Here is a 114117-nt window from a genome sequence, read left to right as displayed (position 1 = left end):
CCCCAGTGAGCCCTGAGCTGCCCTGCCCCCCCGGGGGGCTCCCCGGACCCCACCGCTGCTTCAGTGCCCTCCTTTTGGGATGGGTTCCCACTGGCAAAGAAACAGCTTTTGGATCCCCGCCCTGGGTGGTTGCGGTGAATTTCACGGCTTTTCCCGTGAAATGATCCCCAGGGCTGTGTCCTGCCCCCCAATGTTGTGTCCTGCCCCCCAAGTCTGTGTCCCGCCTCCCAAGGCCGTGTCCTGCCCCCCAGGACAGCTCTGCCGGCTGGAGCTGTGGAGCTGCTGCGGTGGGGATACAAAATCCGGGCTCTTGAGCTTTTTTCCTCCCGTTACCTTCGGTGTGGGAGCCGCCCCTGCTGCCCTTTGTGGACTCGATCTTTCCTGAGCTAGTTCTCCTCGAGGGAAACTTTTCGACAGTTTTTCTTTTTTCCCGAAACAAGAAAAAATATTCCTTTCCCATGACAACAGGTGTCGTTTGCAATTTCTGTCACTCAGCCAACGGGAGAGGTGTCAGCCCTATGGGCCAGTAACGTGGGGGATTTTTTAGCTCAGAGTGTTATAAAAGGGCTGAAAGAATTGTAAAATAAAACCTCCTGACTGGAGTCAAGCATCTTTATTTTGTGTCCAATCTCCACAGCCGTTCATTGGGATCCTGGATCCCTGGAGGGTTCTGAGGGAACACGGAGCTGAGAAGGAAAGTGCAGACACCAGGGCGGGTGGGGCCGTGCCAGACTTGCATTTCTACCTCACGTCTGTGTGGATTTATGTATTTCAGTTTTTCTGAAGGTTCTAGTTGGATCCTCACATTTCTGGGCACTCCTGGGCCTGTATGGATTTGGCCCGGGGGAATGCATACTCCCAACATGTCCTCCCTCTCTAGGAGCCCTGAAGGGTCTCTTAATTGCTTTATTAATCGTTTGTCGAATGCATTGAAGCAAAGGAGGCATCATTATCGGCACAATTATTACGATGTAATAATATGTATAGACCCATTCTGAAAATCCCTTTCACCCACGATGTTAAATTCCATCTGGCTAATAGACGATCTATCCAAATCCCATCATCAATCCTACTTTTTGACACGCCCTCCTTAAGGTGTGGTGTACCCTTATGAATAGATCCTGAGTGATCAGACAAATTCATACACCACATTCCTCCAAAAGCTGCGTGCCCTGTGCCAGTGAGAGAAATCATTAAATGCAGATTGAATCAAAGAATTGTGATTACACCAATTGATCTGATTTTTGTGCAGCCCTCCTTGGAGGCAGCCGGAACTCCCTCAGCTGACACTTTGGTGAGCTGCGGTTTTGCCCGATGTTTTCAACTTTGTAGCCGGGAATGAAAAAACTCCTTAGCGCCCAGGGGTTCCTGTGTCCTCTTGAGCCTGGCACAAATAAAGAGGTTGTGCTCGGAAGGGGAAGATCAGCGCAATCCTTGTGTCCGGACCCGATCGATTTGAGAGCGGGGACGTTTTCAGCTTGGGCGCACACGTTCAGAGAGATTTGCTTCCTTTGCAAATGCGCAGCGGCATCGTGTGGTTGTTTCAGGCCAGCTGCACGCACCCGCTCGGTTTTGCTCTCCCGCTGGACGCAGCTCCGACATTTCCATCTGGAAACCACAGAGGAGACCAGGGCTGCTGGTTCCACGTTCACTTTGAGGGATATCAACAACACCCTGAGCACTGGGGCTAAGACCTTCCCTTCCCTTCCCTTCCCTTCCCTTCCCTTCCCTTCCCTTCCCTTCCCTTCCCTTCCCTTCCCTTCCCTTCCCTTCCCTTCCCTTCCCTTCCCTTCCCTTCCCTTCCCTTCCCTTCCCTTCCCTTCCCTTCCCTTCCCTTCCCTTCCCTCTACGTTCCACATCTTCATTCTACATCCCACCTCCTTCCTTCCTTCCTTCCTTCCTTCCTTCCTTCCTTCCTTCCTTCCTTCCTTCCTTCCTTCCTTCCTTCCTTCCTTCCTTCCTTCCTTCCTTCCTTCCTTCCTTCCTTCCTTCCTTCCTTCCTTCCTCCCTTTCTCTCTCTCTCTCTCTCTCCCTTTATCTCCCTTTCTCTCTCTCTCCCTTTCTCTCTCTCTCTCTCTCTCTCTCTCTCTCTCTCTCTCCATCCTTTCTTTCGGTCCTGCAGAGCTCCTGAACCCAAATGAGCTGCATCAAGGGTAAATACCGATCACAGAAGGCGCCCGCTCTGCCAGCTGCTGCTGTCCCCAAATGTGAAAAGCACCGCCTCCCCCAGAGTCCTGCACTTCCCCGCTCAGCTGCGTGTGCCATCCCCGTCTTTCACTCTCGCCGAGCCCAGCCTCAAAACTTACTGTGTCAATTGCTCCCGTCCCAAAGGTCCGAGGACCAGAAGGAAGCGCCGGGTTTCCCTTTCCCCTTGCGGCTCGGGAAGCGCAGCACACACAGGTCTGTGCGCTCACTTCTGGCTACGCTCAGCCCCTTTTCAGTCCACTGGAGCGCAGTTACAGAGCAGAGAACGTTCCTCAGTCAGTCCCACGGAAAAGGAGAAAGAGGCCGTGCCGGAATTCCCTTTCCTTTTGCAGCCCATAAACTGCCCAGCCGGCAACGAGACGATTCGTGCTCCCTCCCAGCCAGAGGCACGATCACATCTGTTCAGCCTTCAGGAGCCAGGATCCACAAAGGAGCCCCCGCACCCAGGGCTGCCAGAGGAATGGGGCCGGAAAATCGCCTGGGTTTACCTGGGCATGGTCAGCGCCCGTCACAACAACCACACGATGCCGCTGCGCATTTGCAGAGGGAGCAAACACACCTCGCTCGTCTCGGAACCACCCAAGCGGAAAACGTCCCCGCTCCCAAATCGATCGGGTCCGGACACAAAGATTGCGCTGATCTTCCCCTTGCGAGCACAACCTCTCACTTGTGCCACGCTCAGGAGGACACAGGAACCCCTGGGCGCTAATGAGCTTTTTTCATTCCCGCCCAATCCGGCTACAAAGTTGAAAACATCCGGCAAAACCACAGCTCAGCAATGTCCCGGGGGACATGAAAAGAAGGGCGCTCACCCGTCAGCTTGAGAGCGAGTAAAGAAATTTATTTTGGGAATCTCAACTTATATAGTGTTTGGGGTTTGGGCAAGGACTGGGGGACGAGAGAAACATCCCTCTGATCCCAGAGGTCCAACTGAATTATTTAAAAAATAGGAATAGCGCCCTAATGCCGATATCCAACTATGACGGACAAAAGACTCTCCAGCAGTTTAGAGTTAGAAAGTGAATGTTTAATTACGACACCGGGCAGTGTGCGGGATAGCTCCCGAACACACGCGCGCTCACAGAAGATCACAGGGTCTTTTTATGTACAGAAGGACTGAATACCCAAAACACAAATGTATATTCATGACTTTAGTACGTCCCATTCCCCGCTTCATATGGTAATTCGCCAAAAGCTATTAAGCGTGCGTGGTTTGTTCTTTGAAATGGGTCGGTGGTCTTTTTTTTGGGGCAGGGTCTCAAAATGATGAAGTAAGTGAGTCTTCTTCGCTTTGACTTTTTAACCTCTTAGCGTTGCGTGACAACTGAATCCTGTTTTCCCAGGAGTATTTGATTTCTGAATTCATTGTCCTTCTTGAAGCCTATTGATTAGTCAGAATACACAAACATAAGTTGACAGGCCCCATGATTTATCAGTTCCTTGAATCCGGCTTCTGCTTATCAAAAGGGAAGTCTATCTGTCTTACTTCAGCAATATCCAGTTAAAGTCTTTAATTCTTCAAAATTAATGTTTCAATCCCCTTGGTCCCTGCTCCCTCGTGGCCATGGCAAGAGCGGGCTGGGGTGGCCCTGGCAGGGGGCTCTCCTCGGGTCCCTGCTGATCAGGGCTATGACCCCATGTTCCTCTGTCTTGCAGCCCTTGAAGACACGGCAGATGACAGCAGCCCTGCCATCAGAAACCTGGCCATACAGCCTTGGTCCTCCGGGCAGTCCAGAGAGCTCCATACTCCATCTTGCGGAAGCTGCGAGATCAGCTCCGCAGAGCACGGAAGACACGGCCTCGACTGTCGGGCCTGGGCTGGCTGCGCTGCTGGAGCCCTGCGGAGAGCTGATCTGGGACACTCTGTCTGCTGGGGCCAACTGAGCCAGCGGGGATTTTCTTCTTCTAAAGGATTCTTCTTTTCTTCTTTTTTTTCTTCAGTATGTAAATATAGGATATGTGTTACAATACACAGACCCCTAGGATTTTTCTTTTGCTGCCCTGGGTGCACAGGGGAAGAGGGGGAAAAGGGTGCTTAGTGCTCAGCAAGCTGCCCAGGCGTGCAGTCTTGCAGGGAAAATGGCCAGAAGCCCCTCGGCCCTCGGTGGTCCTGCGGAAGCCTTTGCACTGCCGAGAGAGCGCGTGGGCGGGGGCCAGAGCTGTGGGGATCCCTGCGAGGCCGGAGCCTGGAGATGGCCACAAGCCCTGTGCCAGCCAGGAACCGCCGTCTGTGTCCTCCTGCCCGTGTGCTGCTGGCTGGATTGCTGAGGGCTCCGCGGTGCCTCTTGATCGGGCTCCTCTGGAGCTGCTGTGGGGCTGCGCCTCTGCTGCCGGGCAGGCTGGCCGGGCTGGGGGAGACTCTGAGGGGCTGGGCTGGTGGGAAGCCCTGAGGAATTGGGTGTCAGAGGCCACAAGCAGCCCCTGGGGAGCTGCCATGTTCCTGCCACCCGGCTGCTCTGGCGCTCCCCCAAAGTACCTGCAGAGTGCAGGGAAAGGTGTAACCTTGCGCTCAGGGCCCTTCTCGAGCTCACTGAGGATCCCTCCCTCAATGGTGACAAGGGGGCAGTGGCTGGAGCTGAGCTGGGGAATGCAGTCGCTTGGGCTTGTCTGGGCTTCGAGAGCTCAGGCAGCTGCTCCCAGCTCTCCTGCCTCCTGGTTCGGCTGCCCGAGTACCTCGGGACAGGCCTTTGGCCTCTGGGCCCTGTTGGCACCAGGGCGGCGTTTCACGACTTGTGTTCCTCACAGACCAAAAAAGTGTGGCCCCTGACTGAACATTTTGTGGAGCTCCTGGGGGACACAGATGAACAGTCAGTCAGGATGACGGCCATGATACTCAGCTTTGCAGTTTTGGACAAGGACATGCTGAGACCCAGCCCTGTCGCCCTGCAGCTGGTTGCGGTGCTCCTGCCACTCTTTGACCATGCAAGGCTCTGTGCCCCCAGCCACGGCCACTGTGTGCCCACCAAACACTTGGTGCCCTACGGGTTTGCAGGCTCACGCCCAGCTGAGCCCCGAGCAGCCGATGCTGAGGTCTTTTTTTCTTCCTTTCATAGAGGATAACGGCCAGGTGCAGCTGCTGTCCACACTGCTCTTCTGAAAATTGGTGACTGTTTGCAGGGCCCCTGGGAGGGAATATTGGGGTTCCTGGCAGCAGGATCCTTGTGTAGCTTCAGGCTGGGGTGGGCAGCACTTCCATCTGCAGCTTCCATGTGCTGCTCCAGCAGCTGCTGCTGCTGGGGACCCTGAGGGAAGAGGCCACGGGAGGGATGGAAATGCTGCATGGACAGCAGCAGCCAGGGCCAGGAATGAGCTTTGCCTTCCTGGCTGCTGAAATGAGGCTCCTTTAGTGCAAGAGGAGGCAAAGGCAAAATCAATTTCAACAATTCAAGGAAAACTGTAGAAAATTGGAAGCCTCTCAAAATGTCACACATTCATCTGGGAGCTCTTCAGCGTTGGTTCTTGTAAAAAGCCTTTCCCGTTTTCCCTTGGCTCTGAGATTCTGGGAGCCACCGCTGGGCTTCAGAGTTCAACTGATTTTTATTTTCCAGGTTTTTAAACAGAGCTCTGAATTGGGCATCTCTTGCCATTTTTTCTGCTCAGAACCTTGAGAAAGGTTCTCTGCTCCTGTGAGCCACATCTTGAAGGGTGGTTGGCAACCATGGAATGCTCTGGGAAAGCACTTGATTGACTTCAGGGCCAGGCTGGAGAGCTCAGCCTGAGGAAAGAACTGCTCCAGATGCCTCTGTCCATGTCCAGCTCCTCACAGCTGAGTCCCTGAACACACTGGGTGGTTTATAGGGATTGATTTTCCCCTCCTGTTCACTTGGAGGTGATTTTGCCATCCTTTAGAGGAACATCTGACCAGCCCCTGCCCCCATCCCATTTTATTCTCTCCACTTTGAAGCTGGACCGCTGGGTTTGACATGTAAATTGGTAGTGTCTCCCCGTTCTTCCCTCCAGCCCTCAATTGTGACTTGTATTAAACACTGCAAATGGCCTCATTTGTCTGGTGGGGAAGATGTGAGGTGGAGAAAGTTAACGGGATTTGTTTTCATGAACCTTGTGCTAGTAAAGAAAAATGAGGTTTGTCATTTTGGTGTGATGCTGAGTGTTGGGATTTGGGAGTTTATTTCTTGCTATTGTTATTATTATTTATTAGTGTTACTTTTCATTGGTCAGATTTTTAAATCTTAGACATGATTAACTAAGGCTGGATGTAAGTCATTAGGAAAATTCCTTTGCATTTTCCACTGGGATTAAACGGTTCAGTCGACTCCAAGTTGCCAGTGGATTCTAAAGATGGGAAATCCTGTTAGTGGTGGGTTTGGTGTGTTTTGGAGCTGGGGAAGGCTCTCATCCCCTCCCGGAGGTGCCCCAAGCCCGCTCTGCTGCCACGTCTGCACTCGCGGCCCCTCACGGCTGCCCTGCCCTGGGGACATGGTGGGACTCCGCTTCTGCCAGGGCTGAGGCTCCTCACGGCCCCTCAAAAACCCTCCTGGCTACACAGAACCTCTCCTGGCCCCTCACAGCCCTTCATTGCCCCTCATGGCCCCTCATGGCCCCAGGCGTGGAGCTCCTCCCGAAGGAGAAGGGGCCAGGCCCTGCTGGTTCTCCTTTTATTTCGGTCCCTTCCCAGCCATGAGTCAAGAAAGGCTGAAATGGAGCCTTTGCCCAGCGGTTCCCTCTGGGTTAATTGCGGCCAAAGCTCCGTGCTGGCGCTGGCCCGAGCACCACCATCCCCGCAGCCCCGCCGGCCTTTGCTGTCCCCCCGTGTCCATTCCCTGTCCCCGAGGCCCGCCCGGCTCTGGCAGCAGCAGGAGCCGCAGCGCAGCGGGCGCCGGCCCGGCCCGGCCGGGGCTCCCGGGCAGGAGCAGCAGCAGCGCCGGCCCCTTCCCACCTGCTCCTGCGTCGCCTTCCAAGGCCTTTGTCCGGCTCCACTGCGGCCTGGAGCAACGCTCACCCGCCAACAGCCCAGACTGCTCAGGGCCCGCCTGTGCTGCCCCGACCCAGCCTCCAGAGAAAGGAAGGGTCGGCTTCCAGCGCTGTTTTCAGCACTGTTTCACTCAGCCTGAGGTGACGGCAGGAGGCTGCTCTTGCCTTTGCCTTGGCAATTGGAGATCGCGGCTGCTGCTGCACCCCTCTGGCTGCCGACTGGATTTTATCAGGACAACTGCAATTGCCTTTTTCCATCATTGCTACCCACTGTGCTTTTGTGACAGTGAACTCAGTATTTCTGTTGCAGGCACCGTGCAAAGAAGAGATTGAAATGCTCCCAAGTCCCTGGGCACTAAGTCGAGGGGAATTAAAGCCACACAGGCCACATTTGCAGCGCTCCAACACAGCCCTGCTGCTGGTGCTGCTGAAATAGAATCAACTTAGAAAGGCCATCACAAAAATTGCCGCTGGGGTGTCAAACAAAATGAAAAAATGCACCAGGAGAAAGAAAAACCAGAACTTCTTGACTCACTCCATTGCTTCCTCCGAGCAGCAGAAAAGGGAGATGCCCAGAGATATTTCCAGCTGCTGCTGATCCCAGCTGGAGCTCTCTGCAGAGTCCCAGCAGGAACCTGAGCCCAGCCCGGGGAGCTCACACAGTGTCAGGGAGATTCTGTCTCTGGATTCAGTCAGGGTTGCATTCCCCAACAAGTCGTGGTGCCACCTCCTGTTTTCTTGGATTAAAACAGTAACAAGGAAAACCTTACCAATGGCACAACTCCCCAGGCCACAAGGAAAAAAGAAAGGACAAATTGTAAAGTTTTCCAAACATTTGTCCTGCTTTGCTGCAAAAGTCGTGCTGCACTCAGTATAGAAATCCAGGAGAAGCTGCAGTTGGTGGCACATCTTGTGACAGAAGCTCGACCTCGTTCTCCACGAAAGGTTCTTGAAAAGAGCAGCTGGGACCGTGGTGAAGGTTGCTGGAAAACTGAAACAGCTTTCCAGAAGTGAAATGAAAACGCAAGAAATAAACCAAGACGTTTTCCTCCATTTATTTCTATGCTTCCCTTTTCCGTGTTGCACTACTTCTCCGTGCCATTAATTCCAAATGGACCTCTCAGATCGATGACTTAGTGAGTTTTAGACACTCGAAAATACCATGGGCCGTACACAGAGTTTGCCTTCCCCTGTTTTTGTTGCAAAGTAATGCTGGAGACATAAGCGTAGTGCTTGGGTCGGGCACGAATCCTACAACCAGGGAATGCGTCCTGACAGTGTCTGACCCTCAGCAGGGACAATGCACAGCAGCGACCGAGGGAATTCCTCTGCCACGGCGCAGGAGTCAGGCCTCTGGATCTGGGCTCAGCACGGCCAAGTTGCCGTGTTTGGAGCGGCTCGGGGGCTGGCCCCGGGGAGCGCGGGGCTGGAGCGTGGAACGGACACGCGGACAAACGGCCCCAGGGCTCCAGTTGCAGCGGCGGCAGCGGCAGCAGCAGCGGCAGCAGCGAGTCTATGGCATCTACGACCCCTCCCCGTCCCTCTCTTGTTCCTCCTCTCCCTCTCCTGCTGTCCTGCAGTCTGTCTTGTTGTCCCGCAGCCTCTCCCGGTGTCCCTTTCCCGACCTCCCCGGCCCCTCTCGGCATCCCCGTCCCTGCCTCTCCCTCTCCCCCTGCAGGGCTGGGCCATGCCCCGGGCCCGCCCCCAGCCCCGGGCGTCCCACCGCGGTCTCGGCTCCACCCGGCTCTGGCGGTGCTGGCTGTGGCGGTGCTGGGTGGGCATTGGTGCCTGGGGCCAGGGCGGCATCGCTGCCCTTTGGCTGCGCCTGTCCCGAGCCCGGCCCCGGCCCCGGCCCCGGCCCCGCCCCGGCCCCGGCCCCGGCTCCTTCCGGGCCCCGCGGAGGACACACATGGCGCGGCCGCTCCCGCCGCCTCCGCTGCGGCTTCCCCGGCCCGAGCTCCGCCGCTCGGCAGCGCAGCCGCCGGCCTCGAGCCGCCGGGGCCCGGGGCGGGTGGGGATGGCCAGCCCGGGGCGCTCGGGGGGCGGTCGGGGGCCGTGTCTGGCCCCGGGCCGAGCGCTGAGGGCCGCGTGTCGCCCGCAGGGGAGGCGCAGGAGGCCCTGGAGGACCAGTACCGGCTGGGTTCACTGCTGGGGCGCGGAGGCTTCGGCAGCGTCTGCTCGGGGACACGGTTCTCGGACGGCGCTCCGGTGAGTGGCGGGGCTGGCGGCGGGCAGAGGAGGAGGAGGAGAAGATCGGGGCGCGGCGGGGTAGGCAGCGAGCTGAGCCCGCTGCTGGCCTTTGCTCGCAGGTGGCCATCAAATGCGTGCCCCGGGCCCGCATCCAGCACTGGGGCGAGCTGGTGAGTGAGTGGGGCCAGCGGGAGAAGCTGGGGCCCGGCATTGTGCAGGTTGCATTGTGATTTTTGTGTAGCATGAGGTGATGTTGAAAACAGCAGTTGGAATACAGTTTGCAAAGGCAAAACTGTGATCTTAGAACTGTCAAACAATATAGAATTCCTTAAATATGTTTATCCCGTATAAAGTTAAGGTGTGGTATTCAGTGAAGTTAGTGGAAATTGGAGGGATTTACTACTGTACAATCTTGTGCCTATTGCATTTAGAAGAATAATGAGATTTTAGTAAATCAAAACGTAGTTTTCTTTCAGTTTGGACTTGGATACGTAAATTACTCATGTTGGAAAAAAATGGATTAGAGATTGTAAATGTTTAGAAGCTGAAGCGTATTCCCTGCTTTGGCTATAAGTAAGGAATATCACACACAGAATGAATTATTCTGAACCCCCGTCGGAGGCCTTCAGAGTAAACCTTACAGGTCTCATGGTATCAAAACTGGGAGGAATTATCCTGTATCTTTTCTCTTAACTGTTGTTCTTTAGAACTTTTATTATTATGGATTACTCAAATAATCCACAGGAATAATAGAATAGGCATGACAATAGGATGATATGGCAGTGTATCTTTTTTTGATAATTATTTAATTATGCTCCATGACTTGAGAAAGGAAAATATTTAAATTATCAATCATATTCTTGAACTAAATCTTAATATCAATACAGAAGGTTACATGATTTCAAATGTATAACCTTTGACTGTGTGTTTAAAATGCACTAATTATAAGTATATGAAAATATTCCAATGACAATAACCATGGTAATTGTAATTTATGAATTCAGTCTTTTGGAGTGGATAAATTAAGCAAGCCGAGAAAAACTAATGAGGAAGCATTCAGAGAATGCAGAAATTGTGCCTAATGTGAAGTCAACAATTATAGGCCCTATCCTTTCTCTACTTAATAATGTTAAATAAGGCAAAAAGTTAAACCCAAGCATGATAATATAGCACAAAATTGATCTAATTAAATATTCTGAAGATAAATTAGAAGGTGGGTTCAGTGGCACTCAAACTGGCACCAAGCAGACTAATAACAAGGCCAAAACCTCTGGGGAGAGTAGTGAAAGGCCCCAAGGTTTTTTGTGGAGAGTTGCAATGAAAAGTGTGTTTACAAACTTCAGTCTCATGTTGGCAGCTGCTCTAATTCTCTAGACTCCATCCATTTCCCCAGTGCAGTGTTTTGGTGGACGCATGGTTATCTTCCAAATAATCTTGGACTTCCTCCTAATTGTTCTGACTTTTTTTTCTGTGTGAGAGAGACAATTCTGGGCCAGGCATTGTTTGCCTTGCTCTGGTTTTCATGGCTCTGCTCGAGTACCTTTATGTGGTGTCCACTATACCCAGAAGATCAGGGAAATGTCTTCTTTTTGGCAGTATTTCCTGGAGTGAATGTCTGTCATATATTGGTCAGGCAGACCTGGAATTTATAAGACAGGGTAGCCCACTTGGTTTGCCTAGTAGCTTGGAAGATAATAAAGGTGATGAACAAATCTCCAGTAACTCTAAATGGAGTTACCTGGATATACGAACTCTAAATGGAGTTACCTGGATATACTGAGATGAGAACAAGTCCGAGGGGTTCAAGAAGAGACTGTAAGAAAAGCTCTTGAATGTTGACTTCTTAGGTGTTGATGTGAAATGAGGAGACAGGGGAAGGAGGCAGCTCTTAGGAACAGAATTATTCCTTTTATCCTCTATATGCCTGTTTAAGTACTGCCTTCCCTTAGGGGGTTAACTCAAGCAAACACCTGTTGGATGCCATTGTGTTTTCATGGATGATTTAGGGATGGCTTCCCATTTCTAGTGATCCTGTTCAGAAGTGATTTAAAATGTACAGTAGTGTAGACAGAAAGTCAAGCTAGAGCTGCTGTGACAGTGCTTCCATCATCTGTCAGCATCCTGAGTGTTGTGAGCTAAACCTGAAATTTGATTTGAACTGCCTGATATCTGCCAAGGGGCAGGATATCATTGCTAGAGAGAAATCCTCTCATCTTCCGCGACTCCATCCCCAGTCGGATGGAAGAACAGGTTGGTATCCAGAGGTGAATGGCACTGGACCTTTACGAGGCACAGAAATCATCCATGTCCCCATGCTTTTAAGGAAAAGGATTCTGAGCAGAGGGCCCTTTGACTCTGCAGCAGAAACTGTTTGGAAAAACTTGCTTTAATAATAAGATTCTGACGGAAGACTTTTGCAGAGGATGGTTTGCTTATGGAAATGGTCAAGCGGTCGTTCTGGTATTTGGACACCAGGTTACAAAAAGAGGAAAACTACTGTATTGGTATACATGAAGTGAATTAAAAAGTAGATTAAAGGAAAAGTTCAGAAGCCAAAGCTGGAGAGAGGTTCAGAGTAACCCCAAATTGCCATCCAAGATCTTGGGGAGGAGGGTTGTAACCTTTCTGAGGTATTACTGTGCATGTACTCCCTAACTAATACATTGGGTGTGTTAGACCAAACCAGACAATTAATTTTTAACACAGAAGGACTTTGAGGACAACTCTGACACCCAGAGGAAAGAAAAGGCTTTATGGAAAGTTTCCATCTTCGAATCACTGCTAAAGTAGAAGTGCTGTTTTGTTAGTGGAAAATGTCACTGAAATTTAAAATAATTGTGTATTCCTGAGAGGTGTCACTACAGTAAATCCCCTTTGTGGAATAGTTAAGTCACAATTGAAATTTGGTGCTGTGCAGTAGTCCATTGTTCTGGTACTTAAACTCTTTGGGGAACAGTCCTCATGATGGGTAATGATTTGCTGGTGGCCAAGAAATATATTTTCTGTATGATCCAGGTGGAGAAGTAAAGGAAGAAATGCTGTGAAATAGACACATTTTTTGTACACCTGAAAAGAGACTTGGATGTGATATGCAAGCAGATATCAGCTTTAAATTAGATGTAGTCAATGTTAATGGTATTAACATACAGATCTTTATCAGCAGAGGTGTATTCAGGCTTCTTCTATTTTCCTGTCCATTTGCTTCAGTGTAGCAGTGTGAGATCAAAGCCCAAGGCTTTGCAGACTGGCTCCTCATTTGTGCCCCGGGTGTGTGATCGTTGTTTGAGACAGGGAACAGGTAGACCTGAGAAACAGTGAGAATGCCAGCACAGGGGCTCCTGCTGCATGTGCTGATACATCCCTTGTGTGGGATGGAGACTGCCCACTTGGTTTGAGGATTTGCTTCCAGGCACCTAATTTCTCTGAGATGGTGTCATTTTCTCTGTAAATGTGCCTCTGTGGCTATAGCTGCAAACAGTTTAGTCTGTACAGTATCCATCGGTTTGATTGTTTCCTGCTCCCTCTGACTTTGTGGTGCACAAGTCGACCTAAATGTCTCAATAATGAATTATTGCTGGGTAATTAATCAGCTTCCCCTGCTTTAGACAGTTGCCTCCTAGAACTTACCATAATTCACCTCCATCAGCCAACACATACCGACATTAATTGCCTCATAATATTGTCAGGAAGATGTCAGGTAGTACTGACAGGGTGTGAGTGCATCTCTTTGATCTAAGCAAAATTTGTTAGTGTTTTGCCTCTAATCTCATTCTACACATTTATCTTGCCAGTGCCATGAGCTGGACTGAGGACACATCATCAGGGTGCAGTCAGGAGCAATCTGTCCAAATGAACAGTGATTTCAGATTTGCAATGGGAAGTGAGTAATTCCCCAGCAGGTAAGTCACAAAACCAGTTACTGACAGCTGGGACAGTGGAAATTCTCCTTGCAGTGGCCTTGTTTTAAACACCAAGATGAAAATATAATGCATGCTTAGAAGGTGCAAACAATGTCTACTCTCATTTCACTCAGTGAAATTTGCTCAGCTTCATCTTGGAGCACTGGAGATATTTTAGTATTTCAAAGTATATCAAACTATTTGCCCAGTATTTGGAAAAGCTACTCAGATTTAGTGGAAATGTTTCTATTTCAGACCCAAACCCCTTTGATATTTGTTAATTTTATTAGTGTATTGAAGTTCATTGACACTGGAAAAAGTGATCCTGTTTCTTCAGTTGATAACACCACAGTAATTGCCTTTTTATTAATCTTTATTTGGATGCCTCCCTGTCCCTATGGAACAATGGGTTTGAAGATGCAGTGAGGTAGAACACTGGAAGGAAAAGGCCAGGCTAAATATTCCTTGAAATAAATAGGCCTCTTTCCCTTGACTTCAAAGGAAAAAAAAAAAAAAAAAAAAAAAGCCTAATTAAATACAATTGAGGGGAAGAGGAAAAAAATGAGAACCTTTGATTTGAACACACTTTGGAGCAGAGCATGGAGAGATAGGAGAATGATCTCTGTGAGATGAGTAAGTTGCCTCTCCTGCTGCATTTGTTTTGGGGTGGGTGACTCATTTCTTGAGGATTCTATTTTTAAAAGTTGGATTTGACTTGGTTGATGTTCCTTTCAGCATCTAGATTTTCTATTTTGGCTTGTATTTTTCATACAAGAACCATGTTGTTAGAGCAGATAGCTGGTCCTGCAGTATAGGCAGATCTCATAAGGGTAGGAGGATAAGGAAATACACCAGAAAGGACAATATTGAAGATTTTATCAAGTTTGACCTCCTGGCAGTTGAAGCAAGTTGTCCCTCAAGGTCTTGTGGGAGCTGTTTCAAGTGAAGAGAGCACATGAGTCACAAACACAGTGAAGTTCTCTGACTAATTCTAAATAGGGTAAAGAATTAGCCCCTTCACCATCACGCCTGGATTTTTACCTGGGGAGAATCTCTATGGAAAAAGATTGTGGCTGTTCTAAAGGAATAATGTCCAAGGCAGCCGAAAATCTGCATTGGCTGATGTGTTGTGTGTCCTCCCTCCTCCCAGTGTTTTCAGTCAGTGTGTCAGAGCCTTTCCTGGCATGTGAGACATTCCTTGAAGTGTTGAAATGGTTCCTTGGGACTCCCTCACTCTTGGCAAAAAAAGTAGGAGGAGGAAGGACAAATCTCACTCCCTCCACTTCCAAGGAGTGTATATTGTGTGTTGTATACTCCCTTGGGGTGTTTGCCACGTTTCCTGAGGGTGAACTTGTAGGATTTGTTGCAAACTTATTCACAAGAAATGTTGTGTGCACCTATTAGAGTTTTACAGTGAGTTAGGGATTTGGCAAAGGTGAATTGTTGAAGTTGAAAATAATTTTTGGGTGTAACAGATCAACCTCTGCATACTACAGATAAAAATATTTGCAAGAACCTTTCCCTTTTTTATTTATCATTATGCACACTGCTTCACTGGAAAAGGCCTCACAGGATGTGTTTGGAGAGGAGCCTGCTTTTCCATTAAACAACAAGGAATATTTTACTTTTGAAAGAAAGAGACAAAAACATGCCATTTTTTTTAATGGCACATTCTTAGTTATCAGATTAACAACATTTTTGGAGGGGTATTCAAGCAAGTATTAAGCGTAAAACATACAAATAAATGTACTCTTACTTTCAGCAATCCTCTAAGAACTAGACTTCTCTTAAAGCAGGATCCCTTTCCTTCTGGGTGGATCACCTTTAGGTATTCCTCCAAACAAGCTGCAGCTGTCCCATATGACACTGGCAGGGGCAGCTCTGGGCCGTGGTGCTTCCCCAGGAGTTTTTGGCGGCTGACTCTTGCTTAGATAATTTAGTAATTGTGCTGCCACCTTCGGGATCCCCAAAAGGTCTGTCTTTCACATGCCTGCATGTTGCAAGACTCTATTTCATTTCCATATGTTCCTCTTTTCTGTCCATGATTGGTCTTCGTATAGATAAAGGAGGGGTTTTAGCACCTGTTGATGAATTAATTAAATGGTGGATGTACTGATGTAATCTATACAAAATGATTCTGTTAGATACTTTGGAGACTTCTGTTTTGCTTGTGTGATCTTTACTATTTGAGGGAAACTTTCAAACTCCTGATGGGCCTTGAGTGATTTTTATTTCTTGGACAGACCGTGCTTCTTTTGTCTTTCTACTTGTTGTCCCCTTAATTTTAGCCCCTAGAGGGCTAAACTTTCCAGTTTCATTAAATAAATCATAAATATTTCAGTTTATAAATAATATAGATGTTCATTGTATATTTTTATATAATTTAATTTTGTCCCCTACAGGGCTAAAATTTGGAGGGTGAGTGCTACTCTTCAGGAAAACCTGGTGATGGAACAAATGAGGTGCAGCTGGCATCAATCAAGGTTTCTGTTAGACAGAGTGGAAACACTGAAGTTGGACCAAGTGCCTTCATCAGAGCAGCAAGTTCCAGAGCTCCTTCACTGTGGCACCTTCAGGCTTGGTGGTAGGAGAACCTGACACAGTGAGTGTAAAGCAACGACACCTGGGCTTGCAGAGTCTGTGGCTGAGTAAAATCTGGTCTAAGTTCTATTGTTTTACAGAAGAAAAATGTTGTAGCTGATCTGTCAAACACAGTAGACTCAAAGTGAGGGCCTGGCAGTGACTCTGTAAGAAGAAATGGTTTATAAAAGAGGGTAAAAAAGTGGGAGCTGGCTGCTGAAGATTGATAGCAGAGATTTTTTTTGTCTTGGTTGTCGCACTAGTGATTCCACGTGGTATATTTTGATGCTTTTCAGTTTAGATTGCTATACAAGTATGAAGTTTGTCTTGCCCTCTCTTTGTTGGGCAGCTTTATGGCCATGATACTCAGTAAATGATGAGCTTTCTTTAGGTTGATTTATACTGTTGGCTGAGGATTATTTGTGGGTTTTTTTCTGCTTGAGGTCTCAACCATTAACAAACAAACATGTGCTGGACTTCTGCTTTGTGCATAAACCTCCAAAGTGGAAAAAGGCCTTTGATATTTCCTGTATTTCTGTTATAAAGTAGTTATAAGTGGTACAGTTTTGGGGGTGAGTGACTCACTTCTTGAAGATTTTATTTTTAGAAGTTGGATTTGTCTTGGTTTATATTCCTTTCAGCATCTAGATTTTCTATTTGGGCTTGTATTTTCCACGTTGACTTTAATGATCATAGTGTCAAAAAGTCAATATGCTGTTGTAGAAGTAAGAAGTTTGCCTGAGTACTTGATTCCAGGGAGGAGAAATAGAAGAAAATAAGTAAATACTGTTGCAGTTTGTCTATTTAAAAGCTCTATTTAATATATTTTTTACCGTGTTGATTGCTGAGTTTAATCAGAGTCCGAATAGATTTCAAACCTTCTCTCCAGTTTTAGGAAGCTTGGAGATGGCAATTTCAAGATTACCTCATCTTGTTGGCGTGGTTTCTTTCTAGGAAGGCTAAATGGTACATCAGAATCTACTTTGTTTTTCCAGAAGCATCAGTACTTCATGGTATTGTGGAAAAGTTCAAGTCATTACCGTGCCAACCCATCACAGCTAATTTTTTGGCAAAATGAATCCATAACAACACATGGTTTCAATCGATTTCTTATGCAGATTCTGCAGTAGATGTGCAGATCTGTTGATTAGCTCAGCCTGTTGGAAGTGTGGGGTCTGCCCCATTTGTTGTCCTTGGGGACAGTCATGGCTGGGTTATTTCTGTGGGCCTGTCAGCTCACAAGGAAATGCCCTTCAGCTCTTACCCTGACTTAGATCAGCATGAGGAACATCATGACATAATAGTTATTTTTTTAAAAAATGTTTTTAATGTATTTGTCAACTTGTACTGCTGCTGCATAAATTCATTAGGAGTCTTTATGGAGTGCTGAGCATGGTTGTGGTAAATGAGTTTTGCAGGTGTGTATTGGTGGAATTGCAGTTTGCCCTGCAGTGTGTTTTAGTCTCCTTTGTGAGTGTTTCCCCACCCCTCACCTGGCTGTAAGATGTATAAGTGCCTAAGTGAGCAGTTATTTACCTGTGGCAAGTCTGTTGTACCTAAACTCAGGAAATTGTACACCTCCTGGCCCTATTTACCTTGATCTTATTCCATAAAATCTTCATGCTGATAATCCGCGCAGCTCAGAGGCACTGAAAGATGATCTGCAAAAAGAGAGAATACTTGCTCTGAACTCTATGGAGGCCCTCAGGAGTCATTCTGATTGATGTCTAGGGATTTCACAAGGATTTGACATGCTTGATCTTGAGCTTGTAATTAATTGTCAGAGCTGCTGTCAGCTTTAGAAATGGGTTTCTACTAACTGGCCCAAAATAGCAATGTTGGGCTTTGAAACTGTTGCCGTTTATGTGTGAAATCAATTGCACCAAGAGCATGTTGTTTTCATGAGTAACAAAAAGGATCCTGTTCTGTAATGTCATCCTATCTGTTAGAAAATGTTAGCACCTCTCATTTCACAAGGCTTTTTTTTTTGTACGCGGCAAGGATGCATTAAATTTAGTCACATGCAAAAATAAATCTGCTACTGGATACTCCTTGTAAAGGCACTAGATATATGCGATTTCTCTGTATTTTAACACTTACTTGAATACAATAGATGAAGCTGGTCAGATGATGAAAGGGCTCTTTGGCTATTGGAAGTCCTCTTGCCACCTCATCTCTCCTACTGTCAGTGTATGCCTGATAGTTAATAATAGCTTGAAACTGGTATAGTTTCAAGCTATTTTTTGCCCATTTCCCTCTTGGTTGCAATAAAAAGAACAGGTTCTATTAGGGGAGCCTTTCTTCCTGCAAGTAAATCGATGTTTAGTGAAGAGAAAATGCATGGCAGTGGTGGAAACTTAGCAGAGCTTCCTGCTCCTGCTGCACTGCTCATCATCCCATTTATCCGTGGGGAAGGAGGGCAGTGTCTCTCTTTAGGATATCATGACCTGACTCGGGGAGATTTACCTGGTGGTCCCACCCCAGAATGGTCCATAGGAAGCCTGGCAGGCTGCCAATTTCTTGCTTAGACCAAGGAATCTAAGGGGCTAAAACCAGGAGAATATGTTCTGCCTGTGTTACATGATAGACATGAGCAATGTGTTATCACAGAGATGTGACAGGGACCTTGTTAGGCCCAGCAGATGTTTTAGTCCTGGCTCTCATACTCTGAATGTGAGAGCTGGAAACATGCTGGTAGTGTAGTGCACATCCTCAGAGGATGGAAGGTAATTTGACAGCTCACTTTAACCCTCTTCAATAATGTTGACTCTTCTGGCATCTGTTTGTTGAGAATGTGGCTTCTCATGTGGAAAACCGAGACTTCTTGCAGTAAAAATAAGGATTTATTTTCCTGATTTGGTTTTCTTTTTCTTTTTCTGGCTTAGGTTAGAAGAGAGAAATATTTGAATGTAGCATTGATGTGTTTAATTTCTCAGCTTTATTTGGAGACTTTGAAAAGGTGAAAATATGTAAGCATTATTGAGGGAAGAAAGTGTTATTGTTTGATGCATTAAACTGTTTTGTTTCTGAGAATCTGTGTTTTTAGAGATACCAGGCAGTACTTTTTCCTTTAGCAGTACCAGAGTCCTGCTGTCTGTCTCAAGAGAAGCCAAAAAAGGTCAGGTAAGAACTGTTTAGATAAGATAAGTGGCATTTCTGTCAGTTCTCAATAGCCGGTGAATCAGATGAGGAGCCGCACAAAACTGAAAACAAACAAGTAATGTTGCTCTGTCCCTGTCCCCCAAGTCCAAAAAATCCTCTCAATGCCCTCAAGCTGCTGTCTTAGTGAAGGGAATCTTTTCTCTTGAGTGCAAGTTTAGAAAATGTTTTGTTGTGCTGGTTATGTTAATTAAAGCGATGTTTGTTTTACAAGACAGCGATTCAGAGGGCTGTCCTGCTCTGCATCATTACCTGTCACAGCAAAGAGAATATATTAAGATGGGAAACTGAGATTGGTGTAAAATTCTGTCTTATCTGCAAGGTATATCAGCAGTGTATTTCATAGAGCTTGATTGTATGCAAGATTTCAGGGGGCTCCTGGTGTCAGGTGAGAATCCTTCTTTATGGAAAGCACTTGGTCTTTTCCTGTTGATATTGGTGAGCCAAAAATACTATTTTTTGCTGCTTCTTGTAGCAAACTGAGTGCGAAATGTGAGCTGTAACAGCACTGCCTAAGCCTCTCTGGCAGCCTCATGCAGTAGCCTGCTTTTAATATTGGTTGGTAAGATGACAGCACTTTGCTGCCAGTCTGTGAGGTATCCATGTAACGTGGGTTATCTTTGCTCAGGTGCCTGGAGACTTGTTCTTACAAGAGATACAAACAATGCATTTGAGAATTGGGCACATCTGGGACATTTTATCTTGCTCTTGGAGAAAAAGGTCAAATGCTCCACAGCCTGTTTCTCTTAAATAGCAGAAAATCCCAGCATGGATTGAAGATTTGATCCCCATTAAAATACATCAGATCTAACATAGCTGTGTGGTTTTAGCTGTGTACATAAATACATAACTGCAGATGAATATTGAAGTACTCCTAGTGTAAATAGAAATACGCAGATGCACATGCTAGGCATACTCATGCATGCCTACAGCTGCAGAGAAAATGTACAGCAGGCAAAGGACTTTCGGATACAATGAAATGAATGGCTTTATTAAGATCTTAGTTCCTCATTAAAAATACTGAGAAGTAGAACTTGTATGAAAGACTAAAGTTGGGATTTCAAATTAATGTGTATGATAGTCAATATGAACTCAATTCTGAAACGTAAGAGTGTCTATGGAGATCTGTTGAACTGTGTTCATATATATCACTGTTTCTTCTTGTCCCAAGTTTTTTTTTTTTTTTATTTGGGTTTGCCATTGCAGTTTTAGGAAGGTTAATATTTAGTGCAATTTAGAAGTCCTAAAGAAAGCAATTGTTTTAATACAAGATATTTCTCCCATTGTTTTAAGAGGAAAAAATGATCTTGTGTCAATGGTATGGACTCTTATCCTCCTGCTTCAGTATTCAATTATTTTGATTCTTCTAAATTTTCTGCATCATGTGCACATGAAATTGGCCTCTTAAGTGATCGATATTTTTTGAAGGTTTGCTCAATTTTGCTTTCAGATTTTTCATTCACCTTCTGGTGGCTTGGCTGGGTCTGCATACACAAGTGCATGAACTGAACTATCATTAGCAAGTTCAGTTTTTCCTCTTCTACTCTTTGTGGCCTCTAAGTTTTTCTTGTCTGCTGTCTTTGCAAACCAGTTTTTCTGCAGGGTCACTTTAAATCACTCAGTGTAACAAACCTGAGTGTGACAAATGTATGCATGAGGGAATGTGTCTTGCTTGTTGTGGCCATCAAAATAGGTTTCACATGGTAGAAATTTGATAGTATATCTACAGTTCTCCAATCTTGCTTTTGCCAGTGTCCTTGAGTTCAGTTTTTCAACAGTCATAATGAGTTACTGACTAGCTGGCATTGGAAAAATTTGACTTTATCCTCAGGGGCCACTGTAGGCTTTGTTCTGATAAATACTTGTCCAAACATCCCCATTATTTTTTCTTCAAGACAGAAAATGTGACACAGGGTGCTGTGCCTGTTATCTCCCACCTAGACTTGTTTGGTTGGGTTTTTTGGGGTTTTTTTGTTTTTTTCTTTTCATTTGAGAGAAACTTCAACCTTTTTATTCATTGACCTGGTGAATACTTTATCAACGTATTAAGGTCCTTTTAATAGTATGGATTTTTTTTAAAGTTTAAAATAAAAATCAGGGAAATATGCTAATGGTATGATTTATATGGTTGGTTCTACTCTAGAAGAAAGCTTAATTGTTGAAATATTTCTGAGTTCCTGTGTTCTGATTTCTTGAGTAGTCTGTGCTAAGTCTTGATCAGAAACTTGCAGAAGAGCTGCAGGATTGAAGGAGAGCAGAAGTGACACAAAGTAAAGTTCTCCTGGGAAATCTTATGGAGGTTAAGCAAGTGCAGCAGGATTTGAGCAATGCTGCTTAGTCCATTTGTTCATGTGTGGATGCCAGGGTGGAGGAGACTGGAACTGGGAGCCAAGATTGCTTAGAGGTGTGTCTGTGAGAGAAGCCAACTGCAATCTGCTGGTTTCTGGTGACTTTAGAGGTACCTGTCCAGTGTTAGTCCTGTCTCGTACTGGAGCAAACTATTGATCACCTGGCCAAAAATGTTGCTGCTTTAAAGAACTTCCCCAAACTTTAGGGAATAGTGGGACTGTCATTAAGAAAGAGATATAATTCCAAGCACTTTCTCTTGGTTTTAAATGCTGACTTCATGGGGTTTTTCCCCTAAGAATAGGAGAGCTTCATGTAAGTCTTGAAACTGCTGCTGGTTGATAGGCTTTTATTTATTTAATCAGGGCAGTGCATGTTACAGAACTGATAGCAAAGGGATCAGGACTGGAAATATTTTTTACTAGACATCAACATGCTGCTGTGCTGTTGGGAGAAAGTGGAGATTGCTTTGCCAGCACCATCTGGGAACCTCTGCTTGGCTGTATGGTAGGCAGACCTTTTGTGAATCAGAGAATTGCCTTTGGAATAAAGCCTCTTGGTGGCAGGTTTTTTTTAATCTGCTGCACTGACAGAATTGCTCCATCTTGTCCTCTTACTGCAAGCGTGTGTGCCGTATCTGCCTGAAGGGATCTGTATCCAGGAGAGAAGGAAATGGTGATGCCTCTGAAAGGTGCTTGCCTTCTTTTGCGAGACAAAATAAACTTTTGGTGGCTTTGTGGGGCTGCAGCCGGCACTCTTGGGTTATATATTCTTCTTATATAAATGTAGTACACACTTTAAATTTATTGTTAGAGGAAAGAATAGAAATGTTGGCTCTAACTTGCAGAGGCAAACAGCATATGCTGTGTGCATAATTGTCATTCTGCCCAAAAGATGTGTTGAAAATCTGCACGTTTTTGTGTGGCGGGCAAAAAAAAAACTCCAACCAAACATTTGTTAATCTTTGTGCTTTATGGGAACAGGTTACTCAGTTGTCTTTAATAGTTGTGATGGAATGACCAAGCAGATTGTGGGTAAAGACACTTTTGGGTTGAGGTGGTTACACAATTAAATGAATAAAAGGTGATATTTCTGCATTTCCAGTATGTCCAAAGCTTTTTTAGTAGAATTTTAATTAAATCCATAAGACAGTCTCGGCTGAATTAACAAAGCCAAAATTATGCATCACCACTACTTCTGTCCATTTAAGTATTATAATAAATGTAAAAAGAAAGTAATCACTATCATTCAGAATGCTATGATTAGATATTGGACAATAACCTGGCTGGCGTAAGCATTTATAGTTCTAAAAGAGTGGAAATAAATTTAAATCCTATTACAGGTTTAATTACCAAGGAAATGTAGGGTAAAGTAAAACTTTGAAAGTTGTTATAAGTTGAGTTTTGTTGCGTCTTTTTAGTTCTTGAATATCTTTCAAAGAAAGTCAAATCTCAGAGCTCTGAGACCACCTGTAGCTACAAAGCCTTGAATCCTGTTTGCTGACTCCCAAATTCAAATCTCAAATTTGTCTGGACTGCCTGAAGCCACGAATGACACAGTGAGGGCACTCAGGCTCAAATACTGTCTGCTTTTCTCTAGCTCTAGGGGCAGATTAGGCAGCACTTCAAGTCATGTTTCTGGTTTCAGTCCTTCCACTCTTCTAAAATTCACTCTCCATGCAAGTTGGCCACTTTGTTAATGACTATATTGGAGTTCAGGCTGTCTTGTGGCAGTAATGAATGGTAGTATCTTCAGAGCATGAGCAATAAGTTTTTTTCCTAATCTTTTAAGTGTTTCGGAAAACATGTTGATTGAAATAAGCTCGTTGCCATCTGTGAGACAAGAGAGAGAATGGTATGCTTGCAAAAGAAAACAGTGCTCAAATTTTGTACTGTTCAGTAGGTGTTCTCGGCAATTCCCTTCTTTCAAGTGGCCAAGGATCAGAAGAGAGGTCCTGACCTTGTGCAGTTTTGCAATTCATAGATGTCCAGCATGATTTAGGATTTTGGAATTAAATGGCTTGAGTTTGCTAAGTTGTAATTGAGCTGTTGGATTTCATTCACTAAACATAGTCTGGTCAAACAAGTGACCCGTATTTTGGTTGGTTATTTGATGTTCTGAAAAATAACCTGCCTTGTGAAATGCAAAATTGAGGTCAAGCTTTTTATATGCCTCATTCAAAGGAGCTTTTCGCTCAAAATCACTTGAATTGAGCCATGTCTTGGTACTGTGGGGAGTTTGTCTAGAACTAAGGATTATGGTTTATTGTCTTTGAAATCTATTTTTCTGTTAAATTCTCAATGAATACTCTCACCTGAAAGTATATATAGTGGTGGTATTTACTGTTAAATTCCTACGGCTTGCTCAAAAGGTCTGTCTGAACTTCTCTATCTGGTATTGGCAAAGTTTGCCTTTTTGTCTGAAAAGATCCTTCATGGCATTTGGTTAGCTATTGTCTCTGCCCCATCCCAATATAAGGGTGCAAGAACATGTCTGCCACACCACCTCTTAGGAGGTCGGAGAGAGCTTTTAGGGATGTGTTTCTCCTCCCTTGTAGTACTATAGTGAGAACAGTCTTTCATGTTTTGCGTCATTACAAGGAGATCCTCTTTTGGGTAGGTTGTACAACGTGTAAAACCTTTCACTTGCGGGTATAATAACTATGGTAAGGAAAGAACAGTGAAAGGCAGCCCTGTTCAGTTCATGTACCGATCAGCACTGACAGTTGTGCTTCATGCAGATTCTCACTGGGCTGATGGGCTTTGGTACCAAAGCACTGGGTCTCTCATCCTTAAACTATTGACGGTGTGACTGAACTGCTCCCTGCTCTGGCTGTGCAGTTTGCTTTCTTGACAAATATCCCCTGCTCAGGAAAATGGGTACTTCTGAGGGAGCTGCTGCTGACAAAATAACTTCAGTTGCTTATCCTTTTGAAGTAAGGTTTCTTGAGAACCTCAAGAAAACAGTCTGTTTAACTTTTATCTCTTTGCAGACAGTAGTGTTTAGTGGAGAGAAGTATTTCAGCCAGATGCCCAAGTGGTAGTAGTAGTTTAGGCTGTAAATTCATAAAAGTCACACAAAACCATGTGCTCTGTGTTGGTAACATCAATACCCTTGCTGGTTTCTAAAAAGTATTTGTATTTCTGCATAAAGAAAGAGCTTCTATGAAAGTTGACTCAGCTGCTTTAGAAATCTTGTTTTGCTTCCTTTGGATTCACTGTGTGTTTTAGAAGCTCTTAGGAAGGGACATGGTACAATCTGGTCACGCTCGTAAATAATTTGTAAATATACTTCAGGCGTAGAAGCTGGAGAATCACTTCCCTCTTTGGAGAGTGCATCTGATTTTGTATCAGGAGGTGGAAATAATCTGATGAGTGTGTTACTTGTATGAAAAGGAAGTGTGCTGCCCTGTAATGGAAAGATTGCTGTTCAAACATCTGAAGACCAGCCTTTCAAATTTTTGGAAAGTAAGATAAAGCAATTTTACAGAGATTTATGCACCTTGAGAAAAAGTAGATGTTGAAGAAACACCATTAATATTAGATTACCTAGTAATCAGCAGTCATGAGGTAGAAAACCAATTTGTGATGCATTTTGTGGTCACAATTTTTGCAAATGAGCCTTCAGTAGCAGAGCTAGATATAAACCATTTCTGTCAGTGTCTTGGAATTGAGATTTGTGAAGTTTTATCTGTGGTGGGTTTTGTTACTGTTTTCTTACTTCCTCTGGCAACTTTTGTAAATTTCTGATACTCTAAAAGAAAGCACAGTTATCCCTGTGTTTTCAAATGGACCAAGAGGCTTTTCGTTCATCTTTGAAAGGCTTACAGTAAAATGAGTATAATCGAATCTTTCAGGGTTTTTTTTGTATGCACAATTCAGCAAAAAGTCTTGGTAATTAATTGCTATTTCTGATCCACAGGCTGTTTTTCTCCAGTCAGACAGTGGATCAATACCTGCTTTAGATGTTTACAAATCAGTGAATCAATGACACTCAACTGTGCATTTATTCTCACTGGAGCAGTGCCCATTCCTACAGAAATGCCCAGGAGAAATACCCAGCATAGAGCAAGCAAGACCAAAGGTCACTGGTCAGAAAGGGGGGAACACTTGAGAAACTGCTTAAAGCTCTCCTGTCCCTTAAAGTGTGGGAGTGCCTTCCTGTCCTTTCCCAAATTCCTTGGTGTTTCAGGCATTATTGAAATCACTGATTTGGGTTTCGTGGTGAGTGATGGATTTAAACCTCCTGCAAACTAAACCTAAACGTCAGTCTCGGATAATGCAGAGAACAAAGCAAGTGAATTGTGGGGACAGCCTCAAATTGCTGATGTCCGCCAACAGAACTAGTCAGAGGGAAAATGTTAATTACTTAAAAAATTTATTAATTCTAAAAGCATAAAGGAGAACCTGTTTTCAGAAAGGATTAAGCCAGTCTTAGAGATAGGACAATTACTAGGATGCTCAACAAAACCAACATTTGAAAGAATTGTCTAATGCAGCAATTGCACTTAGGGTGGAATGCAGTTTTCTCTCGTTCTGACAGTATACTGGATGTAGGAGGAACAGTGAAATTAAATATGGAAAAATTTAAGTTAGTCACCTTAGCGAAGACAGTTTTCTGCACCCAAACAGAGGAATTTGCAATTCTGCATGGAATCCATGAGGGACTTTCCTCCCAGTACTTCCCCTTCTTAAAACAGCTGCAGGTATCAGGTAATATGGGCGTTTTAAACACTGGCTGGGTAAACCATCACACTCTACACAGAGCAGCTCCTGTGCATCAGCTGCCTCATGGGAAGGGTCCCTGAGCAGCCACTGCCCTTTGTTCCTCACGGTTTGTGCTGTGGAGCTGCTGATGTGCAGATACACTTATCTGGTTTTCTGTGAAATTCTTACAGATGTGGATCCTAGTGAGTTTGGATTACAAAAATAGTTCATTCCTTAAGCCATGTTGCAACTGATTTTAAACCTAACTGCTACCCTACATTGACATGTTTGTAAGGCAGCTGTATAGAGTACACTGAACAAGCAGAAAGGACATCCAAGTACAGAATTGCCATTGTTATGCCCAATGTCATCAATGTTCACATGCATAAACATAGTGTACAGCAGGTAATTTTCCATCTTGCTTTCCTGTGGTATGTAAAAATATTACAGTTTCTGGCTGGGACTGAAACATTTGAAAGCATCCACGTGGTTAGTGGAAATGAACGGCAGCTTTAATGATTAAGCTACTTGGATACTTGCTGGCTGGCACACTTACTAACATTTTATAACCAGTTTTAGTCCACTCCTCTTTATGGGAGTTGGGAGGGAGAGTAAAATTCAGGTGTATATTTTTTAAGGACAAATAACTGATCAATAGGGAAGTTCAGTCAGGAACTTGAGAGAAGTGCTCACCTACAGTTAAATTAGTTCAATGTGATGCGTAAAGCTTCATATGCAGTGAACGTCTTCTACCAACACCAAACCAGGAGTGTTTCAGCTGGAGTATGAAACAGCTCAGTTACAATTATGTGCTGGTAAATTAGTGTCTCATCTTCAAAAACAGAGCTTTTGTTATTTATTTATTGGTAATACTTGGATGCTGTGTCATCCTGAAGTTGTGGCACAGTTTGGAAATCAATCATTAGTGGACCTAGAGGTAGAACAGACTGCATGAGTTGTAGGACATGGCTGTGATTTCACTGAAGGGGGAGCAGTTTTTAGTGTAGCCTAATGACACCTGCAGTTCTTGGGTTTGGTGAAAATACACAGGTATAAATAAGCCCTTTCCTTAAGTAACTGCAAATTGCATAAATCTATATCTCCGAGTCTGCTGTATTATCCTACCACAAGTGATTTAAGGCTTGAAATAACAAGTATTTGTGAAATGGATTTAGAAAAGTTGCCTTATCACTGAATTTATATATTTTTTTCTCAAAGCCTTTGGCCTTTGGCATTGATATTTTCTCACAGGGGAAGGTGTTTCCAGTAGGCAGTGCTGGTGTGGCTGTGCATGCGGGTGTGTACACACAGCCTGGTGTGGACCCTTGTTTGTTCTGCAGGTGTCCTGTTAGCTTGGCTGTTTCCTTCTCCTTCAGCTGTAGGACAGGATTTTCTCATTGGCTTGTTCCCTCCTTAAACTGTCTTTCTCCCTCCTCTGAGGTGTTGCTGTGCTGCAGTCTCCTTGTGACGTTTAACAGGCTGTAATTAGCCCAGACACAGAAGTCGGGGTTGTCTGGGGCAGCATGATTCCAGTGATGAAAAGGCATAATAATAATCCCCCCTCAGTTCACTTGCACTTGGTGCTGTTTGATCCTGCGACTCAAATCAAAAGTGGACAACATAGCTGTATTTTCTGCTCACTTTTCCTGATAGTGACTTATCTGATTTCCCCCATGTCTGTAATTAATTTTCGCACAGAAGTACGCTTAGGTTTATGGCTTAGATAATAAGTGATGGTGTCTTGTGCTACTGTCTACATGTTTTAATCCTTTTTCACGTCTAGATGGACTAAACAAATGCATAGTTGTTGCATCTGCCCTGCTGTAATGATTACTGTGGTGAAGACATTTTTTATTTTAATTTTTATAAGCTGCTGTTTTATTTTGCAAGAAGTTATTGAATTACTCCTCCAGAAGGCTATTAAAGTGAGAGGTTTATGGCTTTTGTTGTCCTTCTGTTATGTGAACAGTTAATGGACAAGTAGGTACAAAGTACTGAAAATTTGGGTTCTACTGTAAAAACGGCATCAAACCCAGTCTTTCCTGGATACAATTATTGAGGTGTATAGTCCTATGTAAAAAAATCCCAAGCATTAAAACCTGAAGCAAAATCCCCCAAGTCACGAGTAGATATCGAAGATAGAAGGCAATTAATATTTGGGAGAGCCAGTGAATGCAGCACGATGAGCGTGACAAAATGTCCTGGGAGTTGGGTGCGTGTAAGAGCCAAATCTGTGCCATTGGTTTATACTCTGAGTTTTCTGGATGAACTTGGAAAGAAAGGCAGTATTGTTGTTGGGAAATGTAAATTATTGTATTTCATTTCTCTTCAAGGGAAAACTTGTCTCTTCAGGAATTTCCCGTCCAGTATTTACAGCTGATTCTATCACTTCTGAGTAAAGTTACTTTTCCAATTGTCTTCTTAGTAAATCTTTTTTAAAAAGTTGACTTTTTGCTAGAGTAGTTCAAAATGTAATGCTGTTTTGTGTGGTCAAAGATAGTTATGCTTGTTCTAGAAATTGTTTCATTTCCAAGGAAAACTTGTTGTAGGAGAATTTGTGAGTGAAATGATTATTTCAAGCTACTTGTCACAAGAGGAACTAGCTAGAGATTAACCTGTTGGAGCAGGACTTTTTTTTCTCTCAACTTCCATTTAGACTTCAATTTTATTATCCCTTTTTTTGTCATGAGTTTGTTTTCTTGTGGCATCTGACTTCTCTCAAGACACTTAACCTGCTGTGTTAGAAGGAAAGAGAAATCTCTCCTGTTTCCATAAATCTTGTATGGCTGATGAAGAAAAAACAGTGGATATGCTATATTAGGGGGATGTATTTTTGTTATGCTGTTTTGTTGTTGGACTCATGTCTGTCTTGCAGTGTAGTTGTGAAAGAAAGATATATTTATCCCTAAAATAAATAACTTTTAATATGCTGAAGTAAAAGTGAATTCTCACGCTAGGTCGTATCTATTTATCGGGGATAATTTGGTTGGTAGAAACCCTGAAGACTGATTATGTGGCTCCTCTAACTGCCGGTGGGTTTCTGTACCTTGTCCTATAAAGAAGGTAAAGCTGAGGATGCCCTGGTATATTTGAAATGCTACTGAAACTTAACAGGCTTCAGTCACAGATTTTAGGAGTTGAAGGGAGGTACTTCTTTCCTAAAATGCCCTGTTCCATTTTACAAGTGGTATAAAGCATGAATGAGGCCAGGTCTGATAAAAAACCACAGTACTTAAAACTCTAGCAAGACCAAGTTCCTTTGCAAGTTAAGTTCTTGGATGTGGTACCAAGACCTGCATTTACATGCTTAGAAAAAATCCTTTTTTTAAATTTATTTTTCTGTGTTTAGAAACTACCCTTGTTTTGCCACCCTAGTCAACATAGAATGGTGTTTTGTGGGCTAGGTGATTTTGCTATTAAAATCTCATGTTATTGTTTTAAATGTGTTGTATTGAACAAAATGAAGCACCTGGCTTTCAGCAGTCATTTAAATAACAAATAGTTTATATATAAAGAACATTTCTTAAAATGCCTCCCTGAAAGTAGATGTTCCTAAATATTCAGGGAGACCTTACATCCTTTGTGATTAAGTAGTGCTCAAATTATTTCAAAAACTAAATTTTTGAAATGCTGCTGTAATTAATGATTAATAGGGAGCTTAAATCCAGCTAAGTACCTGCCTGAGAAGTGCCAGTGCTGCTTGGTTTTCTGTGTTTGCCTCTCCTAGCAATGCTTTTTGTGTTCACGTCGAAACTGGAGGTAAACAGTTTACAGATAAAATGGAGCGTCCTCCATAAAACTGCGGCACTGGGGAGATGTCAGGATACATCCAGGTTGGAAACAACCCCTGACTGTTAACAGGAACAAACAAAGCGTGTGACCCATGCCGTGCAGCTGGCGAGGGGGCTCAGAGACTGTGCAGTGATTCTCCCAGCCCCGGTAGCTCTGGCAGCAGGGCTGCAGCACATTTTTGGTGTGGATTTCCTGCAGGGCCATGTTTATGTTGGAGGCGGTGCACAAGCTGCTGTGTGGACATCAAATTATTCTACTGGTTGGAGGATCAATGAGGTTAAATTAGCTCAGTCGTTTACTGCATGTTTTGTTGAGGTTCAAGCTGTCCAGGCTGTTGCAGTTAATAGGAGCAGCCCAGAATGCTGCCGGTTAAATGTGAGTTACTCACCAGGGATCCAGAGTTCATTATTGGAAGGAATAGGACAACTTTACTCCTGAAAAAGTTCAGCTTGTTGGGAATACTCTTCCCTGTGTTGTTTGAGAGGCAGAACTGGAGAGAGTATCATTGATCAGCAGCACAGCAGGATACCTTGATGATAGGTTTAGGGTGGATGTACTGCTCTCTTAATACCTGTTGTACAGATAGAAGTATTGGTGATAAAATAAACTCCTTTGGGCCTTTGATTTGCATAAAAAATAATGTCCCGTTCACTAATGAAAAAATTATTTGGAGCTAGAGGGAAGTGAAGAGCTTGGAATGAGTATCTCTGCTTAAAAACCAAACCAAGGTAAAGGCAGACAACTGAAGTGTCTGTCAGAAGAGTTGGGCCCTGTTTGGGAACACCTGGAAGAGACGTTCTTTTTGTCTTAATTTTCTTCCCTTTCTTTTCAGAAATACTACTTTTAGAGCTGTCCTGATAATACTTCCTAAGCCTAAGTGCATTGTATAACACATGGCATAAGTGATGAGAACATAGGCCATGGATCTGGTTAAATATTAAGGAGAGATTCTTGAATATACCACATTGGGCAATTCTTTCCATTTCTGGATCCTTGGCTTCTGTTGAATGGCAGTGCTACAACTGAGTGCAATTATGTGGGATATGTCAAATAGAAACTTTGACTCTGTATCACTAAATTAGGAAGCTAGAATAATACTGTGTTTTAGACTCTGTAAGCTTTCCTAAGCATTAGTTCGGTTTGGCACTGGGTGCTTGCTATGGTTTTTTAACAACAATTTGCCTTCTTTTTTTTGAAGTTCAAAGACTCTCCACGGTTTGTTTGTGGTTTTTTTGTTTGTTTTAAATTTTTTATTGTAGCTTATTTGCTTTCCCATTTCTGTGCCTATTAAAAAATACTGAGAAGCTGCTGGAGAGCTTAGTGATCCATCAGGACAGTTGGTGTGGTCGGTGACAACAAAGCCATCACCTTTGCAGGTCAGACAGTTTGGAGAAGTGAGTTCAGGAAGCAACCTTGAACACAAATTGTCCTCCTTATGGAAATGGTGTTAGTGAGGCTGATGGGGCTGACAGGCAAAGTCTGCTGAAGGCTTTTTTTTCGGGTGTCGTCCCTTTGTCACTTCTTAATTGATGCTCACGTGGGAGATGCTGTTAGTTATGTCTAACTCTTCAAATGGGTTGGGAAGGTCTTCCTTTACTAAGTCTTTGTGATCTCTTCTCTTGCCTGTTTTACCTCATCAGTCCAGAGTGCTTCTGGACCAGAAAGCAGATATCCCATAGAATGGATGTACAAAAGGAGCTGACCAGAGGTTTTCATCTGGAGTGGGGAAATGTGATTTCATAAAAATGGGAGCTTGTTTTGTATACTTCATTTCAGTGAAACTTTAAAGAGTTTCACTGCCACTCTCCCAGTTCCAGACTGTCAAATGTAGGAGGAGGGAAAGGGGAAGAGATCAAATCTTACATGTCATGCTTCTAGTTAATGCTCTGGCTTATTAAACCGGACTCTTGCATATTTCCTGGGGGTACATGAGAAGCAACCTAAAAACTCTGCACTCCTTTGGGAATAGTGGCCTTTCTGTGACTCGTGTAACAACTTCTGATCCTCCTGAATTTCATTCCATGTGAATGAGGGCAAGATAAAATCTCGGGCAAAAACTTATGGAATGTTGGAACAGCTCTGTTAAAAGCTCAGTAATAAAAAGTAATAAAACCTTGGGAGCTTTAGTTACAGGTTTTCAAAATTGCTTAACACTGTTATATTTTAATTTATATTGACTTGGAAGGAAATGTTTTCTGAATAAAATTTAGCATATTCTTAATATTTGCAAAAGTCTGTTGGCCTTCGTAGCCACGAGGGCACAATGCTGGATCATGTTCAGCTGCTGTAAAAAGCACCCCCAGGTCCCTTTTTGACTGGGCACTGTCCAGCAATTCTGCCCTCTTCCTGTAGCACTCCAGGAGGTTGTTGGGAAAAAAAAAAAAAAAAAAGAATAAAAAAGGAAAAAAAAAAAAGAAGAGAAAAAAAAGAAAAACAAACAAACAAAAAAACACTGGCCCATGCAGCAACTCACTTGGATGTGTCTGCAGTCCTGGAAGCTTGAGTACCCTTTTTTCTCCTATGAATACACCTTGAGCTTGTTTGGGGGTGGTCTCACTTCCACGTGTCTGCAGTCCTGAAGGTTTGACTACCCTTTTATCTCCTACAAATGGACCTTGAGCTTCTTTTTGGCAGTCTAACTTCCATTTGTCTGCAGTCCTGGAAGCTTGACCACCCTTTTTTCTCTAAAAATTGCACCTGCAGCTTCTTAGAGGGGTGGCACTTTCATGTGTCTGCTGTCAACAAGCTTATGGTCAGTTTACTAATGAAAAAATGGTAGTCAAGCTTCCAGGACTGCAGACAGAGAAAAGTGACACCCCCCCCAAAAAAAGCTCAAGGTCCATTTGTATGAGAAAAAAGGGTAGTCAAGCTTCCAGGACTGCAGACACATGGAAGTGAGACCCCCAAAAAGACACTCAAGGTCCATTTGTATGAGAAAAAAGGGTAGTCAAGCTTCCAGGACTGCAGACACATGGAGGTGAGACCACCCCCAAACAAGCTCAAGGTCCAATTTTTGGAGGAAAAAGGGTAGTCAAGCTTCTAGGACTGCAGACACATGGAAGGGAGACCCCCCCCTAAACAAGTTTAAGGCTTATTGTAGGGAAACATCAAGTAGTCAGGTTTTAGGACTGCAGACACATGGAGGTGAGACCACCCCAAACAAGCTCAAGGTCCAATTTTTGGAGAAAAAAAAGGATAGTCAAACCTCCTGAACTGCAGACGCATCAAAGTGAGAACACCCTGGAAGTTTTGCTCCCCGTTTTTCTCCTACAAATGGACCTTGAGTTTCTTTTAGGGGATCTCACTTCAATGTGTCTGCAGTCCTGGAAACTTGACTACCCATTTTTCTCCTACAAATGGACCTTCAGCCTGTTTGGGGGTGGTCTCACCTCCATGTGTCTGCAGTCCTGGAAGGTTGACTACCCTTTTTTATCCGACAAAAGGACTTTGTGTTTGTTTTTGGGGGTCTCACCTCCATGTGTCTACAGTCCTGGAAGCTTGACTACCCTTTTTTTTTTTATTATAAATGGACCTTGAGCTTGTTAGGGTTTTATGGGGAATAAAATCTCGAAACAGAAGGTTCTGATAAAGTGTCTAGTTAAGTAATCACTGTGTTCCGTGTTGTAAATGTTTGTATCAATCGTTAATGCCGCGTCACACCTGTACCCTTGTTAATGCTCGTAGCTGCTCATGCCCCATTCCGTAGGGGCGTAAGTTACTGTTCCACGCTTACTAGGTTAAAGACTTATTTAAAGACTTATTCATTTGTATCCGTTATTGTTTCCAGTTTGCATGTGAATAAGTTCATTTGTATACCTTTACCGCTCTCCCTCACCCCCCATTTCGTGCCGGCGTCCATTTTGAAACTGTCTCCTTCCCGTGGGGCCGTGCTCCCGCTGCTCCCCTCACAGCCCTGATGGCGACACGCAAACCAGAGAACTCCCTGGGACTGCAGTGCCCACAGGAAGTGGAGTGGACACCTAAAAACCCCCAGGGCCAGTGAGCCATTAGCCAGACAGGACTCCAAACTACCCCAGTGAGCAGGGAGAACATGGGGCTGCTTGCTGGGGCTCCGTGTCTTGTCGCTATAAGTCAAATAGCACCCTCTCTGCGTGACTGCCCTCGGCTTGTCAACGAGCTAGTGTTTTCCTGCGGCTCTCGTGGGGACGCAAGCCCCGGCTCTGTCGGGCACCTGGCAAAGCTGTTTCACCTCCTCGTCCTCATCGCTCTAGGGAGCAGTGGCGGTGTGTGTGACCCCTTGGGTTCCCCGCCCAAAGCTGTCCTAATACAGGCATTTAAAGGGAGATTTGTCTCCCGGCCCAGTCATAACAGGTGTGGTCTCACTTAGATGTGTCTGCAGTCCTGGAAGCTTGGCTAATCTTTTTTTCTGCCTCATTTGGACCTTGAGGTTGTTTCATGGTGGTCTCACTTTCATGTGTCTGCAGTTCGAGAATGTTGACTACCCTTTTTTCTCCTAGAATTAAACTTTGAGCTTGTTGGGGGGTGGTCCCACTTTGATATATCTGCTGTCTAGGCAGCTTGACTGCCCTTTTTTCTCCTACATTTGGACCCTGAGCTTGTTTGTTGGCATCTCACTTTCATGTGTCTCTGTTCCTGGAAGCTTGACCACCTGATGTTCTCCTGCAGATAAAACTGGAATTGGTTTGGGGTGGTCTCACTAATGTATGTCTGCAGTCATGGTGGTTTGAGTACCCTTTTTTTTCCAAAAACCGGATCTTGAGCTTGTTTAGGGGCTCTCCCTTTCATATGTCTGCAATCCTGGAAGACAGACTACCCGTTTTTCTCTTAGAAATTGATTTTGAGCTTGTTTGGGGGTGGTCTCACTTCCATGTGTCCTGCAGTCCTGGAAGCTGGACTACTCATGTTCTCTTCCAAATCCATCTGGGCCTCGTTGGCTGCTGTATTTGGGCAGTGCAGGTACCATGTACTGTTGACACATGGGTGGTTTCGTCTGCTCAGGGGGGTTGTTCTCTGCGAGCAAACAGCTTTAGGATGGATGCCCTCAGACTTGATGTTGTATGGGGCACTCATCTAGCCTTCCAAATCAGTTAAATCGACCGTGGAGGTCAGTGAGGTGATGGATTTTTCAGCCAGACCACCCTCACGTTCCACTTGAAATAGTGAGCCTTGTTTCTGTAATACAGAAAAGCAAGGTTATGTCATTTGTGGCTGTCATTGTTTTAGCATGTAAACATCATTACATTTGAGGCTTGTATTGTACAAAGTTTTACTCTTCGCTCCTGGCAAAGGCCTTCTACGTTTTATGTACAAAGTTCTTGCCATGTTTACATTTCATGCCCTGTGTATAGTGTGACTCGTATGTCGGGATGCAGAATAAGGTTTGAAATTGCCTACAATTCTGATGTTGTACATGCACAGTGTGTTTCTGCTGATTGTCAGTGATGTGCTGTGGAAAATTTTGCCCTCTTGACTGTGCTTGTAGCCAAGAACTTGACTCTCTACTAAACAAAGAAGGTTAAGGCCTTCATGTTTTAGACTGTAAGGACAGGAATGAGGTGGAAAAAACCATCAAAACTATCACCAGTATATTTAGAAATAATGAACTCTGATTTCATTTTGCTCTTGGAATAAGTCTGCTACACCTAATGGCAAGTGGGTTTTCTGGAGGTTCTGAAATGTGACAGGAAGCTTCTCTGAGTTATATCTTGGGCATAAAGGGTCCTCATGCATGCTAGACTGGGGAGAGAGAAAGCAGCAAGAGGCTGACAATGTGGTAGGAAAAAGGAGTGGGCAGAACTGACACAAACCAAATAGGAGTTTAGCAGGGTAGTGCCACTAAATCGGAACAGGGAGTGAAAGATTGACAGTAATTGGGAAACCAAAAAAGTGATGGTTTCCTTCAGTGAGCTGCCAGGTACTTGTGGCAGTAGAGGATGGAGCTGCATAGGAATTGTAGGGAAGTTGTAGGTGTGGGACTTATGATGCAGGATTTGTAGAATTTGTAGATGTAGAATGGTGTTTGCTTTCAAAGGAAAAGGCTGAATAAATTTAGGAAAAGGAGGGCAGACAAGCCCTACTTGTACTTTAAACTCATCCAATATTTCTCTGATGTCAAACATATGTCAAAATTAAAAAAATAATTTTATCCAGAAATGGAAATTAAAAGTTTTCAGACTGCAGTACAGTGGAAGATCTACAAATAGTCCCTCTGTGTAACAGGGCGGGAATATTGAGTTTTGGTAAAAGTTCCTTTTTTGACTAGAAGATCACTAATGTGACTGACTTGTCAAGTAGATGTTGCTCCAGTTACAGGGAACCGTTTTTTATCCTTTGCGTTTTAACTTTGCATTGGGCAAAAAGTGATTTGTGGCAAAGTCACTGTAGTAAAAATTAGCCTATTCTCATTTTTTGTGTACCAGAGAACACTTTTTTTTTTTTTAACACTGTTGTGCTATTTTCATACCTTGATACAGTACACAAGAACAGACAGCTTTTAGTGCACGTAGTATTCTTTGTATTAGAGCTTAATTTGAAATGTTTGCCACTTTGGAAAGGAGAGAGTGAAGGAACCTGGCTGCAGATTTCAGGGTGACTCATGAGCTTTATGTTAAAAATAGAGAATTGCACAAAATCTAGTAAATCAGCAGGAAAAAAATGGCATTTTGTAACACTGAACAAAATCCTGTATCTTGTGCAGCTGGCAGTTCTTAGCTGTGTTGGCTTAAATACAGCTCTCTTTAATGTGCTTTGAGTTTTGTTAGTTGACTTTTGACTTCCCTGTGTCTGCTTTTCCTTTTCCATTCCGTGCTGAGCTGGGTTGACAAAGTTCTGTTTACCTGCAGCTGTTTGTGTGTGTAATATTTAGACACTCATCTGAAAAAAAAACCCTCAGGTAGTGGTGGATGGCTATGAAGGGGTTCTCCTCCATGGGACAAACTTGTGTCTTAACATGGAAATGACAAATTGAAGTAAAATAGTTTCCACATAAAGTAGAAGCTTGAAGCTTCCTAGAGAGAGTTTAATTTGCTGCTTCTGTGGGGTGAGAATTTTCTCTTTTCTCTACTTTTGCATTGATATCATCTGAAACTCAGGTGTGATCCTTCAGATAGGCAGTAACAGGATCCTTTAATGCCCTCTGGATTAGACACTTGTGATGTGATATTGATCACTGCAGCTTTGAATCATCATTACAGACGTGAGCTAATACCTTAAGCTGAGTTTGATGCTGGATGATAACTCCTGTTTTCAGGCTAGAGCAATCTCTTTTGCTTACACCAGGAAATTAGAAAAGGCAGAGTGACAATGAACAATGTGACTTTGTCTTGCTTTTTTGGGAAAATATTGCTGTGTCCTGCTGTGTTTTGAAACAAAAAAACCCCAAAAAATACAAAAACCAAAACAAAACCCAATGCTTGTTTTATTTTTCTGAAGTTGTTGTTATGCTTTGGGGAACTCGGGGATGAAGCAAGATGTTATCATAGAAGTGAAAAACTGTTCATACTAGAAGTAGTATTAGAACCGAAACAATTTGTATCGGAATTCCTCTTACTTTACAGTCCTTGCAGTGTTCTCTTAATCTTGTTTTCTTTCCTTGTTAATCTGCAGAGGTTTGTACGTAGAGAGTTTTCCATAACGTAGGTTCTCTATAACACTGCTTTTGGGGAATGAGAGAGGAGGAACTTTGTCTTGAAAAGTATTTCAAATCTTCCAGCTGATGGCTCTGTCTGCAAAAACACAGTTTTTCCCACCACTGCTAAGCTGCAGCTAAAAACGGTTGAAAGCCTGTTTTTTTGGGAGTAGAGGACACTGCAGCAACACTGCAGAACAGCTGAGAAAACTTGTGGAAATGTTTAAGTTTTGCAAATTTGCCTTGTGACAACTTGCAGTTCCAGCATTTTCCTTAAAGAGAACGATTTGAGGTTGTGTGGACTGCTCTTATGTTTCCAGGATTGTTCTAACAGTCTTCAAACCATTGCTTTTACTTGTTACTTCAAGAGACAGGAAATTTGGACACGTAGTTTTGTCCAAACTCTGGATGAAGCCTTTGAAGGAGTATCTTTTAAAACATATTTCCCAGGCCTATGGAGACATGGTGTCCTACAGTCCTTAAGTGTCCTGTAGGAAATAGTACTTTTTGTTACAGACTTCGGCTTGTAACAAGATTTAACATCAATGCTTTCAATAGATTCAAAATAATTTTCTGTCTCTGGTGGTGCATTCTTTTTCAGAGGTTCTTGTCTCACTGTTCTGCCTAACAGTGTTCCGAAGAAATGAATTTTTAACAGGAATTGAGAAGTTGTGGTTTTGAATCTTATTTCAAGGAGGCATCTCCAGGGATCAAGTTGAAGTGCATTACATTGGTTTGTTTCCATATCTGGGTTAGTAATTGGACAAATACGAAGACAGTTGGAAACACAGAAATAGGGGGTTTTTTTCTTTTTGTATTGCTTCAAATTTAATTATTTTAAGAAACCAGATTTTGCTATAAGTTTAGTTTTTCCTGACTCCTGTCTATCCTTTCTAATAAGTGTTTTTCCCTTTTTTAGGGCAACTTTTTCTTAATGTTTAATTGTAGTGTGTCCCTTACTTGGCAATATTTTGCTCAGGGTGATTTGCAGACTAAAGTAGCTTGCTGATGAAAGTTAATTTTTTATCAGGTCTGTACAGCCATGTGCTTGTGTGTGGGGGTGAGAAGAGGGCAGAGAAAGGGAAGAAGGCAAGGATTAAGTGAGTCGATATATGTGCAAGAGGTTGCCTGAACTGCAGAGATTTAACAAACCAAATAAGGGCTCTGTCTAAAATGAGGAATTAAATGTATTTGTGACAAATATCAACATCTATCTCTAATTTGTTTTTACTCAAGAGCTAGGCCCTTAGAGACTTGTGAAATCTATTGGCAAACATCATGACTACATTTTGAGAGACAAAAAATGTGTAAAAGGAAGAAAAAAAAAATGGAGAAGGGAGATGGGCAAGAGAATTATTCTGGTCTGAAGAGGATGGATGACTTTCTAGAGCCTATCTTGAAAAAATATTGACAGATTCAACAGCAAATAACACATGGATGAGAGGTTTTTGTCCAAAGTAATTGGTACCAGATGTAGCCCGTCCTTTAACTTGATAAAATAATAGTTTAGGTGTAGGAAGTTCATTATCTACACTTAAGAAACATGTCTGTGTAGTACTCTATGGGAAATTACAAAATAAGGTGTTAAAACGGTGGTTGGTAAACTGGACAGGGAATGACTGAAGGGGAGAGCAAGAAGCTGTACTTGGAAGGGAAGAATTGGTCTGTTAATACAGATCCTCAGGGTTTGTCTTGAGACTGTTCTTCAGGATGAACTAAATGCCATGGCACAGGATTAAGAGACTTTGGTAGGCTGGAGGAGCAGATAATTCCTGGAAGAACTGGATGGTCTCAACAGGCTGGAATGTAAAGCAGGGCACAGTTGAGTAACGTGGAGTGAAGTTCATGTGCTAGTGAGAATTGTTGTGAAGGAGAAGGTTCAAAACAAAAAAACCCACCCACCCAACAACCAGCTGTGAAGGTACTGGGTCACAACAGGCTGGCCATAAGCAGGGAATATGTTGATGCTGTGAAAAAGGTTTGGTTTCAGTGGAGAAGAAAACCAAGCTGTTTTATGATGGAGAACTGACAACACTGTCAGGCCACAAGTCACACGTGGGATTGGCGCAGGTTGTGTACAGCGTGTTTATGGGATTTTTTTGCTGCTTCCCCTCACCAAATATACTGGAGTTGTTAATTTTTGCACAAAGCCTAGACTCAACGCCCCCCCCCCCCCCCCCGTAATACTGTAACATCTACACCTGAAATGTATATTCAAATGTAGGCTAAAGAACATAAGTTCCAAATGGGCTTCTTATCCTTAATGTTCTTCTGCTGCAGTTCAAGTAAATGTAATGCAACCCAGTAAATGCAACCCTATTAGTTGCTCATTGAATGCAGTACCACTTCTAAAAATTCAGTTTGCTGTGCAGGATTTTTTCCCTAGGTACATTAGATAATGTCAAGTTTAAATCTGTCCGTGAGTCTACCGAGATCGCCATGCAGATGGAGCTGTGGAAAGCCAAATGAAAGATTTTCATATAAGCACACTGAGCTTAAACAAATCTGTTTAATTTGTTTTCCTCCCAGCCACTGTTTTCAACAACTTGAATTCCTCAGATATTCAAAGTTATTTTGGAAGTGTTTAACACAGAAAGTGAAAATGCAGCCTGAACAAAAGGATTGTTATTTTAAGTGAGGAATATTTTGAAAGTGGTGGGAACAAACAAAGGTACAAGTTCATTATGGCATGAATTTAGTCTCAGACTAAATGGTTTTCTTCTGTGTCCATGCTAGGACAAAGAGATTGCTTCCCCCAGTTTGTCCTCCCCTTCCTGCATGAGGAAACTTCAGTTACCAAATACAGGATCTTGTGCATCTTCATGCGTCTTGGTACATAATGGCAGTTTAAACACTTTGCTTTGTGTAATTTTGTCAGCGGATGGGATAGGGAGAAAAATCTGATTCGGATGATTCCTGGATATTTTTATCAGGTCAGGGCTGTAATATTGGCCACTGGTGAGTGGTAATTTGTGTTAGGGGAGATTTCTTGTGTTTCATAGCTCCCCTGGATTAGTGTACAGAGGATATTGAGAAAATGCTTGGGCTGAGGTTGGCCAGAGTCTCATGGTCAGTCACTAGGTATTTCTAAGGGTTTTCTGAGCTTCTGTATCTATCTGTGCATCATCCTGTTGCCCCAGTGCAAGTAATTAATTGATCCAGTCAGGATAATAAACTGCCAAGAACAGCAATCCTTTGGTAGATAGATATACAAAATTCATTTTATCTGTCCAAGCACTGATGAAATGCAGGACCTGGGCTGATGCTTTGCTAGTGTAAACCAATTCTTGTGTTCGGTAAAGATACTTTCTTAAGGCATTAAAAAAAAAAAAGCTCAAATTTGTCTCTTCAACGGGCTTTAGTACAATTAACGTGGTAGTAAATGCATCAACAAATACTGGTTTTAGTTATTTTTTGAAATAGCTCTTAAAAAACATCCCAAATCTTGATAATTCATTGGACCCCTCTATAACTGTTTGGCATTTCAGTGTGTGCAGGCAGTAGAGCATGTGAGCAGCTGTAACCACGTTCGTGTGGTCAGTTTTGCAAATACATGAAAAAACTTGCTCATGGGAGAGTCACAGCCCACTTGTGTTTACAACCTGAGACTGGTACAGTGAGTAAAAACAAGCTGGGATACTTGTACGAACAACAAAAACCCAGGAAACCTTGAGAAATATTTGGAATCAAAATTATTGTGTGTTTATGGCCAATGCAGTGCTAACAGAGCCAGGACATGTGGCATGTTAATGTTTGGGTTTGGTTTTTTAATGTCCACTTAAAACGTGGCTCAGATTTTTCAATACAGATCTCTTAGGTGCTGGAGGTAGTTAAGTGTGTCATACTAAACACTCTTGGAGTTGAAAATGTTGCTTTGTGTGAGTATTTATATATTCTGAAACTCAGCTGTGCATGCTTTTTGTTCGCCGTTGAAATGCTGTAACCACAGCTGAATTGAAATTGGTCGGTTCAAAGGAGCTGATACAATTTTATCTGTTTGCTCATCTAACTTACAGCAAGAAATAGGCACAGACTCTGGACTGAGGGACGTTCACTAGTATGTTTGAAAATTTGTGTTTGATAATTGAAGTTAAATATCATGAGAAAACCTCATAAACAGGGGTGAAATTCAACATGTAAAGTGCTTGTTTTCTTTTGTGGCCTTGTGTGAACTGTCTTGCAGATCAAACTTCTAAATCCTTCTATGTGAGTTAGTTAGCATTAGCAATAAGTGGCAAAGTCCATACTGTTGTTAAGAATTTGGATGCTGTGTAGGGCAAATCCACCTTTTCACCCTATTGTTTGGCCTCTCTTCTTACCATTTCTGTAATCATCAATGATTGAGTAAATCCCCAAGAACATTTTGTGGTAGTGATGCAACCACACTTGCCATTTTGTGAGTGTGTAATAAATATGTATTAAATGGTACCAAATGAGCTTAGCAGAGATAATAGGTTGTGTGCTTTTCTCTAGAGGCAAGAACACCAGGTGTGGCCTGGTGTTGGGATTGTGGATCACAGGAATCAGTCGATGACCTCAGTTTTAAAACACCAGTCTGGCCGCATTTGGTCTGCTCTGCTCTCATCTGGAATCTCTGCTGTATGTGCAACTACAAACTCTTGGTTTATAAATTTACCTAAAATATTATAAATGTCATACTGAGGTAAGACTGCTCCTGCGAGGAAAGGTTTATTAAAGAAACAAATCTTACGTGAGAAGACTGCAGAGAAGAGATGCATTTTGCCATAGCTGTATGACTGAACCTATGGGGGTGGATAGAAATTCTGAATCTTTTCTTCCAGCCCCTGTGTTGGAGGAAGGGTTAGGTTGGAATGCTGCAGTTTTCTAAAGTAGTGTCTTGGAAGTGAGAGGAATGAGTCCCAGACTGAGCCTTCCTTTAGGAGAGGAGCTGCAGGTCCTGAGGTGGATATCTGCAAGGAGTTTTAGCAGTGTTACTAGACAGAATATGTATATTTTAAAACAAAGATAACTGTGTTCGGATGGATTCCCTGTATAATACTTCCCAGGTGTTGATGGTACGGTTCATAATCTGGACCTGTGCAGCTGTAGTTGCTTTTCTTGACAGTCTCAGTTCCAATTCTGCGTTATTGGCTTTTATAGCAACTGGAGAGAGCCAAGTGGCAGAGCAGTTTACTGTGGACGGATGCTGAAAATGTCTGAGACTAGATTGCTAGTTGGGTTTGAGTTATTTTTTCAGTTATTCTGTAGAAGATATCTCCTTTGAAAAATGCAGCTGGGTGAGTGGAGTTTCTCCAGGGTGATCAGGCCTGGGCTGTGGCTGTGGGTCACTGCTTATACCTACTCCAGCTGCTCAGAGCACCGAGGAGAATTTGGGGTTCAGGCTGGCAGCACACAGGTCCTGCAGGGAGGGCAGGAGTGAGATTCCTGGTATTTTCTGATCTTCTGCCTGATAGCTGGGCAGGGTGAGTTTTCAGGCCTCTCCTGCTTGAAATACAAGCTTGGGGTATAAAATATTGTTAAGTAGGGCACTCCACAAGCCACCATGCTTGTCTGCTTCTCTGCTTTCTTGCAGTGAGCAAATACAGCTGTTATTTACAGATGGCTTTGCTACTACCCTTCATATTGGGCCATGATCTGTTCATTCATTGACACTGGTGGAGGTTTGGTTGTGGGTAAGTTTTTTTGGAGAACAATTACTATCCCCAATTACAGACAAAACCAAAATAATGAATTCTCCCACAAAATTGTGCCTCTACTAACATGACTATAAAATGCAGTGATTACTGCTGCTGCTGCTCACTCAGTGACTTGTGTGAAAGCTGGATGTTGGCTCATGGGGCACAGTTTTATTAAAAGTGTATTGGGAGTTGTGGGAAAGTTCTAGGGGGTTAAATGTGGATTTTATTTTGTTTGTCTGTTTGTTTTCCAGTAATGGTGATTTTAGTCTTTGTAGTATCTGGGAAGCATTAAGTTGTCAGGTGCCTTGAACTGTGTTAATCCTCTCTGGCTGGAACAATTAGGCACTGTGAATCCCAAATGGCGAATGGTTTTGGTTACTGTGCTTCTCAAGTACTCATAACAGAGCTTCAGGTCCACAGTCAGGAAAAACAGGAATTGCAAAGTTTAAAGTTTTCATTCTTCTCTCTCCATTGCTGGTGTTTTTGCAGATTTGACAATGTTTTGAAGAGGCCAGAAAGGTGAACATGCACACCCTCCTCACTGTGTTTGGTTCTGTCTTGTTATCCAATTAGATATTGAAGTGAGTATTTGGATTATTAATTGTTTAGGCAGGAGCAGAACCCTTAAATAGATGAATTCCCTTCTTTGTATAAATGTTTTTCCAAAGATGTTTGCTGGATAAATCTTGTGTTTTATTTTAATTAAGATGAAATTATGGAATCAAATTTAGAAGGAGGAAGATAATTTGCTCAAGGTAGCCCCATTTTCTTCTTAAAATGGTACTTGGGCATTATTTGTAATGGTATTTTTCAAGTACTTTCTGGATAAAATGTACTAAGGAAACAGCATGGCGCTGTCTGTAGCAGTGCCTCAAACTCATTAAAAATCTACACTTAAAGGAAAGAAATAGGAAATAATAGGCAGGCTGAGATCAAAAGTTATTGATCCCTTTGATCTCACCAAAAATCAGTGGGGGTTTTGACTTGTCAAAAGCAGGAACTGACTTTAGCTAAATAAAATTAGCTGGTTTTGGGGAAAAACCCAAAACCAGGTGGTGGTGAAAAGTGGCCAAGTGAAGAAAAAAGTGTAAGTTATTCTGGCTTAAAAAAAGAGGGTTTGTGGTCAGTGGGAACAACGAAATAACCTTCACTTTTTCCTTTTGAAAAGTGCCTTTTTCATTACTAGTGCAAGTGCTTTACCTTGAGATGTGACCTTTGCAGTGAGCTGTTTTCTGAAACATCTTCCATGTGATGTGCCCTGTGACACTGGCAATGAAAATGCAGTGTATTTTTAAATACTCTTAAAATAGGGATTGCTAAGCTACTTCTCTGAAAGCATCTTCCCTTCAGTTCACCAGAAATTACCAATTTGAGCAGTCAGGTGTACTGTTTTGCTGTTTCTGCTTAGTGTTTTTAGTTCTCAAAACTGAAATGCCATTTGAAGGGATTGTGTGTTGCTCAGTAACGTTAGTGTTGTTCTAATGTCATAATCTCTGTGTGGAAAGCGAGAAATGTCCGAACTGGAGATAAGTGGTCTAACAGACAGCAGAAGATCAACCTCTCAACTCAGTATGTGCCTTTCACGTATTTGGCTTATTTTTGTTCCTATTGTGCAGCCACTGCTTAAAGTTGTGTCAGGCTGCTGTGGTCAAGTTCCTTTTTTGTTTAGAGTTCACCTGGTTACCTGACATCAAAGCAATTTCATTCTAGGATGTTGGATGTTGGTTTTTTAGTATGTGGAATACCAAGCTCTGCATGAGCTGCAGAAGTGAGCTGCCTTGGAGCAGAGCATTGAGTCCCAATCTTGCAGATGTGCAAGTTGCACTCACAATTTCAGCTCCTTAGGTTCAGAAACGATTCTGTGGAAAGTTTTGCCCAGTGTTCTGCTATTTAGAGTATCTATGTGGAGAACTCTAAGGAACCCTGGGCTTGGAATGGGTTATTCAGTTATCCTTTAAGTATTGCTGGAGTGCTGCTTGAAGAGCTGGCTGTGCTAGAAATGGCACTCTGCAACAGCACAAAAGTGATCCATAACACAAGTAACCCTTTGAGACAATGTGATGAAGGAAAATACTGAATCTGTGTGTTCAAGATCATTCAGTTGTAGAGTTTAGTGGAGTTCCCACATCTGCAGTGCTGATTTATAGGCATCGTCTGTGGCGAAAGGCAAAGTCATCACAGACGTTAAGTGCAGCATATGGTTCTGTATAATAAAATTCAACTCATGCTCTCTGCTTTAGCCTCTACCATATGGTTTTGACGTAATTTGTAGCCATTTGTTACGCCAGATAAGTTTAAGAAAAAGTTACACAGTGATTTATTATTCGAAGAAAATCTCCATGTTTCCTACCCTGTCATTAATGAACTTCGATCAATTATTTGATCAGTCTACCAAAGTTGTTTGGGTTTACCTATTAAACAGTTAAACAGCTATTAAATAGCTATTAAACTGTTCTGTTAAAGGTGTTAATAGCGCAAATAAGCATATAGTTTAGCTAGTCAGAGACAATCGGATATGGAAAACTTTGTATGTGATTCTCGTGACAGGATGAAAGAGTAACTTGGAGTTTGTTTGGTAGTAAAAGTACTTAATATTTTTTAGAATACCTGTGTGGGGGTTGAGCGTGTGTGTTTAAATACTTATACATGTCTACTCTGAGAAATGAGGGGTCAGATGTGTCTCTCCAGGGCTTTGAACATAATTCAGGTAATAGTTCCATGTTGTACCCCATCTTAATTTGAATGCATAGGTCAAAGTGAATCTTTCAGCTCTGTAATGTAAATGGTGACATTTGAGTATTTTTCTCAACTATCGTACATGAAAATATAATGTTGAAGAAGTAAGAGTTGCCTCATTAGGCTGAAATATGGGCGTCCATTGGTCTAGCAAAGTTTCTGTGCTTATGAAATACAGGAAATGTATTTTTATTTTTCTCCTGTTAGCAAGAGATTCTGTTAGTGATTCCTTCCTGGATCTTTAGGGGGGTGCACGTAGTCCTGACTGCTCTGCTTTCTGACAAATTAATTTGGTGTGCTTTACCTTTGGTGGAAGATTAAAGGGGAAAATACTCTGGTATATCAGATTTTCCTTGGAGGCAACCTGTGACTTAGTAGTTTGGAACAAATGCTTTCCATGTGGAATAGGCAGTAAAGGGCTCCTTCTGTAACTGTGAGTGATAGTGAAAGAGTGCTTGTCACCTGATGCTTTGTTCCTTTAAGTATTGTGCATTTAGGGTATTTTATATTTTGTGTAAGTGTGTACAGAAATGCTTTTAGACCAACAAGTTTGTGTTAATATGAGCCTAAAAGAAAAGTCCTTATCTGGTGTAAATTTGATGTTTGTTGGTGGCTGTAAGGTAACACAACTAGATGCGGTGTAATACAGGACGAACACGCTTTCACAGGTGCTGGTTAGATTCTCCTTTATTTCATTTAGAATCATCCTGACTGATAAGACAGGATTTCTTCACCGTGGCTTTTTATTTAGCATTTATTACATATTGACTGGCACTTTTCACTTAAAACAGCAGTGTTAGCTGGCCCCTTGTAACTGTATGAACATCTCAAATGTGAAGAGTTGAATCCAGTGCTTTGAACAGATAGCCAGAGCACTGAGTGCCAGAGGTGGTGCTAATGTGGGCAACGGCTTTCTGTATGCCTGAAGCCAGATTTTATCTTTATACTTTGTATTGGGATTTATAAAATGGAATTGAGCAGTGTTTTTCTGGAGTTGATGCATTTGGAAGGCAATTTTTCTTCTGAGCACGTCCACGTGTGTTGTTTTTGGAATTTTAAGGTGCCTGTCCTAGTGGGAAGTCAGTAATAAGCATAATAAGAAAAACCCAACCCTGTTCTTCAAATTAATTCATAAGACCACTGGAACTCCTTGAGTTTGATGGAAAAGTGACATTAGTCAACAAAAATTACATTCTAGTCTCACAGCTCATGTATCTTTTGGCACACTGGCATGTGCATCCTGCCTGCTGCACAGCAATATTGGGAACATCTGGAAATAAATTCATGGGTAAAAGTGAAAATTAATTATTTGTCTAACTCATCTCTACATGCAGTAAATGATGATATGAAAGTATTCTCTCTGTTAAATGCTAGGCAGGTATTGGATTAGGTGAAGACAAAATTGAAGGAAATTGAATGTTTTGGTACTACCAAGGAGCTTGAGCTCAAAGACTTGCCAGTCCTGGGAAAGAATAAACATCAGCAGTGGGGCTGCTCCAGTGCATAAGTGCTTCCCAGGAGTAGAAATACTGAAAACTGTACTTGCAACCTTGAAAAGGAATAATATCACCCTGATGCAAGTTCTGTTCTAAGTTTGTAGATGAATATGCCTGAGTAGCTCAAGGGGTAATTGAAATTGGATGACTGAAGGATGGGGTTGCATGGAGGAGCTCTTGGGGTAACATTCAAATGCTGTGGTTAGCTCTGTCTCGTGTTTATCTATATTTTCTTCCTTCACTCCCTTGAAATACCAAATATTCCCTGTGGTCTAATGAGATGCTGCTGTCCTAACTTCCCTATGTTTGCTGTTGAGTAATATTTTCATTCTCATCATTTCAACAAAGAAAGATATAGAGGCAAAGAAAGGCCCTCAAAATGAATAATGAGCTGTCATTCTATTAAGTTCATGTTGAACACTTAATATTATTCATTCTCTATGCTCCAACTGTGCTTGTTATATTGTCTGATAGTGAAGTATGAGCTTCATCCATAAGAACATGAGACTCTTGCAGTGTGAGAGCACAAGCTCTCCTGGGACCACATCAGGGTGTGGAGGTTCTGGTGGCTTTTTTTTTAGAGCTTTTTTTGATATGTGGAGTTTCAGAGACGTTTTCAGTGACTTTTTTGAGCTCTGACAGAAGAGGGAGTATCTGGCTTTACTTTGCAAGACAAAGCAATAATCTCAAAATGCGTATGTGTACTTTGTTAGCAATACCTACTGAAATTTCCCCAAGTGCTTTGATTGAACATCACGTGTAGCAAACTACAGAAAGAGAATGATTCATTACTTTTATTGCTTTTGACTAAAAAGGGGAGATAGAAAAGGGTGTGTTTTATTCATTGATCATTGAGAATTGTATTGGCATGGGTAGAACCACTTTTAATCTTTAGTCTCTGTTCCTTTATTAGGCAACAGTTATTCATTGATCATTGAGAATTGTATTGGCATGGGTAGAACCACTTTTAATCTTTAGTCTCTGTTCCTTTATTAGGCAACAGCTGCAGTCATTTGAAGTAAATTGTCCATTAAAGCGCTCTTTTGGCTTTTGACAAATTGCATCAAACTGCCTCCTTCGGGGAGACACAGCCCTAAGTAGTTGTACAAGTTTATTCTTGTTGTCAGAGGCATAAATTGCCTGAATTTCAGAAGTTGCATGCACAGAGGGCAGCAGAAATAAGCAAAGGGAAGCTTTATTTCTGGTCAAGTGCAAGTAGAGACATAAGAAGCCTGTCCTTGTTTGGTTTGATGGCACAAAATTGCATTTTCACTCATATTTGTTTCAAATACTTGTCAATCTGTAATAATTTGAGTAACTGTTAGAACCATGGAAACATTCTTGGATGAGTATCAGTCCCATGCTTGTGTGTCTCTCCCCTGGGATAGTCCCCCTTACCTGGAAAATGAGGAACTCAAACCGGGCTGCCCCTGTTTGAGATGAGAAATTTAGAGATAGAACAGAGGCAGTCAGTTCTTTAAGCTTACAGTTATCAAAAGTCATTGCTGACTTTAAAGTGTGCATCTTGGACACCTACTGTAGAGTACATGTAAAATATTCACATTGCTCAAGCAATTAATTTACTATGAAATGGATATGTCTTATAAACTCAGAATGTAACCCTAATTAGCACAGGAAATTTAGTCAAAATGTTCTATTCTTGTGAAAATTTTATTGCCTGATCTCATTAGTCTGTTTTGTCTCATTTCTATGTTCATTTAATGGATTGGAGGCCTGTGTTTTCCCTAGATAGGCTTTTAAGAGAAGCAATATCAGTTCAGCTCTTGTTCTTCCTACAGTTTGTGCACGGGCAGGGACACTGACCAGGGCATCCCAGCTCTGCAGCATGACTGAGTAGGAATTTCGTGAGTGTTGATAAGTAGTCAATCTACAAGAGATCAACTGTGATTAGGGCTGTGAGGAAAAACTGCAGAGGGGAGGAAGGACGACTTGAGCATGTGGCACAGGTAGAGTTTGAGCTGAGAACAAACTGCCAAATGAACAAGCCAGAACGAGTAAAATAGTAGGTTTTGGAGGAGAGCAGAGTCATGTCTGTACCTTGTGCATTTGCCAGTCATTGCTGGTAGTAGGATCTCTGCTGCCATAAAACAATGGGTATATTCTTTCAATAGAAGTGTCTTTCTTTGATATTTAAATTTTTTTTGTGCTTGGGGGAAGAAGGTTGCTCCACCTTTTTGCAGGTAGTATCTTGTGTGCAGGTGTGTGTCCAAAGCAATAAAAACAACCTGAGTAACCCTTTTAGGAGGCAGAAATGCAAACAGAGCTTGACAGAGTTATGTGCCTCAGGCTTTCTTAGCAAAGAAAATCTCCCTCAGGGGACCCTAGGTGCAATTAACAGGAAAAAAAAACCAAAACCCCAAACCAAACAAAATTTAAAAAAAAGAAAGGACCCAGATGTAATTCATTCTCGCAACAAATATTTACAAAGTACTCAGCCTCAAAAAGGTGTTTAGACAGTGGAATGTTTTCTTATTTACGTTCAAAAAACTGCATGCAGAAGAGAAAAAGCCTTACTGGCCCTTAATAGACTTCCTTAAGAAAAATTTGATCATGTGAGACAAGATGGGACAGTCTTTGTTGGTTTTTGTCAGATTTCTGTGAAAAACAGAAAAACTCATGGGGTTTTTTTTAAATGGACTATAATGAAAAAAAGAGTCTGTCCAAAAGCTGAAGGCAGCTGCATCATGGGGATGGTTGTGGTTGGAAGGCATTTCTGGAGGTGGCTGAGTCCAACTGCTCTGCTTGGAGCAAGTTAACTGGGGCAGGTTGCTCAATGCTGTGTCCAGCTGGGTTTTGAATATATATATACTTTGAATATAGCAGGAAGTTTGGGACTTGACAATCGTCCTGATGCTTAAGGAAGTTCTGTCTCTGATACAGTCTGTCTGACCACTTCTCCAGCCTGGAGACGTGTCTTTGAAAGTCAGCACCACCAGCTTTTCTATCAACCAATCTTCCTAGTTTGGTATCTCCAAAGTGGTGAAGGCCTATGTGATCCCATCATCAAGGTGGTTAGTGAAGGACAGCAATAATTGCCCCAGTCTTTGCCCCTGGGCTCTACCACTGCTGGCCTTTGTGCTGCTGACAACAACACTTTGAATCCAGCAGCTCAGCCAGTTTTCAATCCAACTTACCCACTCTGAACTTCAGCCTTTTGTTTGTCCTCTTTGCACATTTTACCTTGGCAGTAGAGATTTTTGTTGTGTAACTTCACTGTCAGCATCAAATTACAGAGGTTGAAATGCATCCTCTACTTTTAGCAAGTTTAGAGGTAGGTGCCATTGTATAACAGGATTTCTTCAGCCCCTCTGGAAAGGAATTTTAATTAATGCTTTAGGTGATATTTAAGGAGTGTGAACTTTGGCAACTTCTTGAACATTTTCAAGTGGTTTAAACACATCCATACTGACTTGTGTTTTCAGAACTCGCACTTGAAATGTACTAAAATACAACAGCCTGAGAAGCACAAGTTGAGGGTCAATAGTGATCAAATAGGTTTAATAGGCAGGAGTATTTATTTAGCAGCAAACCTAAGGGCTCAGCAGTTACACTAATCTGTAGTGAAAAACCTCAGTTCCTAAAATATCAGATGATGTTCAGAAGTTGACTGTCCTGAAATAATTTCTGGAGTGCAGAAGCACAAAGCTGTTGAATACTCTCTTGTTCATGTAGAAGATATAGTTTTTAAAGTTTACAGTAGTCACAAATGCAGTGTTAAAGTATTTTTTCTTCATACTTTTCAACAGATATTATCTTAAATGACTTGAAACTGCAACTGAAGAGCAAAAAGGAAATTAGGAGGCTGGAAAAGAGAGGCACACCTTTTCAAGTGTTTATTTTTTTGTCTCTTTCAGTCACTTTTTAAGCATTAGTCAATAGCTCCATAATCATGTTACACAATGAAATGCATACTCTTCTCATTTATTGTAGGAGCAGTATTTTTTAGGCCAAGGAACAAGTTAAATAAAGATGAAACTCTCAGCTAGAGGGCTTGGGTTGGGCAGCTGAAAGCTATTGGAAAGGATGATTGTTTGGTTGTTCATCTTCTGGAATAGAAAATGGATTAGGGAAGGCCTGATGATGCAGCGCATTGAATTTCCATGAAGGAGCAAAGGTAGGGAAGATCTAAAACAGGGACAATTATGCACAGGAGGGAAGGGGATAAATCAAGGTAGTTTAATTGCTGCTTCAGTGTTGGTTTTTCTCTCTGTTAGCAGAAGCAGGGGTGGATTTTCCAGTTGACTTGCTTTGCTTGACTGCGAGCCACTCACACTGTGGCTAAGTGCCACTGCTGATTAAAGATGGGTCTGCAGTTCCTGAAGGAGTGAGGAGTGTTGCACTAAAGTCAATGTTGTCACTTACCTGTAACTCATTTTTAAATGTTCTTGCTAGTAGTAAAGAGCAAAAACGGTGAACAGAAGGCTGGTGAGGTATTTTCAAGACATTCAGGTGCTCAGTCTGACACAGACTAGCATTGATTTGGTCTCTGTCCTTTTACTTTGGGCTGTTGCTTTTGGGTTTTATTTTACTTCTCCTCTGATCAAGTGAAAAAATATCCCATAAACACTTATATCTCCTCGTAAACACTTCCACATCTCCATTAGACCTCATGTAACGTGGTTTCCAAACCGCAGTGCTGTATTTCAGTCTCCTCACTTAAAAGTTAAGATTATTATCATAGAAATATTTTATTCTTGAGGGGTTCTGGAGTTAAGGGGGTGGTTTTTTTGCAAAGCTCTTCTCTTTAGTAAGCATTGATGTTGATATGATATTTTATGAAATTGATAATGATAATGATTGGTAATGTAAAACTAACCAGGTATTGTTTCACGTGGGCCCACTAGTATTTTTGTATAAACCCTTAACTGTTATGTTTGGTATAAAAGCACCTTCGCCCTTCTTTTTCTTTCAAGTCCACTCTGGCAAAGGTTTATTATCAGAGAGTCTGCAGTGCTTAAGAACACAAGGAAAAATTTAGGTCTTCTGGAAGAAACAGCCTGTTAGCAATCCAGATTTTTGGACAAGTTGAGGTAAATATGAAGATGAATTTTTGAAGTCTTTGAAATTATAGCCATCGGATAACATCTTCTTTCTTGTGCTCTTGAGTATATTTTTACACTGAGTAGAATTCAAATCATATTCTTAATTTGGCAAAGGCAGGCATGGCTGAGACAGTAACTGGCTGCTGGAATAGTAAAAAGAATACATACAGTAGAAGTACTGCTTCTCTGACTAGAGGGTTGCTTTATTAAACCATTTCTTAAGTATCTCCTTTAATTAAAATTGTTCTAGCAGAGTGTTTACTTAGATTTGGTACCTAATTATGCTGTAATTATTCATTTGTATGAAAATTTTGAAAACATATGTTTAAATCCGACCAAATGAAACAATTGTAATTATTCTTATACAACCATCAGCTAATGATGATCTTAACTTCCAGAGATGGGATCATAAGCCTAATGTGCCGCAGTTTGTTTGCTTCCATCTTTGTCTCCTTTTGTATAGAACGCGAGGGCACAGGAAAAAGATTAAAGACATGGAAATAACTCCATGAAGTTGTGCTTTCCTGAATGTAGTGATGTGCTGCTTATTCATAGAGTGGAAGGTTGCGACAGATGTGGGTATCTGAAGTGTCTGGGTTGTTTGTGCAACTAGCTAGAATGGCATTTGTTGAAGTGCCCCCATCAAGGTTCAGAGAAAGTCTGTACTTGAAGTAAGCCATTTATCTGGTCTCTTAATACCTGGCTTGAAAACCCTTAGAAATATTTAATATAAAAACTTAAGGTCCTATATGTGATAACTTGAAAACCATCTGCCATCTATATAGCAGGGACAAGGAACTTCAATGCTTCATTTTCATGGTCATAGTTGCAAACCAGGCAGAGAATGCACAGTCACTGGCCTTTTTGGTTAACAATGCTAATTTCAGGCGTCTTGATGTATTCTGTGACGGCGTCAAGAAAATTATCCTTGAAAAAGCAGTTACTGCCAAGTTAATGGTGAATATTCAGGATTCAGTATGCTCCTTTATTGATATTACTTTTATTAGGTACCATGGTCAAAATTTTGTCATTTGTTTTCATACTCAATTTGGGAAATTATTCAATTGCCCAAATTTCTGGGGGGCTGAAATATATATTGCAGTGAAAGGTACTTTGTGAAAGTTGCAAAATGTATAAGAAGCTGGTCATTTTGGGCATGGAGTACGAAACTGAAGACTTGGGGCATCTGCCTTCCCCTTTATTTGCTGCTGTTAAGGCTTTTGGTGGGGTTTTAGTCTCAGGGCAGGGAGGCGGCAGCTGACTGAGAATAACACAAACCCAGGCAAAGAACTTCTCAGAACAGTGCTGCAGCTGAGCATGTCTATCCATGGAATAACAGAATAATATTTCTGTCCATCCACAGAAATAACAAAGTGTGCATTTTTCTTATTAGAGAGTCAGGTGACTGTAAAGACTGATAATCATAGTAGTTTTAAATTTGAGCTTTTATGAGATTAATTTGTTAATTTATGTCCTCTGTAAGTATCCAGTAGCACTGAGCTGAGGTCATACAGAGAGCACTGATGACTCTGGTCCTCATTAGTCCTTAGCCTGTGAGGTCAAAGCAATGAAGCTTGGTAGCAATTTTGCAAGAGAACTTTGAGATGAAAGGGTTGTTTTCAGCTTTGGGCAGGAAGAGCCAGCCCTGTGCTCTTGCATCCCCCAATGCTCACTGTGAAATTAAACACTGTGCAGTGGAAGACAACTTTTTTCAGAGTGCTTAGTGCAGTTGGAAATACTTCTGAAAGATGTTTTCTGAGCTAAGAGTGGAAGCAGGGTTTTACTTATATGAAGATTATTCGTGCTCTGTTATATCATCACAAAATACAGTGATGCTGCCCTGCAGGCCAGAGCTTTTCCAAACTGTGCTGTGTCCATGCTGCAGGGCTGCTTAGATATGAGTTGTATTTAGCAGTAAATGTGTTGTGAATTTCTGTATATGAAAATCTATTTCATGTGCCTGCATTCTACTCTTTACAGGTGCTAGTACTGAATCTGAAACAAACACAATACCCAAATGAACCAAAAAAATCAACCAAACAAAAAAACCACCAACAAAAAAATCCCCCAAACCAACCAACTAAAAACCAACCAAAAGAAAAAAATCCCTCAAATCAGCCAACCAAAAAACCAACCAAAAAAATTCCCCCAAACCAACCAACTAAAAAGTCAACCAAACGAAAAAAACCAACCAAAACAGAAAAAAATCCCCCAAACCAACCAAATGAAAAAAACAACCAAAAAAAGAAAAAAATCCCCCAAACCAACCAAATGAAAAAACCAACCAATCCCCAAATCAACCAAAAAAACCCAACAAAACAAAACAAAACTATCCCCCAACCAACCATAAAACCAAGAAACCAAAATCCACTCAAATAAAATCCACAAACCAAAAAAACCCCAACCAAAATCCCCAAAACGAGCAAATGAAAACCAACCAAAGAAAATCCCAAACCAACGAAACAAAATCCCAACCATACGAAAAAAGACACCAGACAAATCCCGCCCCCAGAAAAAACAAACAAGATGAAAAATTCCAGTGAAGAAATTACCTTAAGGGACAAAGACTTTTCTGTTACCTCATCTTCCTTTATGTAATGTTCCTCAAATAGATGATTTGTAATGAAGTAAACAGGTGGTGCTTGACCCTCCCTTTTTTGACCAAGTTGAGAATATTCAAGCATTTACATTTTTATTCACTAGAACTAAACCTGAAGTAAGGCACATCACTCCTTGATAAGAATTTCATGTTAAGAGTCAATATTGGATGAGATACTAGGGGTGAAACTGAATGTTAGCATGTGTTTAGGCTTTCAGCCTGGGTATCTGGAGATGGAACTCTGCTTTTTCTAGTTTGTAAAGGCTGGTACCCTGAAAAGGCTTTCAAGAAAGGAGAAGTTATACTTATAAAATGCCTAATCAATGAAAGGCTCAAAGGCCGTATGGCAATTTCCATGTAGAGAGGAGCAAATTTTACTTTGATAAAAATGATAGTGCTAATGAACAGTAACCCATGAATAACAGCAAAGATTAGTCCCTTTTAATCAACCCAAAAAACATTGGAATTGGACACTCCCAGACTCAGTTTAAAGATGAGTGGCTCTCCTTTATCTTGCTGTCATCTCATTTAAAAAAAGGCATTTTGTAGCTTGCAGGGGAGATGGATTTGAGGATTCATGCCTATTGTTTATTGCAAATATAATCTGGAAGCATGTATCGCCAGTTGTACTTAATGCTGGTGCATGATGCCCTGTGGTTATTCCCTAGTGGATTCCTCTGCTGAGACTTAGGTTTAGAGAGAATATTCCAGCAATTTTGTGGTCCCCTGCCAGGTTAGTAATTTAAGGAGTGAGCTTCCTGAGCTCATTGTAGGAGAGGAGTCGTCTTATTCCTTCCAAAACGAACCAAATAGCTATCTGCCTAGTAGTAGTCTATTTGTATCTTTGGCAGCTCCGTTTTTTAATTTCAAGCATTTGTTCAGCTCTTATTTAAGATGATCTTCAGGAGTGAAGTGATTGTTTAGTTAACTTCATCATATTGTGGATGAAGACTTTGGAAGGCAGTTGTCTCCGTCTGAGAACAGATAAAAGCTTCTCGATAATGAGGAGAAGTAACAAGGCTCAGCATGCTGGAGTGCCTCTTATCAACAGCAGCTGATGTATTATTAAACAATTTACCGTCTGTAATGTCTCTGGAGGGCCGTTTTGTGCTGTGACTGACAACTGGGGAGCCCTCTTGGTAAAGCTTTCAAAGAATGCCCTGGATGGCGTAGGACTTTTGTCTCCTGTGCAGAGAAACGATTTATTTATTCCAGTGGAAGTATCATCTTCCCTCTGACCTCAGTGCATTTTGCATTAAACAGAATGATTTTTCTAGGGGAGCTGGAGCTGATTGCTTTCTATGAGGTTTGGAATGAACCTTTGCCAGCACCATGTAGCTTATTACTGCTGCATCTGTGACTTTGGAAAGGCTGGGGAAGAAGGGAAAGGGAGAGAAGTGGTTTTGAGTATATCAAATGAGTGTTTTATTGTTTTTCTAAGAAAGAGTCATGAAGTTGTTAGCAAATCATTGTTAAAGCACTTGTACAGTGTGGTTTCCCTGATATGCTGTGTTTTCTGTAGCAGAATCACAGGAGTGCTAAGTATATTCAATGACAAAATTACATTTATTATCAAGAAAACACTGTAAATTGTATTCTGCAGCCCTAGAGCCAAAAAAACCAAGCATGAATAAGGGTGTTATTCAAAAAGGCTGCCAAATAGAGAGATGAGAGTAATTAAATAGTTAAGTCTTAAACATACAGGTATTTAAATAAATGCATTGCTGTTTTACTTAGAGGGGGGAAAAGCAAACATGAGGAACTTTAAAACTGAGGTAGAGGCAACATCTAAGACACAAAAATCCTTTAAAATTTTGAACAGATTTTGGTACATAGCACAAGTTATGTACACAAAGTGGTAAGAGGTAATTAAAAGGTCACATATAGGCCTGGCTTTCAACTTCATTTGTGGTTAAACTTTGCTAATTTTCTGTACTTGGTAAAAGCAGGGATGGAATGACAGACTGCAGAAATAGCCTGGGAGATCAGAGTGGGCAACCACCCCAAACTGATATCATGTGGAAAGAAACGCCTGGATTTTCTGTTCAGATCAGTCACAAACAATTATGTTTCGTGTCAATGTTGATAGAGGAGGTGAAGAATCTGGTTCTGGTCCTCTGGACTCACACTAAATGAATTTTTGATATACTTTTCTTAGCTTTCAGTGTAAATGTAGGATTTTTGAATATTTATGAGCTGCTTATCAAGTTTGTGTTGTGGAAGATGCCCTAAAAACTCTATTATTGTTTCATCAAATCATTAAACTATTTGCAGGTGATAGTAAGGATTAACTGAATGATTGACTTATCCCTGTTTTACAGACACAGCACCTAATATTTACTTCATTTTTTTTTCTTAAATCAAAAACCAAAATACGAGGGGAAGGAGGAGAAGAAAAATAATCCCCGCTTGATCCATTGCAGTCAGTAATTCCATGTTCATTTTTCAGACCTGATTTCTTTCCCCCACCCCATTATTTGGTTCATTGTTTCAATGTATCCTATTTCCTTATATTTTCTCCTCGATGCAAACTGACAGGCTGAAATAATAACTAGGCAAGTAGATTACACTATAAAAATATTCTCATTACGAGATCTTGGTTAACTCCCAACCACAGTTCACATCACGGAAACATCACCAGGAACAGGAATTGATTCAGCCTCTGGAACAAGCCATCATATAAAATGCCACGGGCTTTTCTCAGCCCATAAAGTAAAGCAGAAAGAATGCAGAGACAGAAATTATTTGTCTGGAGGGTTTAGGATGATGGAAAGAGTTCCAACAGGTATTAGGGTGTGGTTGTTTTCCAGTTTACTGGTCACCTTTTCCTCACACTTACAACATGTAATTTTGGTTCTTGTCCACTAAAGACAGTGCATGGTTTGGTGTTCTGAGTTCTGGGATATGTGCATGCACTGAACCTAAGTGTTATGGGGCTTGCCTGCCTTTGCTCTCTCTGGGGGATAGTTTATATTGCTTTTCTAGCCTAATTTCCTGTTTCTTCAAAGTTTTATTTCACTTTATTTATTTGTTAATAATACTTGACCATAAGTATTTGATCACGTAAGTGCACTATCAAGGCTGGCAAAAGCAAATTGGATCTAGGGCACAAATAACCTGAGTTGCATTTGCGTACTCTCAGTGTAAAAAGTAGTTCTCTTGTCCCCAACTTCCCTTTCACATGTTCAAAACACTTTGTAGCTCTGTGGACCAAAAGGGTATGGCACCATGTCAGGGTCCGCAAATATATGCGGGGAACCTGATGATTCGTTTTAGGGATCTCAAGGCGCAAAAGACACAGCGGGGGACAACTCAGTTTGCTCAATCCAAAATGCAGCTTTATTTAGTGCTTACAAATGTGATAGAGGGAGTTTGAAGGGAAATAAAGGATAGCGAGAAAAGAGAGAGTGGGTTATAGTTACCAACGGTGAGACGAAATCCTCATGGTCCAGCCAATAGATCCGTCTTCTTCTGTGGGGAGATCTCAAAGTCTGTGGTTAACTCAGGGGTCCTTATAGTCCTCTTTGAAGCGACAGGCAGTTGGCCAAAAAGGTGGGGGAAATCATTACAGCGTGTTCATTTTGAGAACTCAGAACATGTCAGCCATCAGCAGGTACAGTGTCAACCAGAACGAGTCAGCAGGCGCGGTCACTTCACCGTGACTTGCCCATTGTTTCTGCTCAGGTTCTGATGTTCCAATATGCATGCTGGGTTTTTCCATCGAACACACCTGCAGGCAGCACTTGGCCAACATCCCAACAACCTCAGCCAGGCCAGAACTCCTGTGTTGAGATTTTAGAGTCCCTTTTAGGGGTTTCAGTCTCTGTCCTTGACGATGGTCATGAGGCAGATGAGGGATCTTCGTACACACCATCTCTTACACACCAGCACCTCCCATGTCAGTGTTGTTGTGCTTCAACTCCTGTGCCAGTGTAAATATGTATTTTAATGTGTCATAACTATATAAATACATTTTAGTAGAGGTGGGGAGAGAGGCAAGGGAAGCAGCAGTTGTAGCAAAAGCTAGTGTCCTCCTGGTATTTTGAGGAGGAAGTTGGAGAATAATGTGTTTTCATAGAGCTTTGACACAAAATATTTGGTAGTTCACATGTGGAGGGTCTTGGGTGTTGCCATGCTTTTCACTTTTCCCTGCGGCATTTTTCAAGTTTGACTTAGCTAAACTGAATTTAGGATTGGGAAAAAAACACTCCCATCCCAAAAAGACATCTTTTCCCAGATGAGAATTAGACTGTGTAAGTTCTTTGTTTGTATCCCAGAATTGCATTTGTTGTCATACCTAACAGAATTTATAATCATGGCTCTTGCTTTCAAGGGTGCACTGGTGTATGTGCAGGTGGGGAAATTATTACCTAGAAATATCAGAAGTAATTTATGAAAATTTGAACCTCTAAGCTTAAAGAATTTTAAGACTTTTTTTTTTTTTTTTTGTAGATGAAAAGAAAAAAGGTTTTCATTTCAGTTCAGTGGAAGTATTGAATTTTGTGGAGTTTGGGACTCAGAAAATCTTGGTGCACTTAATTTTCGTTACATTTTGTATTTGTGTTAGCAGCTACGCTTGTGATGTTAGGAATAAGACATAATTTTTATTATGCACTGGAAATTTCTTTGAAATATATCTGTAGTGAAAATTGTTGCTGAAATCAAGAATGAATAAGCAACTTATTGCATTTGTCTGAAATTAATTCTTGGCTGTTGTAATTATGCAGATTAATAGATATGTTTGAGAGTATTATGACAACATAATGAACCTAAGATCCTAGTAGTAATAAAACAGTAGTTCTGTTTAAAGAATAATTGTATGGTTTATAGAGAGAGCCTGTTAATTTGAAAGATTGCATTTAGCTGTGTTCATTTCCCTGCTGGCTGAATCCAAACTGTGAGCAATAATTAGTCATCAATGTTTTGAAAAGGAAGAGTAATACTTAGTTTATTATTAAATGCTTTTGAATGTAGAATTAGATCTTCAAGCAGAGTGCCAAATTTTCAATCTAATGTGAAGTTATTACTTGTAAAATCATATTTTGAAATAAGCTTGAGGAGCTTTGTTACTGTCACAGGCTCTACCAGAGTGCCAGGTTTTCTTGACTCAAACTTATTAAAGGACTGAGGACTATCTCTGTAGGATTTAGAGATCTGCTCAGTTTTTCCATGTCCATCTTAATGTGTCTGTGAACCGTTCTCTAATTGCACTGGTTTGGAAAACTGGAGAATATACACAGTAGTAGAATGTTGAAGGTGAACGAAATCAAATTTTAATAACTGCACTGAAAATCCTTTCCTTTTAGTAACTGTGTTGACTGGCTTTGCGCAGTGAAAAAAGATTTTTCATTTTTTGCCCACAGATATTTTTTCATGAGTATCCTGCCCACAAGCATCTAGACTAATATTCAATTACTGCTGTACTTATCTGGTGCTGGAATATTCAGTGTCCTGTAGCCTACAGGAAAATGTCATAGAGAACCAAAAAACCACAGAATTAACTTAAAAATAACATGATGACTCATTAAATAGATTAGAGCTGTTTATATTCACAATTATGGAGTTTCAAAATAGAATAGGAATGGTTGAGATAAAAACTAAAGAGTGTAAAAGGGCCAAATTAAGATGAAATAACTTCTTTTATTGAATCAAAAAGCAGGGTTTTGTAGCTGAAAACTAGAAGCAGTTTAAAAACCTGTGATTTCAGCATAATAAGCGATAGCCTACAAATACTGGGAAGGTATTTCCAAAGATTTTGTAACACTTCTCATTCCTGCTTAAAACATTGAAGAAAACTTGTGTGACCTTAGGAATGGTCTCCCGTGTCAGTGTCAGCAAATGTTTTCATACTCACACGACCCGTCTGAGTTTCAGTTGTCTGTAAAACAGACTTAAAACAACCCTGGTGTGTCAGGATGCCCTGAGCCCTTCCTGTGACAGGGACAGCTTTGCTTCTGCAGCCCAGAAGAAAATGTGGTTGGCTGAAGGAGACACTGGGTCTGTGTTTGCTTATGAGTGCAAAAGTGATGAAATTAAAGGTAATGTGGGTATTAATATACTTAGTACATGTTTCTCACTTAAATAATGTGAAATGACATCCATGTGATAGGAATTTATTTTCTGATGCGTAATGATATTTCCAGCATATAAACCTTAGCAGGACAAGATTCAACAGAATTTGATTTTTCTTTTCCATAAAACCAGTTTCTCAGGATTTTCAGGATCTCTGTTGGTCCTGCTCGGTGTGACATTGAGTCACTTGGATGTGGTGACCAATTGGACAGATGCTCTTTCCTGCTGTGCTGGCCTCTGGTCTCTGTTTTGATGCAATAGACTGAGGGTGAGAGAATTAACTGAGTGCCAGAAGTTCATTTTGCATTTCTGATAACAGGGTTTTTTGAAATTTAGGGAAATCACCTGTACTTGGATTGTATCAGTGATTTTAGACTTAAATATAGGTGACTTGTTTCTACTGGGACCAAGAGCTGTTTCCTGTCTGCAGCAATTTTTCTTTAATTACACTTTCATACACTGTCTAAATAGAACCTATCGTCCTTCTAATATATATTTGGTTCAAGGCTTATATGATGAAAGGGTGTTTGATATAAAATACTGATGTGTGAAAATGCCAAAACACAATTAATGCATGCCTTCCTATGCCTAAAAACCCCAAAAATCTAGCATGTAAACGTTAAACTCAAAAATTCTTTGGGGTCTTATCTGATAATACCTTTGTTACTATTGTATTTACATACATTTTGTGAAAGCTGCTGCTGGATATGTGATATGCATGGGCTTTCCCATGGGTCTTTTCTAAATGTTTAGGTTTTGCAATAACTTTTCAAAACTTCATTCCTATGACAATGTCTTTAGTACATACTATTGGGGGTGAAAAACAGCAAGGATCCAAATGTAGGGGGGAAAATACGGAAACTGCAGCTACAAAAAGATTTCTGCATCCAACAGTTAATGTGATTACAGCGTTATACCCGGGCTTGTGCTCCACTTGCCTTTGAAATGGAAATGTTCTGTCAGGTTTTTCCTTTATAGTAAGTTAAGCTACTCTGTGATCTTCTCTGCATCAAGCAATTTTCTTATGAACCCTACTGAAAAGCCCAGTAAATCAGACCTGTAACTTGATATCTCTTTTTCCTCTTCTACTAATTCCCCCTGTGAGCCATTCTAGGGTTCTTAATGCCTATGGAACAATTTCTTATTGAATGGTGGCTATCATCCTGCAACTGGCACCCTTTTAACTTGGTCTGACTTTGATGTTTTTATTGTTCAAGCATTTTGCTGCAGCTCTGCAGTGCCTGTTGCTTGGAGCCAGTGATGTGGCTTGTGATGATTGTACAAAGGGGCCAGTGGGAGTGACATGGATGCTACAGTAAAGGAAGAGACAGTATTCTGTATGTGTTGGAGCAACTGAGACTTTTCTAGTTTGTGATGAGCTGTTAATCACATTTTCTACGATGAAAAAAAGCACTCAAGGTCATTTTCTTGATAACCCTGATGCCACAAGCCATGTCAGTCATGCATTAGATGCAAATACAGTAGTATGATACCTTTGCTCTAGTTTAGTTAATCTGTCTTCAGCTGGAATCTGCCAGAAATGTCATCTGCATAGTGTAACTCGGGTCAAATATTGAAAATTGCAGTAGTGGCACCTGGGCTCTGCATCCAGCTCTGATATTGTGCAAAGCACTTGTGAGGACCTGCTCTGAATGCAACTGTGTGCCTTGCTGCTGCAAATTGCATTTCCATTAGCTCTCCCGAGAAGTCTTTTCCCTCTCTGTAACAGGAGATATCTCTGGCAAGTATTTATAATTGATTTGAGGTAACTAACTGGAGTGCTGGGATTCTTCTGATGTGGATGTCTACTTCTGTCTTTAACTGTTTTATAAATTACATTGGCTCCCAATTTTATTCAGGCTGAATGATGCCTGAATTGATAAACCAGCTTGGGAGCCTGGGGGCAGTGGAATGTAACAACGTGTTAATAAAGTCGCCAATAATTTTTCTCCTGAAGTCCATTAAAAACATGGCAGAAGCATCCCCTGTTTCTGTCAAATGGGGTGGCTCTCAGTTGTCTGGGATAATGGACTGAAGGGATACCCCGTGGAACAGAGGAAAAGCATGGGCAGTCAAGGTGATAGGAGAATGGGTGTGGAGATTTAGGAATGATTTGTGACTGCTGTCCTGACAGGGATCAAGTAGTCCAAGGGGCAGCATGGTAATGTTGGTGTGATGCTGCATTTGTCCATCTTGTAGATCCGTCTTGATGGGCCTTGTTAGCCCAGGAGTCTGCTGGCCTGATTTGTTTGCTCTGCTTTGGGAAATAACCAACTGATATAAAGACCGAAGGGTCACAGTTACACAGTTACAAGAACATGTTAGCTGTTGGGGATTGCTTGCTTTCTGTGTCATTTAGACTTAAATACGCTTTAAAAATACCTTGTCAATACATTTAGAATACATTTAGTTCTTTGTTTCAGTTAGTGAAATGCTGGAAAACTGTTTCTGTAGTGAAGTGTTGGAACTAAAAAAGCATTGACTTATTTGTAGAATCTAAATTCAGTGCTGAAGGCCCTTGTAAACTTATCTCAGTGCAGAGACCATGTAACAATAACACGTGCAGTAGCTCACTAGGTCTGCAATCAGGCAGTAGGATGGCTTTGCAAGTCAGCTGTGTGAAACCAGTGTTGCTCTGCAAAAATCCTGCATTTTGTAGCCTCAGTTAGTGCTTTTTCAACAGCAGTTCCAGTTCTCTGATTGATGTGATTTGTATCGTGCCACTCGTGTTCCTCTGGCTGCCCAAATCCAGTCCCGTAATGTTGCTGTCTGTCCAGTGTGGGGCTCTGGTTCCATCTCCGAGGTGTGTGATGCATCCAGCTGGCAGTGCTGACTGACAGCTGGAGTCAGCAGAGGCATGGGTTAGTTACTCTCTGTTCCATTGCAAAGGAATTCCTCTGCTGCAGCCAGGTGTCGGAGGCAATAACTGTCCTGTGCTGCTGATGCACTGCCTTCTCCAGGTTATTTAGTGATCTGTCAAAAAAAAAAAAAGATCATTTCGCTGATTTGAAAAGCAACACGCTGAACAGATCATTCAAGGTAGGAGGCTATTTCACATTTGGGAGAATAAGTGTTCTTTCAATGTTGTAGTTCTGAGTAAACTAAATATAAACATGTTTTCTTCTGGCTAGAAGGAATGTCACTCTCTATTTTCATTGAGTTGATAATAGGTTGGAAAATAATTTAGTCTCCTAACGTTCAAGAAATGTCAGAAATATGGCAGGATTTTCTGTGGTTTTTTATGCTCATTTCTAGTGTAACTTGAACGTATTCCAAAATTACATGTTGGTGGTACATTCAGGCCAACATTGAAATGACTGGATTGTGTTGGTGGGTCCATGTGTAGGTTTTCCATATATTTATATACACCTTTTTAAAGAAGGGAGTTGTATTTTGCATTTCCATATACCTTCTAAAAGAAGGGAGTTGTATTTTCTGTGACTCCCTGCATAAATTCATAAATCTGGAGATTCTGTAGGGCTTAAAGGACAGTCTGGGGAGCAAAGCCCTCTGAACCCTGTGTCTTAGACTAAATTGACCATTAATCCTCCTGGTGTCCACATCTGAGAGCCATACCCTCTGCTTGCTGCAGGTTTGTCACAGCTCTTTGGGGTCACGATGGCCTTCATGATCTGAGTAATGCTGTATTGCTCCTGCCTGCTCACCTCTGCTCAGAGAGGTTCAGTATTTACTAGCTCAACTCTTATGCAGAAATTTACCAAAAATTAATGTTAATTAACCCCTTCTGATGGGGTTAAATGGAACTATGGGCCTGATGGTACACTTATATTCCTAATGAAAACTAATATTTGTTATCAATATCTTAAGTGTTAGTATTGTTTCTTTCATGTTGGCTATTGGGTTTGTGGGTTTTCTGTTGTTTAAAAGACTTCTGCCTTTCAACATTATCAAGGTACATTAAGGTGTTTTCAAAATTTGTTCCCCCCATTCTTGTTTCTGTATTTTTGATATATATATATACACACACAGATATACATTATTGAAACACTACGTAGTTCCTTAAAAATGCAGCTGCTAATTTCCCATTTTCCCTAAGCAACTGTTAGGATTTCCTGAATACATTTGTGAAGCCTGCTTTATGTTAATATTTCCAATTTTTCTTTTTCTTAGTGTATTTTCATTTTGATTTGTTTGCTGTGTCACCTAATTTACAAGAGCATTCACATTCAACATCCATAATTTTCGTCCCATTTTTTGTGTTTGTTAAATTGCACAGTTAACCTAAGAGAGAGAGAAAAATATTGCATGTAGGCCTGGCAGGCTAAGTTTTTGTTGTACATTTGTATCCATGTGTTTGCCATAGCTTTTTTTGCATTTGAAATATTCTGTCTGTGCATTTAAATATTCTTTTCATGTGAGTTTAAAGGGATTGAATAGAAAGATGAAACTGAGATCACTACACAATCTTGATGCTGAAATTAGTCCTTTTTAGTCTAAATAATATAAGTGTGTAATATAAATGATACTTTCTTAGGAAGTTGTAGAAAAAAAGCAGATAAATAATTCCTTTTAATGGTGGAGTTCTTCAAAACAGAATCAGAAATACTGCTTACTTTGTGCTTTTCTTAAAAGGTCTTTACATGAGGTAGCAGGAATAGGCATCAAGAATCCAAGCTTCTGGAATGTAAATTTCTTGAGTGTGCTTTGAAATATTTTATGGAGTGGGTTTCTGTTTTCTTGTATATATCTGGGAGCATATGAAAACTCGTACACCCTTACTGACAGAAGGTAAAAAATAAAGGGTAGTTTTTTAGCAGCCCATCTCCATGGTGTTGTCACAAGGTGCAGCAGTCCGTACCTTAGCAATGTGCTGAGGAACAAAAATGTTCTATTTGAGCGTATATAGTAATTTAAATGCTCTTCTCTCTGAATTGTCTCCTCAGCTGGTTAAGGTTATGTTGGAAACTTTTGGAAGGTGTTATTTTCTTTGTTGTACCCCAAAAGGAACACTTTATAGATCACTTGTGTTACCCAAACCACGTCTAACTGAAGGTATGTGTATCTCTATTCTCCAGCAAGCAGGAAAAATGGGCATTTTCTTTTCTTGTGCAACTGATGAGCAAAAAGAGTACGTGAAAAGGACTGAGGAGAGTGGTATTTGTTTGGCTCAGGTTTCTTCAGTGTGACATTAGGGGACACTTGCCAGCCTTGGGATCTATATATGAAATTTATTGCACTTAATTGATTTTGTCCAAGACAAGAGTCTGCTTCAATTGAAAAGTTTTACATCTGAATATCAGTAGCTTTGCAGCTGATCTGATCCTAACATTAACTCTGGGGAGAAATTCAGTCTAGGGAGAGCATTTCTGTATTTTGGATACTGTGCTTTGAAAGTTTGGAGGTGTAATCTAACAAAATGATGGAGAAAGAACATCAGAAAGTCTGCACTGCATAAGCCATTGAAATGTACTCTTAAATGTCAGTTCAATGGTGAAATTCTCTGCTCTGTTTGGCATTTATCCTAGGCTACCTATGTCCTGTGCTATCAAGCTGTACTGAAGGGGCTGCTTCACAAGAATTTTGGATATTAGTTGTTTATATCCATTGTGGTAATGGCTGATGTGTTTTCCAGATCAGCCACTGGAAGGTGTGAAAATTGCAAACTGATGAGCACAGAGAGGGTCTGACAGTTTCTCCTGGAGAAGGCAGTGATACATCTGTCCTCAAGCAAGTGCTGCATTGTCCATACAATTTATTAGTGAATCATGCCTTGAGCTTGGGAATTTCACAGGAGCTGAGCTATTCAGGGGTCTGACATGTCCATACAGTGTTTGTGGAGAGTCTCTTTGCATCCTCAGCAACCCCATCCATGCTTGTCCAGCCTCCTCCTTCCTCCAAGGCAGGGAAGAGAGCTCTGAACCCATTGCTGCAGGAATTTACCCTGTTTGATTTATGATGGAAGCAAGCTCAGGTCTGTCAGAAGATCTACTTTCATCCCTAAAACGTGGGAGTGAGGGAATTGTGATTAGGAACATTACCTGCCCTCAGGCAAAACTAATTGTGTCTAATGTTTGCTAATACTTAATGGCACTTTTCAGCAGTCAAACTTGAATGAGTTGATGATTGCTTAATGTGCTTTGTGTAGAAAAGCTGTCAGTGGCCAGCACAGGAGATGGGAATTACATGGTCAAGGACTTGTTCAGCTGGAATAGAACATGTGGAGAGTGTGATTGATAACTGGCTAGCTGCAAAAGGTCACGTAGACATGAGGGAGCTTTGCTGAGCACACAGGCACTCTCATGAGAACCAGCAAGGCAGCAAGCTTCGCATGTCCTTGAGCACAGCTGGGATACGATAACAAGACCTTGTAGCTGAAAGATATGAGGGAGAAGCACGATAAAACAAAAACTTACTCAAACTATGTAACCACAAAGAAATGTAGAAAGAGGCGTAGCTGACTTTTAGTCTGAGCACCAATCCTGAGCTTAACCTTTGCAATATGCATGAGCTTATTAGTGTTATTATAAAAGCATTGTGTGAATTATCAATAAACGAGATTTGCCGATCACTCATATTGAGTGCCACATTTCTCCCGCTGTGGATTTCCCACAAGAACAGACCTTCCAGTTCTTAAAATCTTCTTAGTAGGAGGTGTGATGGTGCACTTTGACTAAATTGTGGTCAATTCTGTCTCCTAATAGCTGGCATCTTCAGATTCTACTGGCGGTGTTGGGAATGTCTTTTCAAGAGTTGAGAAGGAAAGTGTCTTTTAAGGATTCTGATCTTCCAGTGTGATGCGTAGATACCAGTCAACGTGTAGACTGATGACAGGCACAGACAATATTATTGGCAATTGCTTAGAAAATAAACAAAACATCAGGCAGTAGAATAATCCTGTCAACAAGGAGGATAACAGTAACTTTTTCAAGGGACAAATGTCAATGTCACTTTCAGTTACATTGCAGGAAAAATGGTAAAAGAATTGGGTGTGACCCAGAATTCCCACAGCCAAGAGGATATGTGAGTACCAGTTTGGCTGAAATGACTGTTGCTTGTCATTCCCCAGTGACAGTTTGGAGAAGTCATCACAGGCTCTTTTAATTGATGAATACTGATGTGTATAAGTCAGGTGTCGGTATATGTATTTTCACATACTTTTTTTTGCTTTTTCCATTGTGCAGCAGGTAATCTCAGAACAGCAGTGGTTGTGCTGAAGCAATATAAATAGTAATCTCTGATTTTTTCCAGTGGTGTTTGATTGCCAAGTGATATCCTCAGCAAAGTTGGTCAGACGCTCTCAGTCCTACTCCTTGTAGCTACTGAGTACTGAGATTGTAGAAGGCCTTACTGAAGCTGACAGAAGTAATTTTCATTGCCTTCAGTGACTTTTAAATTGGGCTGAAAGTGCTGGTTGGTCTCAAAAATACTTTGTGAGCTTTGATCTAATGAGTGGAGACCAGTGGTAAATCAAAATGGAAGGAAGAGCTTTGTGGGCAAAATGCAGTACAGGTTAATTTGCTTTTTCAAATTCTAACTTATTTAAATTTTACATCAGAAGTTGTGGAGGTCTAAATCCCTACTACCACCTTAAGGTATCTCTGCCTCATCATTGCTTAAGACACTGACTGAATGCACATAGTTTAATTTAAAGTTGATTGCATTTAACAAGAGAATTTTTTAAAGCCTTTAGTAATGTAATAATGGTAGATAGCGCTTAATTTAGTCAAGAATGACCCGACACAGTTATCTATAATTTACATTAGCAATGTTGAACCGACAGTAAATTCAATTAATTCTTCAATTTTATGCTCTTAATATTTAAAAACCTAAATCCACTTTAAAATCAGTTTGCATTATTTTGAGGATGGGATTCTTAATGTTAAGCTCCTATTAAATCCGCATTTTCTCTACTATAAGGTTGCTTTGAATTTTTTTGTCATGTTTTTGTGCAATGTTGGTCTTAAGCAGTTTTTGTGGGTTTGTCTGTGACTTAAGGAGCTCTCTATTGGATACTGATCCATGCAGTTGAAATAGAACACTGGAAAAACATGATTTATAACAAGTGTTCTCATAGCAGACCAGGAGGTTGGGTTGATATTTCTTCTTCTTCCATCAAGGAACACCCATGGCTGTGGGCTATAATTTATAACAACAGTGTTGCTTTGACCGCTTTTGGTTACTGTGGGCTTGTTTTCAGGAATGATGAGTATGTAGTTATCCCATCTTGAAAGAAATACATAGCACATGTGCTTATTTGGATTAATTAGTATGGTTTTATATCACAGTTGATAGAAAGCTGGAAGAAAATCCCAAGAGTAAAGGAATAAAGGAGGCCAACCAAATAACTGAGGGTTGTGACTGTGGTTAAAGTCCCTTATGAATTCTGAGTGCTCCAGCACAGGTTTTCTGTGAGTCACTCTTTGAAGCTGCATTATCATTTTGTTAAATGTATTCCAATATATGTAAGTCCTGTCAGACCCTAGAGAGAACACTTCCAGTGAGCAATTTCAGGTCTGAGTGCCACAACCAGGCTGCTGAGAAAGCTGGCCCAGCCTTTTTTGTTCTTGGTGGTTCTGATGGTTTGAGCTGCAAGTTCACTCAGCTGAGCTGCTCTGTGCTCCAGCTCTGTTTCTTTAGTGATGCTGCAATACTTGCTGCACGGCAACTCAGTTGGAAAACAAAGAAATTAATGATACAGACAGAAGATCTGTTCCCAAAGCAGGGTGAAATTCTGGTGGAAGGGCTTCTGCTGCTTGAATTTTAAACACTGTGCTGTGAAACCTCTCCCGTCATCTGTGGGTTAGTGGTTGTATCAGCTGGGATAGTCCATCCAGGCCCTGTTGATGCAAACGTGCTTTTCACTGGTGCTGCTCCCTGTTTTGGAGAATATCTGAAAATAAGGTGTGAGCAAGTACTGAAAATTTCAATTTTTGCTCCTATTTACCCACTTGCCTGCTGTTTTAATTTTGAAGTAGGATGTCAGATAGAATCTGTCTAATGGCAGCGGTGTAAAAAGCATGCCTTCAGTTCAAAACTGAAACCCCTTGCAATCAGCAGATGTCCCAGCTCAAGGAAAATGGGTTGCAAGCCCAAAACATTCACTTTCCCTGCCTCATTTCTTACAGCCTTACAAAGGAAATAGCAAGACTTGGATTGTGCTTACTCTTTGCAATGAAGAAGTTGTTAATGCTGCGTTTTCATGCTCCCATCGTCGCTGTACTCCAAATGTCTGTTCTGTGGAATGGGCAGGATTAGGCTGTTTAAGACAAAGCCACTCCACATTTACAGTGCCTGTAAGGTCCATAGTAAGAGCCCTAAATGGAAGTATCATTTTCAAGATGCCTTCTATTTTACAAGCAGCCAAACAGAAAATGAAACCCTGGGTTGAATTGTAGTCTTCCTGAAGGAAGTGTCAAAGCCTAACAAGGGAGCTTGATCCAGCTTTGTACTTGTTGTTCAGTGAAATAAACTTTAATTGTTAATGAATCCAAACACTGTTAATGAATCCAATACTACTACTTTACTGAAAAAAGCTGTAATTACTGGACAATCCCCTGATTTTCAGCTGCTGTAAATCACTCTATCTTCACAGAATGGAGAGGGGCACTTCATTTAACAACACTGAAGAATTAAGACAGGGAAATGGCATAAAAATCAGAAAGGATCTTAGAATTATAATCAGGGGAAACAGAGTAAAGAAAAACATGTGAAGTTGGGCGTTACTTCTGTGAAAAGAGAAGTTGTACATCCATGTACATGTAGTTGCATTAAGGAAAAGCATTAGTATTCAAGCCGACTGATGTCATGGAAAAACCGGTTTGTTTTTTTTAAGCATGCAAAACTTCTGTTAGTTGAAAGGGGATAAGAACAGCATATTAATCAATTTGCCTCCTTACCTGTTGTTTTGTGAAGTAGTTAGGATTGCTGGCATTTTCCATCTGGAATTTTATGCCAGTGGCAGATCCCTGACTGTGATGGTAGAAGGGTAAGGACCTCATCCAAATGCATCAACAGGAATAGTGTTTCACTGTGAAACTGCCAAGTATTTCAGACCGGTGCCTAATAAGGCAAAAACTTGTTGCAATTATGTGTAAAGTGTAATTTATCTAATGTAATTATGAGATGTTTAGAGCCAGTAATTTGAAATAGACTCCACTCCTCTGTTAACTTTTGACATTGGAGAGACTGTAATCATATTGCAGACCATCAGCCCTTGGATTAAAATTTAAACCTACAGTGAGCTTCAAACTGCTTTGCATTTACCCTTAGAAGAAAAGGGAGGTTGAATAATTTTTGTTACGTTGATTTATCTTAGGAAAATGGGCTGCAAGGTTCTTAATTACAGTAATTATTGTAAGCATGTAAAATATTATCAACTACAAGATACATCTGATGTGGTGTGGATGGATTAGTGCACATGCTAAGACCAATTTGAGAACATTCCAATTTTTGCTACGTTTGCTAGGGCTAGTTACATCCACTTAAAATACAGATTGGCTCTAAAATGGCAGTGGTTTGCAGGTCCTAAGTGTTAGGACTTTGGTTAAAGCAAAAGGAACAAAATAATCATTTTTCTTTTAGCTTGTCATGCAGTTTGTGCTAAGGCTTTCAGTAGTACTTTTTTGTGACAGCTCATTTTCCTTTTCATTTGATGCCCTCATATACACCTTGTCACTCTATTAAACTAGAAAGATTTAGTTTCTTAAAGAGCCTTCAATGAAGCTGTTATAAAGCCTTTTCTCAAAACAACAAATATGGAGCCTGAACACATGAGATTACATTGTTTTAGTTTATGTTGCTTTTTTGAGGAAATAAAAACAGGAGAGAGCAAGAGTTTATGGCTTAATAAGTATCAGCTATTATCATAAAAAGGGTTCATAATTTTGAGTTTCATTTTTATTTTGACCAGAACACTTTTAGATAATAAATGTTGCAATTGAATCTTGGTTTTTTTAGGAAGTTGTTAAAACAAGCTAAATGCTTTCCATTTATGGATAACAAACTGATGCTCTAAGTTTAGGAATTACTGTGCCAAAATTTGAGTATTTCTTTGATTTCCTTGTAACCTGTAAAACTGACTGTTTCTGGTTATTCTGGGACCTTTGAACTAGGGGTCTTACCTCAGGTGGGATGTCAAAAGAATATATAGATTGTGATGCTGTTTTCTCTCCATTACTAGGAACAGTTTTTGGTCTGGGCAAGTTGTGATTCAGACAATGCCACTAGATTTCTACTTGAGAATCTGCCTTTTGTGGCCTGTTTTATGGGTATTTTCACTTTTTTCATTGCAAGTTTTTAGGATTTTCTAAGTGTGTGTTTCTAAAAAAAGCAGCACCCAAATTAATTGCGCCTTATCAGTACATAAGAACTACTTTATGGCATTTTAACCTGCAAATGCTATGATAGCGTGTGTGGAAATGGAATTTAACTCACTTGGCGGACTTGAAATATATCCCTAAGCAGTAATTGCAACATCTTATCAAATTCTCGAGCAGGAAACAAATCTTTTTCTAAATGGCATTTTTATGAACTGTTTTAAGGACTGTTTACTGAAAAGCTGCCTAATCACTGCATTCCCTGGGTAATGGCTGAAATATGTGTGCTGAAATAGTAGCAGGAAGATGCTCAACTACTCTGGCAGAGAACAGTTGATACTGCTTTTGCTAATGCATGTAATTCACAGAAAAAATTCTGAATATGGAGAAAATTTTTATCAATAGCCCCATTTAATTGTATCCTTCATTTGAACGGTGCCTTCTTCAGCGATTTTTAAGGAAATTATTGAGACTATTTTTAAGTGGTAGAAGTAATAATTAAAACCCGTCCATTAAAAGATTTGGGAATACATTTAATTGATAGAAAGATTAGGTATATCAGGGGAAAAATCCACTTTGCTGGCATTCTTCTGTTTTTGGGTCTTGGCAAAGGAACTAAAATGGGTTAAGAGGAAATTGCTTGTTCCACAGTGTGCTGTGTGTGGCTTCCTGGGGATTTTACCTTTACGGTGAGTGTTCCTCTGAACACAATGAAGCTGCAGGCGTGTGCTAAATCCAGTTAAGGAGATTTCCAGTCTAGTCTTTTGGCTCTGGAAGAGTCCCTAACTGTGCACCTGGGACATAGGATTGTCCAAAAGTGTCCCCATTGCGCATTGCGAGGAATCCTGGTCTTCATTCTGCTGGTTTAGTTTGATGTTTCCATATTCTTCTAAAAAAGAATAATTGCTTTCTGTTCAGTGCCTGCATTCACAGCTGTCTGGTTTTTACCTTTTCTTCAGCTGCCTCTTCTCCACACAAGTGCCCTTGTCTACTTAACTCTTTCTTTTATGGCAGCTGTTCAATAGCTGGAGTTAAGCTTCTTGCCCTACTCTGAATTTCCAATTTCCCGTTTGAGGATGAGGCAATCACCGCTGACTTCCCAGAGGGCACTCCTTCGCTTAGTTATCCAGTTCTTAGCAGCTTTGAAAGGGACAGAGAAATGGAAGGGAATAGCTTTGGTTCATAAATATTTTTGCATTAATAATAATTAAAGTTAAGATCAATGATTGTAGTACAGATGACTACCAATAGTGCTTTATAGCCCCTTTGGAAACTGAAATTATGTGAAATAATTCCAAATAGCCTCCCTCGAATGGTTATTCTGTGAGCAGCAGTAGCTCTGTTTTAAGGCTGGCGTGGTGACAGGAGGTCTCTGGGCATGCCAGGAGTTTCAGGTTGCTCACTTTTCTATTATTTTTGCCCATCTCCAAGTGTTTCCATTCTACATTCGGTCTTCCTGAAAATATTTGTGTGTCTTCCTTCATTTGGACATTGCAAAGCATGACTGCTTTTGTGGAGGACTTTTCACCCTTACCCGGTCTTGTGCCTTTTGTTTCTTTTCGATGTAAATCCAAGCAAGCTTCCAGACTTTTATATCTTATTGGGATTTAGCAGTGGTAAAGAGTTCAACATGTTTTATTGTTATCAAAAGCATTTCCAGGAGTGGGAATGAGGGATAGGAATTCAGGGCACAGGGATGGTGGATCCCTGTTTACCTCTGTAGTATTTTAGAGTGTGTTTCAGTGTATCCCTGAACCTCTTTTGCAAATATTGTTAAAAAGGCAGTTCTTCCCAAAGCAAGAAATGAACCCAGGAAAAAAAAATCTCACAGTCTTATCACAGCATGCTTTTTCTTTCTTATAAAACCAACATAATCAAAACAAAAACCAACCAAACCAAAACCAAAACAAACAAAAAACCTCAAAAACTAACCAAGCAAAAAAAAACCCCAAAGCCCCCAAAACACTAAAACAAAAAACCCCAAGCTTCTATCCAGTAAATAAGACTTAAGTTTTAAGATTTATAAATACAGAAGGTGTCTTGATCACAGCTGAAAGAGGTTTGTAGTTATGCACGGCAGGCTTGTGAATTCCTTAGCAAACCCATTATTTTCTTCTTTTCTGAAGTATGTCTGTGAAATGTTTTGGAGTTTTGCATTGGAAAATATTTTTCTGCAAAACACATTTTAGTGGGAATAAATAAAAACACCAGCTAGTATAAAGATGGAATCATGTCTTTAGGAATTTACACTAGAATAATCTTGAATCTAGAAGAAACTTGAATGTGGGGAGGAGAGTGGAGGTATTGAAAATCTGAGAGGGTTTTTGCTCGCACCAGTTGTGTTTTCATGCTGTTTGCTTGGCGTAATACAGTTCATGCTGCACTGCAAAACTTTTAGGTGCCTTCAGCATGTTGAATAAGAAGCTGTACTTTTATAAAATAGCATTTATTTTGTTGTGGATGGGCTGCTTTATCACCTACATACAAGGACTTGCAATCACATCCGTTGTATCTCGTGTTAAACAAGGATTTAGGAGAACTCCATGGAGTTCAATGAGCCCATTTCTAGCTGTGTTGACGGCAGATTTCTACCCAGATGCCGGATAAGCATACTTGGTATTTGAAAAGTTTTTCCAGGCTCCAGCTCTTTTGAAGCAGGCACTTAATGAGCTTCTGTATATTTAGCAACCTTCATCAGATGCCTTTACATCAACTTGTGCAGGCTGCCTTTGGGCTTGTATGAAAAATCAGGCATACGTTCTAAAATGTGAGAATGCTTTTTTTCTCTGTGAATGTTTGAGAAATCTCGTGCTCTTTTACCACAATTTAGTTGTTCAAGCCTGAGGTGCTCTGGTCCCAGGGAAGATCGATAGGATGTTGCCATTACGGCCGTGTCTGTCAATTACAGCCAGATTCAGGCGGTCAGGTAGGATTGTAAATTTGTGCCAACCAGTCACAGATGTTCCAGCTGTGCAGACATGTGGCACTATTTGTTCTACTCTTTTTTCATAAAGGCCACAGAGGGGAAAACATTGTCCCTACCCAGAGACTGCAGCCGTTCTCCTGAAAGCACCTTTCAATCTTCCTCTCCACGCTGGGATGATGGCATTAGGTCTTTTTAGCCCTCACATGTTTGTTTCAAACTTCCACAGCTCACAAAATTAATTTCTGTTGGGAACACAATGTGGTGATGAGGCAGGTTATTCTGGCTGGGCTTTTCCTTTATCTGCTATACAAAGCAGCTGATGCACTTTCTATTAATTACCACCAGCTATGGGGACTGCCTGGTGTTTTTCCTTTGGACTTTCAGCCTTTTGAGCTCGTTCTCAGGTTTGCTGTTTGGAAAAGCAGAGATGACAGGAGCAGGAAGGAAGGATAGAGGAGAAAGAGGCTGACTTACCCAAACCTTAAAGCACATCTCAGCTGGGAATGGTTATTGTGTGTGGAGCACTATATTTTACTTAAATACAGCACAATATTACTTGTCTCAACTTCCCCCCCCCCCAACCCTATGAAAGGAAATTCTAAAAAATTGCTTTTTAACTAAATATAAGAAATCCAATAACACTAGCAGCTTATTTCTTTCTGACTAAATGTAATGAGATTGGAGCATTGCTTCATCAGGAGAATGACCTAATACAATAGCTCATTGAACCATGAAAGATTCATTAAAACTACCTTGCAAGGGGATTTTTTGGGCAATGTTTTATGTGGTGGACTTTTTTTCTTTTAAAAATGACTCCCAAGTCTAAAGCAGTTACTGCATGTAGTTGTAATCAATTTTGTAACACTAGGCAACAGAACTGGTTTTTAATTACCTATTATGTTCTAAAGATGTTACAGAAAAATCCTCACAGCTGAGCTGCACTTCATTTGTTGGAGGCTGAGGTTTGCAGCCAGGTGACTTTGCAAAATACCCAGATGTTACGCACTGGGATTTTGCACAAAACTTCAGGAGTTGGTGATAATTTTCAAACTGCCAGAAAATTTCCATTTCCTGCTGACCTAAATGAAAAGATCTATCCCTTCCCTGAGATGTGAGTGGCAATGTGTCTGTACAGCTTTTAGAGTTGGTTTTTCACAAAGGGTACATGATGCCCATTTACCCCTCAGCTTTGTATCTATTACTAAATGATGCATTTTAAACTGTTCTTTGTATCCATGATAACTGTGGGTTCTGAAACAGTAGACACTTTAATACACTAAGCTTGAGGTATAAAAATGAGGCATCTGTCAGAAAAAAATACGGACTGACTTACAACCTCTATAATTAAGGTGTAAGGAAATCTCAAGCTGTTCAAATTTATTTTGAACTACCCTAAAACATTACATCCAACAAGACAGTATCCAATAACAGTAAGAGAAGGGGCAGAAGGTAAGATGATGGTTTGCAAATGCATAAAAAAAGGAACTAAAAAACTAGATATAGAATTCTAGAGTTCAGTTCAATTGATGTAACTGTCCCCATCATCCTTTCTGCTGCCAGTAGGAAAATGTCCAGAGCATGTGTTTAAGCAACACGCACTAAAGCCTGTGGGCATGTTTGACTATTTCTGGCAGTGTGCACAAACCCAGGCTGCTTCCACAGGTGAGAGAAGTAAATGCTCGTTCCTCCTGAGATACATCTGAAAAAATCCTAAAATGAGCACCTTGTAATCTGGGGAAAAACCAAAAGGTTTCTTTTTCTACTGAAATCTTGAAGTGAAATAGAAGGAACCTGCAGAAATCAGCCTGTCTCTTTACACTGAGTTACTGAGCCCTGCACCTCTCAGGGTCGTTCACCTGCTGCCCCAAGGCGTTTCCTAGGTGTTAAAACAACAACAACAACATTAAAATATGAACTAACACTCAAATAACAGCAGTTCCCTGCTTTGGCAGGCTTTTCCCTCAGGGCAAACCATCTCTTGCCGCTTTTCTTTTGCAGAGCAGAAGAGCAGGAGAGGCTCAGGAGACAGAAGGACGATGATTTGGCCAAATTGCTGCCAAAAGCTGATGCCTTTAGTTTAAGGAATAAATACCTGTCCAAACTTGGAACTCAGGTATCACTGATTTAAAACCAGAATGCTGAGGCGTTTATTTAAAGGATTTGGTTGTTTTTACCAGCCAGCAACTCCACCTCTGAGTGAAATCCCTGGGATTTGTTCTCAGGAAGAAACCTCCCAATGATGAAAAATCTAATGAAGAGAAAGGATTCGAAGGTTGGCCCATTTCAGAAGCTGAGGAATGTCTTGAATTTTATTTTTTTGCAGCTCCCAGCTCATTACTCCTCCTGTTTCTCAACCCTGGCCCACAGAAGTGTGTTGAAATAGCAGCTTGGCCCTATGGAGAAGCAGGAATGCACTGAATTTCCTGGGACGCAGAGCCCAGCGCCAGCAGATGCTCCGTGCTTTGCTGCAAGCCTAGATCCTAGATTTCCAATATTGTCTAAAAACTCCTCCTTCCTGGGCAATCCAGAGGATCCTGGTGGGGGATTCTGGCTCTGGTGGAACCTCTGAGTACCTGCTCCAGCCTCTTGGCTCTAATTACTCCATGAGTAGCTGAGTCAGGGGCCAGGGGTTGATCTCTGGCTGTGAAATGGGAAAATTCCATCAGGAAAGTGCTGGGATGAGCCTGGAGGGAGGTGGGGCTTCTCCAGCCTCTCCTTCTTGGACACCTTCCTTGCTCTGCTTCGTTTTTCTGAGGGAGGAAAAGGTGAGGAGGAGCTCCCCAGGGAATATTGCAGAGGAATATTCAGTTCCAGAAGTACAAAAGGTGCTCAGCCTCAGGAATTTATCCCAGCTCAGGAAGAGCAATAACCTCTCCAAGCCTGAACAATGTGAAAACCGATTTATTTTTTAAGACTTAGTGACTAAAACCAATAAAAAGAGTTAATGCAAGGACTGGATTTTGCTTCCAGAGGGAAAAGCCTTGAATTCCATGCTGGAACTCATCCTTTTCCCATCATTTCAGTGGGAAGCTCCTTGCTGAACAGGGACTTCCCAGGGCTCCTGCAGAGTGCGCTTTGCTTTGCTTTAATTCCTCCTGGAGGTAATTGGATCAATTATCTCTGACCCGAACTGAGCTTGCTGTAAAGGGGCAGGAGGTTTGTGGAGCCCCAGGAATGGGGAATATTCCTGGGATACTCCAGGGAATGTTCCTGGGATGGCTCCAGGGAATCCTGGGGTGCCACAAAAAGCTCAGGAGCCTTTGACGTTTGTTTGGCTGCAGGGAGAGGAGTCTGTTAGAATCAAAAATGCTGCATTTGATGTAGAATATCCTGAATTTCATCGTTTTAATCTAAGCAGAACTCCCAGTCTTAAAGCTTGGTTTTAAAAGAGATTTTTGTGCAGTGGAGATTTCTTTGACGTGCCTGGAAAATTCTCATCTTCCTGAGGGACATTTTGGGTGAAAGTTCTGGATTCTGGAGGACAATGAGGGGACCCAACGGAGCAGTTTGGGAGCTCCCTGTCCCCCTGAGCTGTCCTGGTCCTTTCCGCGAGGTCAGCTGCAGGAGCAGCGCTTCGGAAAGGCTCCGGGTCGGGCACAAACGAGTGGGCTGTGTGGGAACTCCTCACAGCACCTCTCTGGCGCGTCCTGTCCCGTCGCGTGCTCCGAGCACTGTGGCGTGGCTGCGTTGTTGCCAGCACCTATGTCACCGCGTGTCACAAAGGCTCCTTGGACACCCTGTGCCTTTCCCTGCCACGGTGACCACGCTGCTGCACCGTGTCACAAAGGGCCCATGCACACCCTGCCACCTGCCCCGGCCCTGCCCCCGCTCCACCCAAAGTGGCCCAGGTCGGAAGGAACCCCTCGGCCCAAGTGTCTAAGAGAGCCCAACAGGACCCTGAATGATTTGATGGCTCGAGCCATCGGCAACCGCTGCCCTGCCCTGCGGGCTCAGGGCGGCAGAAGGAGCCCCCAGGGCTGCCGACGCAGCCGCAGCGGGAAGGGCACGGGGCCTGCCGCAGAAGCTGGCACGGCCTCCCTTCTCTCAGCTGATAATTATCTTCAACCAAAGTCAGACTTTCACTTCAAACCCAGCTCAGTGCAGGCAAACCCTTGGGCAGCTAAGATCTCCAAAAGGCTGCTCGATCCAAAATGACCAATTCTTTAATTTCTCTTTTTGGGTCACTGCTGATCCTCTCCTCCTCTTCCCCCTTCCACTCAGATGAGTTGGCAAAGGCTGGATTAGCCACTTAATCCTTATGGATGAGCATGGCAACTTGTTTTGGTTTGGGAAGACAGGTATTTGCTAGGTAAAAGTTGGAGGTTTTTTTGGAATGGAGAGTGTAAACTTTTTTTTTTTAATTATAAATTAACAATTAGAGGTTTTTAGGCAAAGATTTGGGAAATGGGAATAGCAGTTTTTTATTAGTATGTATTACAAAGTAAACAAAAAACCCCCTTCAAATAACTACAGTATTAATAACAAAAGAAAAACAGTATTAAGAACTTTGAGGGCTTTGTTTTACAAAACTTAGGGCAGTTTGGTTTGGGTGTTCTTGCAGGATTTTTAGAGCAGCAAGCTGAAAGAGTGGAAAGTTTCGGGCTGGTAGCTGGGATGGCAGGGTGTCCCGGCAGCGCGGGGCTGCAGGGTCACTCTGCAGCAAGAGGAGCAGCGCTGAAGAAGCCGAAGGCGGGGCAGGGCTGGCTTAACTCCTGCGGGTGGCAGAGAAGGCTCCGGATTCCGGCTGAACTGGCGAGAGTAGATTTTTGAGGACTGGATTTTTTTTGGCTACAGTGAAACTTTTCCAGTTAGCAACAGTTTAGCCGGTTTTTTTCTCTTTTTTTTGAACCTCGGGGGAAAAAAAAAAAAAGGACAGGTTCTTGCTGCTTTAAGCTTTGTTTTTTACTGTGTGGGGGTTTTTTGTTACTTTGTTTCTGTTTTTGTTTCGGCTAAGTATTTTGAAGTATTTAACATTTGGTCTCTTTGGTAACTTATGGGGAAAAAATTCTTTAGAGAAAGAAGGGACAAACCTAACTCTCAACATTTTCTACTTTGAATTTTTTTTTTATACTAACATATTGAGTTTAAACTGTAAAATATATATATTTTATATATATATATACATGCAAATATGGATACAGTCACATTGTCATGGGTAGTTTAAGACAAGATTTTTTTGAGGTATGCATTGGTTTTTTTTTTTATTTTTTTGCATTATTTGCCAGGTGCAACTTGGTTTCTGAGCGAAGACAATTTCACGGATGGGATTGTTTTTGCTGGAGGCAGGATTAATTTAAACAGTTTTTCTCAGTATACTTTTCATGTGTACTATTGGAACTTTATTTTTTGTTGTTGTTTGCACGGGCTTAGATTGGGCAGGATTTGCTCAGTTGGTGGAACTTCGAGTGTTTACTAGCTATGTGGCTTTTGCTAAATTAATACTTTAGTTTTTGAAAGTTTTTTTACTTAGTGCTTTTAAGGTAGCTTTAAGCAGGTTATTGCACTGTTTAATTTTTTTGACTGCTGGTGCATGATAAGGAATATGGCATACTTACTTAATGCTATGTTTTTTAGCTTAGGTGCTTATAAGACAATTTTTGAAATGGGTTTTACTGTTTGATTTGATTTTTTCAGGGGTGCTGTGTTTTCACAGGACTTGTTTTTTTAGGCTCAGGATGGTGTTTTGGACAGTAGCATGAGGCACAGGGTAGGTTTTTAACTATTTAGTGATGGCTTTTACTATGGTTAGTACATAGCGCTTGCCCTGGCGGGTTTGGGGAAGGGTGATGTAGTTAATTTGTTAGGTTTTTTTATATTTATATTTGGACTACTGCTTACTATACTATAGGGGCTTTACTTGCTTGGCTTGCTTGATTGCAGCACGTGTTTTATAGTTATGGATAACTTGAGAAATACTGTCTATGGTTAAATTTACTTCTTGGTTTTGGGCTCACTTAGAGGTGACATTTTTGCTTGGATGATTCGAGGCACTATGGGCTTATTGAGCTAGGAACAACTTTTTTCTGTCTTGCTAATTGAAATTTTGATACTTTTATTTTGGCAGCTTGATTGACTTGCTTATTATTTTGGTGGTTTTTATTAGCCTGATTCTTGGGAACATGGGGATTTATGTGGCGGATTTTTACAGGTAGTTTTTTTACGCGAGTGGCAATGTTTTTTTATTCATCAGCAGCCTAGATTGTTTTTTTTTTATGTTGCTAGTTGGCTTTTTTCTACTTTTTTAGCCAACTCTATGGAGCATTGGCTACTACTTACGAATTAGTGTAGAGGTAGAGCTTTGGCTACTCTTTGTTTTTAGCAATGTCAAGGGTTAATTGGGCAGCTTTGAGTTTAGCAAGCTGACGTGATTTTTTTTTTTTTTCCTTTCAGTGGCTTTTGCAACTTGTTATGTGGGGTTTTATACAGCTGCTTTCTACTTACGGTTCATTTTTGCCATGTAACAGGAACCGTCAGTGAAAAGGGCGTAGCGTGGTTTTTTTGCTGGCAGTTGGTTGTACGGAGGAGCTTTTTTTGCTTGTGTCACTTGTTCTTGCTTTTCTTTGTCTGTGAGACTAAAGTTGTTTCTTTTTTCTGGTCAGTTTGTAATTATTTTTAAAATTTATGGGCGATTTGGGTTTTCAATACGGGCGCGCTGTGTGATGAGGGCAGTCTATTTGCTCTATGTGGCATCGGTGGCATGGTGGGTGGAGGCAAATGAGGATTCGGTACCTTCAAATGTTCACAGAACCATGGAATTCCACGCTGGATGGGTTGGAAGGGACCTTAAATCTCTCATTCCCAAGCCCTGCCATGGGCAGGGACACCTCCCACTGTCCCAGGCTGCTCCAGCCTGGCCTGGGACACTTCCAGGAATCCAGGGGCACCCCCAGCTTCTCTGGGAATTCCATCCCAGCCCTCACCACCCTCCCAGGGAGGGATTTGTGTTATAGTATTTGGGTTTGGCTTAGGATATAAAAACATGTCCAGGATGGGTTAGGTATTTTGGGTTTTTTCCAAAACAAAAATCCCTTCAGAATTGTGGAATTTTATTCTTCCAGGTTCTAGAATGTGCTGAACTATTTGTATGGATGAAATGAATGAAATTATCCCAGATGAAATAATTTGCTGCCAGTTAAGAGCCTGCTGCTATAATTATTTATTAAGCATAGATCTCTTTAGATTGGTGTCTTGGTTTAGGAAGACAGCTATCTGCTAGGTAAAATTACAATCAGAGGCTCTTTGGCAAAGATTTGGGAAATAGGAATAGCAGTTCTTTACTAGTATGTAATACAAAGCAAACAAACACAAAAAAAAAAACCTCCCCCCCCCACCAAACAACTACAGCATTAATGACAAACGACAACAGTACCAAGAACCTTGAGGGCTTTGTTTCACAAAACCCAGGGCAGTTTGGTTTTGGTGTCCCTGCAGGATCCTCAGAGCACCAAGCTGGAACAGTGGAAAAGTCCCGGGCTGGTAGCTGGGATGGCAGGGTGTCCCGGCAGGCAGGGGCAGGATGTCCCGGCAGCGCAGAGGGTGCAGGGTCACGCTGTAGCAAGACGAGCAGCGCCGAAGGAGCCGAAGGCGAGGCAGAAAGTGGCCCAGCTTCTGCGAGTGGCAGAGAAAAACTCAGGATTCAGGTCGAACCGGTGATAGTAGATTTCCCAGGACTGGATCCCTTTGGCCACAGTGAAACTCCTCCAGCCAGCAACAGCCGTTCTCCGCTCGGCGTGCTTTGCGGCGGCTGAGCTCCTCGAGGAGCAGCAGACACGCGTCTCCCCGAACGCCGGAAAAAGAAAAGCATGCAGCTGCCTCAAGCTTTGTCTTTTACCTGCGTTATCTCCCCCTTCTACCTTTGTCCACCTCTTTGTTTCGGTTAAGTACTCTCAAGTATCCAACACTTGGTCTCCTTGGTAACTTGTGGGGAAAAAATTCTTTAGAGAAAGAAGGAACAAACCTAACCCCCAACATTATCCACCCCGAATTTTTTTCCCATACCAACATATTACATTGAGTTTTAACTGTTAAAAATACATATATATATGCAAATATGGATACAGCCACATTGTCATGGGTAGTTCACCCCAAAACAAGGTCCCCTTGAGGTATGCATCGGGTCTCTCCATCCTTTTGCATCACCCACCAGGTGCAACCTGGTCCCTGAGCGAAGACAACCCCACGGATGGGATTGTCTTTGCTGGAGGCAGGATTAATCCAAACAGTTTTTCCCAGCATACCTCTCATGTGTACCACTGGAACCTTATCTCCGTCTGTCTTTTGCAAGGGCTCAGATTGGGCAGGACCTGCTCGGTTGGTGGAACCTCGAGTGTTCACCAACCAGGTGGCCTTTGCTAAATTAATATCCCAATTCTTGAAGGTTCCCCCACCCAGTGCCTTCAAGGTAGTTTTAAGCAGGCCATTGCACCGTTCAACTTTCCCGGCCGCTGGTGCATGATAAGGAATATGGTACACCCACTCAATGCCATGTTCTCTAGCCCAGGTGCTTATAAGACTATTCTTGAAATGAGTCCCATTGTCCGACTCGATTCTCTCAGGGGTGCCATGTCTCCACAGGAGTTGTTTTTCCAGGCCCAGGATGGTGTTCCGGGCAGTAGCATGAGGCACAGGGTAGGTCTCCAACCATCCAGTGGTGGCTTCCACTATGGTTAGCACATAACGCTTGCCCTGGCGGGTTTGGGGAAGGGTGATGTAGTCAATCTGCCAGGCTTCCCCATATTTATATTTGGACCACCGCCCACCATACCATAAGGGCTTCACCCGCTTGGCTTGCTTGATTGCAGCACATGTCTCACAGTCATGGATAACCTGAGAAATACTGTCCATGGTTAAATCCACCCCTCGGTCTCGGGCCCACTTATAGGTGGCATCTCTGCCCTGATGACCCGAGGCATCGTGGGCCCATCGGGCTAGGAACAACTCTCCCTTGTGTTGCCAATCTAAATCTATCTTTGACACTTCTATCTTGGCAGCCTGATCTACCTGCTTGTTGTTTTGGTGTTCCTCATTAGCCCGACTCTTGGGAACATGGGCATCTACATGGCGGACTTTCACAGGCAGCTTCTCTACACGAGTGGCAACGTCCTTCCATTCATCAGCAGCCCAGATTGGTTTTCCTCTACGCTGCCAGTTGGCCTTTTTCCACCTTTCCAGCCAGCCCCACAGAGCATTGGCTACCATCCACGAATCAGTGTAGAGGTAGAGCTTTGGCCACTTCTCTCTTTCAGCAATGTCAAGGGCTAATTGAACAGCTTTGAGTTCAGCAAGCTGACTTGATCCCCCTTCTCCTTCAGTGGCTTCTGCAACCTGTCATGTGGGGCTCCATACGGCTGCTTTCCACTTACGGTTCATTCCCACAATGCGACAGGAACCGTCAGTGAAAAGAGCGTAGTGTGTTTCTTCTGCTGGCAGTTGGTTGTATGGAGGAGCTTCTTCAGCCCGTGTCACTTGTTCCTGCTCCTCTTCGTCCGTGAGACAGAAGATTTCTCCTTCCGGCCAGTTTGTAATTAACTCCAAAATCCCAGGGCGATTTGGGTTTCCAATACGGGCACGCTGTGTGATGAGGGCAGTCCATTTGCTCCATGTGGCATCGGTGGCATGGTGCGTGGAGGGAGCCTTTCCTTTAAACATCCACCCCAGCACTGGTAGTCGGGGTGCCAAGAGGAGTTGTGCTTCTGTGCCAATCACTTCTGAGGCGGCTTGAACTCCTTCATAGGCGGCCAAGATCTCCTTCTCTGTGGGAGTGTAGTTGGCTTCAGATCCTCTGTAACTTCGACTCCAGAATCCCAGTGGTCGGCCTCGGGTCTCCCCTGGCACCTTCTGCCAAAGGCTCCAGGACAAACCGTTGTTCCCGGCTGCAGAATAAAGCACATTCTTCACATCTGGTCCCGTCCTGACTGGGCCAAGGGCTACTGCATGAGCAATCTCCTGCTTGATCTGGGCAAAGGCTTGTTGCTGTTCAGGGCCCCAGTGGAAATTGTTCTTCTTGCGGGTAACCAGGTAGAGAGGGCTCACGATCTGACTGTACTCAGGAATGTGCATCCTCCAAAAACCTATGGCTCCTAGGAAAGCTTGTGTTTCCTTTTTGCTGGTCGGTGGAGACATTGCTGTGATCTTATCAATGACCTCAGTGGGGATCTGCCGCCGTCCATCTTGCCACTTTACTCCCAGGAACTGGATCTCTCTGGCAGGTCCCTTGACTTTGCTCTTCTTGATGGCAAACCCGGCTTTCAGCAAAATCTGGATGATCCTCTCTCCTTTCTCGAACACTTCAGCTGCAGTCTTTCCCCACACAATGATGTCATCGATGTACTGTAGATGTTCTGGAGCCTCACCCTTCTCCAGTGCAGCCTGGATCAGCCCATGGCAGATGGTGGGGCTGTGTTTCCACCCCTGGGGCAGCCGGTTCCAGGTGTACTGCACGCCCCTCCAGGTGAAAGCAAACTGAGGCCTGCATTCTGCAGCCAGAGGAATGGAGAAAAATGCATTGGCAATGTCAATAGTGGCATACCACCTCGCTGCCTTGGACTCCAGCTCGTACTGAAGTTCCAGCATGTTCGGCACAGCAGCGCTCAGCAGTGGAGTCACTTCATTCAATGCACGATAGTCCACAGTCAGTCTCCATTCTCCATCAGACTTGCGCACAGGCCAGATGGGGCTGTTGAAGGGTGAGTGGGTTTTGCTGACCACCCCTTGGCTCTCCAGCTCACGGATCATCTTGTGGATGGGGATCACGGCGTCCCGATTTGTCCGATACTGCCGACGGTGCACTGTCGAGGTGGCAACAGGTACTTGTTGTTCTTCTACCTTCAGGAGTCCCACTGCAGATGGGTTCTCTGATAGTCCCGGCAAGGTGTTCAGCTGCTTAGTGTTCTCTGTCTCCACAGCAGCTATTCCAAAAGCCCATCTGAGTCCTTTAGGGTATTTATAATATCCATTCTTGAGGAAGTCTATGCCCAGAATACATGGAGCCTCTGGGCCGGTCACAATCGGAAGTTTCTGCCACTCCTTCCCGGTCAGGCTCACCTTGGCTTCAACCAGAGTCAATTCCTGTGATCCCCCCGTCACCCCGGCAATGGAAATCGGTTCTGCCCCCACATGTCCCGATGGCATTAGAGTACACTGCGACCCAGTATCTACCAAAGCTTCATATTTTTGTGGCTCTGGTGTGCCAGGCCATCGAATCCACACAGTCCAAAAAACCCGATTTTCCCGTGCCTTTTCCTGGCTAGAGGCAGGGCCCCTCTAGCACTGGTTATTATTCCTTTCTTGGACATACATGGTAGAGGTTCCTTCGAGGGAATCTGACACAGCATTCCCACCTCTGTAATACCTGGCAGCTTGCTCATAGGAGGCTGAGGCTACCTTCATTCTAGTGGAACTCCCTCTGTTAGCATTTCTCTCCTTGAGCTCACGTACCCGTGCTGCCAGGACAGAAGTGGGTTTCCCATGCCACGCTCCCATGTCCTCCCCATGGTTCCGCAGATAAAACCACAGGTCAGCTCGAGGGGTGTACCCTCTCTCTCTCGCTGGGGGATGTTGGGCTCTGATTCTGGGGCCTGTGACTCGCACCGGTGCTACATGGGAACTGTTCCTTCTCATCTCCTCTCTCATTTCCCTCATCTCCTCTTTGAGTTCCTTCACCACCGCAGAGACATGAGCCTGCATTGGGCCACTGATCATACTTTCATAATTTCTGAGCTTGTTGGCAACAGAACCCACTGTCTCTCGGTTATCCTCGGCATTAATTGTTGCGATGAATGTGGCGTATTGGGATGGTCCATGAGTTGCCAGATTCCACAACATGTGCCCTGTGCATTTAACCTTGTCGGGGTCATTATCATGCTGTCCGGTCCTCCCAAAAAGTACGTCCAATACTGCCACTTCTCTCAACTGTTGGATTCCTTCCTCAAGGGTCTTCCATCGCATTCTATTGTTGTTGTGCTCTTGCATTCTGTCTCTGTGGACAAATCTCTCTCTCCCACTCATTAGAAGTCGTTCCCAAAGGGGAAGGGGCCTTTGCTCTCTTACAAATACCTGATTTATACCTGAGTCCTGGGTCAAGGGTCCCAAATTCCTTGCTTCAGCACTATCCAGTTGCACACCTGTACCCATAAGGTCCCAGACTCGAAGTAGCCAGGCTGTATAAGCCTCACGTCCTCGTCGTGCAATATCTTTTTGCAGATTACGTAGACTTTCATATGTCAGGGACTCAGTGATGATCTCAACCTGTGGCTCTTCTGTGGACTGTGAGGACCCTCCTTTCTTATCCTTAATACCAGGATCTGACGATTTCACTTTACACTTCCTTGTTTCCACAGGGGCGACTGCTGCTGGCTGTGGCTGCCCTTGTGGTTCAGCTGGAACCTGGACAGTTGTAACGTCTGTGGGTTCCACTGCTGCACCATCAGTCTCTGCCTTCTCGGGGCAGGGGGAGGGTTTTTTATGAGCTGGGGAAATGTACTCCTTCAGCATCTGGCCCATCTCTTTTACCAGAACCTCAACCCAATCCGGGTGGGTCTTTTCTGAGGCAGGCTGTGGGGCAGAGTCAGGCTCTGGGGTATCATCCCTATTCTGTGGGGTAGGTATCAGGGTGGTTATCCAGATCAATCTTCCCTTATCTCTGAATGCTAAATAGAATAAGCCTATTAGCAGCACCAGCCATTGTATGATATCATTAGCATTCAGAGAGGATTTAAACCCTTCAAAAACTGGTGGGGCAGACCCAAAGAGATGGGTAAAATGTTGGGAAAAAAAAACCTCCCCCGGTGTCATTTCCTCACGGTAGGTACCATTGTTAAAGTAACTCCAAAAACACACAGTTAGTGTACGATAGCCTTGAATCCATGTGCCTGCCTTCCAGAGGAAATTAAAAATCCATGAGTTCTTCACCTTATTAAGCCATAAAATAAACTGGATGACCGTCACAGTAGCCTTAGTTATAGCGCCTATGCTTAGATAAGGGCCTGCAAATGGAAGGAATACAGCCACAACCACATGCCACCCAAACCAGGCTAAGTTAGACCACATGATGCAGCCTAATGAGGTTTTTATATCCAACGCACACAATAAAAAGTACTAGGTTAGTTAAGAACTGCTATTTCTCTTCCTTTTTCTTTTCTCAGTGCCCTCAAGCCCCACGTTGGGCACCAAAATCTGTCTTGGTTTAGGAAGACAGGTATCTGCCAGGTAAAATTACAATCAGAGGCTCTTAGGCAAAGATTTGGGAAATAGGAATAGCAGTTCTTTACTAGTATGTAATACAAAGCAAACAAACACAAAAAAACTCCTCCCCCCCCCAACCAAACAACTACAGCATTAATGACAAACGACAACAGTACCAAGAACCTTGAGGGCTTTGTTTCACAAAACCCAGGGCAGTTTGGTTTTGGTGTCCCTGCAGGATCCTCAGAGCACCAAGCTGAAACAGTGGAAAAGTCCCGGGCTGGTAGCTGGGATGGCAGGGTGTCCCGGCAGGCAGGGGCAGGATGTCTCGGCAGCGCAGAGGGTGCAGGGTCACGCTGTAGCAAGACGAGCAGCGCCAAAGAAAACCGAAGGAGAGGCAGGGCCTGGACTAGCTCCCCGCGGGTGGCCGGGAAAACTCCGGATTCAGGCCGAACCGGTGATAGTAGATTTCTCAGGACTGGATCCCTTTGGCCACAGTGAAACTCCTCCAGCCAGCAACAGCCGTTCTCCGCTCGGCGTGCTTTGCGGCGGCTGAGATCCTTTAGGAGCGGCAGCCATGCGTCTCTCTGAACGCCGGAAAAAGAAAAGCACGCAGCTGCCTCAAGCGTTGTTTTTTACCTGCGTTATCTCCCCCTTCTACCTTTGTCTACCTCTTTGTTTCGGTTAAGTACTCTCAAGTATCCAACACTTGGTCTCCTTGGTAACTTGTGGGGAAAAAATTCTTTAGAGAAAGAAGGAACAAACCTAACCCCCAACAACCTATAATCAAGCAAAGTCATTTTGCCTACACATTCTCTACACAAGAGAGAATCTTCACTCTCACCCAAAGTAGCAGTCTACAAGAAATGCAGATCCTTTTAAACCACTGTTAACACAAACTGACCCTTCAGCAGACCCTCTGCAAGAGATCTCTTAAGTAGGTGTCAGTAATCAGGATCTCAATTAACGCATTTAAATCACCATTACACTGCATCATCAGATAAGCCCATCTCTCTAATAGTGCACATGGTACTACTGTTGGCATCCTACAATTTAGGGGAAAAGTACTTGGAATTTCCTTCTGTATTATTCCCCAGGAAGCATTCTCTCAGTTTCCTCCAGATGTAAATGAGTGTGCTTTAGCTTATCAAGTTTCTAAGTTTATCAAGTAAAAGCACATCTGGATCCAGCCTGACAGTTTCCCTAGGAAGACCAGGACAGTTAGACCAGACAGCTGAGAAGTGATGGGTTGAAAAAATGTATAAAAAGAATTTTCATAATTTAAAACTTTCATTTAAAGTTACACCTTGAACTCCATTTACACTGTAAACTTCCTTTGTTCAACATCCTATTTTTTGTCTCTACAGATAATTTGATATTTAGAGCTGATGTGAAAAACACTCAGAATGGAAGGCAAGCTCCCATGTCTCCTTGTGCTGGTAGGAGCAATCATGACTGCCCAGTGCCAGGTAAGAGGCTAATGCATCAAATAATTCTCTTGCCATCTTCCTGTATTTTCAGCAGCATTTCTTTGCCATTGGCTGCAGCTGTCTGCATCAGACAGAATGAGAATCTGCTTAGCTCACTACAAATCAGAGGAAGAAAAATGTTACAAAGTAGTCTATCATTGTGGATGCGTTATGAGTTATCCTGGCACGTTTTCATTTCAAGACTTGCAAGTAAACAAGTCTTCTCTGAGTATTCTTGGTGTATCTGTTCACTGTCACCTTTCACTGTTAATAAGAACTCCATTGTAACCAGCCTTCCATTTTCTATGGTCATCATCTTCATCGCTATTCTCACTTAAAACTGCACGTCAGTGGTTCCCTTGTCCCCTCACTTTAAGCCTCACACCACACACAGCTTGAGTAAATGCTACACAATTCCAGAACGTTTACTCCCTTTCTCAAAAAATTGCTATCCCACCCTTCCTCCTTCTTATCTTCTTTCTCTTGTGGCCTAATCAAAGAAGCTTTCTAAATTGGTTTCCTCCATTAAACTTTATCCAAAATATTTCATTTAACTGGCTTCAAGAGACATATCTCTTAAAGATAATCAAGCTACAAAGTCTTATGGGGAAACTGCATGTCAGTGAGCAAAAGTAACTGCTTGTTGACTGTACCTACCTTGGAAATTATTTGCTTGAACCTCCTTCAAATAGCAGAAAGTTGGCAAGCTTTAGTTAGCATTTGCAATGCCCCAAGAACACATAATGACTTCACACACAATGTGAGTACAGCATATCCCAAATTCACCTCACTCAGATGACAAGCAATCACCTGGTAATCTGTGGAACAAAATGATTTACAATTCTTAGGAACCCATACTGAGGTACTGGAGGCACTTTTCACTGTACTGTCTGACAAGAGGGCAGACAATTCCTCAGATCTTCCTGATTTACATGCCCTTAAGAAAAGGACTGACTCTTTGAAGGTACTTGTTCTCTTATCTTTATTAAGAGAGCAGTCACTCACAGAATTAACCTTCTTTGCTTGCAGGGCTTACACATGCGTTTCAAACAAGGAGGCAGATCTAGAGGTAAGCCAGGCTAACTAAAACCATGTTAGCTGGAGCATTATGAACATGGGAGGGGAAAGAAAATCATGCTGAAGAAACAGAGCCTGAGAGCTTTTTGTCATGGTTATGTGGATGAGAGATTCAGAAGGCAAAATACCAGAGCGTTAATACCATCCACACCAAAGTTTTCCCCTCCCTCTGCTCTTCTTGAAAGAAAGAGAGATGAGTCAATAGTGGAATAGTACATTTGGCAGCACAGCAGCGAGAGAGATGGGACAGTTGTGGTCTGAGAAGGAAAAAGGGCAACCCATTAGACAGATGCTCCCATCACAGATGCTTTTCTCCTGGAAATAGAAGGGAGTCCTTTTGCTCAGCCAGGTCTTTTCCCTGAACTGAAAGAGGATTTCCTTTCTCCGATTACAGCCATTTGCACAGATAATTCATCTGCAGAAATTTACCAATACAGGGGGACCTGGCTGAGGCTTTCAGGGAGCAGAATCGAATACTGTAGGTGTGACAGTGGTCGGAGTCACTGCCACACTGTGCCTGTCAGAGGTAAGTATGGCAAAGAAAAAGGAAATGGTGAGAGCTTGTCCATCTAATCATCCACTGTCAGGGCGAGAGTTACTGCACAGAAAATTTGTCTGGGAATAGAAGAGGATAGAAAAGAAAATACCAGTATACACTGTCATGGGCGGGACTAAGTGGGAGTGGGCATGGAGCTGAGAAAGTCTGATAGAATATGTGGAGAGAATGAAACAGAGAAAAAATTGAAGCGCTACACAAAAAGGCTGTAAGCACATGACAATAACAGGTGGGTAGGGAAAAACAGAACAGGCTAAAAGAGACTGACAGGAAAATGAAAGGTGTATATACATTTCCAGCTTCTTGCTTCTGTGAAATCTAACAGTATTTCCTGGCTTTTGCTTATTCCACAGCCTACACCAGAAATAAAGGCTACAATGGGGGCCAGTGTTCACAGGCATATTATTCCCCACAGCTCTTCATCTGCCAGTGCCACCAAGGTTTCTCGGGGAAGCAGTGTGAAATAGGTGAGTATACTACATCAACTGCTGTGAACAATGCTATTGGGGTTAGCTGTGCAGTACACAAGGATGAGATACCCAGAAGCTCCTGCTGTAGGCTAGGCTCTCTAGTAAGTTGCCTTTTTTTATTCTAAAGCTAATGCTACAAAGAACTTTTAAGCACATCTTGGTTGTTCTAGGTGTCTCTTAATAAAACTCTAAAATTTTGTAACTGAAGACCTTCATATACACTTGCAGACTGCCTGACAGGGCATTTTCACTGACTTACTAGACAAGACATTTGAGAGCCAAGTTTAAACAGAACAGAGACTGGGGAAACTGTCAGGGAAAAGAATTGGTATGCTGTCCTTAGATTTTCAGATCTTACCTTTTTTTCAGATACTGAAGTTAAATGCTACAAAGACACTGGAGTAACATATAGGGGTATCTGGTGCATGGCAGAGAGTGGAACTGAATGTTTAAATTGGAATAGCAATGGCCTGGTGGACTGGTTGTACAGTGGCCAAAGAGAGGATGCTACTGAACTGGGATTGGGCAATCACAACTACTGCAGGTGAGGGGCTGATGGCACACAGGGTCAGAGCCACAGGAATTAGCCCATTCTAACAGCCTGGAGCAAAAGAATGGCTGCTTGCTGTAGTCTGATACCAAGCAGGGAACACTCTGCACAGGTGCAGATACTGTGCAGCCCATGAGCAGTAATTGCCATGTCTGTAGACATGTCTGCACTTCAGGTCTTCCTAGACTGATGTCTGTGGCAGACTACAAAATGCAAGTGTGTCTCACCCCAGAGTCTTTCTCTTGCCCCTTCTCAGTCCTCCCTAAACTCCACTTCTGATTCAGCTTTCTACAGCTTCAAATCCTGATCAAAACTGTAAGAGTATAGTGTTTCCTGTACATGACCTAAACTGCACAAACATGCTGTCCACTCCTGCTAGCTACTGGCCATCTCATCTTCACCCCAGTGTACTCCACAGTTTTATAATTAAAATAGGAATTCTAGCAACTTCTGATGGTTCAGTCCACATCTTCACTGCAGAGCAGGACTAAGCAAATTAGATGGCCTACATGACACTACTGGCAATAGCCTTAAAATGATGCATAATATTGTAACTCTTTCAGAAACCCAGATGAGGATTCCAGACCTTGGTGCTATATCTACAAAGGGGGAAGGTACACCTGGGAACACTGCAGTGTGCCCTCCTGTTCTAAAGGTATATGCAGGGGACAGGAAATGGACATTGGAATTTCCATTATTTGCTGCATATATAAGGGTTCTCTGTGAACTTGGGCTATTTTTGTAGCCTAAAAAGTTGAAACTCTCATGTTATATCATATTTAGGCTTTTAGTATTTAAGACACTGAGAGAATGAGATACATAGAGGTAATATATAGATGCCTTGACAGAAATCACACCTAGGAACAACCGACGGTTTTGCATCAATCGGTTAATGTGCAGCTTTCTTACTGAAATTAGGAACATCAACTGCAGATCTGGAAGAGGCACAGATTACCGCGGCAGCCACAGTGTTACCAGTTCTGGAGCTACCTGTTTGAAGTGGAATTCTCGAATCCTTGTCAACAAGCTATATACTGCTTGGAGAAGAAATGCTTACCAGCTGGGCCTTGGTAGTCACAATTTCTGTAGGTATGTAGTTGATGATAGAATAACAAAAAAAAAAAAACCAACCCACCAAACTGTCTTGCAGTACTGTTAAGGCAAGGCTCTAATCTTATACACAGATTAATAAAGCACATTACTGGTGGCAATGAAACTCACTTCCAATAGTAATTTTATTCCACCTGGCCTATTTATACTTCCCTAAGATCAGGCTCTGCAAGTGCAAATTTCATTTGCACTTAGGGAGTGCCCCCTTAAGGCCCCCCTATCAAAAAGAATGCACTCGGGTCACAGTCTGACACCTTGAGGTGTCTGCAAACTCTCTGCAGATCTGATCATACAAATAGCTCTTCTCTTTCCTATGCTGCAGGAATCCTCATAATGACAGCAAGCCCTGGTGCCATGTCCTGAAAGGAAATCAGCTCCCATGGGAGTACTGCAATGGGCCTACTTGCTGTAAGGATACCAGCACTCCTGGTTCTACTCTTTCTTTGAAGCATTACAGTCCTGCATGTCATCTGTATTAAAATAAGATCTGGAGAACAAAAGCTGTGTTACACTCAAGCATCTTCCAGCAAAAAAAGGGCTGGAGTTAAACAAACAAACAAAAAAAGTTGTTTGGAGCAAAAAGAGATTCTGTAGCTCCACTCTCATGGAAATGCCTCTTGCTCTGCCAGAAGGGAAGATTACAGAAATGGAGGACAGGAAAAGGCAGGGTTTCCTTACTGTATTTCTCAAATCAGAATACAAGTTTCCTAGGAAACAACGATGAGTCAAATACTAAACAGTTGGTGGCCAGCTGCCTCAACATGGACTGGTAACTAACAGGCTCTTAACCTTAACTCAAACCAAGAGTGCCCAAACAAAAAGCCTGTTTCTGGGTTTGTCATCCACAGCCACCTGTGGATTACGGCAGCGCAGAGTACGCCGGTACAGGATTAAAGGTGGTTCCTACGCAGACATTGCAGCTCACCCATGGCGAGCTGCCATCTTTGTGAAGTATCACCGAGTGCCTGGAGAGCATTTCCTCTGTGGAGGAATTCTGATCAGTTCCTGCTGGGCTTTGTCAGCAGCTCACTGTTTTGAGGAAGGGTAAGTTGAGGACTGGGGGTAAAAGGTCTGGAAAATAGAAGCATCCAGTATAGCTTTACTGGAAGGGTATAAGACTTGGAAAAACCCCTCTTTATCCCAGTAAGTCTGCACTAAAGATTATAGTTAATTGTGCTGAGCATTACAGAGAGGCATTTAATTGGGCAAACTAGCAGGATGGCATTAAGGTACCACAGGAAAGTAACAGTTACCTTCAGAACACAGTTGTCAATACACATGCAGAACCATCTGAAACTTGAGAACAGCAAGGGGCTGGCAGAGGAACTTTGCCCTGATGGCTGTAAGCATATAGAGCAAAAAAGAACGCAAATAGGTCACTTTGAAGTCAAACTGCCTGGGTAACGAAGTAGTAATAGAGCTAAAAAAAAAAAAAAAAAAAAAAAAAAAAAAAAAAAATTAAAAAAAGAAAAAAAGAAAAAAAAAAGAGCAGACTTTCCAACAGCACATCTTCAAGGGAAAGGTGCGCTCTAGTTAACACAGGAATACAGACTCTCTTGTTCTTCAGCTTTAGTACAAATCAGCTGAAGATTGTACTGGGTAGGACTTCCCGAGCAACTCCTGAGGAAAATGAACAGAAGTTTCAAGTAAAGAACTACACTGTGCATCAGAGATTTGACTCAGAAAATTTCAACAATGATATTGGTAAGAAACTTTTCTGACTTTGTGACTGGAAGGTCATGATTGGCTCAAATTTGTGGTTAATGAAGTGGGGATATTTTTCCTTGTTCAGCTCTGTTGCAGTTGAAGTCAGATGCAGAAGACTGTGCTGTTGAAACAGGCACTGTACGTGCTGCCTGCCTCCCCATGCCAGAGCTGCAGCTGCCTGACTGGACTGAATGTGAGATCTCTGGTTATGGCAAAAATGAAGAATGTAAGTAGAAGATACATGTCTATACATCCAGACCTTGAGTCCTCTGCCCTCAAAGAATTCAAGCCTTTAGCATCACTGAATGTGTAATGTATCATAATGGCTTATATGAGCACTACAAAATGTATGTAGGAATTACTCAAAACCAAGTTTTACTGTAAGTTATTCATCTGAGTTCTGTCAGCCCTATGGGCTAGTAGAGTCTTCCCCGATACTCTCCACAGTACAAAACTAAAAAAGAAAGGCACAATGAGTAAGGTAGGAAAGACATAAGATTTTCAGTCAGGGCTGCCACATCTGCTGTACTCAATACATTTAGATACTGTAATTTGGACAGAAATTCATTTCTCTCAAGGCTTGATATACCATACAGTTGCAGATTGACGCATTATTCTAAGAGATGCAGAGAGTAGCAAAAAAAAAGGCTAAAGAAATAACAATCTCAGATATACATTAAAAGGCTGGTTAAATTGCTTTTAAAGTGAGCTGTAACAAACAGAAATAAAAGGTGTGTGAAAGTGTACACAGGTGGACCTGTATTTAAAGCAAACAAAAAACCCCCCAGTTCTTATTTTACTTTCTCCTTTTTCCGTTTTCTTTAAATTCATTAACTAGTAAACTTAGTAAGAGAAAAACTGTGAAGCATCCATCATACAAGACCTAATCACAGTTTGGACCCATAGGGGTTTTGGAACAGACCTCAAGACGTAGCATGTAATTGTGGCATTGTTTTTAGAGGTGCTTTTAAAGCTTGTCCTCAGCATTGCTTACAGGGAGTGCAGGATAAATTCTGAAAGGGAAAAGATGCTGCAACTGTAATTCAAAACTCTACTGAATAGCAACAATCCTGCCAGCTTCCAGTTTTGTGAAATTGTAGCTGTACAGGAGAATAAAACCCACATCCAAATCAACCATGCAAATCTCTTCCATTCCAACGTAGTGTAGCAGTTACTCAGTATTATGTATGACAAAGCATCTAACTTTTGTTAGTACAAGTCTAATGTTAAAAAGTTAGGATCCTGTTTCATACGGTTAAGGCATTTTCATAGACATTTCCTGTTACTTCATTTTGATTGATGTAACTCTGTGAAGATGACTTATCCACCCAAGAAACCCAGCAGTCTTTAATTTGGAGCCTGCATAAAACCTCTCTAGCTTGCTGAAGAAACAATATTCTTTCTCAACGAGATTTAAGCGGTTCTGATTATTGAAGTGGAACACCCAAGATATAAAAAAAACCCTTTTGCAAGGAGATTTTAGTTTAGCCACAGAGCTACTTCAGTTCACTCTCCCCTAAACTATGGAAACTGAACTGCAACTTTTAGAAAACATATATATGCACATACAGAGACATATGTATGTATATATGTTGTCATTTTTCTTCCAGTTTCTCCGTTCTATTCAGAGCACCTGAAGGAAGGCCATGTCAGATTGTTCCCAGCCAGTCGGTGCACAGCACAGTATCTAGACAACCGGACAGTAACGGGCAGTATGTTATGTGCAGGAGACACAAGGAAACTTGATGATGCCTGCAAGGTAAACCCTATTCTGTTCTTCTTTTTTCTTTTCCTTGTCTCTTTTCTTTCCTCTGTACTTTGAGCTAATTAAACAAAAAGCTTCAGAAAATTGTTTAAAGAAGTTTTTTGACTACATGGCAGTCCTAGTAGGCTTTTGATGAACAGAATAGAACTGGTGGCTCCTCTTTAATTTCTCTTCCCCCACCCCTCATGGAGGGGAAGGCAGGGAACACTTAAGCAGTCAAACCAGAGCAACACAGACCGAAAATCCCAAATACAGGAAATATCACAAAACTGAACAGGAAAACCCACCCCATCATTTCCTAGTATTTTCTGTTATGTGAGCATGCAAAACTCAGCAGGAGGTTCTGTAGAAGGAAGGGGGTGCCTCTCTACTGAAAAGTAGTGCAAAGAAGGATAAAGGCTGAAAGATGGTAGAGAACAAACAGCTATGACATGAGGAAAAAGGAAGGCACGCGTTCAATCCACATCCTTTCTGTTTAAACAGCTATTTAAGAATTTTGCCTTACTGTTACACACAACAGTCTAAAACCCCTTGGATCTTTATAGCTTGAATAAGGGCCTTCCTCTCTTTGTTCTTTTCAGCATTTTACCTGCATTTCATAAATGAGCTCCATACAAAGTTAGACACCTTGGTGTTATATTTTTCTGTATCTCTCCCCATAAGATGAGCATTGAGGCAGTCTGGAACATGAAAGTGACTTAGGTAAAAGTACTAAGAGCTCTTGATTTGTGAGCATACTGCATGGGGTATTTCTGTAAACACTAGTGAACCCTTAAAGCCAGTGGAGGTGGGAAAAGCAATGCCAAACCAAATAAAGAGATTGTTACTAATCTGCTGCTTCTCTGTAGGGCGACTCTGGAGGGCCTCTGGTCTGTGTGAAGGACGATCGTATGGATGTGATTGGAATCATCAGCTGGGGAATAGGCTGTGGCCGCAAAGACATACCTGGTGTTTATACAAATGTGAGTCGTTATCTTGACTGGATTCAGGACACCATGAAACTCTGAGAAAGAAAGGAAGGAAGGAAGGAAGGAAGGAAGGAAGGAAGGAAGGAAGGAAGGAAGGAAGGAAGGAAGGAAGGAAGGAAGGAAGGAAGGAAGGAAGGAAGGAAGGAAGGAAGGAAGGAAGGAAGGAAGGAAGGAAGGAAGGAAGGAAGGAAGGAAGGAAGGAAGGAAGGAAGGAAGGAAGGAAGGATGGAAGGATGGATGGAAGGATGGATGGAAGGATGGATGGAAGGATGGATGGAAGGAAGGAAGGATGGATGGATGGATGGATGGATGGATGGATGGATGAAACCTTTGCAGTCTTGCGGCCATGCCCTCACAGCTTCCTTCTGGGTGCTTTAAGTATGCTGACAGGGCTTCCCATTCGTCCGGATGCTTATTACTTGTAGTACAACAGGAAGACAAACTGCAATGTGTGGGAAGGTCATGTTCTTAAAATGCTCTCCTTTCCTTATTACAGGTTATTAGAAGCTAATCATCCTTTTCCCCAACAACACCAAACTTTCACCTTGCATCAAATCACATAAGTACAATAACAATTAATTCTGGCCCTGAGTGAATAAACCAAGAGAGAACATCATGCATCTCTTCAGCAGCTGTATTGTTTTAGGAATGTGTGTGAACTGAAGGGGATATTTAATTTCCTGAAAACTTCATCTCCATCCTTATTTGACTGTGCAATTGAAGACATTAAGCTCTGTCCTTATACCATTTGACTTCGCTAATTTAAGTTTGTTTCCAGTAGAAAGAACAAAAGCCGTAGGCATGGGCTGCTTATTTCCAGAATACTATACTACTTGTTTCTTCAGTTTGGAACCAATTAATTGAGTTTAAGCTTAAACTCTCTGAGCAAATCCAGGATGGCGTGCTTATTAGGACATTTTATTCCTTCACTTGGTTTTGCTCCTGGTAATGGAATGTGTAAAAAATTTAACACCAGCCGGATCTACCACAGAATCAATGCATATTTCTGACTATTAAATTTCTATGCATTATCATCTGATATGATGCAAAAGGTGTATCTTCTGTGCAGCAGGGCAAAACAAAGGACAAGTGTATTGGTAGCTGTTTTAAGTGCCTGCTAGATTTATATCCACCAGTAAAGGCCAAGTCAGATATCACAAGGCTGCCTTTGTCCTTTAACAGAAGATGGGACAGGGTACAACCAAGTCACCATGAACCAGAATCCCAGTAAACAGCGTTAGTTCCTTGCACTGCAGCTGCCACATGATGCTAAGTGCCATCTATGCACATCCTAAGAGAGAAGCCTCTCTGAGAGCTTCTCTTTTGTCCCATTGCTTTGTAAAGAGAAAACAGGTGTAACTACTACTTTACAAAAGGAAACGCTTGTACTGAGGGTACAAAAGGAGTTCAGTTCTAGCTAGAAAACTAGCCTGTTGTATTTGGGAAATTCAAAACATTGTAACTCGAAACGTTTACTCCCAGTGTTTTTAAGGAGCTCTCTGATAAGCTCAGATACTAAGTAGTTGTACAACAACTACTCAGATAAAGAATCTAAGCAGGTATAGAAACAGAGATTTGGCAAGATGGCCATTACTCTCTCAAAGGGGTTTTGTAAATGGCAACTTTACAAATGGTCTAGCTACTGTTTCTAGCTACTGGCTTAGAAATTGACCTTAGAGATCTTCGCTAATGGCCTCAGAGAAACAGTGATAAAAGTCCAGTTAGCTTCAGCAACAAGGCTCATATTCCAGCCACTGGGATGAGAAAATGTGTTTTAATGAAGAGTCACAGTTCAGGTTTTTGGTGATTTTTTTGTTGTTGTTGCTGTTGCTGGTTTTATTATTAGCCTTGAGAAAAATACAAGTTAATTTCCCTTCATTTCCCCTAAGCTCACTTCCAGGTGCTCTTGTGCCTCACTATCCTGGCATTCCCCAGCCTGCCGAATACCTGCAGCCTGTAAAATAGTCTAAATTATTTCACTGAGTAACACAAGTCAGAGTCCCCAGGAAGGCAACTTTTGTTTTGCAATTCAAACAGTCTATTAAATACAGTATTTGAGCAAAATGAGATCTAACAGCCACCAATAAAATGTAACTGAACCACACCTAACACAGATCTCTTTTAGAAAAATAGAACCTACAAAAAGGTAGGCTGCAGAAAAGACTTTTACTTCGCAGCTATTACCAATTCTTGGAAAAGAACATGACATGAAATATCCAAGTTGACAAAGAATGCTGGATAAGCCCTAGCTGCCATTTCTGCACTTGTTCATTCCTTTCATCCTGGTCTCTCTTCTGAGACATCTCTGTAGCTGACTAAAAGAATGGCCCAGAATCGACCCCAAAGTTTTACAAATGCTTCTTTAACCTTCATTTTGTAATAGATCCTTAATCTGGGATATATTACCAAATCCTTGTCCAATAGCTAGCATCTAGTATTCTCCAGCCTTACTTTACCTTGCATTGCATTTCTCAGAAGTTGCTGCCACCTAGCTCAGTGCATTTAACTGCCTTTCTCTGGCTTCTTAACTCATTACATCCTTCCCTGATTAAAAAAAAAAAATCCCTGAAATGGTTTCCATCTTTACATCAACTTTTCCACTTCTTACACGGTTTATCCCTGTTTGTCCTCTTCCAGCACACAGTAGCACCATCTTGAGACAAGGCCTTAGAATAACATCTGCCATCTGCCCGCTTGTTTTCATCTGACTTAGCAGCTGATATTGTCATACTCAAGTTGTTTCAGAACCCCAGTCGACATCAGCATCTTTTGTAACTGAAGTGCACAGCTGCACCTCATGTTTCCCCCCCAGAAGTCCTTCTTACGTCCAACTTATGTCACTGATGTTATTCCCTATTTCCCCTTTCTGCCCTGCTCCATCTTCCGTAGGAACTTGCAGCCATCTCAGACTGGTACATCATAAGGGCCTGATACCCTTACATATATAAGAAACCTTTCAGTATGTCAAGTAACGTGAATCACTTCAGCAGTAAATAAAACGGCACGGAGCTGTTGGGTGCCTCCGTCCAGGAGCAGCAGGAGCCTGGATTTCTGTCCCTGGGATTGCCTTGCTGTCCAAGACAAGGGCTGAAGGTGAGTGGCAAGGCAGGCCTGGGAGCTCTGGGAGTCAGGAGTGCCAGGCCTCTCATCTCCCGGTGCTGCTCAGGTAATTGCTCAGATGTTCACCAGAGGGTTTTTTGACAGCCTTTGGCTTTCTGGATGGAAGCAAAAGGGTCCTTTCCCCTCCCTGCCTTCTGTCATTCCCAGGTCAGCCCCTGCTCTTTGCTGGCAGGCTAAATAGCCTCGGGAGTGGGCAGAGGAAGTGCTGCCTGATCTGTGTGGTTCCACAGGAGATTTGCACAGAGGTTCAAACAGCTTGGGACTTCCTGAAGGCCTGAGGCCTGAAGCAGAGTCTTGAGGCAAAGCTGACCTCTGGGTGAGCCTTCAACCCAGATGTTGTGTTTGTATCCTGTCGGCAGTGCGGTAGCCAGGATCATTAGTGTTCTGGGCTAGGTCCGTGCTCATTAGTGAAACATGGCTTGACCTTTCTGTGTTCAGAGGCCAGACAGGGCCCTGAGATGAGTCCTGTGGCCTTGTTGGGAGGAGCGGGGCCAAAGGCAGCTCCTGCATTGCTCCTGAAGCCCTGGCCCGGCTTTGGTGCGACGCCGGATGAGGCTGAGCCCAGCTGTTCCCGCCGTGGGAGTTGTGTGCGCCTGTTTATTGCAGCATTTGCCCGACCTGGGCCCTGTCCCGGCACAGCCGGAGCCTCTTGGCCTGCGGGCGGACGCACCCGCGGGAATTGCCAGTTCTGGGGGGGCTCTCCAGGGCTGGGTTGTGACAGGGGATTCCCAGCTGCTGGGGGTGAGGCTCAGGGTCCCTGGTGCTGGATCTCAGTCCCTGTAGGTCACCTTGGGTAGCAGTGCTGGGGGGCATTGCTGAGCTTCCCCTTGGGAGGTTCTTGGCTGCTCTGAGCTGTCGCCAATGACCCTGAGCTCCTGAGGTTGGTGTCTGTGTCTTTGGTGCTGACCCTGCCCCCTGGCCAAGCTACTTTGGAGAGTTTGAAGGGTCTAGGGCTGAGTGCCCTTTGGGCAGTTTGCTGCCAGTCTGGTGTGCTCCTGGAAGTGCCGCTGACCTGCCAGGACTGAGGAGCTGCTGGCTGGGTACTGGTTCTGTTCTGCAGTGGGAGCAGGTAGCCACAGGGATACAGGGGGAAAATGGGCTGCTGAAATGAAGGAAACAACATGCTTCTAACAGCAGCTACTTTCTTGTGTACATAAAGCTACAGTTCCAGTTTCTAGCACTACTCTTCATGGGTACAGGTGTCTCTCTCGGTCGGCTAAGTTATTTCTCCATCAGGCAGGCAGGCAGGAAGGCAGGAACGCACGCACGCACGCATCTTTCAGGGCACTTAATTGGTTAAGTGTCCATCACCGTGCTATGTGTCTCCTATCTGAGTTTGCATTTCTTGGAGAGGCTTTCCTAGGCTCTTATTTTTAGAGCTGTGGTTGTTCCTGTAGCCTTGATGAATTCCTGCGAACTCTGGAAAAGAAGACTGCAGGTGTCGTCTTCTCTACCAACAGTTTGGCTGATACAGGGAATGGCCCAAGTTATTCAGATACATTGCTACACCGGGAGGGCTTAGAGAGAAACCTGGAGATGGGTTGTGGAAGCCTGAAGTGGGATCTTCTCCCCTGCCGACCCTTGTGTAAGAGACGGTCCGAAGATCCCTCATCTGCCTCACGACCATCGTCAAGGACAGAGACTGAAACCCCTAAAAGGGACTTGAAAATCTCAGCACAGGAGTTCTGGCCTGGCTGAGGTGGGATGTTGGCCAAGTGCTGCCTGCAGGTGTGTTTGATGGAAAACACCCAGCATGCATATTGGAACATCAGAACCTGAGCAGAAACAATGGGAAAGTCACGGTGAAGTGACCGCGCCTGCTGACACTGCACCTGCTGACTTGTACTGGTTGACACTGTACCTGCTGACGACCAACTTGTTCTGGGTTCTCTAAATGAACACACTGCAATGATTTCCCCCACCTGTTTGGCCAACTGCCTGTCTCTTCGGAGAGGACTATAAAAACCCTGGAGACCCCCGCTCACTTTTGAGATCTCCCCACTGGAGAAGATCGCCTCTATAGGCATCTTCAAAAGCCTCGAGGACTCGACCCTCCATGCTGGTAGCTATAATCCCCTTCCCCTCTTTTCTGTTTTCCTTACTATTCTCTTTTTCTCTCCCTACTATCGCATTTGTTGGCACTAAATAAAGGTGCATTTGTGATTGAGTAAACTGAGTTTGTCCCCCGCTGTGTCTTTTGTGCTCTGCGATCCCTAAAACGAACCATCACGAACCCCACTTGTGTGAGCGGATCGTGACATTAAATTGGCATCACGGACAGGATCTTGATGGACAGAGGGGTTGCGGGTTTTATATAGTTTGTAACAGGGGAAGGACCCTCGTCTCAGCCGCACCTAGCACGCCACTTGGGTGAGCGCTGTTAGAAAGCAAGGGGGGCCAGGGAAAATTCCCGCAAACTGTATACACCCAGGTGTATAGCACTCCCTGTCATCAGAGTTTCACAAAAGGATCTCATTGTGCAAAAGATGGGACTGTAGTTAGGTTTTTTGGGGGGTTTTTTGTTTGTTTGTTTGGGGTTTTTTTGTGTTTTGGGCTGCTTGGTGTAGTTGAGGAGACAACCATTTGTAACTAAGGTGAACCTCCCAGGCAGTTTTGGTCTCCTCGCCCATTCCAGGGAAGAGAAGGGAAACACAGTTTTAGCTGTGCCTTTGGTCTAACTTGAAGCGTACCTCCCTGAGAGTGGTTTTGGTCCCTGCACAAAATGAGTGAAAAAGATAAGAATGCATTTTATGCTTTGCTAGCAAAACATAGTGCTAGACCTTCTCCAGACGGAGAAAGGTGGGCACAGAATAATTGGTTTAACTTTGAAAACATTGTAGATAGAATATATTCTTTGCAACATGATGCTAGATACAAACTGGGCAGAAATAAAACCATTCTTTGCTCAGTTTTGGGGGCCTGTCTTTCGGCAGCCATAGAAACCCATTTTGAGCGGGTAAGTGAAGAAAAAGCAGTAATAGAATCCCTGCAAAATTTGATAGAAGCTTTGCAAAAACAATTAGAACAGGAAAGAAATCAGATTTATTTGCTGCAGATTTCTCTTGCAGAAGAGCAAAGCAAAAATTTAAAATCTGCAGATTTACCCACAGAAATAGAAGGAAAGGAGACATACAACATTAAACAAATATGCCCTCAGAAAGAATTAGTACACATGCAAAATTGTGGGGAACACTGTTGCTCCAACTTGAGACCTCTCATCAAAACAGAATATAATTATATAAATGAAGAGGATCATGATCCCCACATAACCACCAAAGAAATACCATACACAGCCACTGAATTAGCTAAATTAAAGAAAGAATACTCCCGCCTCCCTAGTGACTTGGAGACAGAGTATGTTTTTCGAGTCTCACTCGCTGTGGGTGACCAAATTAAATTAAGTGAACAAGGAGCAAGTGGCTATTGGGGACATGGAGTTTTCTTAACAACAGGAAACACATATGCTCCATGGTCCCTGACACAGCGTGCAGCCTACTGGGCAGGGGGGTTAAACCCCCTAGAGACGGGCGACCCTCTGGCAATAGTCGGCACCTCAGACCAACTCCTAAAAAACATACACAAAGCTGCATGCTTGCAAACGATACATGAAAGAAAATTAATCTCTGGCTATGAGTCACCAATGCAACAGCCTGTCAAATCTGAGATTATGACCCCTTTAATTCGAGGTCTGCCAGAGTCTCTTAAACCAACAGCCATTCTTCAAAAAGAATAGCATCTATCACTCCGGTAGATAGACTTGAAAGATTTCTTGGCCATACAAGAGATCAAACTGGTTCCACTGACTCCTCACCTTTCACAACTCCTAGCACACAATCTAACAGCAGTTATAAACTTTGGACATGGAGTGAGGTAGCAGAGGAGTTAATAAGTTACAGTAGAAAATATGGACCAGTGAAGTACCCAGAGGACAAACAAGAAAAACCCAGAGGAGTCAGGTACATTGCCTCTCCTAATGAAAAATCAGAAAAGGGAAAACAAATTTCCAACCAGCAGCAACTGTGGTCACTAGGATTCAAAAGGGGAGTGCCGCAAAAAATAATGGATAAATTGCCTTATGATAAATTGGCTAAAATAATTTCCAATTGGCCCTGTCCCAAACCTATTGTGTTGGAATCATCCAACCGACAACCTAGTGCACCTCCTCTTCCACAAACCTTGGGCAACAAGCCACAGCACTCCCTAGCACAAGTTTTAAACAATAAGACACAGCAAGTGGGGTGTGTTCAACAGAAAATAACTTCCCACTTAGAAAGCCTTGGTTTGCAGATCCCCTCAGAGAAAATACAAAAACCTTATCAAGAAGTAAAATTTTTGGGTATCTGGTGGAAAGGAGATATGACATGCATCCCACCTGGCACCCTAACCTCCTTAGATCAAATTAAAGTGCCTGAGTCCAGGAAAGATTTACAGCATGCCTTGGGATTATTAGTGTTTTGGAGAAAACACATTCCAGATTTTTCTGTAATTGTCAGACCTCTTTATAACTTACTGAGAAAAGGAGTAAAATGGGAATGGACTGCTTCTCAAGAAGAAGCAATGCAATTACTGATTTTTGAAGCAACTGCTCATCAGGCCCTAGGCCCTATCCACTCAACAGATCCTTTTCAGGTAGAATGGGGATTTGCTTCCTCAGGGTTGTCAGTACACATATGGCAGTGGGGTCCTGAGGGTCCAACATGGCCTGTTGGTTTTTATTCCTGTGGTTTCAGAGATGCTGAAAAGAGATATATTACCTGGGAAAAAGGCTTGTTTGTGGTTAGCCTAGTTCTCATAGAAGTAGAGAAGATTGTACAACAACAACCAGTTGTTTGGAGAGGGCCTTTCCAAGTTTTTAAGTCAGTCACTACTGGGACTCCCCCACTTGACAGGGTGGCCCAGACGGCCTCAGTAAGAAGGTGGTATGCACAGATTGAACATTATTGTAACATCTTCTCAATAACTGAAGGAGCTGTGAAAAAACTGGCAGTACAAGAAGCAGAAGATTGGATAGCATCCAAGACAAACCTGCCTCAGTCATTACCCCTCCCTTTTCCCCCGAACAGTCAGCAAATCCTTGGTTTACTGATGCTTTTCCTTTTGGCCCAACAGCTCCAAGCATAGTTCCCTCACTACAGGGACCAAGTGATTCTAAGAATCCAGCACGTTACCCTGGACAACCTGTTTTGGTGGACCTCCCCACGGTGGGGGAGGTACCACTAGTGCTAAAAACCCCTCTGAATAAACACACATGGGTAACCTTTGATGCTCTAGGGAAAGAGTATCGAATAAATGCACACTGGAGAATTTCCATCATTCTAACTTTCTGCCTTCTGGTGGCAGATTCTGTTGTGCTTACTTTTCACAGGAGAACTCCGAGGGACATGAAGGCCATATAAACCACGATAAATATTTTAAAATAGGAATTTTGAGCAGTATTGATTTAGAGGTATTAATGAACAAATTGGCTTCTACAACTAGGGATTTGACCAAATTACAGCAACCATTGCAGTTATCCTTATTGGCTTTGGGGACACATCAGTGGTTGCTATCAAACATATTACCAAATTGGGAAAAGGTGAATGTGAATGATCACAAAATGATAATTGATGCACTTGGTGCCACACAAAGCAATGTCTCTTTGGATCTCAGCTGTATCCAGGCACAATTATGGATGCAGTCAGTTGCCGCCTCAATCATAAGGCAAGGAGAAGAAGGCACTCTTCCTACTGAAATTCGGAAAATAATTTGGGACAATGCAAATGATTTTGGAAAGGAATTCCAATCCTGGTAGAAATTGGTAAACTTTACCTATAACCCCAATACCAACACAGTTACAGCTTTTGTAATAACCATATGTAATGTTTTGGTGCACTTGATATTGTTAATGCAATCATAGCTCAAGAAATATTTCTGGACACTGAACAAAATATCTGCCACTTTGAAATTCACCCTAACCAAACTTCTGAAACAGTGCTAATATATATAGGGAATGGGTGTGCATGCTTTAAAACTGCTTGTGATGTAGTGTTTGTAGAAGAAATAGTAGTGAATCTTAAGAATCACTCAAATTACTGTGTTTGTAACTTTACCAAAATTACAGGATGTGATTTTTCGTACATAGCCCCAGTTACCTCTTATCACCTTTTACAATCTGATTATACAGTGATGCACAAATTATTGCCTCCCCTATTGGGATGAATCTTACTTTGGTGAAGCAGTTGTTGCTTCAGCAGGACTTAATTGAGATTATGGAAAAGATCAAGAAAAACAGACAGAAAACCCTGGTAACTATTCATCACAATGTGAGAAAAATACATCATGTCATGGAAAGGGTCAAAAAGGATGCTGAATACAGGTGGTGGGATACCCTTTTTGGGTGGTCACCTACGGCTACAGGTATCCTGAACAAAGTGTGTCATCCCATTGTTGTTCTTTTGATTTTGATTTTGATTGGTTTTGTCTTATCTGTCATTTTATACATCCTAAACTGGAAAATGATGAAGAGTCAATACCCCTTTTGCAAGAGACACTTCCAAAGTTATTGACGCGAGATGTACTACCCAAACAGCGAAAATTAGACTTACAACAGCAGATTAATTTGAAATTGTTGGTTGCTTGCTTTGATTATTGTTGTTTGTTTTAATTATGTTATATTGTAATCAAAATTAAGCTTTTGTTTGAAAATTATTATAACTTTAAGGAATTTTATGATTTGTTTTGATTATTTTGAAGAAATTGTTTTAATCAATATTGATTGATTTTGTTTTGTTTCTATTTCCTTTTTCTATTTTTTCCTCTCTCTCTCTCTTTTTCACACACACTCTCTATCGTCTCTGTTTTTTCCGGGATATGCTACTAACATGGACGAGTCCAGAAGACTTCGCAAGACTACGGAACCCTGCAGAAGGAGCTCTCTTGACGACAATCGTGAGTCACGGGTTGGTGTAAGAGACGGTCTGAAGATCCCTCATCTGCCTCACGACCATCGTCAAGGACAGAGACTGAAACCCCTAAAAGGGACTTGAAAACCTCAACACAGGAGTTCTGGCCTGGCTGAGGTGGGATGTTGGCCAAGTGCTGCCTGCAGGTGTGTTTGATGGAAAACACCCAGCACCCATACTGATTGACACTGTACCTGCTGACGATCACCCCACTGGAGAAACTCGCGTCTATAGGTATCTTCAAAAGCCTCAAGGACTCGACCCTCCATGTTGGTAGCTATAATCCCCTTCCCCTCTTTTTCTGTCTTTCTTACTATTCTCTTTTCTCTCCCCACTATCGCATTTGTTGGCACTAAATAAAGGTGCATTTGTGATTGAGTAAACTGAGTTTGTCCCCCGCTGTGTCTTTTGTGCTCTGAGATCCCTAAAACGAACCATCACGAACCCCACTTGTGTGAGTGGATCATGACAAACCCCTGCTATTTTCAAATTGGCTCTGAAATGCTCCCTTAGCGGAGCTGTGGTAAAAGAGTCCAAAGAACTTTTTATAACGAGAACAGGATTCTGTGGCACCTCTAGGTATTTTTGTGACATAGCCTGCAGTGTTTTGGTAATGAGAAGAGAATTCTATGGCACCCAGAGATATTTTTGTGACATATCCTGCAGGGTCACTGTGTGGGTATTTGTGTGTGTATTACTTTGGGTGAGCTCAGACATCCATCAGAGTTCAGAATGTGGGAAACTGCTTACTCTTGTTAAGGTCTGAGTGTAGAGTTGCCTACAAGGCTCTTCACATACTGATAACAAATCTCATTTCCCTGTATTTTAAAATTTATAAAAACATCCACTTTTTTTTCTTTTTTTCTGGCCTTAAAGTGATTGTAAAGAAAGAGAGGATTTCATCACTTTGGCCCTTGTACCAGCAGTATAACCCAAATTAGGTGTTTCAAGTTTTGCTTTTTCCACTGCAATCTGAGACCTATGTGACTTCAATCTTTCAGTCTAGAGCATTGTATGTTAAATTTTCTAGTATTTCCCTCTGTGTATTGCCTATTGTGTAGCTTCCAAAGTTTTGAAAACATTCAAAGCACCGAGGACCCTGTCTAACTCTTGAATTTTGCTGGAGAAAATAGAGGTTAAGATCAATAGCAAACTTGAAAAAAGATTAAAAAATGCTTCTAATGTCACTTGATTATCATTCATAGGAAGCTCAGACTAAAATAAAATTGTCCATTGTTTTCTTATCAAGTTATGTAAGAAAATAACTCCTTAAATTTTATAGCATTGTAAAGAAATGCTCATCAAAGTTCAAACAACACTTGCTTGTAGCAGTTGAGATGGCCATAATAGAATTAAGTTTATCTTACTGGTGGATAAACTGTGCATGTTTAAAAACAACCTAGAAATACAGTGCTGGATCCTTGTCTTGGTTTAGGAAGACAGCTATCTGCTAGGTAAAATTACAATCAGAGGCTCTTTGGCAAAGATTTGGGAAATAGGAATAGCAGTTCTTTACTAGTATGTAATACAAAGCAAACAAACACAAAAAAAACTCCCCCCCCCACCAAACAACTACAGCATTAATGACAAACGACAACAGTACCAAGAACCTTGAGGGCTTTGTTTCACAAAACCCAGAGCAGTTTGGTTTCGGTGTCCCTGCAGGATCCTCAGAGCACCAAGCTGGAACAGTGGAAAAGTCCCGGGCTGGTAGCTGGGATGGCAGGGTGTCCCGGCAGGCAGGGGCAGGATGTCCCGGCAGCGCAGGGAGTGCAGGGTCACGCTGCAGCAAGAGGAGCAGCGCCGAAGCAGCTCGAAGGCGAGGCAGAAAAGCGGCGGCTGAGATCCTCGAGGAGCGGCCGACACGCGTCTCCCGAACGCCGGAAGCAGAAAAGCACGCAGCTGCCTCAAGCTGTGTCTTTTACCTGCGTTATCTCCCCCTTCCACCTTTTGTCCATCTCTTTGTTTCAGCCAAGCACTCTCAAGTATCCAACACCCGGTCCCCTTGGCAACCCGTGGGGAAAAAATTCCCCAGAGAAAGAAGGAACAAACCCAACCCCCAACATTATCCACCCCGAATTTTTTTCCCATACAAACATATTACATTGAGTTTTAACTAGTAAAAATACATATATATATATGCAAATATGGATGCAGCCACATTGTCATGGGTAGTTCACCCCAAAACAAGGTCCCCTTGAGGTATGCATCGGGTCTCTCCATCCTTTTGCATCACCCACCAGGTGCAACCTGGTCCCTGAGCGAAGACAACCCCACGGATGGGATTGTCTTTGCTGGAGGCAGGATTAATCCAAACAGTTTTTCCCAGCATACCTCTCATGTGTACCACTGGAACCTTATCTCCGTCTGTCTTCTGCAAGGGCTCAGATTGGGCAGGACCTGCTCGGTTGGTGGAACCTCGAGTGTTCACCAACCAGGTGGCCTTTGCTAAATTAGTATCCCAATTCTTAAAGGTTCCCCCACCCAGTGCTTTCAAGGTAGTTTTAAGCAGGCCATTGCACCGTTCAACTTTCCCGGCCGCTGGTGCATGATAAGGAATATGGTACACCCACTCAATGCCATGTTCTCTAGCCCAGGTGCTTATAAGACTATTCTTGAAATGAGTCCCATTGTCCGACTCGATTCTCTCAGGGGTGCCATGTCTCCACAGGAGTTGTTTTTCCAGGCCCAGGATGGTGTTCCGGGCAGTAGCATGAGGCACAGGGTAGGTCTCCAACCATCCAGTGGTGGCTTCCACTATGGTTAGCACATAACGCTTGCCCTGGCGGGTTTGGGGAAGGGTGATGTAGTCAATCTGCCAGGCTTCCCCATATTTATATTTGGACCACCGCCCACCATACCATAAGGGCTTCACCCGCTTGGCTTGCTTGATTGCAGCACATGTCTCACAGTCATGGATAACCTGAGAAATACTGTCCATGGTTAAATCCACCCCTCGGTCTCGGGCCCACTTATAGGTGGCATCTCTGCCCTGATGACCCGAGGCATCATGGGCCCATCGGGCTAGGAACAACTCTCCCTTGTGTTGCCAATCTAAATCTATCTTTGACACTTCTATCTTGGCAGCCTGATCTACCTGCTTGTTGTTTTGGTGTTCCTCATTAGCCCGACTCTTGGGAACATGGGCATCTACATGGCGGACTTTCACAGGCAGCTTCTGTACACGAGTGGCAACGTCCTTCCATTCATCAGCAGCCCAGATTGGTTTTCCTCTACGCTGCCAGTTGGCCTTTTTCCACCTTTCCAGCCAGCCCCACAGAGCATTGGCTACCATCCACGAATCAGTGTAGAGGTAGAGCTTTGGCCACTTCTCTCTTTCAGCAATGTCAAGGGCTAATTGAACAGCTTTGAGTTCAGCAAGCTGACTTGATCCCCCTTCTCCTTCAGTGGCTTCTGCAACCTGTCGTGTGGGGCTCCATACGGCTGCTTTCCACTTACGGTTCATTCCCACGATGCGACAGGAACCGTCAGTGAAGAGAGCGTAGTGTGTTTCTTCTGCTGGCAGTTGGTTGTATGGAGGAGCTTCTTCAGCCCGTGTCACTGGTTCCTGCTCCTCTTCGTCCGTGAAACCGAAGTTTTCTCCTTCCGGCCAGTTTGTAATTATCTCCAAAATCCCAGGGCGATTTGGGTTTCCAATACGGGCACGCTGTGTGATGAGGGCAGTCCATTTGCTCCATGTGGCATCGGTGGCATGGTGCGTGGAGGGAGCCTTTCCTTTAAACATCCACCCCAGCACTGGTAGTCGGGGTGCCAAGAGGAGTTGTGCTTCTGTGCCAATCACTTCTGAGGCGGCTTGAACTCCTTCATAGGCGGCCAAGATCTCCTTCTCTGTGGGAGTGTAGTTGGCTTCAGATCCTCTGTAACTTCGACTCCAGAATCCCAGTGGTCGGCCTCGGGTCTCCCCTGGCACCTTCTGCCAAAGGCTCCAGGACAAACCGTTGTTCCCGGCTGCAGAATAAAGCACATTCTTCACATCTGGTCCCGTCCTGACTGGGCCAAGGGCTACTGCATGAGCAATCTCCTGCTTGATCTGGGCAAAGGCTTGTTGCTGTTCAGGGCCCCAGTGGAAATTGTTCTTCTTGCGGGTAACCAGGTAGAGAGGGCTCACGATCTGACTGTACTCAGGAATGTGCATCCTCCAAAAACCTATGGCTCCTAGGAAAGCTTGTGTTTCCTTTTTGCTGGTCGGTGGAGACATTGCTGTGATCTTATCAATGACCTCAGTGGGGATCTGCCGCCGTCCATCTTGCCACTTTACTCCCAGGAACTGGATCTCTCTGGCAGGTCCCTTGACTTTGCTCTTCTTGATGGCAAACCCGGCTTTCAGCAAAATCTGGATGATCCTCTCTCCTTTCTCGAACACTTCAGCTGCAGTCTTTCCCCACACAATGATGTCATCGATGTACTGTAGATGTTCTGGAGCCTCACCCTTCTCCAGTGCAGCCTGGATCAGCCCATGGCAGATGGTGGGGCTGTGTTTCCACCCCTGGGGCAGCCGGTTCCAGGTGTACTGCACGCCCCTCCAGGTGAAAGCAAACTGAGGCCTGCATTCTGCAGCCAGAGGAATGGAGAAAAATGCATTGGCAATGTCAATAGTGGCATACCACCTCGCTGCCTTGGACTCCAGCTCGTACTGAAGTTCCAGCATGTCCGGCACAGCAGCGCTCAGCGGTGGAGTCACTTCATTCAATGCACGATAGTCCACAGTCAGTCTCCATTCTCCATCAGACTTGCGCACAGGCCAGATGGGGCTGTTGAAGGGTGAGTGGGTTTTGCTGACCACCCCTTGGCTCTCCAGCTCACGGATCATCTTGTGGATGGGGATCACGGCGTCCCGATTTGTCCGATACTGCCGACGGTGCACTGTCGAGGTGGCAACAGGTACTTGTTGTTCTTCTACCTTCAGGAGTCCCACTGCAGATGGGTTCTCTGATAGTCCCGGCAAGGTGTTCAACTGCTTAATGTTCTCTGTCTCCACAGCAGCTATTCCAAAAGCCCATCTGAGTCCTTTAGGGTCTTTATAATATCCATTCCTGAGGAAGTCTATGCCCAGAATACATGGAGCCTCTGGGCCGGTCACAATCGGAAGTTTCTGCCACTCCTTCCCGGTCAGGCTCACCTCGGCTTCAACCAGAGTCTGTTCCTGTGATCCCCCCGTCACCCCGGCAATGGAAATCGGTTCTGCCCCCACATGTCCTGATGGCATTAGAGTACACTGCGACCCAGTATCTACTAAAGCTTCATATTTTTGTGGCTCTGATGTGCCAGGCCATCGAATCCACACAGTCCAAAAAACCCGATTTTCCCGTGCCTCTTCCTGGCTAGAGGCAGGGCCCCTCTAGCACTGGTTATTATTCCCTTCTTGGACATACATGGTAGAGGTTCCTTCGAGGGAATCTGACACAGCATTCCCACCTCCGTAATACCTGGCAGCTTGCTCATGGGAGGCTGAGGCTACCTTCATTCTAGTGGAACTCCCTCTGTTAGCGTTTCTCTCCTTGAGCTCACGTACCCGTGCTGCCAGGACAGAAGTAGGTTTCCCATGCCACGCTCCCATGTCCTCCCCATGGTTCCGCAGATAAAACCACAGGTCAGCTCGAGGGGTGTACCCTCTCTCTCTCGCTGGGGGATGTTGGGCTCTGATTCTGGGGCCTGTGACTCGCACCGGTGCTACATGGGAACTGTTCCTTCTCATCTCCTCTCTCATTTCCCTCATCTCCTCTTTGAGTTCCTTCACCACCGCAGAGACATGAGCCTGCATTGGGCCACTGATCATACTTTCATAATTTCTGAGCTTGTTGGCAACAGAACCCACTGTCTCTCGGTTATCCTCGGCATTAATTGTTGCGATGAATGTGGCGTATTGGGATGGTCCATGAGTTGCCAGATTCCACAACATGTGCCCTGTGCATTTAACCTTGTCGGGGTCATTATC

The 114117-nt window shown here is 42.7% G+C and overlaps 1 pseudogene; it reads left to right on the top strand.

Moving 5' to 3' along the window:
- Positions 1 to 8299: 8299 nt before the first annotated feature.
- Positions 8300 to 98201, top strand: LOC136300694 (tissue-type plasminogen activator-like; annotated as a pseudogene).
- Positions 98202 to 114117: the final 15916 nt, after the last annotated feature.

The sequence above is a fragment of the Chamaea fasciata genome, unplaced genomic scaffold (assembly GCF_029207755.1).
Source record: "Chamaea fasciata isolate MVZ Bird 193981 ecotype frontalis unplaced genomic scaffold, bChaFas1.0.hap1 SCAF_23, whole genome shotgun sequence".
Classification (NCBI taxonomy): domain Eukaryota; kingdom Metazoa; phylum Chordata; class Aves; order Passeriformes; family Sylviidae; genus Chamaea; species Chamaea fasciata.
The sequence above is the reverse complement of the archived record's forward strand: the minus strand, read 5'-3'. Positions and strand labels throughout refer to the sequence as shown.